The 144,179-nt window shown below is 46.6% G+C and overlaps 1 protein-coding gene across 1 annotated transcript; it reads right to left on the bottom strand.

Annotated features, from left to right (window-relative positions):
• Positions 1 to 40,110: 40,110 nt before the first annotated feature.
• Positions 40,111 to 103,304, bottom strand: BRK1 (BRICK1 subunit of SCAR/WAVE actin nucleating complex). Its single transcript, XM_069643853.1, has 3 exons — positions 102,879 to 103,304; positions 64,383 to 64,465; positions 40,111 to 40,809 (listed from the first exon to the last, which is right to left on the bottom strand). The coding sequence occupies exons 1-3, from the start codon at positions 102,994 to 102,996 to the stop codon at positions 40,783 to 40,785; spliced, it is 228 nt and encodes a 75-aa protein (XP_069499954.1). The 5' UTR covers positions 102,997 to 103,304; the 3' UTR covers positions 40,111 to 40,782.
• Positions 103,305 to 144,179: the final 40,875 nt, after the last annotated feature.

Consider the following 144,179-nt stretch of genomic DNA (forward strand, 5'->3'; position numbering starts at 1 on the left):
CTCTCAGTGGTTGCAAACATGGATCTATCTGTGTAGATGTAGTCAATGATGGCGTGTCGATTATGCCTTCGCCACATGCTGCTTGGGGGTATAACACACTCAAGAGCACCATTTAGCATTATGAGTTGTCTATTTGCCATCAGCGACATCCATCTACTGGTTAGAGCCGAGTCATTTTCCCCACGTCAGTCATGCAGTGTTTATTTAAATCACCAACTAAAATGATAGTTGATACTTTTGGATCGAGAGTGATCAAATATAATAGCGCTTCCATGTTTCTAAAGAAGTTATCTGCCGTTATGCCGAGGTGGTTGCAGCACACATTCACTAATGCGATCACTCTAGAGTGAATGTGATTCTGGCCAACTGAATGAAATTATTTGGTTCTGCCCATCTCTCTAATTTACATCCAGTACAAAGTTTTGCAGCTATAAGTAGCCCGGCCATAGGTCTGCCCTTTGCTTGTATTTTGGCTGATACTGCTAGAATGGTAAAGTCATTCCACAGGGAGTTTTCGTTAACCATGTTTCTTGCAGTACAATATTGTATTGTTCAAAACCATGAGATTCCGCATTCGTGAGATGTCTGTGTCCTCTGGTGTTCCAACTAACTAGCTGAAAATACTGAGATTCTTGTATCAAGAATTTTTAATGTTCAGATTAAAGTCACATGTGGGAAAGATGTTCATCACTTGAAGAGGAGTGGGCCTGAAGTCGCTCGTATGCTGGCTTCTGCATGCATGTCATTTTAATGTCAGACAGCCTTGGCATTTTGTCCGTTTCAATGGGATAATCTGTGCTTAGCTTTCAGGCCGGCTCATTCAAGAGGGCTGGTTCATGGGGAAGAGAAAAGCTGAAATTATAAAGCTATTGTCTGGCTTGCCATATCTAATTTAGAACTATGCCAGACTGTATCCACATTCTGGCTGCCGAGAGATCAGGATCATGCAGAAACTCTACCTGATTTATGTCAGAAGTTGCAAGATCCTCTAAACTCGGGACATCACTAAACATGTTCAATATGCACGTTCTATTAAGATCGTAAGTGGGAAATGGACTGGGTCTGCATCGAATAACCAAGGTATGATAGAGTGAGTTTGCTTTGGGGTCCTTATTTGAATTGGCAATTCTCAATAGTTGCTTAATTACAGGGTGCATCTTGTTAGCTTGTTGACTGATTTGTGGGAATGTTTGAAAGTGACTTATTTGAGGAGTTGCGACTAGTGGTTGTGTGTTGATGGGTCTCTGTCAGTTGAGTGTTTTGACACTATTGAGACACTGACTTCGCTATCTCGTCTCTCCTTTGCTCTAAAGTCTGAAATTCGTTGACTATGGTACCCTGTTAACAAGTCTTTGGATGCTCTTCATAAGCTCTTGTTTCCGATTTTTTCATAGAATCGATGGTTTTTGATTTTTGGAAGTCAATTTCATCCATTAAGTAATCTAGTGGCTCTTGTTCGCTGTTGATGTCACTGTTATTAGTTTCTTTGATCTTCCTAGTGTCATCAGTCCTAGCTATATTTGTATTTTTGTTTAATCGCTATACTAGCATTCATGAGGCGGCTTTTTGATTTTGTTATAGTTTTAAGAAACTGTTTGGAGGCTGTTTGATTGTGCAGTGGAACTGTCTTAATGATTTTACTCTTTTGGTCTTGTGACCGGCCTTAGTCTCTACTTTCCTCTTAACTTTGCTAAATATCGTAAAGTCTGTTTTAATTCTCTCCTCCTTGGACACCTTGACAACTGAGTGGGTGTCTAATTGGTTCAGGGTCTCATCATTGAGATTAGCTTTGGCCACTCTGTCTTGCAGGATCATTTCTGGCTCATTGCTAGTGAAATTCGTTGCAGGCACTGCTGCAGAGTTGCTAGAGGTTGCCAGAATTGTTGAACCCTCAGTGGTTGTCAGGTCAACTACAAGCAGAAGTATAACTTCACCAATATGATGTCTATTGAAGCCGGTGTGATAAGATTGATGGAGCTAGGAACTTTGCTAGATTGCAGATGCATTAATTTCTCCAATAAAATTGTCTGTGTGTTTAACTTGGCATTCATTATTTCATAAGGGATAAGAGGGCTAAATTCACAGCCGTTAGAGTGGATCCTAGCATGGTGTGTGTACAGGGCATTGGGTGTGGCGGGTGGTGAGTACTTTTGTTTGCCTGTTGTTTCCTCTGAGTAGGCTGGACAAATGAGATGGATAAAGCAGAAGAATTGTTAATAGACGTTTCGAACATAATTGGAGACTGTGACAAGTTTGAATGTTGTTTTAAGTTTACCTGGGGGACTCAGAATCAGGAGAGGATTAGGGGGAGGGAGGGAAATGGGAGGGTCACAGCATTCTCTATTTAGGCATAGCTATACTGGTTCCATTTTGAATACGATCTTTACGAGGAGAATTGTAATTTTTGTTATTGTAATATTTAGTTTTAGCAAACTTTTAATACAAACGTATCCAACTCCTTTCTACAGCCAAAAAGAAACCAACACAACTTAAACTTCCATCATTCGCCATCCACTATTCTTTACTTAGAATTAATTGTAATAAGGGTGTTGGATATAATAGGTGAGATTGGACCGCTATGTATCAGGGCTGTTATCACAGGACCATGACCTGGATTGATGTTACCACAGAGGGGATTATTTGTGTCATCATCTGTTTGCTGGGAGTTTGTGTTTATCGCCATGTGTTCCATAGTTGTGTCACTAAGTCCCAACACTATTTGAACTTGAGCCGGTGTCAGCAACTCGATCATCGGGTGTTCCAATGATTGGTTTGAAGTACAAGTCTCAATCGAGGCAAGGTCTATAGGCAAAGTTGAAGCTGCGTTTGCTTGCCGCGGTTTAGTCGGGCAGCTGGATAGAATGTTTGAATGTCAGTGGTCATTGAATGTGCTTGTGCGAATGTAGACGATACGTTGGGTTTGGCGGGGATCAATGTATGTGCAGCATTTATCTGCATTCGTTTGAGATGCTCTACTAATTGAAACACTGGCTGCCTTATGCATGCACGCGCAAATTGGGTACCTCTATGTAGATGATTACAAACACAGATCGAGAGGCCTCCAGCCACCCAGCCCAAACAGCCACAACAGCTGTTATTAACAGCACTTGCTTAACGCGCGCGGCCTTCAGGTTTTGTAGAATGCTGGGTAGGGTGTGCGGGGCCAAAGAAAATAGAACCACTAAAATAAATAAAATAATAATAATATTAACAAAGTGAACGTTGAAGTGAAGTAACTGCTGTCTACTTGTCAAAAAAAGGGCCCTTTAAAAGTCTTGTTTCTGGTTTCATACCAAAAGAATGATCCTTTCCAGCACGGGCAGCAGGACGAGCCAGGAGCCACAACACCACTTATTAACAGCACTTGCTTAATGCGTGCAGCCTTCAGGTTTTGTAGAATGCTGGGTAGGGTGGGCGGAGCTAAAGAAAATAGCACCACAAAAGAATGATCCTTTCCAGCACGGGCAGTAGGACGAGCCAGGAGCCACAACAGCACTTGCTAAACTATCTTCAAAACAATCCATGGACTCCCCCCACCTTACATATCTGCCCATATCACTTTCCTCCTCGACCGTTAAGATCATCCTCAGCTCACCTCCGTGACACCACTTGAGCGCCCTGTGCGCCTTCTCGTTTCCGCTCCAACTCCCTCTCCTCACTCCCCTACTCTGGAATGCTCTTCCTCTCCATATTACTTCAACACAACCACTATTTAAATCCAACTGCTCCTTTCTGAAGAAACGTTTCGTAGCACTCTACAGTACTGCATTACCCAGTTTTACACCCCCCCCCTACCCGACTTGGACAACACTGGAGTACTTTTCCGTCACCCCTACATCCTTAATTCAACACTTTCTCCACTGTCCGTTCTTGTGCCATTCTGACCTGTCCTCTGCCCTGGTTTATGTTTCCACCTTCCCCTGCGACATCTGGTCTTCAAGTCACATCCTCTCACCACATTGTAAAGGACCCATGTCCTCCACTCTGTTATCAATGGTAAATTCTGTACACGTATTTGTGCTTAAAATGCATTGCTTTTCCTGTGATTTTTATTAATAAATACTAATTAATAAAAGGTGGGTGCACTTACATTTAATGGGTTGTGCATTTTATACTGTTTTGTGAATTTTATTCGAAATAAACAACTATCACTGCTACAGCAGCATCCAACACCCAGACCACTTTTACTTACCTTCGGTGATAGGCCCATTAATCTTGTCAAAGACCCAAGTCTCCGAACTTGCAGCTATGCTGCAGAATGGTTATGCACAGTCTGGGAATATGCCACAGTGCCCTGGCCTTTGCCAAGTCCAAGCTACATCAGAAGGGCCAGCTATAGCCCTCACTGAGCAGGGAGTACTGCCCCAAAACACTGCACACACTAGCCAAGCCTCTACCAATTAGACACAACCTGTGGCCCGACAGACAACTGAGGTAGCAGGGCAGGACCTGAATCTGCAATGTTATTGGATACAATTTATGTGTGTTATACAATTTATCAGCAACCGTGAAACACAACTAATACAGACTGGGTAGTACTCCGGGAGAGGCCCCTGCATAGTGTTTCCCGCAGACATGCACATATAAAGAATCCCGTACTCCTCGTATTACAATGCCCCTTTTTCAGGTATGGAACGCAGCACACAGCCAATTCTTCGAAAGCTTTAAAGAGAAAGCACATTTTTTTAGAAATGCTTCTGTACCTGAATGGCAGTACAATCCCATTTCAACCAGCTTGGAAGTGTGCAGAGCAACAGAACCTTGCCCTTCAAAAACTATTTTACCACAACACGATACTTGCTGAAGGCTAATTATTTCCATTTTAACATCTCCAAGCTAGTTTTCTTTGGGGGGAAAAAGCTGAACGCTATTACAGAACCCCCTCCTCCTCATGCCCCGAATGCCAAATAGCATGAGGTGATTGGTCAGGCAATCTTTTCACTATAGACTACATGATTGCTAAGCAACCTCTGTTAGCTGCTCTATACCTGGGATTTCTACTTCGCTAGAGTGGGATCACTACTACACCGGATTATCCCTCCCTTGATTGTGTACTTGCTTCCCTGAATGTGGACCGAGGATTTAAGACCATAATCCACCATATTTAGGTCAAACAGCAACTTTTGAATTGTTAAACGTTTCTGCAGTGAACATAAGGGTTCGCTGGCAACCCCATAGCGGTGGCATGTAACTGTGCAGTAAGCCTTTCGCTCTGGCCCCCTAAACTTGCTCAGTGTAAATTAGCTTTGTGTAAATTAGTCTGCATTTCCCATGTAAGTTCAGTGGTCCATACCTGGCTCACCGACTTGGCTTGTTTAATGGATTCCTTCCTCCTGCTGATTCCTCATCTATGATACTATACCCAGCACAGTTGCTCTTCAGAAACCTTTCCGAAACCAGGGTGCAAAGTACGGCTCTCGGCTCTGTCCGACAGGATGTCGGGGCCAGTATAGATCGAGGCGTCATGCCCGTGATCCCAGTTCCCTTTTTCTGCACACTCTGTTCGCTACTCAGAACACTATCTTCGAGTTTTCTCTCAAACTACGCCATGCCTACTCAGTCAAAGGCTTAGATGTCGATTTCAGATCTGCACCGGATTTGTTTATTCTGCTTGGGTGATAAGCACAATATCCAGCATTAAAGTTCATGCACAAGAAGGCCCTCCAGGAACGATCAGCAAAACTCAGAAAACACACAGCGTATGAGGCCCTGGGAAGGTTGGCTCTAAGCAAGGGAAAAAAAGCAGCAGCAATCGTCCCAATCACCAAGTCATTCCCACCATCGACACTTCACCTTCTTCCAAGAACAAAACCACTGTTCCAAGGGTTCCCCCGGGGAAGCAGGTTTTCTCTACACAATCCTCCACACCAGAGGAATTAGAGGCTTATTGCCAAAAGATGGTTGCCATCTACGCCAAGGAACTGGCAGTCCCGGCCAATTAGGCAACCTTAACCATGGTGTCGACTGGCCCCACTGTGTCTTCTGCGACCAGCAGGGTGCCCGTTGGGGACCACTACCGCACACCTACAGGTTTGGACCAGGACCCATTACCCACCAAAGTCTCTCAGTGCCGTCAGGCCCTACCTATGGGTTCTGGGCTCTTGGCACTGTGCTCGACTTAGTCCCCATCGACACAGTGACCACAGAGGCTCGTTGCAAGTACACATCTTTAACTCCTGAAACGTTTCATGTCCAACATCTACGACGAGGAGGGTGATCAGGTGCACTTTGGGTTTGAACCAGGGAGGAGCGAGATTTCCCAGAGGAAGGTGGGGATGTACTGGAGTTGGCTGAGGGCCTTCAGGATGCCAGTGGCCTTGACACCTCCTCAGAGCTAGACATCCTTCCACGACCCACCCCAGGTAAGCCTCAAGCTGCTTTTCAGCCCTTCAAGGTCAAAAATGCAATAAGAATTAGGTGACATACTGGACGATGCCCAAAAGGAGACACTCATGGCCATTCCATGTGGTTGTGGAGGCCCCTGTGCTGGCGGTCTGGGAAAAGCCTGCTTCTGCTCTGCCAGTGGAGAGATATAGCTAAAAAACATTGTGCCCACCCTTGGATCCGGTGCTTCTGTCCATGTATGGCCCCTAACCCCCCTGCCCACCCTTGGATCTGGTGCTTCTGTCCACGTATGCGCCGCCCCACTCTTGGATCCAGTGCTTCTGTCCAAGTATGCCCCCCCCCCACTCCCGGAGAGCTTGGTGGTTCAGGCAGCGACAGACAATTTGAAGACCTCCACCTTCCCTTCTCTCCCACCTCATAGGGAGAGTAAGCAACTCGATGCCTGGGGGAAGAAGGCATTAGCGTCAGGCATTTGTGCCCTGTGTGCGGTAAATGCCTCTTGCGCCTTGGCCAAAGGACACTTTTGTCCTTTGGTCTGCGCTGGCCAAAGCTGCCAAACATCCCTGAAAGGGATATGTGGGAAGGTTTCCTGGCTTTGGTCACAGATAACAAAGAGGCTTCCAGACAGGTGTTGCAGTCAGGACTGGATGCTGCAGATTGTATGGGCCATAAGCACTGTGGTCCAAGATCACCGATTGGAGGACGACGTCCAGGCTAAACTTCTGAACATGCCTTTTGACAGGCTGAATCTTTTTGGAGCCAAAGCGGATGACGCCCTCCAGAAACTCCAGTCATCAAAGGTTACAGCAAAATCTTTGGGACTAGCCGTGCAACAGCCCTCCAAACAGTCAGGTAGGGGTTTTCATCCCTACCAGACCTATGTCCCACGAGGTTGCTCTAATTTTGTCCCCAGGAAGACTGTAGGGCAGGAACTTCCACAGAGGAAGAGGTAGAGGTTCTCAGAGGAGGTGTGGCTGCAGCCGCTGTCCCCAGAGCACAGATCCTCAGTGACGGATTCTGTCACTCAACAACGATGGCCGGAGGCTTTTCCTGTTCAGCTCGTAATGGTCAAGGACAGCATCAGACACTGGGGCCTTGCAGGGCATTCATCAGGGCGATTCCCTCCGATTCCATGTGCCGATCCATTAAAAGCACAGGAGTACAAAGTCCTGCGATTCAGTCTTCCTTCAGCTCCCAGGGTTTTCACCATGCTGCTAGTAGTGATGGGGACTCGACTCAGGAGGGAGGGCATTTTTCTCTTCGCCTCCCTGGGCGACTGGATCATCTGAGCTCAGTCTCCAGATTTAGTGGCGGAGCATCTTCTCTGCACATGCAGTCTGTTGCACAGCCTGGGCTTTTCCTGGTACTTCAGAAACTCAGGTTTCACCATCCCAGCCCCTCTGATTTATCAGAGCGGTCTTGGACACTCAGCTGGGCGTTCATGCCCGAGGACTGAGTGGCAAACATCTTGTCAATGTCCGTCCATCAGAGAAACGAGTCCCTGCCTCAGACTTTCTGCACCTACTGGGCTTCATACATTCTTGTGATTCAGGAGGCGAGGCTGCGCATGAGATCGTTTCAGTGGCTTCTCCATTACCAATGGTTGCAGTTCCTGGGTCACATGTCAGGCCTCTTGCAGGTTACAGACAAGGTGGCTCAGGATCTTGCATGGTGAACCATGAGAGTCAACTTGCTGAGAGGTTTGTTGTTTAGACAACCTTGGCCCCAGGTGACAGTGGTCACTGATGCGTTTATCACAGGATGAGGAGCTCACCTGTCAGACCTGACAATGAACAGACTTTTGTCTCCCTCAGTCTGAGGAGCACATCAATTTGCTGATGTTGAGCACGATCACGATGCCCCTGGTCACTTTCCTACCCTTGTTGCCGTGCAGAACTATGCTGGTCCTGATGGGCAACAGTGGTCATGCACAAGCTCAACAAACTAGGTGGTGTGCGGCCCCATATGCTATGCAGAGAACCAATGGGACTGTGGTTCTGGGCTCTGAAGAAAGACAGCCCTCCAACGGCTGCCCATCTTGCAAGGAGAGAGTATGTCACAGCAGAAGCCTCAAGCAGGCAGAGTTCGGCCTCCCAAGAGTAGTTGTTTCAAGAAGTTCTGGAGGAGATGAACTCTATTTGGGGATCTCAAGTGGACCTCTTAACTTCCAGTGTCAACAGGAAAGTTGCTGCTATTTCAGTTTAAGAGATCCCAGGAACAAAGCTTGTTCTTCACAAACCCTTCCTTTATGCAGTTCTTGCAGGGTTTGTGTAAAAAGTTTCCTCCCTGCCAGTTTGTGGTCCCAGTGTGGGATTTGAATTCAGTTCTGACATTCCTTATTGGTGCTCAGTGTGAGCCACCACCCTTTCTGTTCTATTAATTGCTCACCCATAAATTGATTTTTCTGAAGGGGGCTTGGCTAACTGCCATGTAGAGCGGACGTGTCTCCTGTGAGCTCTGCGCCGATGTGCCATCATAAGCTGTTTTTCATGTATTTCTGCTAACTTTTAAAACTTGCACCATTCGTCGCCGGATCCCATCCGCATTCGTTTGATCCGTCTTTCGGACGGCTGGGGACAACTAACGCCGTCATACGCGGAGTGTGAAGTGCCGGAGCCGAGAACTAAAATGGCAGCTCCCGTCTCCTGAGTTTCCAGGGACCGGAGCGCGCCTGCACCGCGGAGGATGTTGTCCATCGGAGCGCGCAGGGGAGCCGGAGCAGCCAGCCGGCCTGTACCAGGGTCGAGTGAGAGGAGTGGAGAAACTGTGCTCGTAGACTGAGCGAGCCGCCCTCTGGGCCTTCATCCAGCAGTGTCCTGCCTGTGGCCGCGAAGCGCAGCGGAGCCCCGCGGAGCCCAGCGGAGCCCTGACAAGACCTGCGGCCGGCCGGTGCCGCAAAGGTAAGCGGGGCGGGGGTAACCAGCCCTGGCTCTTGCTTCGGGAGCGGAGCGATAGAGGACCTGCAATCGCATATTGTTGGGACCTCGCCCCCCCCCTCCCCCCGCCGACGCGTATCTACACCGGGGAGTGTCGCTGAAGCGGACCCCATCGCCTGGAACCGCCTTGCGCCCTTCAGCCGAAACCGAGGGCGGCCCAAGCCCGGCGCACTGTGCATCCACAAGAACTGGTGAGCCCACGGGCGGCCATAGCTTACCCGCCACCCACACTGACTACACCCGCAGGACGGGGTGTGGGCACTGCAGAACTCCCCAAGCCCGCCGCCTGCCTCCTCGGATGTATGGAGCACCCAGATATCACTGCCTAAAGGCCCCACTGCTCACTCACCACGGAAAGGGGGTGCCAGCCGCTGCAACACGGTGAGGGATCGGAGCATTACCCCCTTCCTTGACTTCGGAGTGGACTGTGTGCTCACAAGATGGCTGGTAAAAACGGCAGGCCCAAGCAGCGACAGACCACCATGGACACTTACGCAGCCAGCGAATCTCCAAACCTTGAGAGCACGAATTGTGTGACCACAGATTTTCAACCTGACCCTATGGCAACGACGATACCCGAACCCAGTAACATCCAGCTCCTTGAAGCCATCAGACTACTCCAAACAACGATGGAGCATAAAATCGATGCGGTTGCCATAGACCTGGGCCTTCTGCGCCAAGATGTCCGCTCCTTGGCCGGCAGGACTGAGGCGCTCGAAACACAGGTCAAAGAAAACACTGAATCCAAAACGCACCTCCTCCGAGACGTCGACGAGCTCCAACAAAGGGTCAAGAACTTGGAAGACAGGGCAGAGGAAGCGGAGGGAAGAGCCCGTCGCAACAATATTCGTCTCCTTGGGCTGCCGGAGGGTTCTGAGGGCTCCGACCCCACTAACTATGTTGAAAACCTCCTGCTACAGGAGGTGGGAGCTGGTAAACTCTCCCAAGGCTTCACCATTGAAAGGGCCCACAGATCCCTCGCTAAAAAACCTCCGCCGGGCGCTCCGCCCAGGCCGGTGATAGCAAAAGTCCTTAACTACAGAGACCGAGAGGTAATCCTAGCCTTTTCCCGAGCAGGTGGCCAAATCAAAGGGGACTACGCCACAATTGCAATGTACCCCGATTATACCTTCCAGGTTCAAATGAACAGAGCCCAGTTTATACACACAAAGACCAGACTGAAGGCAGCTGGGTTGCGTTACATGCTCCTGTACCCTTCATGACGTAAAGTGCTGCACAACAGGGCACTCCTATTTGACACTCCGACACAGGCCAGAGACTGGATGGACGGACTACAAATACCTGATGTCGAGGAAAGAAAGCGGAAACCTAGATAATGTTTCTCCTGCCATCTCGCTAGGAATCATGCAGCCTTTACCTACCGCCGGCGGGTGAATTGAGCCCCCACACAGCTGATTAGATCCTAACATGGAGACACTGGAGTCAAGGTTCACCCCACCCCCTGGGAAATGTCTTCCCTTTTTTTTTTTGGGTATACATACCCACCCGTAGGGCACCTGGAGACCTATGCACGGTCCTACGGAGCAGAAACGGGATTGTCATAACGAGGGTGACCTCGCTGGGCTAGTTCTATGTTTGGGTTGTTTACAGTTAATGGGACGGGGTGGGAAACGGGGAGTTATTATAACAGTTGGGAACTACAAACGGAAATTACCAAGACCACGGAAGCACTCGTCATGCATTTCTGCACTAATTAGATCCAGAGTCCTGCTGGCCCCACACGTCCGTCTACGTAACACCTATGGCTGACACAGTAAGGATCGTTACTTGGAACGTTAGAGACCTGAACAGCTTCGTCAAACAACGACGCATCCAATCCTACTTGAAGAGATGCAGGGTCGGAATCGCCATGCTCCAAGAGACTCACCTAACTGCCAAAAAGCTAGATGCCCTGGCCAAAACCTGGCATGGCACCCTAGTGGGTTCCGCTTACTCCTCCTATGCTAGAGGGGTCCTGATCTGGATTGCCCCCACGGTCCCCTTCAGGCTTACTAGCACTAAATCAGACAACGAGGGGAGGATGGTTGTGGTCTGTAGTTCTATCGAGGGCAAAGAGCTATGCCTAGTTAGTACTTATGCACCCAACCACGACGCAACTACCTTCTTCCACTCCCTCTATACATGGCTCACTCCATATATGGACAGAATTATGATATGGGGAGGCGTCCATAACTGCACCCTTTACCCTCTACTGGATAGATCCGACGACAAACATGACCGTCCCTCCCCTCCGGCCAAAATACTTTCTAAACTTGTCCACCAGTTGCAACTCAGTGATATTTGGAGGGACCAGCACCTGGGGCAACGCGAGTACTCCTTCTACTCCCCACCACATGCCGTGCATACCAGGTTAGAGTATATTTTTCTCAGCCAGACACAACAGTCTGTGTTTGTCGATGCACACTATTTGCCGAGGGTACTGTCCGATCACTCTCCCCTGTTGGTCACCTGGGAGGTGTTCCCGCCTAGACCCCCCATTCCCACGTGGAGATTGAGAACCAAAGCTCTACTTGATACAGCATTCAGAGAGCGCATAAGGGACGAGACTGAACAATATTGGGAGAACAACCTGCATAGTGTTAAATACATAAGTACCGCCTGAGAGGCATATAAGGTGGTCATGCGGGGTGAGATGATCGCAGCAGCTGGGGGTGCCCAGAGATCCATCACAACCCTGTTGGAACGAGCCGAGAGAGACCTGTGCGCCCTTGAGGGCAGGGCCGACTCATCTCTCGATCATTTACTTAAAATTACCGAACTCAGACAAACCTGTCTAAAGCACTGGGAAGCCCTAGGTAAACTAAGCTACGCCAAACACACGGAAAGAGTCCATGCCCTGGGGGACAAACCCCGGAAACTCTTAGCCTGGCTCTACAAGAGGGAAACCCCTAGGCCACCCATATGCCACATACTCACACCGGACGGCACTACCGTGCATACCCAACAGGAAATTAATTCGGTTTTCTCTAGCTACTACCATAATTTGTACTCTGAGTCCCCCCCCCTGACACGGGGATCGAAGACGCCCTCGACTTGCAAAAACTAGACTCGCATATGGCTGAGACCCTCGATGAGCCCATCACCCCCGACGAGGTCAAGGTGGTAATTAGAACGCTAATAGCTGGGAAAACCCCGGGCTCGGATGGCCTCCCGGGGGAGTTCTATAAAACCTATGAAGAAACACTCGCCCCTATATTAGCCCAGGTCTATAATGAGGCCTTCGAGCGTGGTGCCCTCCCGGATTCCCTGAGCGAGGCAGTGATAATACCCCTACTCAAACCTGGGAAGGACGGGGCAGATTGTGCCTCATACAGACCCCTTTCCATGCTAAATGTAGACTGCAAGATCCTCACAGCACTGCTCGCTAACAGACTACGCAGAGTGATCCCACTGTTGATCCACCAAGACCAAACCGGATATGTCCCCGGACGATCCATCACTGAGAACCTGCGTAGGTTACATCACGTCATTTATAGTACTGAGAGAAGACCACAGAAACTTGCGGTGGCGTCACTGGATGCCACTAAAGCTTTTGATTCCGTGAGGTGGGAATGGCTATATGCTACCATGGCAAAGATGGGAATAGGCCCCGTATTTCTGAAATGGACCCAGCTGGTTTATGCCAACCCCACTGCAAGGGTATGAACCAATAGAACCTTTTCCGTGAAATGGTCCCTACACAGAGGCACCCGTCAGGGTTGCCTCCTATCCCCCATGTTGTACATCATCGCCGCTGAGCCTGTAGCAGCCTACCTGAGACAGGAATATGGAGATGGGGGCATCACTATAGATGGGACGACTCACCTCATCTCTATGTACGCTGACGACACCCTCTTGTATTTACAGGACCCTGAACACCTCCTACCCTACATTCTTGAAACCCTGGACAGCTTTCACAAGCACACCGGGATCCAGATTAATAAGAGTAAATCTTGCCTCTACCCCCTAGCTGCACTACACAGTGAATATTATGGATCTCTCCCTCCCTAGATCTCGAATGGCAGGCGACATAGTTTAAATATTTGGGGATAACTATACATTGAAACCCCATCACGGAACATATTCTTAACACCGTAAGGGCCAAAGACTCTCTCTTAAAGTCCATGGAGTTTTGGGGGCGGCTCCCGCTTTCGGTGGCTGGGAGGGCGGGCCTCCTTAAGATGGTCGCCCTGCCCCGCCTATTGCATAACTTCACTAACATTCCCTTCTATATCTCCCCCGCGTTCTTTAAAGACCTCAACAAACTCTGTAGGGGGCTTCATCTGGCAGGGAGGCAGGCACAGGGTGGCATTGGAGACTCTCCAGAGACCATACGAGAGGGGTGGGCTGGAGATCCCCAATTTCGAACTCCATTTCCTTGCCAGCCAGTTAAGACACATTGTGCGGTGGATGGCCGACGAAAGTACAACCGACACTCGCCTCCTCCAGCCGGCCCTCCCCCAGCTATTACTTAGGGATTTGCTGTGGACCAGGAAGAGTGCCCTCGAACACTGCCCTTACCTTGTTAAGCTGGGGCTCCGACTCTGGAAAAGGGCCTGCAAACACATACTCCCCACAGATCCCCATTGCAGCACTCATGTCCAATCATTCCTGGGGGCAACTCGAGACCCGTACACAATGGGAGCCCTTTGGGGTGGCCACACTGGGGGACCTAATCCAAGAACAGACGGTTTTGGCCTTCCCGGACCTTTGCAATGCCACGGGCCTCCCGGCCGGGCAATTCCTGCTGCACAGAGCGGTCATACAGGCCCTGACTAGCAGATAGCCTGTCGTTATTGACCAGACTGATGAAAACGAATGTATCGAAACGATACTGAATGCTGCCGAGGGGGGCCACGAAACCTCACGTATTTACGAGGCCCTACTATGGGGCTCCCCCAAAGATGACCTCAAATGCCGGGACAAATGGGAGACCAAATTGAAGTTGGTTTTTGAAGACAAAGCCTGGGGCGATATAACCCACTACCACAAAAAAATCTCCCGAAATGCCCGCTTACAGCTCATCCAACTGTATGTTATGAACAGAGTGTACCTCACCCCGGAAGCTAAATCCAGATTTACCGGTACGAGCACCCAATCATGTCCCAAATGCAGTGAGCCCAAGGTTGGCATGACCCACATGTTCTGGGGATGCCCAGCGATCAGAGAATTCTGGACACAAGTGAAGGGAAGGGTGGCTGGTGCAGACAGACATTGAAGTGGACGAACCCTCGGCATGCATCCTGGGCAGGTATGGGCGCAGCAGGGAGAACAAACCCCTCAACAAGCTCAGAGACCTTATTTATATAATGGCCAAAAGGCGTATAGCCATGGGGTGGAAGAGCCCCAGAGGCCTGCCTATGCCCCTATGGTGGGGAGATCTTACAAAGTGGATCACAGCTGAAACTGCAGCATGGGAGACGGCGATCCAAGTGCAGAGACTTGATTCTAGCGAAGAGCTACACCGTTGGGTGGCCTTAACAGTACCCCTGCTCTATCCAAAATCACAGGAGGGTGAGATAACCGGGGAAGGCTACCCAGGCCCGGGCATGGACTCATGATGAACATAGAATTTACCGTGGTCTTGGAGGGGGAAGGGAGGGATGGGGGGGGGGGGGAGTTGGGGATTTACCTGCTGATATGCTTGACCATTGCCACTGATGCCAGTTTTTTTTGTGATCTTATGTTATGAAACTAATAAAATATATTAAAAAATATATATATTTTTCTGGTGGCCATCACTTTGTCGAGATGGGCGAGTGAGCTCCAGGGTCTGGCTATTTTACCTAACCCCCTTGTGGGTTTTTTTTCCCCCAGAAGAGGTGGTGGTCTCCGGTTTCCAACTCTCCTGTGTTTTTTCCTCCACCTTATCCTTCCAAGACAGAGTAACAATTCCATCTGCTGGACCCGGTGTGGGCCCTTAAATTCGAAGTCTCTCGAACAAGAGAGTCTAAGAAATATGACACGCTTTTCAGGGTTACGCTGGGACTCGTGCTAGCAGGGCTGTGACTAAACAAGCCCTGTCAAAGTGGATCATTTCGGAATGCTATGATCTGGCTGGAAAGGATGTGCCTGTCTTTTACATCTGTCAGGCTACGATGTGGGTGTCTTTGCATACGTTTGCAAAGCATTACTGCTTGGATTCCCTGGCATGTCAGGGTGCCAATTTTGGCAGGGTAGTCCTCCAGAGTTGTCAGATTTAGGTGGTGTCCTTGCATCCTCCTGTCAATCTGGAAAAGTGAATACCCTTCATTTGAATGACAGACGTAACTTGATGGCCATAGGCCAACCGTCTTATGCATCGAATTATAGAAATATAGACTGTTATGCTTGACCAACAAGCGGCCATTTTACACGTAGCAGAATTGCCATTTTGCCTGTTAACCATTGCTCATTGCTTTCTGTCTAAAACTGCTTTGCAGCTTGCAATTCTTGCGGTTTCTGCTTACTCTGCTCAACTGTTACATTGTTGTCTGAATATGAAAAGGGCAAGGTCACGGGACTGAGGAGTTCATTGAAAACTCCTCATGAGTAGCCTAAAAAGGAATGCCCACGCTCCCTCTCTGTAGTCTTGAGGGAGAGCTGCAGGGCATTTAATCACTTCACAGCTGCCAGCCAGTCTTGTACGACAGTAGAATATGTTAGAATAAAACAGCTAAAGGCTTGAATTATGCTCTTCCTATGGCCCCCCCTTCGCAAAACCCTTTAAGAGCGTCTCGGCTCCCAGGACACGAATAGTACCTCATAGATAGCAAAGCATGGAATGTGGCTCTTCCCCCGTGTGCAGCTTGCTTCCAAGAACAGAACCACCGTGTTCTGTTCAACAACTAAAAGATGTCTCTGCACTTTCCAAATTGCACGTTGTTACTAGAATAGACATCAAAAGTGTCATAATTGTCATACCCGTCGGAAATGTCCATCGTCATCCCGAGTTCAAAGAAACTTAATAAAGGAGGGTGTTTAACATGACATAGCTGATTGTATGATATGCATTTTGTATATATGTAACTGATGTACGTAATTCGCTCTCTTGCGTCCCTCAAGGTCTAGGAAACCCATGTCACGGGGGGTGAGACCAGAATTGGCCAATTGGGACTATTTTTGCTTACAATAAACCCTAGCATTGGGAATTTGAACCTCGTGTCTGGCACATCTTTTCGTGTATGGTTATTGCCTTGTTTCCATAGCACAAAGGACCCCTAGGGGCCCCTTTCAAGATGGTGCCCGAATAGGGACACTCCCCCACTTGCCCCATTGTATACGTTGTAACGGAGTAAAGGCGGAAGAACGGCGAGGACGGGACGGTCGAGCCGGGATCAAGGGGTGTACAGGGTGCCCTGTAGAAGTGAGGAGAGATTCCTTCCGCAGATCTGCACACATCTGATGCCTGATCGACGTACCGGGCCAGATGGCAAAGGAGGCGAGGGTCCCGAGGCGAGGCAGAAGCCATAGAAGTGCAGACACAACGTTGGGAGAGGTTGTGTTAGGACAGGCGACTTGTTTTATCAGGTGAGTCATTCCCTGATTCAAATAAAAACCTGATTTTTGGTAGAGCGTTGATTTTGCAAATTCAAACGTCCAGGTAAAGGTTAGCTAACCAAAGGGGAAGGTTAAAGAAACATGCCTGGAGTACTGTCCACTTTAGCAGGGCTTTTCAGCTGCGGTAGACAGTCCTTGGAATATGGCCAAAGTGCACCGCCTGGGGGAACGCCGGCTTATGACATGTATGCAAAATATGGTGTGGGTGCGATAATATTTTGTGAAATTTGGCATAGGCAAACTAGAAAACAACCCGACCATCAGTGGCTGATTAATGGTAGCTTTGGGATTGCGAGGATAGATAACCTAGAAAGGGTGCTGATTAGGAAAAAAGCACGACCCGCAGCTTTTGAGACTGTCAAAGATTGGAGAAGGGAAGCAATGCTCCGACTTAGGAGTAGAGAGAAGCATGCGCGCAGGCACAAAACAAAGCTTGAGGTAGCAGAAGAAAAGGAGGAGTGGACGGCAAGTCTAAGACGGGAAGGGAGACGTGACCAAATGAATATAGAAGGAATATACCCGCAGTGGGAACTACACATAGCAGACAAATTAATGGAACATTTGTTAACTAACACGGGTCGAGGCCCAAAACCAGAATCAAAACCAAACACGCCAGTAGTGACTGCGCAGGCCCAACCAGTAGCTCTCGTACCCCTCCCGTAGCCCAAGCACTTCCCCTCACGCAAGTATTAACCCAAGCCCCACCCACAGCTCGAGTCCTCCCACAAGCGCAGACCGCGGACACACAATTTCCCAGTACCCAGGAAGGCCCTTCACAGATGCCACCTGTGTCACTTGTCCCATCCGCACCTCCCGCTCTAGAGACAGATTCAGCACCATCCGCCCCTCCCGAAGTCGAAATTGAGACCGGGGAGGCGAGAGGCGGGGCTGAAGGAACAGGATTTGGACGGGCAACTCGAAGCGCGATCAGCAAAGAAAGAAAGATTGAATTACGGCAAGAGGCAGAAATGTACATAGAAGGAAACGATGGGACGGCAGCATTTGCCTCATTGTACAGGTACCGAAGAAGCGACGAGAGACAGGTAGTGTTGGAATGCATGGGGGAAATTTTGGTGGGAGAATGGAAAAAGATACTTGGGAATTTACCGCCACAGCAATTGTTAGATTTTAATAAGTTAGCACGTAGTGAGCAAAAAGATGAGGATGTAAGAAAACATGTGCACAAACTCAGTGAAGTGAAAAATGAAATGGAAGACAGATATGCTGAGATGTTCGCCACACCTGAATATAGTAGTGAGTGTATTAAGACCGGTAGGAAGGAGGCGTCGAGGTTGTATATGCAAAAATCGTGGCCGAGAGCTTTTTCAGGTGGTACAAAGCATTTGCCGGTACCGGGACAAATAGGTGATAAACAAAGATTGCAGGTATGGGTGGGGGAAACAATGCGATGGATGTCGAACAAAAGAACGTCAGTGAAGTAAGTGAGATATGTAATGGGTACCCATTGGAGATGAGAAAATAAGCGATGCGAACGATAGTAGGAGTGTTACTGCAGCAGGTCATTGGATACAATAGAGGTAGAGGAAATGCACAAGGCAGTGGAAATTTGAATAATATGCATGGGGTGTCATTGGGAATAAAATCAATGTGCGTACTGTAAGGAGGAAGGACACTGGCGAGCGCAATGCCCGCACCTACAGAATAGAGGCGAGTTTGGTCAGAGAAGGCCTCATAGAGGACATCAGGGGTCAAACGGCCCAAGCAGAAATAGCATGCAGCAGCAGGGATATACCAATGGAGGTACTCAAAACCAATCCTATGGTCAAAACCAAGCGCAACAGAACCAGGCATTGAACCAAAGTGTTTCGAACCAAAGTTAGGGCGGGCAGGGCCAACAGAGAAATGATCAGAGTGGAGGACACCGAGGGGGGAAATGGGAATATTTTTGATACACAGCCAAACACGTATTATAGCAGCAGCGGTGACTACACATCGGACGATGTGTTATTTTCGCGATAGGACAGCCCACTGCAGGGGTCGGAACCAGTGTCTATTCCGTGAATCAGAGAGGACCCTATGTAGAAATGAGAGTCGGGAATAAGGAGCACCGTTTCCTTGTAGATACATGGGCACAGAAGTGCTCGTTAGACCACCACTTCGTTCCGGAGATCCCACTTTCGGGGCAAAAGAATGTTTCTGTAGGGTTCGCAGGTACACCAGTAATTAACCCCATGTCCGAAGCTGTCCCAATTACAATAGGACCATTTACGGAACAGTGTCCATTTCTTTTGACAGAAAATTGTGGAGAGAACTTGCTAGGATTACATTTGTTGAGAAAATTGGGGGCAGTCATACATTGTACGGCAGATGGGATGTTCCTCACGATGTGGCCTCACGATGCACCGGTGACGGAATTTATGTCAAAAGCGTTACCAGAAGAGCTAAGTAGAGTACCAACCTGTCTGTGGGCAATGCATGATAACGATGTAGGATGCTTGAAAATAGAGCCAGCAAAAATAACTTTGAAAGAAGGTGTCACACTACCACGAATTCCCCAGTATAAAATTTCTGTTGAAGGTGAGCAGGGATTAAAAAGTATTGTTACTGACCTGGTGAGATTGGGGGTGGTTGAAGAAATTGCAGGTAGCACGTGTAACAGCCCGATTCTTCCAGTTTACAAGAAAGGAGGCAATAAAGTACCTTATCGTTTCATAATTGATCCGTGCGCATTAAACAAAGTGGTAGACCCACAATTCCCTTTGGTCCCAGATGTCACAATGATACTGACAATGATACCGGCCACTGCAGAATACTTTAGTGTAGTTGATTTGAAGAACGCGTTCTTTAGCATCCCAGTGGATAAAAGCAGTAGATATCTGTTCGCGTTCACTCTAGGAGGTCGATCATTCACATTCACACGCATTCCACAAGGATACACAGAAAGCCCAAGCATTTACAGCAGAGCGCTAAAAGAGCAGCTAGACATGCTAGAATTACCCAAAGGTTGCGTACTCTTGCAGTACATAGATGACTTATTACTAGCTGCTGACACAAAAGAGATCTGCAAAGAAAGTACTATATTACTATTGACACACTTAGCGACCCATGGTCACAAGGCAAGTTTGAAGAAATTCCAGTATAATCAGAAGGCGGTGTCTTATTTGGGTTACCTACTTTCGAAAGAAGGGAGACGATTACCACCAGAACGCATAGAAAGTATTTCTAGTATGCCTATTCCAAAAACTCAAAAAGGAGTGAGAGCTGTAATAGGCATGGCCTCTTATTGTCGGCAGTGGATCAGTAATTTTGCGTTGATTGTGAAGCCGATGATAAAGTTAACTAAAAAGGATGCAGTGATGCCTTTACAGTGGGATGAGGAATGTCAGAAAGCGTTTGAGCAATTGAAAGCTGCATTGTGTGCTGCGCCAGTTTTAGGCACTCCTAACTATAAAAAGATGTTTAGACCATTTTTGAGTGAGAGTGAAGGATGTGCATTGGCGGTTTTGACACAGGAACAAGGTGGAAGAAATAGGCCGTGCAGCTATTATTCTTCCGCGCTGGACCCTGTGGCGCGCGCACTACCACAATCTTTGCGATCTGTCACAGCGGCTGCTGCGGCAGTGAAACAAACGGAAGGAATGGTATTGGGGCACACTTTAATACTGATGGTGCCACATGCTATAGACGTTCTATTAAATAGGACACAGACGCAACACCTCACCTAGACTGACGAGATATGAGCTCATCTTGTTTGCACCCCACATCCAAATTATGAGGTGTAGCGCATTGAATCCTGCAGAATTAATGCCACTGCCCATAGCAGAAATTGGTGACAACGAATCACCACCCCATGATTGTTTAATGGTCACTGAAGAAGAAACAAAGGGAAGAATTGACTTGAGCGACATCCCACAGAAAGAGCCAGATGTGGAGTTATTTTGTGACGGCTCTTGTTTTAAATTACCTGATGGCACCTCAACGGTCGCATATGCAATTACTACCCTAGAGAGTGTTGTAGAAAGGAGAAGAATCCCCTACAATTCGGCACAAGCCGCAGAAATAATAGCACTGACCCGAGCCTGTGAACTCTGAGAATTTGAACGTGAATATTCATACTGACAGCCAGTACGCCTTTGGCGTGGTTCATAACTTTGGCCGACTTTGGGCTGAAAGGGGTTTCTTGACATCACATGGGGCCAGGATTCAGCATGGCCCTTTGATTGTGCGATTGTTGTCTGCACTCACGTTTCCAAAGCGCCTAGCTATAGTGAAGTGCGAGGTGCATAAAAAGGTAACATGTAAATTGGGAGAGGGAAATGCATTTGCAGACAGGATTGCGAAGCAAACAGCCACAGATTTGGGAAATAAAATGATGACAGTACAGACTGAGGAAGTACCTTGTATGATAGAGAATGGAGTTGCCACAGTCAAAGAAATGCAGGCTGAGGCCACGACCGAAGAGATTCAGGGGTGGGCTGAGGGCTCTGCTGAGTTAGATTTGGAGGGATGTTGGATGGACAAAGAGACCAAGAACTGGATGTTGCCCAATTGTTACGTAACCGCAATGGTTACAATGGCGCATAGCCCTACCCACATTTGCGCGAAGAAGATAGTACAGCATTTATCCACAGTATGGAAAAATGAGCACATAAAAAAGAATGCAGAAAGGCTAGTGCAGAATTGTATTACTGGCCTGCAACACAATGTAGAGAAGGGAACCGTGACTCCAGTAGGTAGTTTTGGCCCACCCTCTATGCCATTCAAGGTGATCCATTTTGATTTCATAGAAATGGAAAAGTGCCAGAACTACAAATGTGTTAGTGGTGATTTGTGCATTCAGCAAGTGGGCGGAGGCATATCCTTTAAATGACTGTACTGCCATGTCAACGACAAAAGTAATGTTGAAGGAATATTTCGCCCGGTTTGGGTTGCCCCGTGTCCTGTGGTCAGACAACGGCCCACACTTTGTGGGCGCAGTAGTGCTACAGATCTGTGCAGGCCTGCAGATAGAGAAGAGATTCCACAGTTCCAGGCATCCCAGTTCTGCCGGGCTTGTGGAGAGACATAACGGAATCTTAAAGTCAAAGATAGCTAAAATCTGCGCTGGGAGCAAGTTGAGTTGGGTGGATGCATTACCCCTAGCGCTATTGTGCATGCGCACGTCTGTGCAGGCTAAGACTGGGCTCTCCCCCTATGAGATTATAATGGGGAGACCAGCAAATGTGTGGTGCGCACAGTAGCCCAAAAGATTATGTGAGGTCGAGCATCCTATGTTAAGCATTTACTGTGGCCTCTTAATGCAGAAGTGGTGTGCCGCCAATGACCTCTGCCTTAACGCCAGTAAGACTGAGATTCTACTCATCGGCACACCCACTCCCTCCTTCCCTGCAGCTCTCTGGCCGGCCTCCCTTGGCCCCCTTCCTGCCCCTACCTGCAAGGCTAAAAACCTCGGGGTCATCTTCGACTCCACACTCTCCTTCTCTCCTCATATATCTGACGTCTCTAAGAAGTCACACTACCAGCTGCACCTCCTCAGAGGTATTCTTCCCTTCCTCTCCTTCCCCCAGAAGCTCACTTTCTCCCGAGCCCTGGTTCTCTCAAGGCTGGACTACTGTAACAGCCTCTATCTTAATCTGCCTGCCTCCACTCTCCGCCCTCTGCAACTTATCCAGAACAGAACTGCGAGACTTGTCCTTGGCCTCAAGCCCAGGGACCGTATCTCTCCAGGACTGAAATCTCTTCACTGGCTCCCAGTGGCTGCGAGGATTAAGTTCAAAACCCTCTGCATTGTCCACAAGGCCTTCTGGGGCCTGGGGCCTAAATACCTTCAACTCTCTCTTCCTAAATATCTTCCTTCACAAGCCCTTCGCTCATCCGTCTCCAACTCCCTCATGGTCAGCCGCTTCTCGAAGCAACGAGCTGGGGGTAGATCTCTCTCCGCAGCAGGGTCCTCCCTCTGGAACAGCCTTCCTGCCTCCCTGAAACTCGAGGAGAACCATCTCTGGTTCCGGAAGCACCTCAAAACCTTCCTCTTCGCTTCTGCCTTCTCTCTCCCTCTCCCCTGCTAAACCTGCTTAACTCCCCACTGAATTCTGCACTAAACCTGCATCTGGGCCACTCTCAGTGACCTCGGTCCAGGGCCCAGCCACTCTCCACTTGCACTGCCTCCCTGGCTCCCCCTGCACTGTGGGACTGTCACTGTATCCCTACAGCCCCCTTCCCAGCACTTGCTCTGCACTTACCTCGCACTTGCCACCAGCTGGCCCTTTTATTTATTATTTTATTACGCTACTTACCTTGTACTGCACTTTCCCCCCCACCTCCTCCCCCTGCACTTTCTCCTTTTCCCCTTACCTCTGCACTTGCGCGATCTGAATGACACCTGGCCTAGTAGGATCGTTTGTCTGTCTTCCCCTTGTTTCCCTCCCTCCCTGCCTCGTCGCGCCTTGAAACACTTGTGTATAGGCGCGTTACAAATACCATATCATATCATATCAAGTTGCGTTTGATTCATCAGCAGGTGCAGGAGGCGTTACCAGTGCGATATACTGGACCGGGGCACTCGCTGGAGTCTGGAAGTTGGGTCTTAATAAAGAACTTTGAGCGGAAGACAGCATTAGCACCCAGGTGGTGCGGCCCCTACCAAGTACTTTTGGCAACGCAAACGGCCATCCGAGTAGGCGGACGGAAGGCATGGATCCACGCAACACATGCCAAAAGATTCCCAGGACTGCTGACAACTTCCGACGACCAGAGAAAGGAAACGGTCTCAGAAACTAAAGAAACCCTTGCCAGTCCATTGCCACAGCATCAGCCTGCGCGAGAAGTGAAAGTTGAAACAAAGCCCAAGCGAGATGTGAAACTCGAAACAGAGCCTGAGGAGGCTGCCAGTAAGGAGAGAGGGAAAACAGTGCCCCAACATTGCCCAGCAGAAACAACATCACTGCCGAGCGACACAAACCCTGCATTGTAAACACGAGCAGAAAGAACGCGTGTACCCCTTTGGCGCCCACCAGTTTCTACAAATGCACCAAAGCCAAAGAAAGAAACTACATCATTGCCACGGTGCTCATCGCTACCCATCATTGTGCCACAGGCTGACACTAAGCCTGATACTGGAAGTGCAACGGCACTATTCACGGATCATACAATACCAGGAGTGAACCGGTATAATTTGCGGCCTCGACAGGCAAAGTGATCCACAGATCTTTGGTGCTTTTCTTTTGCCTTTGGTTCCACTCACGGATGGAGTAGGAGCCAGGAGAGAAGTGTGAGAGTTGTGCAAGTCGGACAATTCAAGACTCACAGCTCCTCGGTGCGCTTATAAAAGTACATGTGGCAGGAACCAGAGCAGGACAAGCTGGACGAACATAAGTACTAAGGCTGATCGAGTACGTGTCCTAAGCCAGAGCGGGACAAGCTGGATGCACATAGTACTCTATCAATAAAGAACTGCTCAGAAATCATGGGAAAAGAACAACTAATCTTGCTCAGAGTGGTTAAGTGATCTAGGCTGTGAAAGGACTGGCAGAATTGAACTGTGACATTTTTCGTTGAACTTTTCTGGCATCAAGAACGAGAGACATTTGCAACGAACTTTGCCAGCAAGAAGAAGGACGATGAAGAACAAATCAAGACCGGTGTCAGCCTCCTCCTGCACCCCTGCTGAAAAAGATGATAGATTTAGGGACTGTAAATTTAGGGAAAAAGCATGGTAAAAGGAATAAGGTACTGATTTGGACATTGGTCCTGTGTTTCTCAAGTATGGTAGTACCAACAATAACAGCTATTACACTATGGTTCCTGGACTACGTGCACCCATTAAAAACACTTTTGCCAAAAGCAGCTACTGAATGCCCGGTTCATGTAATCACTGGTACTTTGTCCCCAATGGAAGAAAGACAGAGAAGGATACGGCAACAATACATTGTTGCTCATCATGAACATGACCCATGCGGTTTTAAAGAAAAAAGATTGTTGGGGAAGATTACCACAGCACGTTGGGGAAAGGGATAGGCTGGTATGTACAACCGTTACCATCGGTTTATTCATGTGAAGTATCATTGAGTGCAATTTTCTTTGGGAAATGGAACAAGAGTAATACGGGTCAGCTAGATGAGACCAATATGAATGAATTTGAGGAAGTGATCATGAGACCTGTGGGTTGTTCCATATTCGATAAAGCTCGCATGTTTTCACCAGATCCCATAAGGAAGAATACACGAAAGACAACAAGACTAGATAGATTACATAGGCAAAATGGACCAACCCCGCCAGCAGAAGAAACATCAATAATGACATTTCGGATGAGGGATGAATGGAATAAAGATGCTGTGCCCCCTGCCTATGCAGTGGATCACAGCCCCGAAACTGCTCTCCTATGTTTACAGAAAAAGGGTTCCTATAAAGTAGGAACGTTTAGCAACTGCCTGAACACAGTGGTTCTAAAACACGAAATAGAACCTGTGTACGTAGGGGAACCTGTTTACTTTGTATGTGGGGAAAAAAGCATATCCATGGTTACCTAGGAACTGGGGAGGTACATGCTACCTAGGTCTACTATTTCCAGGAGTGTTCCTCTTGGAGACAGCAGAAGTAGCTAGACAAACAAAAGGTAGAACTCAAAGGAGTAGCGAGGATGGAATGATAGCAATAGATATAGCCAAATCATTTATACTATTCTTGTCCCAAATAGAAAATTCTTACAATATAAGAAAACTGTCTAGGATATTAAAAAATACAATAGATTCAACAACGGATATCTTATTGAATATGACTTTAGAAGAAAAAGGAATAAGACTAATGGCACTCCAAAACAGGATGGCTCTCGATATAATATTAGTTGATCGTGGGGGAGTTTGCAAACTCGTAAAAACTGCATGCTGTGTGTATATAGATGATTACTCCCCTACGATATTTAAAGCAATCCGGAAATTACATGTCCTAAATTCCACACTCTCTACTGAAGAAGGGGGTTGGGAGATAGGATCCTGGTTTTGGGGATTATTGCGGTCTTGGGGATGGAAGTTAATTTCGATACTAATGATGGTACTTGGTATATTCATAACATGTTGCTGTTGTATAGAATGCTTACCAATAGTTTGCACTGAAATAACTGATGGATGTACTAAGGGATGTGTGCACATGGTGTCGAGAGGAGAACACGCATGGCCAAAATAACAGAGACACTGATGAAACAAAAACAGTAAAACAATTCATGGCATAGACATTAACGATGAAGATGATGCTGATAATAGCATGAAAGGTTCAGACATAGATACCCCAGACTTATCCTTATCGGAGGAGGATAAAATGAATGAATAAGACGTTTGGCATACGGCCAAAAGGAGGGTTTGTCAATCTGGAAAAGGGAATACCCTTCATTTGAATGACAGACGTAACTTGATGGCCGTAGGCCAACCGTCTTATACACCGGATTATAGAAATATAGACTGTTATGCTTTACCAAGAAGCGGCCATTTAAAACGTAGCAGATTCACCATTTTGCCTGTTAACCATTGCTCATTGCTTTCTGTCTAAAACTGCTTTGCAGCTTGCAATTCTTGCGGTTTTTGCTTACTCTGCTCAACTGTTAACATTGTTGTCTGAATATGAAAAGGGCAAGGTCGCGGGACTGAGGAGTTCATTGAAAACTCCTCATGAGTAGCCTAGAAAGGAATGCCTACGCTCCTTCTCTTTAGCCTTGAGGGAGAGCTGCAGGGCTTTTAATCACTTCACAGCTGCCAGCCAGTCTTGTACGACGGTAGAATATGTTAGAATAAAACACTAAAGGCTTGAATTATGCTCTTCCTACGGCCCCCCTTCGCAAAACCCTTTAGAGCGTGTCGGCTCCCAGGACACAAATAGTACCTCATAGATAGCAAAGCATGGAATGTGGCTCTTCCCCCGTGTGCAGCTTGCTTCCAAGAACAGAACCACTGTGTTCTGTTCAACAACTAAAAGATGCCTCCGCACTTTCCAAATTGCACGTTGTTACTAGAATAGACATCGAAAGTGTCATAATTGTCATACCCGTCGGAAATGTCCATCGTCATCCCGAGTTCAAAGAAACTTAATAAAGGAGGGTGTTAAACATGACATAGCTGATTGTATGATATGCATTTTGTATATATGTAACTGATGTACGTAATTCGCTCTCTTGCGTCCCTCGAGGTCTAAGAAACTCACGTTGCGGGGCGCGAGACCCGAATTGGCCAATTTGGACTATTTTTGCTTACAATAAACCCTAGCATTGGGAATTTGAACCTCGTGTCTGGCGCATATTTTCGAGTGTGGTTATTGCCTTGTTTCCATAGCACGAGGGACCCCTAGGGGCACCTTTCACTCCCTCATCCAGATTTGCATACTGCTTTGGGAGTCTATTATAGATGAGGTAGCACTATGAGGAAGGAATCCACTAGAAGCACAAATTACTTGCATCTCGGTAATTCTACTTCTGATGGATGATCCTCATATCCCTCCCTGCCCCTTGTGGCAGGTAGCTAGTACTGTATTCTAATAAGTGGAAACCTGCGGTTTCACCCATATAGTACATAAACGGATTACTGATGGGGGAAGGACCTTCTTTAAGAAGGCTACGTGGGTTGGTACTGGCTTTTGCTTGGGAAGGAAGGCTTGCATCTAGAGGGGGGCAGGAGTTGGACTCCCCCCCCCCCCCCCCCCCCCATGGACATCCTCTAGGTGTTGCATCAGGTAAGGGGCACCTTTCTTGGCCTCCCCCCAGTCCTCCACAGACACCTCCTTGAATGAGACCGTCAGACTACAGAAACACTTGGCTTCACAAGCTCAATTGTTTGCAACATGGAAATCTTGTACTTCGCTGTGTAGGTTTACTAAGCACCTGTTTTTGTGTGCGTGTCAGGGCATCACAGAGGCACATTTAGGTTCAAGTCATCATCCTTTGACATTGCAGGAGAAATTCCCAGCTAAGTATTTATGACAGTCGAGGGATAAGATAGTATCGAGGGCTGGGAGGGTTGGCTTGGAGCTTAGGCAAGGAGGATGGCTCTGTAATACCCCCCCCCCCCGACACGTATGGGCTATTGGGCCCAGGATGCAGCTTTTGGCACCACCCCACGCAGGCATAAATAGGAACCTCTGGGGTTCTCTCCAAGCCGAGTTCGTATCAGATCTCCCCATTCTTATGACGTTTTTGGAGTGTCCTCTACATACTTTCTGACCTAACGGCAAGGAGCAGCGTGTGTTGGGACAGGAGGGGCTCACAGGCCCACCGCCACAACAATATGCACTTCCAAATGAAGCAGAGTGGGTGTTGGAAAGTCATCTTCGGGCTCACAGTGCCAGCAGCGGAAAGCTCAGCCTCCTGTTAGATCTCAGCTATGTGCCAAGTGTCTGCTGATCCTCCTCATGGTTCCCCTGCCATGTTCTACTAGCATTTCTGGAGTTGCCAGAGGGGAGAGGGAGACGATAGCCTTAATCAGTGGTTGTTAGGGCTGGAGCCAAGGGGGGGCTGGTGGGGTCGCTAATTTAGATTTGAATAAGTTGCAGGCTTTGTTGATGAGCACTTGAACATTTCAGGCCTGTGCTATACCCCCTGCCAAATGCATATCAGGAGCTGAAGTAGCTTGTGAGGAGTGTTGTCATGGCCAAGACACCAAACGGACATTGTGTCCCTTCTCCAGCATAATGTCGATAAACCCAAAAAGGTGGATCATGTGATGGTCCATGCGAGCGCATCCCCTCCTGGCGCACAAGCCCAGGCAGCCACTAACAGTGATCTACAGGAACTCCTTTCAGAGATTAAAAGGAAGATGATCCAAAAGGGGACCGCAGAACTCTCACAGAAGATGACAGATGCATGGATGAAGCAGAAAATAGAGTGGAGGAAATTGAGACAGCGGTCCGAAGAATCGTACCAGATCAGTGAATGGGTGCGTATGATGGAGGTTCTGGAGGCACGATGCAAGGTCCTAGACAAGAAGCAGGAGGATGCAGAGAACTGTTCTAGACACAATGTTCACATTAGAGGAATTCCGGTAGCAGTCTCTGCAGGGGAACTTCACAACTTTTTTAAGGAGCTTTTTCAACATCTCCTTAAACTGCCAGATGAAGTGGATATGGAGTAAAATATGGTCCATTGTACTCGCTCCAGGGCTCAGATCCAGCAGAGGGGTCCACCAGATGTTCGAGCCAGGGTACACTTCTATAACATCAAGTAACAGATCATGAAGGTGGCAAGGGAAAAAGATGCGGTTCACTTCTGGGATGTCAAGATTTCCTTGAACATTCACCTTGCTGCAGCTACCTGGGCCAAGCGGAAGGCCCTACGGCCAATGAAACGAAGATTGTGTATAGATGGGGATTCCCTACTGCTTCACTTTTCACAGCTAATGGAGTAAACTGGGCTCAAAGTCTATGAAAGAAGGGGAGCAGCTGCTCAACCCAGAGGGTGGGGTGGGATGAGAATGGTGGGGAGGAGATGAGAGGAAGCCCAGCAACGACCAACAGGTTCTTCCGCTTCTTGGTCTCATGTGGGAAGTCCAGAAGACCCTTGGTGAAGAGATATTCTTGCTTATGCGCTGCCATTGATTTCCCTTGCTAGGTGTTAATTGGGTTGGAGGAGGGGGAAGACGGCAGAGGCCTGGGGTTTTTATCTTAGTGGTGTTATAACCTTACTGCAATCCCTAGCTGCACTCCTGGAATGCTAATAAGGGCTGGGTTCCAGTTTCGTCCATGTTGGGTAGTCCGTATTGGATGGGACTCCTACCTTTTTTTTTTTTAATGGCGTGGGGGGGGGGGGGGTCATTAGCGTGGGTACTGGAGGGGCACAAACAGGTTGAAACGTTAGTTTATTACTTCACTGCCACTGAAAAACAATTGCCATTAAGGACTATGATGAGACATGTACACATCTCTTTGGGTACGATAAGGGGAAAGGCAAAAGAAAGGAAAACCACAAAGAATGTCTGGTATTAATAATGCTAGGAGTATGAACGAGATCCGGGTGTTCATGTGGAATGTGCAGGGTCTGAACTCGCCACTTAAGAGGTCGATTTTGCAGAGGCCGATAGATTTATTTGTTGGGATAGTGTGCTTACAAGAAATACACCTACTGAAAGCAGATGAATGTCAACTAATAAACGGTACACCAGAGGATTTTTCTGCATCTAGCGTGGAAATGCTATGTTAATTGAAGGGGCAGTTCCGATTATTGATGTTAAAGTTAGGACTGATCCGCAGGGTAGATACATTTTTGGGAAGGGCTCAATGTTGAGTGGAAGTATACGTTTGGTTTTTTTTTTACACACCCAACGGCGGGCAGGAACAATTTATCAAAACAATTATTCCTCCCCCAGCGTGATTGGGGGTTGGGGGGGGGAAGGGGAGGGGGAGAGACTTTAATCCGATACCTTATCCAGACAAAGATAATGCCATGGCTCCCTCCAGGATCGACTATAGGAATGCCATTGCGCTTGATCAATTATTGTAGGTGGTAGACGTCTGGAGGATATATAAAGGTTTTCACCCAACTTTCAAGGCGGTTTGTAAATAACACATCTTATAGTCCTTCATTGGTTAGATCTGGTGTATTCTTGACATTTCCATCTTTGATGTTTTAAGTCTAGTTAAAATGTCATTGCCTTGTACATTTCAAGATTTGCATGTTCTTCCATGCCCTCATTGTTGATACCTGCAGTGCCCTGCTTCAATTCTATAGGTCTTAAAGTCAAATGTTAAAATGTCATTATTGGCGATCTGTTCGGGAAACGCTCCGAGACACAGAAACGTGAGACATTTTGGCCATAAGAGTTGGTCCTCACCCCAGTTTGGAATAATCCAGATTTTCTTCCAGGCAAGGATAAGGTACAATTCAGCAGCTGGAGAGGGTGGGGGTCTGAAACATATGGGGGACATATATATGGGAGGGACGTCCCTAACATTTGAACTGAAGATTAAGTTCCTTGTGAACAAAAGGGAACAATTTCAATACATGCAATCAAGGCATTGGACCTCTCACCCAAACACCAAGGCTACAGGAGGCAGAGACCACACTGCATTGGAAATAACGATACGGTCTGAAATACAGAAAGTGAAGATTTCAACCCTATACAAATTGCTAGATATGATTATTTTTTTATAGCATGCCCATACACAAGTGTTTCAAGGCGTGACAAGTGTGATCCACCAGACTGATGGTGACATATATGAAGAAGTGGGAGGAGGAGTTGGTAGAGGAAATTCGTGATGAGGCCTGGAATCATATCGGGCACGCAATCATGCAGGCTCCAGATGTCTGGTGAAAATAGGCTATTGGGAAATGGCAGAAATTACATAAAATCCCAAATTGCTGGAGGGGTTGTTCAGAAGTAGGATCCCTTCTACACCTTCTCTGGAATTGTGGAAAGGCCAAACACTTTTGATGGAGGTCTCAGCTCGAATCATAAATATTACTGGCGGAGTCAAGGCTGCAGAGTCAAGGCAGTCCGTGGCAGTCTTTCTACAGTGCCGTTTCCTGTTTCCTAGTGAAGGTGTGTCCATAAAACACCCATCGGGCCGCGGAGTCAAGGCTGCAGAGTCAAGGCAGTCCGAGCCAGGACCGCCGTGAGTGCCCTTACGACTCCAGCACTGATACTGGCAACATGAACCGTGCCACTCCCGCTCCTGAAGAGGAGGTGCACTGGCTAAGAAGCCAGAGAACCCGCAGCGAAGACAGCGGGCTGGAGCACCGCAGCCCCCACAAAAACCTTTCAAGAAGCAAGAAACTACAAGTCGCAAGACCACTCATCCCCCCTCAACAAACTTCTGCCAAATCCCCAAAGGCAAGGAAGCCTGGGAGTATCGGCTCGACCAACAGAGGGACCAAAAGCAGAGGATACTCAGCTCCCTGTGACCCCGCGGCCGCAAGTCGCGCCTCTCCTTTTCGGAGATCTGGGAATATCTTCCCACCAACTAGGGGCGATGCGGCGGAAGGACAACGCCGGGACAGCTAAGCCTTCCCGGGCTTCCCTTCACCCCCTGGCAGGTATGGGAGTGCCAGCTCGACCTTCAACAACACCGGGACAAGGAGCTGCCATCACCCACAAGGATCCGACACTCCAGGCTCCCCCACAAGCTCTGGCAGGTCTGGGAGCATCGACTCGACCCCCAAGAACAGAGGAACAGGAGGGAGCCCAGACGGCGTGAACACCCCCGGCTCCCCTCCATCCCCCCTGCTGGTCTGGGAGCATCGGCTCGACAGCTGGGAGATAAGGAGCCGGGTATGGCGACTGCAGAGGCAGCCTCAAACACGCAGGCTGACTCTACCTTAATGGCGGGCCTGGGAGTGTCGGCGCCTCCGCCAGCCGCAGCGACCTGTGAACGCAATCGCAACAAGGATCGCTCGGCTACCCTGACAAACCCACACTCACCGTCTGATCTGGGAGCTTTGGTTCGACCTCTCCTGGACAGCGTTCAGCCGAGTGCTCAGGACTCTCCCACGGGGCGCGCCTCGCATTCTCGGTCGCCCGCAGCGGACGCGGGTGGGGCTCCTCTCGAGGAAGGGGCCGTCTGTGGTGAGGAGCTCCACCTCGAGGGCGGTCTGCCTCCGCACAGCCCTCCTGGCCCGGAAGCAACAGACAGAGTGGGGGAGGGAGCTCACCAGCACAGCTCGGCTTGACGGGAGCAGGCACAGGAGCGCCTCTCCCCGAATCGGATGGAGAAAACTCCTTGCCAGATCCTGCTACGTCTACAGACTCGGTGGGGAACTCTACATATCCCACCATACCTACAATTAACACAGCCAGTGATTCCATAAAATTGAGCAACAACGACCCCTCTAGTTACGGGGGAAACAAAATACAAAATGACATTGAAATCAATCCGGTGGTAGCCAGGGAGGACTTATCCAGTCCCCCACCCAATATGGGAAACCTGGAGATTGTTTGGTCAGGAGATTGCTCTTACTCAACAATTGAGGATTCAGAAAGTGACAGCTCTATAAACCACGATACAACACCCCGTTTAACAACCTTAAAGGCAGCACCATCGGGGGCCATTGAGAAGGACCCTTCATTCAAAACTAACAAAACATCACCTAAAAACTAATCCCAACGAAGGCCAAACACCTGCCTACGAAGGAAGAAAGAACAAAACCAGGCAAAACTAAACCTCTTACGTGCAGACAACCAACAAATAACTTGCAGTCTGCCCCAGCAAATCGGAATAAAGAGGCCCAGAAGCCATCAGTGGGCACCCTTGATACATTTTTCAGTAAACAAGGAAAAAAGGTCTTTACAGGGAAAAGTGAGATTTCTGATGCAGAACTTCCGGAAGGGACTCTAGAAGAAAACAATCAAACTGACTCCCCCGCCATTCCAATGAGCCTAGACTTCAACATAAACTCTCCCAACCCAAATGCTTCGAGCCCTCAACTACTTACTAACAAAAGATGGCATTTTGGGAAGCCTCCAGCATCAATGGACTCGGAACTTAACACTCCAGGAAACTTTTCAAAGTACCCTGCACCAATGCACAGCCTTAATAAGCTGAATACGCCTAATGAAAATCTGCTACATGACGGGGTGCTAGAACCAACAGCTCTATCAAGCAAGACACTAAACCCTTGTCCAACACTCAAGAAACTGGACCCATCAAACTCAAAATTTGAGAGACCTACAACGCAACCTTTGCCCTCAAAACTTACGCAGGTTATCCCACACCAGGAACATTTGACACTGCCCAAAACGCCAATGACCAATCGCGTGCAAGAAGTTCAAACTGCGAATCATCCCACGCCAAGTACATCACCAAAGAACAGGAGACAAAGTGAAATCATGGGAGATTCTGGTAAAGAAACACCAAACAAAAAACCGGATCTACTGGTGATAATGTCAGCTATCACTATAGCCCTAGCTCCGTTCACTAAACTGTACGAATCACTCAACGACTCTGTAAAGGACCAAGTAACATTGGCAGCTTCTGCACAGACACAATTAACCTTTTTAGAAGGATTCATTACTTCAAAAATAGAAAACAAAAACACCACCAAAGAAGTCAGCACTCAAACAAGGGACCAACAACACCTGGAAACAAAGTCTGTACAATCCCAAGTCGAATTCCCACCAGAGAAAACATTTCACTTCAAAGCAGGAACCACTGACACAAAAAGCAACTCCTGTCTGGCTGTATCAGCCAAGAGTTCCCGAACGACCGTGACGCCGGACAAGTGGAACTCAAGTCTTTCTCTGCTAAGCCTCACATCAGAGTCGACAAACAAAATCCACGAAGCCCAAACCCATGGAAATCAAACCACTCTCAACTTCTTAACACTGCCACCGAGCAAGACAAATGCAGCCAACGGCTGCATAATTAATGATAAAGACCTAGAGCTCAGAGTTTCTGCTGATGTTCCATCCACATCTTCAGCACTAGCCACAAAGCCAAAGACCAAATTGGCAACAGACCATGTCAAGGCCGCGCAAAAATCTTCACTTTCAACTAAACAAAAGTACATAAAAATTTCTACGAAATCATTGAAACAGAACGCAACTCAAAACAACCACGTCAAATTGAATAGCAACAGATCTCTCTCTCCAACTGAAAGCGATCTAATGCAAAACGCCCTGGAACTCTTCTCAATGGCTAGACAAAGACCCAAAACCTGATAACTGCCAATCTAAAAGAAAAACTGTCTCCTTCGATCGGAAACAGAATAATGACACACCTCCTAAAAAAAAAAAAAATCAGACTCCTAGAGCCTAAAACTACACCATCCTACGTGGTTGATGACTCAAAACGAAAGACCTCCCCTTGGTCAAAACAAAGACACGCTTCTAGCATCAAAAAACGGGACGAACCTAACAACCAGAAAAACAATCACACTCCAAACAGGTGGAAATCCAGAGCTATCACGCAAGAGAATCCAGGGACCATTATCAAAAAAGAGAAATTAACGGGACGTCGCTGCCAAAGTATTCTGAAAGAGAATGGAAACGTACTCGTCTAACGAGACTCAATAGAACAACCGACACCCGCTCTTTTTTCTTGCAACCTAGTTACAAATCAAAGAGCAACCAGGTTCTAAATAGATCTGTAATAATGGACCTACTTCATCAAGTTTCGTCTCTCAGATCAATACCATTAGACCATCTTGATGTCATTGAATTTTCGAGTCCTCACTCCATAGACAGTGTATACATTCACATATCTTCATCAAGCACGAGAAAGGAAGCTCAAGGCCGAGTCCAGAGCCCTTAGAGACCTAGGTTACTACCTGGAAGAAATAAGCAGTGGTAAGGAGAACTCTCGCCAAGGATCAAAAGTGAGAGATCACATACCAAGCAAGGAACACGTTCCCACCGATAAGACAGAAAGCTCCGCAAGATCGAGCATCACACTACAAACCCCTTAAAACATACTTAGGAGTTAGAGCACACGACTCAGATGAAAGGAGGCCGCTCGAGAGTCACTCGGACGGTCCTACGTGTCACCAAGTCCCACATTATACATCTCATAAAATTCATCCTGAAACCAGAACATGGGACACTGATGAAAGGTGGCCACTTGGCATCCATTAAGGAAAGGAATCTGTTAGGGATGAGAGAAGAGTTACCAGCTACAAGGACAGACTCGACTCACCAGATAAAACATCCAGATCTCAACAATGGCACAAAAGCCCTGCAAACAACCCGAAGACCCGACACAACAAAAAACTAAGCAATATGGATCCAGAACGTTTACCAAAGGGTACTCTGCCGAATCGGAAGTCAACAACCGATCAAGACCCCCCTAGAAGGAGAACAACTGAATTTCTCAATTACTCGCGACATCCCTGCAAAGACAACGAAAAAACCAGATGGGCCTGGATCCCGGAAAGACTTTCAATAGAATAAAGAGGATAGCCACGAACAACCGCAATAGGAGAAGACGAAGATCCTAGAAGATCACTCCACACTCCAACCAATCTTATAATGGGCTTGTGGAACACAAGAGGCTTCACCCACCTGATATCCAAATCCAACGTGAACTTGGGATCATTCGATCTTCTCTGCTTACAGGAGACGTGGCTCCTCAAGAAGCCAACCATTGACTGTTTCGAAATTGATTTTTCACCAGCAATACAAGGCATAACAGGCAGGCCCAGCTCAGGGCTCTTGACAGCTGTCAGAGCCTGCAGTGGTCTACAACTAAAAAAAAACACTGCTTAGCAGCTCCTTCATCTTAGCTTCTTTGGTTTCCGGGCAGCCGCCTGCAGCAGGCAAAAACCTGGACAAGTCTACATCATACTTAGTGATAAACATATATTGGAATCCAAAAGCTCTGAATGAAGCAACTCTGCTGGCAAACATTGGACAAATGATAGAGACTTGGTTAAACACGATGGCCATCGATCACATCATAATTTGCGGGGACCTAAACCTGACCCTAGCAAACATTGGCCAGAATACAAAAAAAGGGGTGACAAATCTTGGATCGGTAACTCAAGTACTTCCAACAATCTGAGAATCTGATCAGAGAGGCAAGAGTTGGGAGACATTTATGGACGAACTTGACCTTCTTAACCTCCATTATCTGACTTCTCCTACACTCAACCCCATCCCTACTTGGGAGCAAGGAACCCTCAAAGCCTTCTTGGACCATAGATACGTATCCAGAAATGTGTTCTCAAAGACAACTGCATTCGAAGTGATAAAAACAAAAAACAGTGACCACAACCTTTTGAAGGCTACATGGTCAGCCCCAGAACCAAAACCGGAGAAAAAAAAAAAGAATATGACTCCGTCAATTGATATCAATGGTGCAGGGACAAGACTAAAACTTACCAGTGAGGCAATAAGAGCAATTACAAAGAACTACGAAAGATCAATCAGCAAATCAGTGGGGTCATTAACATCTGATTATTACCCCCTACTGATCTCTTATCAACAACAAAGAAAACCTCAAGCGTTCACAAAAAAATCCACAACACACGATTAACAAGCAACTGGTGGAAAAAAGAAGAGAAATGAGAAGAATTCTGCGTAAAGCAAAATCTTGCCCTTCACTACAAACAGCAGAGGCAGCAACATCCGCAAAAAAAATCTTACAAAAATTGGGTTAAATCCCATCGTGCCATACTATACCAAGAGGATTAGGAGAACATGCTAAGGACTCTAAGTGGGAAGCAAGCCAAAGCTTTCTGGGCTCTGAATGACCCAAAAGGAAACAACTTCTAGGATGCTTTGGCTAACTCAATTGGAGAGAAGCATTGGATCTCTTTCTTCTCAAACATGTTTGCCCCCCTAAAGGGCAACACTTACGAACTTCCACGGGCCCATAAAGATCGATGGGACATAGACTGTGACGAAACGGAAATCTGTGAGAAAATCCGGAAACTGAACAACTCCCGGACCAGATGGTATCTCCAATGCAGACCTAAAAAGCAACACAGAATCATGGGGACCCCTAATAGCACGAATATTCCAACAATGCGCTGACACCTGCTCTATCCCGAAATCTTGGAAAACAGCAAACGTTGTCCCAATTTTCAAGAAAGGCGACAAAGGGAATCCATCAAACTATCAACCAATCGCCTTACTGGACACTATTGGGAAACTATTCGGCGCCTTCCTTTTGGATAAATTCAAGATATGGGCAGTTACCTCTGAAGCTCACAACGATTTCCATACAGGCTTTGTAAAAAAACATTGGTACAATGGCCAACATAATGCTATTAAATATACTCAAAGCAAAGGTTTTAGAGGGACGTCCAAAGATACATCTGGCATTCATAGATCTCTCTCAGGCCTTTGACACAGTCAACAGAGATAGACTCTGGAGTAAATTGACGACCTGGAAGTGTCCTCCATCAATCCTGAATCCAATTATCGAGCTGTACTCTGGAACCTCTATGAGGGTTAGACTTAATGGCCTGGGTCATTAGACTTAATGGCCTGGGTCAACTTTCAGAGGAAATCAGCACCTACAGAGGGGTGAAGCAAGGGTGCCCATTGGCCCCCGTACAACGCATTTATTGGAGATTACCAAAACTGGGACCTCACAGTTAGAACATTTCCACCGAACATTGGAGACTACTCTATGCTGACGACATTCTAATACTGGACCAAACTGCCATAGGTCTACAACGCAAACTCAACTCACTCTCAGAATATCTCCAGGCTAACGATCTGATTCTTAACTCAGCAAAAACAAAAATAATGACATTGGAAAAAACAACAACACGAAAAGAATAATCGAAATGGTCTTTGGCACGAGAAAGACTGGGAAAAATAAAATCATTCAGATACCTGGGAGTCACGATCAATTCAAACCGTTTCGAAACCCCTATGCAGGAATCCATGATCGCAAAAACAAAACTTATGATGACACAAGCACGAATCATGGATGAAACATTTTTGCATAGTAAAAGCAGTGCCTGCAATTACTTACGGTGCAGAGGCGATGCCTATGATACCAGAGAGAATCTGGATGAAACTGCAGGTCTATTTTGGAGGAAACTTTTGGCGCTCCCACAATCAACACCAATGGCGTCAATTCGTAAAGAAATCAACGTCCTAACACTAAAGGGAAGAGTCAAACTGAACACCCGGATGTTGCATCGGAAAATTAGATTATCCTTGGAGAAGATCTTTAAGGTGCTAAACAAAGAGCTAAACAAAGGCACCAACACCATTCTCTCTACTTGGGAGCAAAGAAACACAGAAACACTTGATGAAATATGAAGCTCTTGGGAAGAACTGGAAGGCAATCCAAACAAAACCTCCAAAAAATTCAAGGAAATGGATTGGATCCAAACACTAGAAGATGCCTCGAAATACAAATTGGCTTTGGACTTACCGGAAAATCATCAAAAACAAAACGAGCCTATGAGCTACTTGTTAAAAGGTCCCAGCAAGCAAATTAGAAGCACATACCTGAGGGCTAGGTTGAACCTTCTACACATTAAAGAAATTCTATTCATCAGAGGTCTCTAACAACCTGTGTAGATTTTGCAACAAAACAGGTACAGTCGAAACAGTGAGACACCTTCTACTGTTATGCCCTGAACTGGCCTCTAAAAGAATGACCCACATGGGACACCTCCTTAAAAACAGATAGTGCAGGGAAGAAGACTATTGGTGGAACATTTTGATGACGGGTGACAACACCAAAACAGTAATAGCAGTCGGACAGTTCTTTCAGAACATAAACTTGGCAAGAGAGGAAACAATCTGAAAACAACTTAGGAAAGCAAATCATAGCAAGGATAACAAAGGACACTAAAGGATCAAATGCTAGAACATATTTTACCTCTTTTGTAAAAACTGTGGGAAAAAAAAAAGTTTAATCAAATAAAAAAAAAGAATTACTCAAATAAACTTTCAATTGCATCCACAGGTGGATCTCCTTGGAGATATGGGGAGGGGGCCCTATCCCATGAATGGGCATGCAGCCTTTGTGATAACATCTGATAAGAGAAGCCAAAATGGCAAATGCTCATAATTGGGAAAATCCAGAAGGGCCCCGATTCCAATGTGGTTGGTGAAAATATGGGACATTTTAGTGGTTGGGAAAATTACAGCCCTAAATGTTGAGAAATATATGGTTGCCATTCATAGAATACTCTGAGCGAGTCCTGCGGGTGGGGGGGGGGGGGTGGGCGACTACCAAGCCTCGCCTCCTCCGATTTACATTGCTCTGCTGGGTACTGGTTGAGCTAACGATTGTGATCTTATACAACCTCATTTTAGTTGGTCCACATGGGGGGTGGGGGAGAACCCCCAACTAACATCTATATTCACGTTATGCAGAGCTACAAAACCTACCACTTGTGTTTTAAACAACTCACTTTCCTTCAAGTCAGAATAGCTCTATGGCTATCAGATGTAAACACCAGCATGACATTCCCCTAGCAGTTATTTTCTGCAGATGTACAACAATTGTGCAACTCATCTTCTCTTTCTTAGATGTTCTTTACTAAATGATTTTCCTCGTTTAGGGCGCTGAATAACTATTACCTAAACTATTAGGCTTTCTTTTACAATTATTTTACTCATTGCTTTGATTACATAAATTTCATTGTTATGTCTGTACTAAACTCCACTGTTGTCAATCGAGGATCTGGGCTATGCAGTACAAAATAAAATATAATTGAAAACTATGCAGGTGCCAGAGCATATGCACAAAACATACTTGTTTGTGCTTTCAAAAGGAAGAGGTGTGCAGCCACCACAAAAAGTCAACTACTTACTGCGTAAAAGGGTACTTTCAGAACATTCACATTTTTCCTAACAATAAACAGACGGTTTAGTGGTACTTCATCCAGTCAGCAAATTCTATCCAGCATATTTTACAGAGAAGGAATCTGGATACTGTCTTGGCCCAGACCCAATCAAAAGGAACAAAATTCGTTTTATTGTTGAAGCAAATTAAAACAATACATGTATCATTACATTTAAAGAAAGACACTTTGAAAAATACCCCCGTAAATTGGCACACGGTTCATCAACTTTTTTCAAAATGTTAAAAAATACATACTGCCAAAATGTATCCAACATAGAGGTTAGCAGCAAAACGTCTATATTGAGTAATAAGACCACAGTTGTGGGGAGAGATAGTCAGACAAGAGGCAGTTACTGTATGCACCCTCCATCTGCACACTGTAGCACTCCCAGAGCCAAATATACATGTGTGTGGCAAGACAATATTTCGATGTTCAAAACTACAAAATGAAAGTATAGTGTGCATGAAAGTGCTGACTGGGCTCTGCGTGCACAAGATAAAAGTGAAACAAAAGGCTAGTACTTGTGTTTGGTCACTGTCACTTTTCAGTGACATAAAATCCAACATCTGTTCCAAAACGTGCTATCTTCATCCATTTCAAACAAAGTTGCAAGCCACAAACTCAAGAAGACAGATCCTTTTTCATGGGCTACATTTTCAGAACAATAAAAGTAGGAAAAGCCCCCATCAGCATTAAGTTACGATGAAACAATGATGTTCTTTTTCGCTTTCCACATTGGTCAAGGTTTTAAACACCCAGTCTTTCCAAATCTTCAGTGTTTTATGTAAGCGTTTCACCTTTGGTAACCTGCACAAGAAACAACAGTTACAATCAGTGTTTTGACATGTCATTCATTACAGAAAAAGACATTCCTATACACTACTGAGGAAGCAAAACATTCCTTGAACCATACCCAGATTACTGACTTTTAATGGGAGACAATAAGATTACTTTAAAAAAAAAATTTAAAAAGTTGCCATCCCAACATCTTTTTCAAACCACGAAATGCTATATGTAAGCTTTAACAAAGTCAAACGTGTTTCTTTTCCAGTGGCAATAGTCGAGCATGGACTTTTGGCAACAGATTCAAGAAACATCTAAACAGAAGAATGTCTAGGGTCAGAAGCGGGGCGTCAGATGAGAATTAAGTGGCAGTATTTTACGAATATGGAGTAAAAAGGAGTTTTTTTTCTAAAAAAGGTAATACAAATAGTGAATTGACATTCCCAAAGGGGATATTCTTTTAAAGGAAGTAAAAATATATTTGGACTCAAACAGTTCCTTTTAAATCCATACCTCTTCGCACCTATTAATCCATTCAAATACAAAGATACATTTTTACCTCTTTAGATCAGGCAGGAATATTGGAGCTTCTGTCTGTACTGCTGCTCGGCTGCCTTCACATTTCTGAACATATTTGCCAAGTTGTATAGTTGAAAGCGGGGATAAGCTCCTACATGTGCGTTAAACCCACTTTTTATTTTTTAGGGAGATGGTTTGCCTATTTTTAGGTAGTAAAAGTCTGGCACACTGCCTACCTGAAAGGAAGAATCAATTTGATTCCTCTAATGGTCTCAGGAAAGAGGCATACAGGTTCAGTCATGCCCCTTCTTTCAATTCTCCTACTTTGGCAATTTTGTTTGCACAGCCATATATTTGCATTAATTTAACTAACCATTTATAAAAATATTGGTAGTTTTTTTAATTATGTATTCCACTACCAAAACTCAGATGAACCCTAAATCCACATATACATGCATGCATTTTATTTGATCAATTCGACTAAAAAAATACAGTGACCAAATGATGGTTGTTGCAATCACATCATACCAAAGGAATGCGAACCTGGTTGGGGTTAGAGCCATCTTTCATGTCTAAAAATGTTTTTTTAGACATGAAAGATATTGAAGATGAATGAACATGCACCCATTGATTGACTATCAGATACAATTTCCAGAAATTGTATTGAATTTGAAGCAAAATTTGTTTTGCCCTATGCTGTGCCCCAGTTTGTACAACGAAGTTATCGTTGCACCACTCATATGTCATATTTGAAAGTGCTTGCTAGCCTGTGATCCACCAAGCCACGAGCTAGAGGTTTTCACTTCAGCAACTCTTAAGCCCTGCCCCAACAGAATGGATCACTTCTTCAAACAAGCCTTCATCCAAATAACCACTTATCAGTGTTTCTTTTATGGACAGAAAAGGTATTTTATAATGGAGTAGAGACAGATCCAAAAGAGGATGGTCAAAACACCATAAGTACTAGCCCCAAAACGGTCCAAAAAAGTCATGGATTTGACAGGTATTCTTTATGGGGATGCCCAAACACAAGAGCATGTACCTTGAGCAGATTCTATTGTACAGGAATCTAAAGCAGCTTTAAAAGGGTGTGGTTAGTTAGACGTGTCTGATCAGTCGAGCAACAAGCAAAAAGATCATTGCTGATCATGGATATATCTTTGAAGGTGAGAGCCATGGATATCATGAGACACCACAAACTATCCAAGGGTTGGTTGCATTATGCTTATTAATTTTATATTCGGCTACTTGTTACCTAAAGGCATTTCCATTGTGTGCCAACACCACTCAAGTACTCAGACCATACTTAAGAGCGGGCATCAATTGTTCCCTGTTAAATGTAGTCTATGGAAGAAAAACACAGCATTTACTGCATGATCGGAGAGGAAAGACAAATACAGTTCCAGCCCATTTGTGGCCAAATTGGTGCAAAATACCCAGGGCGGTACGAGACTAGTCGTAAGCAAGGATGAGAGACTTTCCTGATCCCTGGAAAAGGGAAAATGAAAACAATAAAAATGCCACACCTACACATCTTGAAGATAGGAGATCAGATCCTGAAACAGTCTACCAGCAACAAGTTAATTCCTCCATTCCATTCCATGGCATGGCATGGCATAGCATATGGCGACAGAAAGTTTAAGGAACTTGAATTAGCAAATATATCAGTCCAATTGCCAGAAAAAGGATCATACTACCATGTGAACTGGCTAGAAGCATGAGCATTTCTTTTTTTTTTCTTTCTTTTTTTTTTTAAATACCGAAGGACATGAAATCCACATTTATATGGCTAACACAGAGGATCGATTTACTTCTCAAAAAGGAAGGTAAATGTACATTCCCAAAGTCCTCATCACCCAGGCAAGAGGCATTAGAATAGTTTCAGCAAGACTTAAAACAGTTATTTTCAGACCACCCAGAAGAGAGTAGACGTCCTCAATGGGTAAGAAAAAACAAAAGGTAGTGCAACGAAGATTCAATTCCCTACCTGATGCCCGCTGAGCTGCGATTCAAAAGGGAGGGAAAATTGACAAATGTGAAAGATGGAAGCAATCAAAAGATCCTTTGGCAAGTGGCCTCCCCATCATCCTTGTCCAAACTGGATGAGGTTCAGAGTTTTTGTATAAACTAAAGGAATACAAATTCGATGTACAAGACAGCTGCATATACCCTCTGTCCCACATGAGGGCAACTGGGACAGTTCAAATTTACCACCATTACAAAGAAAAGCGCCACTGTCCCCACCCCGTCAAACAGGTCGCTTTCAGGTTGTGGTACTTCCTGTTGGAAGTGCATAGGGAACATCTAGCCATCCAAGGAATGATGCATCGGGCCTTAAATCCCTGCTGAAGAGCACACGGATGAATACCTAGATGACCATATTGTGCACAGTTACACCTGGGAAGAACACTTGAAACACCAGAGATGCATGTTCTTCCCACAGAGATTCTGGTCACAATGCCAATCCAGCCAAATGTATCTTCTGTACAACAGTGATAATTTGGAATATTATACTAGAAATAGAGTGACCAAACAGCAAGTCACCAAGGTCCACGCCATAAAAAAGCCACAATACCATAGAAAAGGAAAGATCAAGGGTCATTTTTAGGCCTCACAGGTTCATTAGCCAGTTCTCTACTTGGGCCATTGTTTTATCATGAATGCTAATAAGCCAACCACCAGAAGAATGAGCAAGCCTACCATGAAGGTTTTTCTAGATAGGAATACCCTGATAGAATAGAAGTGTTGGGTCAACCACTGGTACACATTATTCTGAATTTCAAACTGCGGTAACCTTAAAAACAGGTGCTTTAAGGGTGGTGATTGGTGATGTTCTATCACAAACCAGAGAGAGAGTAGCCAGTTTTTTTTTTTTTTAAATAAAACACAGCAGAAACAGCTAAATGTAATTGCTTAGCCTGCAATTAGTAGACAGCTGTTAAAGAAGAGCCAGAAGCCAACAGTTTTGGCTTTTGTGTGGAAATAGAACAGGCATTGTCCAGGCCCAGCAATATTGCTGCTACCTGGTCATAAAATGGTAACTGCTGCAAAATGGTGTGAGAGCTAGGGCATTTCAAATGTACTGCCTGGCAAAATCCCATCTAATACCTATAGGACTTCAGTGTAAAAGCTACACATATTGCATATAAATAAAGCCACTGAAGGCACACTTGGTTAAGAAACGTATTACACCAGTAGCGCGATTATAGCTGCAATTATATGCCATTAACTCTCTGAAGACTAACTTGAAATTACATTGGCAGGCGCTTACAGCACAAGGTTTGGTAAAGAGATCCCAGGAGGATGTAGTTTTGGTGGTGAGGGGCAGGTAGTTGGTGGAAATAAACATAGGAAGTAGCACAGTCAATGAGTGGGTAATCAAATAACACTACAAGCTGTGTCTTGAACCTTATATCCCCCATACCCATCTCTCTACTAGCTTTACTCCAATTAAATAGTTTAGGTTTATAGGTGGCGCTGTAGAGCCACAACTAAAAAGAAAAGAAGGAAGAGAAACTAATCTGAGGGAAGCTCAGAGCAGTACCGATAACTCCAGGCTTCTGAGGGCAATGGAGAAGTCAGGGAATGTAACAAGTGGAGGAGATACTGAACGCTGGCCATTGACAACAACGGAAGCAATAAACAATGCAGAGAGACCGGCACCTACACCAGATGCTGCTGAGATGCAAAGCGGCCTGAAAACTCAGAAGAGACCTGGAGAACAACTGCAGTGACCACGTTGAAACAATCTAGGGACGAGATGTGTGAACATAACCAGAGACGTGGTGCGAGTGAGGAGCATGTATTTGCATTGGTAAGAAAGCCATGGAGTGAGGATGAACACCAGCGTAGATAAGCTAGGGTGAAGGCAGAACCTCAGGGAGCAGCGATACTGGTAGAGACGAGAGGGAATCTTTAAATGCTGGACCTGCAGGCCAAACACCTAGGAAAATTGGGCAGTGATATTTAAGGTGAGAAACGTTAAAACTTCTGAGCCGGTGTGGAAAAAAAGAAGAGAGCAATTTTATGCTGGGAATTAAGTCTTAGTTCCCAAATCCTCAAAGGAAAGATGAAAAGAAGAACCATTGCATGATGGAAACTGAAACCACTAACTCCCAGACACATCCAACAAAGACACTCAATAGAGTCACTGCTGGCTGTGGCTTGAAAACAAAATCGCTTTTGACAAAACGAACGGTGGCCACTGTAAGGAAGACATAGTATCAACAGTGTGACCACAGTTAAAGGGTGTTTATTGAACTTTCGCAAAGGGTAAACCTAAATCTACAGATAGGAGCAAGCTATGACCATCAAATAATAATAATGCAGTCCTAGTGGAGTCTTGTCAAAATAAAAGGGCCTATACTAAAAAACCTATTGCCAATCCTTACTGCTAATTTACAACCAGTGTGGGGTAGTGGTCATGAAAAAGAAAGAAATGTTCACAAAATTATATATCAGGATGTCCGGGCCGTTGGCCTCCCTTCCCCACGTTTTCAGCACGGGCCAGGCGGTTTACTCAGGCAAAGCACACACTCTGGCTTCTGCGGCACAATGATACAGTTCCATTATCGGCATCAGGACCTTCTGCGTCCAAGTCTCTTTACTTCTTAAAAGTCTCTTGATGCAGAGGGCCTGCTGTACAAAAACAAGATGCAAAAGTTATTTCCTTTTACAAGTATTCAATTTCGGTGTTCACCCTGGATCCCCCTCAGCTGGTCTCAGATCCCTTTCAAAAACACCAGTTCAACAGTGGATCCCAATCTTCTGGGCTCAGATCATCTTATTACATTGTTCAAAGAATATTCCCTCGGGTGACTCACAGTTCACCCAATATGCCCCTCAGCCGGGCTCAGATCCCTTTCACTTGCCCAATTAGTCTTCCTCAACCAGGCTCGGACCCATTGCAGTGTACATTAAACCATCAAAGACGTTTGCACGTGCACAGGGTTTAGCTTGACCCGTTGCAGGACCACTTCGATATTAATATTCACTTTTCCTCACAGTTCATATCAGTTGTATACCTAACAGACTTTCGAAAAAAGCACCCATGTGGCGTTGGACCACTCTGTCTATAGTATCTTTTCTTTGCCTCCCAAAGTTCAATCACTTCTTTGGTTTCCAATTATATTCACGTCGTTAGTCACATATGTCTCACGCACTGCTCGCCTTAGAGATCTTCATACAATGTTGCAGCTTGCAACCTTGGTTCAAAACACAGGCTGGTTTGGTATCAGTTTCTCTGACTCACTGGCTGTGCTGTCTTTATTGACGCTGCTTTGTTGTAGAAGCAAAGGCCAGTACCACCGAGGAAAGCACTCCTCCCCGCCTCGGTTATCGATGCAGGAGAGCCCCGGGTACCTCCAACACACTCTGCAGGTTTGATCAGCATTAGTTCCTGGTCTTAGGTTTCTTACTTTCCATGGCTCATGAAAGTAACGGTTTTAAAGGTCAAGGGCACTTCCCTCCTAGCCACCCTATCCAGTCCCGCATTCTTTCTCCTCGTATTAAACTGCCATCTTGGTACTGCAGTTTCCTCGAGTGTTGGCCTCGCTCAGAGTGTGCTTTCGTGCTCCACCTTTTATCTGTTGGGGAAGCGCGATGGCAGTCAGGTGTGTGAAATGATCAGTAATTGCCTGACCATTGTATTGGGACATGTCAGGTATACGGCTCTGGTGTTAGTCCGTTGTCGCTCACAGTGAGCTGTCCGTGAGAAAGCATTCGTGTCGCGAAAGGGTGTGTAACAAGGGCCCGGGGCAGGGGGGGGGGATGCAGTTTGAGTTTCTAGGTATCTTACCTGGTAGGAAGGGGAAGGAACAAGTTACTTAACTGGAACTATTGTTCTCCAGCATTGGTCTGGCATGGATTCACATGCTCATGAATAACGAATACATATCAGTACAACATTATACAACCAGGGGAGGCGGCAAGGCTCAACAGAATTACTCTTACCTCTGGAACAGACTCACCTCAAGCTAACAGGTTACGTAGCATTGCTTGGCCGATTCTGGACTCCTCCTTGGAATCCTTGTTGACGCAGTAGAACCTCGTGAAGGTGTGCGCTGACCTGTATGTAGCAGCCCTGCAGATGTCAAGCAGTGGCACATCAGTCAGACAGGAATGCCGTTATCGCAGCAATCACTCTGATGGAGTGGGCTCTCGGACAGCCGGGCAGCAGTCAGTTCGCCAACCAATGACAACGCATGATGCAACGCCTTCCCATGGTTCACAGGATAAAGTTCACAAACAGTTGTGAAGTCTTACGAAAACTCTTGTGCGCGTCACGTCTAAGGCACAAGCAACGTGCAAGGGCCCTTCAGCCGGTGACAAAGGTTTCGGGAAAGAAAACAGGTAACACCAAAGGCTTGTTGAGGTGGAATTCTGACGGAACCTTTAGCATGAAAGAGGGGTGCGTCTGCAGCACCACCCTCGATTTGTGGAAAGTCATGTATGGTTACTTGCATGATAGGGCCTGGATCTCACCCACCCTCCTGGCAGAGGGGATGGCCACAATGAAAGCAGTTTTCCACGAGAGAAACTTGGAGGTGCTGATGCATAGGTGCCAAGTCCCCCCCCGCCACCTCCCCCCACCGCCAACCCATGAGCCTCGTCAGAACCATGTCGAGTTCCCACGCCAGGGCAGGAGCCTTCACCGGCAGGAAAGATCAAAAAAGTCCTTTGAGGAATCCCTTGACGAGTCGATAAGACCACAGTGATGATCTGCCTGGAGACCTGGTGTAGCGGGAAATACACGCTTCTATCCAGGTGCATCTGGCGGTTAACTGGCCGGCTTCGGCCAAGAAGAGCAAGTAAGGAAGTATTTGCAGGGCCGTGATCCTCAGCGGGGTAATGTTCTGCAACCAGCACCACGTAGTGAAACACTTCCACTTGTGACATTAGCACTTCAAAGTCGACGATGCCCTGGCCTTGGCGACAACCTGTCTGCAGTCGGCAGACAATTGGTATCCACCAAAAATTCTAGAGCTGCAGGAGCCAAACCCTGCAGTTCAGCGTTCCTGGGTCCTGGTGCAGGATTGCACCTCCTTCCCTGGTAAGAAGATCTGGCAGTACCAGACGCTTGGCCATGGGCGACGCTGGGAGACTGAGAAGGTCTGGATACCAAATGTGCCTCGGCCACGCTGGGGCGGGGAGTATCATCTTGCACGGACACCGTCCGAGTGTGTTGGTGACTCATAGCAGGAGATGGAATGAGATGGAACAGGTGGGGGTTGAGGGGCCATGTACAGAAACAAGAACGCGTACCCCCTCGGCTGGTGGAACTTGCTGGCAAACTTCTTGCACTCGGAGCTCGCCACCGTCACAAACAGATCTGGGGCATACCCCACTCGGCAAACAGGCGATCCACCCAATCCTGACGAAACTCCCCACCAGTGGCAGGAGCGCAGTTCCCTGCCGAGCGAGTCTGCAAGGGTGTTCTCGAATACCGCCAGGTGCAGAAGGACGAGTAACATCCCCTGTCCGACGCCCCAATGCCACAAGTCCTGTGCCTCCTTGGAGAGTACCGGGAATGAGTGCCCCCGTGGTGGTGGTGGTGTCTGAAGATACTTCCCACCTTGCCTTTCAGGGACAGATGGAACGACTTGAGAGCCCAGAACACGGCCAGTAGCTCCAGGACATTGATATGAAGATCCTTCTCTGGCAACCACAGGCCTCTGGCATGCAGACGTCCAGTGTGCGCTCCCCATCCCTCTAGATAGACGTCTGTGGTGACCGTTTCCTAGTATGGTGTGCTCTGGAATCCCATACCTTGGGCGATGTTGGAGCGGACGCCCACCATACTATCGCCCGCCGGAACTCTTCATTGAGTGTCCATGAAGCTTCCCGACACCTGTATCCAGAGGGCGTCCAGGAATTCCTGCAGGGGCCGCATCTGCAACCTGCAGAGACGGACGAGGTAGATGTAGGATAACATGCCCAGCAATTACTTGATGGTTCGCACCATGGCCGTCCTCGTCAACAACAGCCGCTGCACCTTCCCCAGAACGGTGCTATCCTCTCCTCCGAGTTAAACGCCAAGAAAGAAAGTGTTGAGGCCGACGCCTAGGAACAGCGCGTTGTGCGCTGGCGTCAAGCAGGACTTCGGATAGTTGATGGAAAAATCACAGACTCGTTAGTAGCCGGATGGTTGTCTCTAGGTCCTTGGACCAGCTCCTGCGAGCGGGCGCGTAGCAGCCAGTCCAGGTACGGGTATGCCCTGGATGGGCCGCCACTGGTGCTAGGCACTTTCTGAACACACTGGGTGCCAACTTCAAGCCGAAAGGTAGGGACTTGAACTGGTAGTGCCCTCCCTGCATTAAGAACCGTAGAAACTTTCAATGTTTCCTGTGAATGGGGAAGAAGGCGTCCTCCAGGTCCAGTAACATCAAGAAGTCTCCTTTTTCCAGTTGGCCGAGCACATGTTGGAACGTGACCATCCTGAATTTTTGGGACTTGAGGTATTAGACGTTGAAGGTCCAGAATGGGCCTCCAGCCTTCTTTCTGACCAAGAAGTATCTGGAACAGAATCCGTCACTGGGGAACTCCCTCCATCACACCTTTTTGCAGCATGGCCCATACCTCCTGCAGGAGTGAGGTATGTGCTGCTCCCAACGGGCTATCGGAGGCATCTGCAGACACCTGTGCTGAAACTCCATTGTATGTCCCTGGGCGAGAGCATCCAGCACCCATCTGTCGGTGGTGATTTCCTGCTCTCTGACGAACTTCGCCAGCCGGCCTCCCACTGCAGTGCGCGGGTGGTGTCCCGGCGTGGAACTTGCTTGGGCACTAGTGTCCTGTGGGTGACGCTATCCTCCACCACCTTAGGCCTGGGCATGGGCTCTGTAGGCTTCCCGAGTCGTTGATTGGAAGGCTGATGGTACGATGAGGAGCAACCTTGGGAGGACCCGTTTGACTTTCCTCTGGAGGATCGAAAGGAAGAGTGGTGCTGCTGGAGGGTGCCCAGGGAACGAGCCATCTCAGCATCCACCTTGATGGCCTGTAGGGACTAGTCAATGACTTTCCCAAATAGGTTCTCTCTTTATCTAACCTAAATAGATTATCTACGTGTCGGCAATGTCCAACCAACGCCACTGTGACAGAAGACGAGGACGGGTTAGCTGACCGTTTCCTCACGGCCGCCAATAACACAGAATCCGGTGATGGTTGCGACCTCAGGCACGTGGGTGCAGATTCTGGCACCAGTACTTCTTCTCCAGCCTATTCCGCTTGGCCGTAGCCGTGCAATGGTTCTTCATGAGGACCAGGCCCTCCTCCCAAAGGGGCACTGCCATGATTGTCTTACTCTTGGCTTCCGATACAAGAAACCCTCCTTCCTGCTTTCTTCAGGCACACGCTGGAATAGCTCATCCAGTGGGGATGCCCTAGGCTGCAGAGACCCGCCGTGACGATATCCTTGTCAACTGTCGTTGTCATGACCGTATCTGTCCCCGTATCTGGGTCCACTGGGGGACTGGGGGGCCGACGCGGATGTGGAGGCTGAAATGGGAGCGTCGAATGCTTCCTCTTCTTTGCTGGTGGCTGATCGGGGGTCTGAGGGACCATTGGGACCAGGCCCTGTGATATCCTCTTCTGGATCTCCGACACCAGAGTGGTGAGGGTCGACAGGATGTCCAGAGAGACATCCCTCGGCTGAGCTGGCGTGATCGGAACACTAGGCCCTGCGCCATCGCCCTCTTCCTCCTCCACGTCCTTGTGCACCGTGTGTGAGGACTCCAGGTCCTAGTCGTCCCTGGACAAGATCTCCATGGCTTGGGACAAGACCTGGGAGGGCTGAGCCGGGGCCTCCTTGCCACACTGCTCCTTTCCACCCTGAGGGGCCGGAACTAGGTTCTGAGACAGTGTTCCCTTTTCCGGCGTGCCCACAGACTTTGCGAAAGTCACTGTGGCGGTTTCGCACCTCGGGGGCAGGGTTACTTTCTGTGCTGCGGGGGCTACCTTCACAGGGTCAGCCCCCTAAGTCATGAGAGCAGCCGCCACCAACTCTATCCTGACAAAGTCTTATCCTGTGCCGATTGACAAAGTCTTATCCTGTGCCGATTGGGCAGGTCAGCCTTCTTCTCCTCTGTCCATAGTTTCTCAGGCTTCTCCCGCAGTTTAGCCGGGTTGGACGATTTCCTCTTCAGGAGGAGCTGGATTTGCAGCTAGCAACGGAGGCGGAGGGCGACGTCGATCGCGCCCTGTCCACCTAGGGACCTGCTTCCGCGGTGAACCCAGTGGACTCAGACTTGCGGTTCTTAGCCTTGCCTTGTGCCCCCACGGATGAGGCGCCCTCAAAGAACTTAGAAGACTGCCCCTCGGACCAACCGGTCCTGGGTGAGGCATGTTCCTGCTCAGAGAAAGGGTGTTAGGGAGAATTCTCTGTTTGGGCTGAATCTCCTAACCTAGTGAGTCCCCCAGCAGCTTTGCTGGATTTTTCAGGTTTATTTTTTTCTCCTGCCAAGAGTGAGACTCTTTCACCCTCACTCTTGGGCATGATTTGAGTGTGTTTCTTTGAATCTAGATGTGTTTAATGGGCTAGGGGGTCTTTTACTCTATAGGGCTTCATGTGTTTTTGTTATGTGTGTTACACAGCACCCTCAGTGCAGTGAGACAGGGGTGTCATAGTGACCCCCCAGTATAGACTCCATACCCTGGTACTGACTACTGTCTCCCAGGGCATGTAAAGTCACCATTGACTTTACTAGTCTTAAATTCTGAACAGAACCAGTACAAACCATCATATTGTGGACGTACTGGCTGGGGCAATTCAATTGCCCCAGGGTCTGTTAGTCGAGGGGGCACGTCTCCGCCCCCCCGATCGAGTTTTGGCTGGTGGCAGTGGATACTACTTTTTATATTCAACCGCGAATATTTTCCTATGGGATTTCCTATTGTTTTAGGCTACTACCTTTATTTAATTATTTACGGTAGCCTCGAACATACCGCCGGTTTATTTAATTAATATTAATTCTCTGGTTGGTATTTTTTGCCAAAACTTGATTCTAAAATGGCGTTTGTGTTCTCTTCTGTGACTCCAACCCAAGTCGAACCCTTTGTTCCACTTTTTGGCGGGCTTCTCCACAGAAGCCCTCCAAAGTGGTGCCAATATGTCTGGGGTACTTAGGAGGGGTGGAGGGGAATTTAGGCACCCTGGACTGAGTTGCCTAGGCAACTCAAGTCGCACTCCGCCCTGATTGGCCCAAGTGGTGAGCCGGCTGGCTCACCACTTAGCATGTTTGAGTGACAGCTAGGCTGAGTGAATGGGGGTTTTCTGCATAAAAGCAGGGCTTTGGGGACTGGAACTTCAGAAGTCGCCACAGGACCTAAGAATCCGATGAGGGAGAAGCTGAGCCGACCTGCCACGACACCCCCACCGGTGGAGCCCTGCTGGACTGTCTCACCACTTTTCCCAACGACAGAGGAGATCTCCCGCCTGAGAGTCTTCTTCCTTTGACTGGTGGGGATAACCAGTTTCACCGTCTTTTCGCCTTCCCGACGTACCTCGTGGCCGCCTTGCTTGTGCCAAGCACCCCGGCAACCGGGATACCACGTTTTACCACGACCGCGAACAAAGGTACCACCTTTAACCGGAAAACTCTGCAGCCGGTTTCTTCCCTGGTAGTGCAACGACCTTCATCTTTCCTCAAAGTCGAGATCTTCTCTTCCCCTGGACGACGACGCAACTTGCACCCACTGCCAGGAACAACTGCCACCGCTGGAGGATCCTTCCCACTTAAGGTACCGTGTCCCGCCAGGCTTCCCTTGCCACCGACTGTACGGGGTAGATTTAGCCCCCGGCTTTTAAACCTGGGTTAGCCTGGGACACCCTGGCTAAACTTTCCTAAGCCCTCTAAACTCTTTTTGAACCCTCTGCAAGACTTTCAAAGCCTAGTGTAAATGTGTGATCTTGGGCGCATTTGTGCTCTGCTCTCTCTAAGAGTGGGCCCAGCCTTTGGACTTTGGCTCACCAGTGACTTTTGCTCTTCTGCCTTGCTAACAGTGTTCCTGAATCTTAGAGTGGTGTATCTTTCCATATTTTGTCCTTTTCCCTCCCTTTCTCACAAACTTATTGGAGTGCCATCTAGTTAAGCGCTCACCTCTGTATGAAAATTTACTGTGACTTATCTGATAAGGAAAAAGGGGTGTATATATTACAATAGTAACTGTGTTTAGAATATTTTACAATAAGAGTGCTGGAGTGTTTCAAACAGTGTGTTTTTAAATAAATAATTATATACTTTGATACCAAAGCTCTGGTCAGTGTTTGCTTGTATTATTGTGCCCGAGTGCCTATTGTGTATACTTTGCATACTGCCTAACTCTTCTTGAGAGAAGTCTGACTGCTCAGCCACAGCTACCAGGTAAATCTGGGTGGTGCAGACTGCTACCAAGTGGGTTTACTGCCAACACCTGTAGTCTTAAATCTTTTGCAGTGTTCCCCAAGGGAACTGCACAGGTTTCTGCCTAACAAAGGGGCAGAGGCCTTGGAGTTCAGCCACACCGACAGTCTACTGTGCCTATCCTTAGTCGTCATCTTGGAGAAAACAAGGCATCTCTCACACTCCCCTTCATTGTGGTCCGGATGTAGGCAGTAATGGCATTGCAGGTGCTTGTCTTCAACAAACAGATTCCGTAGCCCGCACTTGGTGCTGGACTTGAAGAAGGATCTTCCCTCCTTCTCCACCGTCATGGTCAGAAGGCACGAAGTAGGCCTGATGGCCTTCTGCCATCTTCTTTGACAATTGTGAAAGGTCCTGAAATTCACAGGCAACAGATCCCCACTGTTGGCAAATGGAGAAGAGAGCACAGTGGCTCTTTCGGAACAAAAATAGAACCCTTTTACGTCAAAAACACAGAAAAAAAACAGAAGTAGCTTGTAGAGCAAACTCAAGGACTCCCAACACTGAAGGGTGCAGTACAAATCTGAAGATGACTGCCAGAGGAGAGGATTGTCATTGGATGGGGGCAGTATGACCCGGAGGACAGGGATTGGTTTAAAAGAGAAACACAGTTTGTAAGTGAAACTGTTTTCTTTTACTGAGGATTCCCAGCCGGACGACGGGGAATATTCATGAGCATGTGAATCCATGCCAGACCCCATGCTGGAGAAAAGGTGTTACAGGGGAAGGGGAAACTTTGTCGCACCCTCTGGTGTCCCTGTCCCACTTCCACTCCCCAAAGACCCCTCATCCAGATGATCCTCCCGCACTGGTCCACCCCCAGGAAGTGGATTCAAAAGCGATGGCCGTGTCCTGGCCACCTGGATAACATATCTCTGGGGACTAGTGGGTAAGATACCCTCAGGTTTCTCACATACCCTTCCCCTATGCGAGGTATATAGGACTGGTCTTTGTCCAGGGAAGGTCAGGGACGAGATATATCCAGGGATTCTCACATATTCCACTGATCTTTTATTAATTTATTGTAGAGGCAAGGTGGTTTTATCGGTCTCTCGAAAATAACCAACAAAGGGGTTGATTCTGGTTTTATGGGTTCATGGGATTCCACCTTTTCCCAGTCCCATATTGGAGAGTTTTGGGAATAGTAATTTGAGTGCCAGCCGTTCTGGGGTGAACATTTTCTATAGTGAGGTGGGGTTTCCTGCAAGAGAGTGGAAATGTAGGGAAATCCCGACCCAGAGTGACTTCCTCTAGGAGTCCAGGAATGATGGCTGAAGATATTGAACAGGACTCACCCCGGATCTTAGTGTGTACAGGTATTTTAGGGTATGCTTCATTGTCCCCGTGTACACAGGTAACTAACTAGGGTAGCATTCTCGAGGTCCGTTGTTGTGACCAAGTCAGCTCTTATAGCGGTTTGCTTGCTACCTGAGTCAATTAACGCATTTACTTGCATCCAATTAACCAAAGCCTTTCATATGTGAAGTCAGCAGAGGACCGACAAACAGATGCTGAAGGTCTCTAGATCGTCTTTGGGTTCTTCCCACTCTTCTCCCTTTAAAACAGCTTATTCATAATTTTGTCTTACATTTTTTGGACAGTACCTTGCCAAATGCACGGTTTCTCTACATGAAAAGCAGAGAAGAAGGGGGTGGACTGCTTCCTTTAGGTTCCTCCCTTTTACTTTTGTCTCTACTTTTAGAGTTAGATCTCCTTACTTCCAGTTGTTCTTTTGGGATCCATTCCTGGATTTTATATGACCCTCCTGGTTTGTCTACTCCACGAGGTTGGGGTCGGTGGGTAGGTTTGTAATCTTTCCGTTCCTCACCTCGATAGACCAAGTGGAAGTGTTTGGCTGCAATCGAGTGGTTTTGTGGAGTTTCAATGGCCATGGCTAGGGTAGGTCAACTAATTGTAATATGGCCTTTTGGAAGAAGAAGGGAAAACAAAGAAGAAAAGGGGACAGGGGTTGGGGTCGGTGGGTAGGTTTGTAATCTTTCTGTTCCTCACCTCGATAGACCAAGTGGAAGTGTTTGGCTGCATCCGAGTGGTTTTGTGCAGTTTCAATGGCCAGGGCTAGGGTAGGTCAACTAATTGTAATATGGCCTTTTGGAAGAAGAAGGGAAAACAAAGAAGAAAAGGGGACAGGGGTTGGGGTCGGTGGGTAGGTTTGTAATCTTTCTGTTCCTCACCTCGATAGACCAAGTGGAAGTGTTTGGCTGCATCCGAGTGGTTTTGTGCAGTTTCAATGGCCAGGGCTAGGGTAGGTCAACTAATTGTAATATGGCCTTTTGGAAGAAGAAGGGAAAACAAAGAAGAAAAGGGGACAGGGGTTGGGGTCGGTGGGTAGGTTTGTAATCTTTCTGTTCCTCACCTCGATAGACCAAGTGGAAGTGTTTGGCTGCATCCGAGTGGTTTTGTGCAGTTTCAATGGCCAGGGCTAGGGTAGGTCAACTAATTGTAATATGGCCTTTTGGAAGAAGGGGAAAAAAAGAAGAAAAGGGGGCAGGGGTAAGGAATTGATCAACTGTTCTAATGTAATCATTTCTATTAATTCTTCTAAGGATTTGTTATTGATCCAAAGGGCTACAGTGTTTTTGGCAAGTTCTCCCTATTTCCAGGGGAGTCCCCATGATTTAATCTAATGGCCCTCAACGTTTGCTGATAGATATTACACATTTGACCTACTCTTTTCAATAGCCCTTCTTTGATGGATACAAAGGTGGCTCCCTGGGCAAGAATGAGTAGTTGGTAAGCGGTCTGTAGTTCACCTTTCAACAGGGCACCAAATAACCTAAAATTATGCTTTCTTCCCATCTGAACTGTTTGGCTAATCTCTCCAAATATAGAGAGAAAGTCCCCCAGACCTTCGCCTTCCAGGTATGGTTGAAGTATTCCCTGTAGTAGTAGGGGTCTGGCTTGCAACTCAACCAATTTCGTCAGGTTTTCTTGAAGCCTAGCTTCGGCCTGCATTTGATGGGCTGCCAACTGGTCTATAACAACTGGTAGGTCAGCCGTTTCTTCTGGTGGGGTAAGGATTCCCTTCATTGTTTTTTTCTGAGTCAGAATAAAATAGGTTTTGACTCCTTCGGATAAAGTTTCGAAGTCGTCTGATCCTTCTGAGTCCGATTCCGCCTAAGGGAACGATTTTGGTAGGTTGGTCTCTAACCCGGATGGCCCCTCAACTGATGGTAATGGGGTACCAAAAAAGGTTTTAGGGCACTAATGAAGGTAAAGGCTGGTCAGATTTTCAGTATTATTCGATCCAACCGTTCAATATTGTAATCGGAGAGGGGCAGGGTATCTAATAGTAATTGAGTTTTAATGACCAGGTCTTGATGTCCAGTCGGGATACGTAGATGAGAGAACAAAACCTCTTTTAGAGTGGTTACACGGTCAGAGGCTAGGAGTTCAACAATTCTATTTTCCCCTTCTGGTGGTATGATAAATATTAGCATGGATTTTTCAATTTGCTAACTGGAGGAGTCATCCTTCAGTTAGCAAGGCCTGGGTGATGGCATACAATTATTTTAATCTCTACAAAAAAAATGAAATAGTTTAAAAGTTGCTACTTGACCAAGGAAGATGGTCTCCAAATCATGGTTATGGGTGTCCATTTATGCTACAGTGAGGAATACTGGCACCTTTGTTTCTTGAGCTGGTTTTCTATTTGACAGCACTTTTTCTGTTGTTGACCGTGAGGGGTGGAGGTGAAAGAGTTAGGGTTGAAGGAGAGTTGCTGGTCCATAATAGAAGTAATCCAAATGTTTACAAGCTACTGGAAACAGAGCAGGGTGCATTGCCTTTGTGTGGGAAGGATTAAGACACTTAAATCCTGTGTGACAAAGTATAGTTACCAGAATCTTTGCACGCTCCCAAAAATTAAATAAGACATTTATTTTTCCTTTAACTAGAAAGCATAATTTTCTATATTCACACATGAGATGTTGCATTTATCTTTACACCACAATTCAGTAGAGAGGTCTACATTTTAAGATGAGGTTGCAGACTCCATATTCTTTTTTATTTTTTATTGTGAGCTGGGACACAGATTCAAATGCAATGATATTAGCATATGGCTACACCTTTTAAATTTAATATGAAAAACAGCAGCAAAGTGGCTTTGAAAACATGCATCAATTGTCAAAAACAATTCCTTTTTTTCCCCAACCAAAGTTTTATTCAACAGCTCAGTTCACATACATGGGTAGCTTACATCCTTTTGCATGCAGTGAACGTTATATTTCTTTCAAAGTCTTAAACTCCAACTTCAATAACTTTCCCCCTACCTACCCTCCCCCAGTCCTCTCAGCCCTCGTTCCTCTTCTTCCACCAAAATTCCCAGTGCCTAAAGTCTCTTCGGGATATATAAATGAAGCGTGTCCCGGATTGCATACTGTATGAAAGGCGACCAAACTTTACTAAAAGTCAACCTCGCCCCTCTTATTATCGCTGTCATTTTCTCCACATCTATAGTGTCGCAGACTGCGTAGTACCACTATACAATGGATGGGGGTTCCTTCTGATTCCACTGCCTCGCTAGGCATCTCTTCGCAGCCATCATTAGATTCGCCTATAGCCTTCCTTGCCCCCTGCCCCCTGTTGCTGGTCAAACATGGTGCCCAGGAGTATCTCCAACCCCTCAAAATCCCTTTCTATTTCCATTACCTCCAGCACCTTGGACTTTACCTCCTGCCAGAAGTGTTTGAATCGCTGGCAACTGCATCATATATTTTATGTAGCCTCTCTGGTATGCAATGCCAGTGATGAAGGAGCTTGTACTGCAGTTCCTGGCGTTGTACCGAAATGTATGAGGTGTGCCAGCTCCTCAACACCCTGTCCCATTCTTTGTCAGTGAACGCATTCCCTTTAATCCTCTCCCACTTATCCCCCATGGCTCCTCCTTCATTAGGATCTTGTATATAACTGAGATCAATCCTCTATTGTTCTCTGTAGATGTCATCAACTTTTCCCACATGTTCCTTCATGGCCCCTTCCATAATTGTGGGTGTCCCTGCCCAATCCCTCAGCTGTTGATATGCAAACCGGTCCTAGTCCTTCAGACCTAACTCCCTTTTACAATCTGCAAATGTCTGGAATCGTGTACCTTCATAGAGGTCGCGAATAACCCTGTTTCCCCCCCCCACCCCCTTCCATCCATCCATCTCTTGAACCTGCCAGACTCTTTGCCCAGCGGGAAGGCAGGAATTCCAAATACGTGCGTGTGAGGAGCTGGCCACAGTGACAGATTAAACCTACGATTCCCCAATAATCCCACTGGCCTGTCTCCCCTCCCATCACCTCCCACAGGTGCTCTCCCGCCACCGCTCGTTCCATACCTACCCAGTGCTTCTGGTTCTCTGGCCTTCCCCACTCTGCAAGTGCCCTCAGTTGCGCAGCCTGGTAATATTTGTTTGGGTATGCCACTCACCCCCCTGTGCCTTATTCCTGAACAGCATCTTCCTTCCAATCCTCAGCTTCTTCCCTCCCCATATGAAGTTCATAATGCATTCTTGGATCTCCTTCATGAGCTTCCCAGGTATTGCTACGGGGATTGTTTCGACAAGTACAATAGCCTAGGTAGCACCTTCATCTTAATCATACCTACCCTTCCGAACTAGGATATGTATAGATTCCTCCATCTCGCTAGATCTGCTTTAAATTGCTTAGGCAGCGGACGGTAGTTGCTTCCTACTATTTGTCTTATGGAAGCGGTTAGATTCACCCCCAGGTATTTAACTGGACCCGTCGCCCACCTAAAAAAAAAAGGGTTGCCTCTTGCCAATTGGGTCTTTTCCGATTCCCCCCAAGGAAAAGTTCAGAATTTCTGACTTCCCAAGATTAACTTTAAACCCTGAAACTTCAGAGCACGCTCTTATCGTCCCCATTATCGCTGGCAGCGACTTCCCCGGCTAAGTGATCATTAGGATCAAATCATCCGCAAACAGCCCCATCTTGTGTTGCGTACCTGCCCTACTAACCCCTCAGATCTCCTAATGACCCCTTATCTGGTGCACAAAGGGTTCCATCACTAGAGTGGCACCCCTGCTTCAACCCCTTCTTATTAACAATGGGTCAGTTAGACGCCCACCGACTTTCACTTTAGCTTGTGGGCATTGGTAATTAGCCTTTATCATTCTCACAAAGATTGGACCCAATCCACCTTTTGTAGTATTTGCTCCATGAAGGCCCAGTTGACCTGATCAAATGCCTTCTCGGCATCTAACATCATTAGGCATGTAGGGGCACTTCTGACACCCCCCACCCCCGCCCGCTTTGTCTATCACATGTAACACCCTCCTTATGTTGTCAAACGTATTGCACCCCTGTATGAACCCAGTTTGGTCCTGCATCACCAGCCCCGGTAGTATCCCTTCTAGCCTTGCCGCTGGCACCCTTGTGTAGATCTTGGCATCCACATTAATATGTGCTATGGGCCGGTTTGAGAGCACATACAGGTTCTTCCTTGCTTTTTCTCTCTTATCTCACTAAAGTGGTTAAATAGGTCAGTGAGGATTCCTGCCAATAAGTTCCAAAATGGTGTATAAAATATTGCCGTTAGTCCATCCTCCCCTGTGCTTTTGTTTGTCTCTATGCGGGATATTGCCCTTTGCACCTCTTCCAACCCTATGGGCTCTTACAGCTTTTCCTTTTGCTAAGGTATTGGGCTCGACCCCTCCCAGCCCTCCAGATATGCTGCTCGCTTCCTCTCCTCCACTGGGTGTTCCCTATATAAATCTGCATAGAAATCCCTTACAATGTCTTAGCCCCCTCCGCCCCCACCCGCCCCCACCCGCCTTCCATCCTTGTCCTCCGGCGCGTCCATGAATGCCTTTTGTTCTCTAGCCCTCAATTGTCTTGCTAGCGCCATTCCCACTTGATTGCCCTGCTCATAAAACCTCGGTCTGCTCCTTAATAGAGTGCTCTCCACTGACCTATTTGTTATTTGCCTCAGTGGCCCCTCACATGGGCTTCTCTTTCCCCCTCTGCTTCCCTCCACCTCCCTACGCTTCTCTCGAATCTTCTTAGACGCCTCTATGAAGAACCCCTTTATATGCCGGTCTGCCTGAGGGCGGGCTGGCCATGGTGGCTTGTGTTACTGAAAACACTATGTGAACTTGCAATTGAAGGTGCTGGCTTGGAGTGCTTCTAAGCGTTTAATTTTGTATACTTTACCTTATGGGTGTTCTGTTACCACCCCCTTGTCTCGTGGTTGTTTTGTTTATGTCATAAAATACAATAAAATGTTTTAATAAAAAAAAACAAATCCCGTATTTCTTCTCAACCTGTTGCCTCACCTCATGGCCCCTGAGCTGGTATTCCTCCAGTCTCCAGCCCCCAGCCCCCAGCCCCTCTCCCCTCTGCGGGCGTTGCCTCCTTCCCACTCTAGTGTGACCGCAGCATGGTCAGAAAGTGTCATGTGTCCCATTAGTATATCACTGGTCACCTGGACTATACCTCGGGTTGCCATTACATAATCTATTCTGGAATAGGTCTTGCGGACATGAGAGTAATAAGAATAATCTCTTTGAGGATGCCTTGCCCTCCACACGCCGCATAGCCCCTCCTCCCAAAGCCTGCCCACTAGTTTCCTGTCCATCGTACCAGTCGCATGGCCCCTCAGTCCCCCTGCCGCCCCAGACCTGTCCCATACAGGGTCTGCTGCCAAGTTAAAATCCCCGGCTATAATCATTTCCCTGTCCCCAAATTTGCCAAGCTCTTCCAGGAATCCTCCCAGGAAGGATTCTTGTCCCTGGTTGGGGGCGTACACTGATGCCCATGTATACAACAGGCCCTTTACTCTCCCTTTCACCATCACATACCTCCCTTCCATATCCCGCTTAACCTTGGTTCCTTCCATTTTTATGCTTTTATGGATTAGGATTGCCACCCCTGCAAGCTTGGTTCTCGCCAGGGCATGGTACTGCTGTGTGTAATTCCTGCTGCGCAGGCGTCCCTCATCCTCCCTCACTAGGTGAGTCTACTGCAGGCAAACTATTTCTGGCCCATCCTTATCTAACCATCTCAGAACCGCTACCTTCTGGTTGGGGCTGTTCAGTCCCCTCACATCCCATGTTCTCAGTCTATACATTACTCTTTAAGAAAATTCCCCCCGGTATACTCCGGCACTGTCAGTTCCCTCCATGCTGTTGAGCCATCGCCTCTCTCCGCCTGTCGGACTGGTTATGAATTCCCCCCCATGGAACTGTCCCTGGAACCTCATCCACATTCTCAATGTGGTCCCACTTGGTGAAACATACATGGTATCACAGCACCACCATACCCCCCCACCACCACCCATACATTGCTTAACAAACATCAGGCTATATTCTAGTCCGTATGATGCAGCTCCTTTCATACTGCGCCTCCTCAAGTCTTCCTCGCCTTGTTCCTAGTCCAGCCCTGCGGTCCAGGTCAGGCTACAGATGTTGTTTCTTGATGGGCTTCCATATTATCACTTCCCGTCTCCTTAGTTCACCCCCAGGGCCCTTAGCCCATCCTCAACCTGGGTGACTGTCTTTTCTTCGTTGCCAATGCGGAATTTAATCTGTGTCGGGATGAGATAGATATATATATATATATATATATATATATATCTCTTAGCTTCCTTTTATTAACTTTCTCCGTTAGTGGTTTGATATACCAGCACTTCGTGCCCCCTCACTCGGATCTTGCCCTTTGTTCTGGCCGCCCCTATTAACTGTGCCTTGTCCTTGTAGTTGTGCATCTGAACAAAGATGTCTCAGGGTCTCGCCACTGGGTCAGTTCTGCAGTTCCACACTCCGTGGGCTCTCTCAATCTCCATGATTGGGGCCGCCTCTCGTTCCACCAGTTTCTCAAGTATTTCCCTCTGATGCCTCTAGATCAGAGTCCTCCGCTCCTTCCCCCAGGTTCTTGATCCGAATGATTTCCGTCTCTCTCTCCCTCCCTCCCCCCCTCCCTCCCTTTCTCCCACCCTCTCTACCAGTGAGTCAATGTCTCTCCTGTTGCTTGCGATAGCTAGAGATAGCTCCTATCTTATGCTTGCGCCCTCCGGCCTTGACGGTGTCCGTTAGCTCGCCTTTGAATTTGGCCAGCGCTGCAAGCAAATCTTCCTTCGTGAGGGCCATCGTTCTGTTGCGTCAGACTGCTAAAGGGAAGCTTTGTACGCGACCCTTGCTGCGCCCTTCCTGCTCCTGCTCACCCAGGTTGTTTTTTTTTTTTTGGTTCCATCAGATTCTGGTTACTCCATTGATGCCATTCTCCCTGCACGTTGGCCCAGCTAGCCTGGCTCCTTCGGGGGCATGTCACCACTGACCAGCTCGTGTCCCTCTGCCATGTTCCTGACTGTTCGGTTGACCCCTCATCTGCGGTCCGCACTCTACAGGCCCCTGCTCCTTTTCCCCCACCGCACGTGGTCTTTCGCGGTTATCTGGTGCAGTACCTTTGCAGCTTTTAGTACCCAGAGTCCTCATTTGTCGGTGACTGGGGCCCTTAGAACAACTCCTCCTCCTCCTCCTCCTCCTCCTCCTCCCCCCCCCCCCCCCGCCGCCGCCTGAGGGGGTATCACAGCCCGCTGTTTGCTTTGCCAAGTTCATACCTCGAGCTGGGCTCCTCTCTGGTCTGCCTGCTCCCCGTGAGTGCCCCAGAGTGCGGAGGCCCCGTGCCTGCCAACCGTATCACCACTGGGGGCCCCCCCAGCCTTCCCCAAGTGGCTAACTTTCAAACTGCATGCCCCGCATTGATTCCTAGCCCCCGCCTTCGGCCTTGGCAGTGCCGCGACTTCCTGGAAGCCCCTCTGCCTTTCGCGTGCAGTCGGATCTCAGCAGCTCTTACCGGGCCGCTCCCTTCACCAGCATCCATTTCTTGGTGCTCCGGTGACTCCCTCCTTCACTCGATCCCACGGGTCCTTCCACCACCTTGGCCTCTCCTGCGAACCTTGTCAGACAGATCCCAGTGCCTCCTGTGCTCCGCCACAGGAGGCACTGGGATCCGCCACACAATCCCTACTCTGCCGCAACTTCTCCTTCTGTTGAGGCTGTCGTCTCGCGGCTCTGCCTCCTGCTCTTCTAGCTGGTTGTGCTCTCCGCAGTCCCTGCACACCCTCCACTTCAGCGCTCCGTACCTCCTTGGTTCACGTCCCGCTCCTCATCTGCCGGGTTCCTGCCTGGGTCCTGGGTTGTTTGCTCCTCTCCACCTCCCGCCAACCACCACTCAGCTCCTCTTTTGCCCAGCCGCTCAGCTACACTGAGGAAGGCTTGTCTCGCTCTCACTGTGTTCCACTCCCCACGTTCCACTCCCCGCAATGCGAGCAGCTTGCCCGATCTCTTCTCCCTCGTTGCTCCCGGATCTACAAGCCAGGGTCTGTTGCCACTCTCTGCTCCTATCAGGAGCCAGCCGCCATTTTCACTCTCAGCTCTCCGGCACCTCCGGAGGCTCCTCTTTCCTTTCACTTGCGGACGCTATTTCCCTTGGATTATTCTCAAGCGGGGTGCTCCCGCTATGTCGCCGCTGTTCTCAGTGTGTTTTTGGCGTGCCCGATGTCAGATATGCTTATATTTCACCAGGACGGAGCTACTCCGATGCACGTCCACTCAGCCCACCATCTTGGCCACGCCCCTCCAAACAATAGATTTTAACATACAAAAGGATAAGTTATGTTCTTAAAAGGTAGCACTGTAGACAAAAATGTATGCTTACCCTTGCTTCAATGTACTCTATTCGTCTTTCGAGAGCGGTCAATTTTTCATTGAGAGTTGCTAGTCGAGACCGGCACGACATGTCTGAAAGTGTAGAAAAAACAAAATCCTTTTGAATTGCTGCATTGGGAAATCTTTGCAGTAAAGTTTAGGAACAGTTACTAAGTATGCAGGCAAGATCTACTGCACTCTGATAAACTACCTCCCGCCCCCTGTGAATTTCACAAATACCTTCTCAGCTTCTGTGAGTATTCAAAACATTCCTTAAAAAGGCCTTACCACTGCTTGCAATTGCCACTGCAGTCTGCACTTTTCTAGCAAAAGTTCAAGGAAAGGCTTTAAGATCCATTTTTTTAAAGAATTAGTGGTAACATTTATGGCCTCATTATCTAGTGATCCTAGTTGTACAAATATAACCATCTCTACCATTAGCTAGTCAGCAAACCATCTCCCCCGTTAGCTAGCCAGTGAAGTCAGTAATGGAAAATCAAGACCAATTGACAGTGAACGTAAAACAAGTTGAAATAACCTTTTCATTAAGAAACCTCCAAATCATACAATTTATGGTTCTGCCCTGTTTGGGTTTCCCGCGAATCAAAAGGTGGGCAAAAACATTCAAAATAGTGTATTTATCACAGTGCATTCATGTAAAGCATCCTTCTTTTAGTAACACAATTCCAACAAATTCACCATTGGCTGCCTTACAATCACTAGTGTGGCAGTTTCTTTGTGTGCATGTTTTTGTCTTATTTAAAATAATACTATATACCTTTTTTTAAACCCAATACAAAATTAATAGAAACTGAGGGAAAAACTTAAGCAGGTTGTCCTTGTAAACATCTTGTGGGAAAACAACATGCACCTCATCTGTTCTTGTCACAACTACGACTCTTCTAGAAAGTTTTTTTTTTAAATCTATGAAAGGTAAGAATATGCAGTGTATTCATGTAATTCTTCACTATATGGTACTTCACTCCTCCACCACCAACTTATAGACAGAGGTTTAATTAGGCATCTAGGCGTTTTCTTTGCAGTGGTGGATATGTTCTGGACAGTAAATGGCTACACCAGGATCACTCCATAGAATTGCAAGTCCTCTTATTAGTGCAGGCCCTCTGTCTTGAATCCCAAGACTACCAGGACCCGAGGCAGAAAAGTTTAGAATTGAAGACTAATTGGATCTGTAATGGGAAACTGCAGGATGACGCAAGCCAATGGCCAGATGAGTCCTCTGCCCTGACGATCCACAACCATCAGCACAGTCTGAGAAAGCAGAGACCACCAAACAGGGAATAAACGGAGAGAGAACTGTGGAGAAATATTCTATACTTTTAAAGACCTTGGGGCTCGCTACAAGTATGCCGGTTCGGAAACAGTGCCGGTAAGCTTACCGTTTCCGGACCGGCATACTACAGGTCAGCCTGCTAGAGCCGCTGTGCCCCATAGGTCTGACCCTGCCGGGTACAGTGGCCACAGTAGGCAGACCATCGCGGACGCAACAGTGCTGGTGCTTCTGAGGTCCCCACTCGCATAGAGTCCTATGGGAATGGGGACTTACAATTTACTGGTAACTGACTTTCCGGGCCACCGGGGGTTGTAATCCCCCGGTGGCAATGGGAAGTCAGGCACCAGTAAATATTGCTGGGTCTGGCCGCAACCCGCCGGTATCACTGGCACGGTTACCACCGGACCCGTAATAAGCCTGCATGTCTCTTGGCTGCACTGACCCAAATAGATGGTGTTTAAATGGTCGTGTGCTCCTGGGTTCATGCTGCAGATTAGAATTTAGTAATGCTCTAGACACAGGTGTTTAGACTGGAATCTGTACAAAAGACAGTACTTGAAAATCTTTTAGAAGACATTGGGGACGTTTCCTAGGGAGTTAATGGCATGGTTCAGATTAACAATTCGTATCACAGTACTCAAAGTTTACGTTTACTGACAGATTTTCCTGCCTAAAAATTGTAAATTCCCATTTATTTACACAATGCATTGTCAGGCTTCTTTATAGAGTAAGTATTCTCATAAGCGGCTGCCTATTCCCATTTCTTTTTCTAGTTTGGAGCAGTGAGGCTTTATGTGGCCTTACGCCTTTGTGTCCTTTCCTCCAATCGGAGCGTGATAAGGTGAGGAAAGAATGGAGAAAAGAGTGCCGATTGTGAACCCTGGATCCCTAGAGTCCTGGCACGAAAGGTGGAGGTGGTGACGGATGCCAGAAAAAAAACGGAAAGTCACAGCAGAACCCTCTGATCCAAGTCCATTGAGATCTTGTGAGGCATCACACTCACCTAAGTCTTTGATGGGCCTGGGTCCATGGATCCCCAAGAGCCTAAACCAGGCACGAATCCACCTTAAAAAGCTGCCTAGACACAGCCTTCCCATAAACGATGGATCTTTCAGCAAAGTCTACTCCTAAAAGTAGGTCTGGACGAATACAGAAGGCAACTGTACCTTCCAGTGCGTCCACCCCTGAACCTTACTCCACTGCATGCTCCGTAGTAACAGTTTGAAGGGCTGGGCAATTGGAAATCTTATTTCCCAGACCAGTGACATGGAGGGTCATCCGACTGCCCCAATTTTGTATCGTAAACCCTCTACGCAGTCAGGAGGTATGTTTGGCTAGGCAACCATAGAAGACAAATGAGCCTAGCTTGCTATGGAATCCTAAGGGCATCTCGCTTACAGATGGAAGGACTACTGAGTGCATTAGTGGCTCGCATAACCCCAATGATTCAAACGTTTCTCGAATGGGCTCTATGGTGCTTATTGAGGGTCTATTAACAATTGATACGGAATTGGAGAGAGAGGCAGGGGAACGAGGATGTGGTGTACCATCGAAGTCCTCCAAGTCACCCCTCCTGCCGTGGTCTCAAAATCCCTGCGGATGCATCTGTGGACATATCTCTTGCTGCTGCTGCAAATCATCACTTGAAGCCTGGAGCAGCTGGATCTAACACACCATTACTTACTATGCCATCTATTTACGCACCTTCAGTGGCATCTGCGGTTTATGGAGTCTCTGAAAATCAATACATTTCTCTAAAAGACGTAGAGGGAAAACTGGGGAACAGAGAAGACATGTGCTCACTGTGACGGATTCAAGACCTATGACTTCCTACTCTTCTCTGAATCATAGCCCCTTTTAAGGATCGCTTGGATGCCGAGACCGGTTAACTTTTGAATTCCTTTTCTATAATGGCTGGCCTTTCATTGGTGCAAAGTGGTGCTCTAGTAACCAGCTTACACAAAGATACTCAACCATCCCAAATTGTAGACGGCTCTATGATGCCATGCAGCAGAGGTTCTGTGCCCGCTGTCAGTTTGGCTGTGCAGAAAGAGAATACAGATAAAACAGTGAACAGAGAGGAGGTGGTAGCGAACAAATTAATCCTGTGGTTGGCTCTAATGGACTAAGTTTAAGAGATCCCAGGAGAGAGAGATAGCCTGTCAGCGTGGCTCTGCAACCATACAGGATCCAGCACTGAATCGTATAAGGCTGGCACAATGGGAGGAGCCGTCCTGGTCTGCTCATGTGTTGATGGAAGGAGCCTCTTAAATGATTTAAACCCGGGTGTGAAATATGTGTCGCTCCAAAATGATGGCTCCCTCACCCAGATAGCTGGCAATCTCAAATGGTTTGTTGCACTTCTGAAGATAAGAATTGGCCCGCTCAGTTATATCTGTGCGAGGAGAGAATTCAGGATGAAATCCTCCTGGGAATCAAACCTTGATGTTTTAAAAAGACCTGTGTCATCAGAAGGTCCCTCGGCTATTCCAGTTTGGAATAAATTTGCAAATCAGAATCTGGCATAGGTTCTGGACAACGGGTTACCTAGCTGCCCCAGGTGTCCTCCATGCCCCACTAAAGAAATGTGTGTGCAAGCAGGTGAATGTTTACAGCTTGCTAGTGGCGTCCCAAAAAAATAAAATAAAAAATAAAAAAAAAAAATAGCCCTCCAAATGTGACAGGGCCTACAGCCAGTGCACATTCATTACTGGCATGATCCAGTACAACTCACCAGGACAATGAAGTAACTACTTTAAAAGCCAATGTAAATATTTCTCAATAAAATAAACATTCAGACAAACATGCAAAAATAGACTGTATGGCTGGCTGGATATTGAACAATCTAATCTGCACCTTTAGGGGCTGCTCCGATGGCAATAAGAAGGCAATAAGAATGCTTACCGTAGTACTTTGTCACGTGCCGTGGCAGATAATCTGGAAACTGTAGATGATGCGAATAAATGTTCCCCCTATGGGGGAACCCTACGGATTCTGAGTGCATGTATTGTGGGGGCTGTAGCATTCAAGTTACCTTTGCCGATTTAACAATTCACAATTTATTTTGGTCCAAGCAGGAGTAGTTCTCAGAATTGAGATTTACTTGGATTGTGGGGCCTTGCAGCGCCACCTGCACGAGCATTGGCAACTTCCTAAAAATATTGAGATTCAGAAGAATGGCTGTCTTCGGGGAAATGGCGATACCCCATGCCTGCGAAAACTACCTGCTGCCCTGGTCACTTCAAATGTTATGGATTTAAATCCAGGCATTCTAGAAAGATTCTATTGAATCCCACCAAGCTGGAATTATCGGTTCAGGCCAAAGATTCGGTTTATAAATCTACTGGCCATCTTTAAAATCCGGCTCATGAGGAGCGAGTGCTCCTGGGTCAAGTGTTCTAATTTTATCGCAGAACATTGTCGGCTTGGAGAGACAGTTGTGACCCAGGCCTTGTGATGTTTTTGTCCAAGTTTGACATACTGCTACAAGAAACTTGGACAACTATATTTGGCTCTGGTTGAATTTGTGACTTTTTTCTGCTGCAAAACAGAAAAGCTGGAAAGGAAGAAACAGTGGAGGACTGGTGTTTTTGGTGTCACAATGTCTTTCACCTTTCGGTTCTCTGCTATTATCAACCACTGCTATTCTGGCTGTTTCTTAAAAAAAAAAATCCTAAAACTGACAGTATTTTAAAATGTTTGGATAGTATTCAACCACTTGGTTGTAATCATTCCGTTTTTATAGCTGGGGGTGGAGGGAGGGTGACTAATTTGAAGCTGGGAGAGTGCTCGGAGTCAGGGTCTGCATTTGAGGAAGTAGACCTAGCGTATAATATATTACATCCAATGGTTAAAGATCCGGGATGTCTAGATCTGGCAAGCTTCTGCTACCTTTGTTATCTGAACTAGGTCTACGGACTGTAAATGGGGAGGATCCCATCTGACCGCCTTCACCTACCGGAATAACAGAGGCACATTAATAATATATTAGTGTATGCTACCAGTGCATGATTGGCATCTCATCGTGCCGCCCACAAAGTGACCACGACCCCCCAATTCTGATGCTTCGCGATGGGGTAGTCTGTGCCACCCAACCTAAGAGGCAGTCATGTACCTGGCAGGGCTCTGCATAAAGGCCAATAAAATAGGATACTTCTTCTGGAGGGCTTCTGTCCGACAGGCCGATCTCTTGCATCTTATTTATAAAAGAAGACTGTCTTACGTTTGACACTGCCCGTAATGACGCCTTAGCATTATTTTATAACCTAATGACGAAGAAAAGGTTAGTCTTAACGCGGAACTCTTAATATAGCACTCTGAGGGCTCATAAGGTTAGCTGGTACACATGCAGGATGCTGAAGGGCATCCTGATCAGAACAGTAAAGAAGTGCCCCAGAGATGTATGTGTGGTTAGAACTACTAGACTAAATTATAAGAGCTTGAATGATGTAAAATCTTGCTGGAAGCGTAAAGTGGAGCAACATGCAGGACGCTGCCATACTAAGATTAGTACATTATTCTGGAAGATAGTAGCACATGGTCTAGATGCCACAGAAAGTAATAATGATAGGACTATCTCGTTTGGTGATTTGGTGTATCATTTTTCCACAATATACAAGTTGTCTTTAGTCAGCACCACATCTGTTGCCCATAATCCAGCTATTGGCTCCATCTACAATGACCTGCACAGATAACAACCCGATTGTGTTCTCTCCTCTAGAAGTTTGACAAGGTCTACTGTCCTTGGCTATGGGAAAGCTCCTGGGAGCAATATGGTGCAGCTGGATATCCAAGTTAAATTAACATTCTGGGTACCATTATTTACTATGTTTTTTAATGCTTTCAGCAGAAGCCATCTCTTTCGTCAGAGCTAGAAGTAGGCCATCATTGTACCATTTTTCAAGAAGGGCGACAGGGCAGACCCTTCTCGTTATTGCCCTGTCTGTGATGGATGCCTCATCAAAATGGTTTAGGAGACCAATTATAATAGATTAAATGAGTGGGTTAAATCAACTCGAATCTGTGCCGAGGAGCACTACGGCTTTCGTAGGGGAGTAGGGACTATTGAATAGGTATTGAATTGAAGGTTGATTTTGGACATATGTTGGGGTATATGGTATTTGGTTTAATGGACCTTTGCTCAGCTTTCAGCAATGTTAATCGGGCGAAGCTATGGGAATAGCTTTCAAGTATAGGTTTTTCTAAACCCTTACTTGCCATCTTGTTGTCCCTAAACAAAGATATGAGCTGTTGCTGACTTTCCAACATACATGGGGTGCCAAGCAGGGCTGTGTCCTGCCACCTCTATTGTTCAACCTTTATATTAACTCTCCATTCAGTGATTTATGTGCCATAACATCAGGTACGCAGGCAGTTATATCCCTGCCTTGGGTTATGCAGGCAACAAGGTATTACTTGCCTGCACACCAAAAGCATTGCAACCGTTTCTGGTTTTGTTGATTTTATAGCAGTCCGTGATCCGAGTCTTAATACTGAAAAATCAAAGGTGATGTGAGTGGGTCGACAGAAAGGCAAACTACCAAAGGTTTTTACAGCTATTTGGAGTCTGGAATTGGTGAGAGAATTCTCCTAGCTTTGATCATTAAGAACAATATGGATTGCGGCTTTTGGGTGTCTAATTGCACCATAAAATGTGCTCAAGCAAATGGTGCGGTTTTGCATTTTATTAAGAACTTGGGTCATTGCTCTTTGTAGACTATTTTCCCAATGTATAATGCTAAAACCATTCCAAGGGCCAGCAACGCAGCGGAAGTGTGGGGCCACACTTAGAACTCCATTCTAACAAAAAGAGAATAACTTCCTGCGTTTGGTGTATTGACCGGTGCTCCTACATACTTGCTGCATTTGGGAGCCGGTTGGGGCTAGAGCTCTGATAACTTAAATCTGAAACCACTGACACTATGGGGAAGATTATAGCACACTAGGGAATGTGATTATCATCTTACACATGGGATCCTAAAGGATCTATGCACATCAGAGGTGGGCAAACGGAGCCCATGGATGCAGTTTATAAAGCAGGTTTGTCCTCGATTGGATTTCGTAGTATACCCATTGGGCACTTTGAGGAAAGGGCAGTAGCCATCTCAAAAATTGAAGCCGCCTTTATTAAGAAAAATGATCTAACTCGGAAAAGCTGTAGGCTTGAAAATCCCACAGTTTGATATTTCCTGGAACATAGTCCACAGCCGAGTCTGGATAACTATACCAGCTGGTTTTCTAATCCACATTAAGGGGGCATTTTATTTAATTTTAGAGTAAACCGCCTAACACTAGCTTCCATAGTGGCAAAATGGTCCATTATTAAGACACAGACCATAGCTCTTTTTTGCGGCTGTAATGGCATTGCGATGGACAATTTACTTCATTTTGTATTCTTTTGTCCTATTCAGAATATTCCTATAACAAAGTTCCTTATTCCTATTTTTAGACTGCATAATGTTCGTACATTAGTCAAGGCCAAGATGCTGGAGTTTTCCCTTCAAGAACCTGGACAATTCAATCGATGTATGGTTTGATTAAAAATGCTTTATACTTGAGATAATCAAACGTTTTTTTTTTTTTAAAAAAAACTGTATTCTATCAGACATTTTGTATCTTGCACAAATGGGTTTATTTTGCACTTAAATGAACATTTCCAACAAACTTTGATTGGACTGACAATCCAATCGGTGTATAAAAAACTGTTAACGACCGCACACATACTAATCAAAAACAAATGCGTGATAAAAAGCTATTATCCCTCCAAGATTTATTTCATTATGGGGTTTTGTTTATTGTTCTTTTTTAACCAAACTGCACTTTTCTTCTGGTGAACAGTGGTGCAACTTATATTTCCAAAGTATGCAAATGGGAACTCTATTTGCTGACACTTTTCATAACTTAATTCCATTAAGATCATGTAATTGGTATCCTACTTGGCTGTGCGACTACATGGTGCAATGAGACAGTTGCCCACATAACAGCTGAGATTAGGTGGAAGGATTTATAGAGAAGATTCCCTGGGAACACCCTCATCACCAATCCCTAAATCTATGGGCTACAAAAAACAAGGCATCCTATCTTATATGGCACACACCCCGAACATGCAGAGCTTGACTGGGCAGAACCCATGGATGTAGCGTGAGCAGGTGACCGTCTAGGGGGTGCAGAAGTCTCTTCGAGGGAACCTACTTGCTTGCTTGATTTTACAGCTGTTGGGAGGGTCGGGATGGGGAGGGAGGGTAGTCAAGGTTCTCTGTGGAGAGGATACTAAGTACCCAATACAGTAGTTCTAGGAACCAGTCACATTTACTACCTAAAATGAGGAAAATATGAACAAGTAAAATATAGGATCGCAAACAATCCATCCACACAGCTATTAAGTTATGTTTGGATCAGTGGTACCAAAATCTTCAGGAGCAGATTTCTCTTTACCCATAAGAAACCGGGTTATGTGTATACAGAAACTGTTGCACAAGGGAATATTGAAAGCTTATACTCTATGCAAGCACAGTTGTCAAAATTATTTCAGAGGTTTAATCAAAATCTAAAAAATAAAAAACGATAAATGTCATCTGTAAAAGAACACCATCTCTAAATCATAAAGGTTCAACATACCCCCAATTTTTTTATATATATTTCAAAAGGGAAAAATGATTTCTTCTTTTTCCCAAAGGGGATGGCACTCCAAACAATACTCGCCAGAGAAATGCTTCGTCCGTTATTGAAGACAAAAAGCAATAAATTGTCCTTAAAAAATATCAGGTTTTATTACGGCATTAGCCAAGGTAGAAACCACACGGTCCAACGTGTTTCACAGCTTCCTCGCTGCTTGATCACGTACAAGTGAGTGCTCAGTGACATTGTGTAAATATACCCACCATTACCCAACTCTATGGTTCTACTACCAGTGGTGGTCCCTTTTTAGTTTTCATTGATACCAGAACTCAGCCAATTTTAGCTAATGAACATGGTTGCCGTTTTGTAATGGCTATTGCAACAGCTCTTGCATATATTTGGTTACTAATACTCTTTTGTAAAGGCAGACATAACCGTGGGAGTATAGTTGGATTGCCAACCTTTTTAACACATTCTTATATGTGTTCAGTAGTGCGTTGTTAATTTAGGCATCTTCACCAAATTGTGTCGCTCATATTTAAACGTTGCCTGAGGTAGAGGTAACGTGAGTTAACAATGCAACCACTTCAGTTACGGATGTTTTTAAAGGCGAATAAAGTATGAACCTTTATGGACAGACAAAAGGTCTGAACCTTTATTGTAAAGTGCATAATGCTAGTAAACTGTAAACAGGTCATAAAGTGCATAAATCAAGCCTTACATATTACAATATGTCAAATGCTGATCAATAAAGTGCATAGTGCTTTGCTTCGTGTAACCATTCCTAAAGTGCGAATTTGCATAAAGTTCTCACTTGAAATTGATTCATAAAGTATATGACAATGCATTACTTACCGTAAAAGCATTTCTGATGGTTGTATCTGCTTAGATTCACATGCTGTGCATAGGTCCGACATCCAGTGGTCACTGCGGAGTATTGCATTTTGTTTTTCGTAGTCGAAAAGGGGACGTCGACAAGGCGTGTCTGTAACACTATCCCTATAGTGACGTGTGTTGTACCCACAATCCCTCACGCGTCGAGGTCCCTCTGTTTGTATTTTTCTGCCCTGAGGGAGCCTTCTAGACGTGAGTGAGTACAGAAAAGAGAGAAATATATAAAGATGTCTATGCTCCTTCCATCCAAGCGGGGAGGAAGGGTGGGCGCATGTGAATCTAAGCAGATACAACCATCAGAAATGCTTTTACGGTAAGTAATGCATTGTCTTCTGATGTTTGTTAATCTGCTTAGAATCACATGCTGTGCATAGACTAGCGAGCAGTACCCGGAGTTGGCGGTGGGTTATGAGAAGGAACAGTAGAGAAAAGATGTCTTAATACTGCCTTTCCCACCTGGGAGTCAGATCTAGAGTGTGCATCTAGACAGTAGTGTTTTGTAAAGGTGTGCACAGAACTCCAGGTAGCCGCTTTGCAGATGGACTCAAGGGGAACATTTGCAATGAATGCTATGGACGCCCCCGTGCCTCGAGTAGAATGTGCTCTTGGCCTAAAGGGCAGTTCTCTCTTAGCAAGAGTATAGCAGAGAGTGATGCATTGAACAATCCATCTAGAAATAGTGGTCTTTGAAACTGCATCCCCTTCTCTTCCTGCTGCCACCGAGACGAAGAACTGATTAGTCTTCCTCAGTGGTCTGGTTCTTTCCACGTAGAACATGACCGCTCTGCGCACATCTAGTGTGTGCAGAGTCCTTTCTCCCAAGTTGGAAGGATTTTGAAAGAACGCTGGTAGTTCTATAGACTGGTTTACATGGAATTTTGAGATGATTTTGGAGCAAACCTTGGGTGAGTGCGTAGAACCACTTTATCTTTGTGAACTGTAACAAAGGGGTCTAGAACAGAAAGAGCCTGTAGTTCACTTACTCTCCTGATGGAGGTGATAGCTATTAGAAAAGCAGTCTTAAGAGTGAGGTCTTTAAGAGTTGCTTTGTGCATGGGTTCAAATGGTGAGCCCATGAGTTTGGTAAGTACCACGTTAAGGTCCCATCCGGGAGCTGGGTCAGCTATCGGGGGGTGTATTCTCTTTACTCCCTCCATGAAGGCCTTTATAACAGGGATCTTCCACCACGACACTGAGTTGGGAAGTGGTGTATGCAGAAAGTGCCGCTAGGTGGACTTTAATGGAATTGAACACTAGACCTGAATCCAATACGTGGGTCAGGTATAGAATAATATGTGTGGGAGAGCAGTCAATTGGGTTGATGCTCTTTCCTCTGCACCAAATGACAAATCTCTTCCATTTGCTAGAATAGCAGTGGCGAGTGTTAGGTTTTCTGGCTTCCCTGAGGATGTCCATGCATCTCTGCAGGAGCTGTAGATGTCCAAATTCTATGATCTCAGGAGCCAGGCTCCTAAGTTCATGTTCTGGGGGCATGGATGCAGAGTCCTGCCCCTGTCTTGTGACAGCATGTTGTACGGGCAGGGGAGTTTCACTGGGGGAGATAGAGACATCTCCATCAAGTGAGCGAACCATGGCTGTCGGGCCCACATTGGAGCCACCAGTATCATGGTTACTTGTTCCTGGTGCATCTTGTGCACTACCTTGTTGAGAAGGGGAGTTGGGGGGGGGGGAAGCGTAAACAAATCTCCCTGACCATTGAATCGACAGACCGTTCCCCTTGGATTGGTTCTGGGGGTACCTGGAGGCGTAACTTTGGCATTGTGAGTTCTCCAGGGTTGCGAACAGGTCTATTTCTGGGAACCCCCATTGCGTGAAGACGTCGAAGACGATGTCTTAGTGCAGTCGCCATTCGTACTCTTCGGGCAGGGGGAAATCTCTGCTGAGTTTGTCTGCCAGCAGATTGAGTTCCCCTGGTACATGTTGTGACAGAAGGAACATATTCTGTTTGAGAGCCCACTTCCATATGTTTTGGGCCAGTTTGGACAGTCCTGGAGAGTGGGTTCCCCCCTGTTTGTTGATGTAATACATGGCTGTGGTGCTGTCTGTAAGGACCATCACTGTCCTGCCTTGTAGGTGTTCCTTGAAGGCTTTTAGCGCCCTGAACACCGATAGTAGCTCCAGAAGATTGATGTGTTTGGATGCTACGTTCGGAGTCCACTCCCCGTGAGCAGTTTGATGGGATAGGTGAGCCCCCCATCCTGTGAGGGATGCGTCTGTGGTTAGAGAGGCTTCCGCCGCGGGTGTGGCAAAGGGTTTCCCTTTTTCTAGGTTTTCTTTTGTCCACCACCGTAGCGAGAGAACTAAGGCCTGCGAGACCACTACTAGGTCGTCCCATAGTCCACTGGCCTGACACCACTGGCTGTTGAGCCACTCCTGCATTGGGCGCAGGCGCGCGTGAAGTACCAAATAAATACACGACGCCATCATGCCTAGCAAGCGCATTGCTTTGCGTACCGTCACCTCTCGACCGGTCACATATTGAGGGATCTGAAACAACATGTTTTGGACCCTCTCTTTGGAGGGGAAGACGAGGCCGTCCTTGGTTTGAATTAGAGCCCCTAGGAATTGTTTGATTTGGCTGGGGTCTAGGCTGGACTTCTTCGTTGATGGAGAAGCCCAACTGGAACAAAAGGTCTACAGTCTTTTGGGTATTGGAGAAGCATGTTTCGTAAGAATCCCCTGTTATGAGCCAGTCGTCGAGGTAAGGGTAAACTGGGATGGACAACCTGCGCAGGTGGGCCGCTGCCACTGCCAGTACCTTCGTGAATACCCTCGGTGCTGATGCTATCCCGAAGGGTAGCACTCTGAACTGGTAGTGTTTGCCCTCTATCATGAACCGGAGGTATTTTCTGTGCGCTGGCAACATTAAAATATGAAAGTATGCATCTTTCATGTCCAATGTTGTCATTTAATCTCCCTGTGATAGCAGTGGGATTACTTCCTGTAGGGTCACCATACGAAACTTTTGGGGTTTGATGAACTTGTTCGCTGGGCGCAGATTTAATACAGGGCGCATGTTTAGATCCTTTTTGGGTACAAGGAAGTACACTGAATAAATACCTTCCGTTACCTGAGAGAGGCACGACCTCTATGGCTCCTTTTTCCAGCAGTTGTTGTACTTCTTGTAGAAGGATGGCAAGATGTTCCGGTGACATGCGTCGTCCCCTCGGGGGTTTGTATGTTGGGGAACTGTTGAATTCGATGCAGTATCCGTGGGCTACGGTGGAAAGTACCCAGTGGTCTGACGTTATACCCTCCCATGCTGGAAGAAAGGATGTTATCCGGCCCCCGACCGGTGTTGCATGGGAGGGGACGCGAATCTTCGCGTCACTTGGTGTTGTTAGGGGCTTGGGAACCTCTGGGGGTGGACCCTCGCCCTCTTCCTTTGCCCCAGCGCTGTCCTCTTTGGCTGTACTGGCCACTATTGGTCTGGAAATTGGTGGCAGGGTACTGTTGCTGCTGGTTTTGTTGTTGGCGTTGGCCACGAAAAAAGCGTTTATTGCCATAGCCGCGCCTGGTAGCGGGCTTAGAGATTTGGTCAAGAGTTTTGATCGTATCGAACTCTTTTTTAGCCATCTCCAGAGCCTCATCCACCGCTTTCCCGAAGAGGTTTGAGTCTTCAACAGGTTTATTTATTAAAGACGCCTGTGTCTCCGGTTTGAACCCTGAGTTGCGCAGCCATACGTGTCGTTTTAGGACTATTCCCTGAACTAGGGAACGTCCCGCAGTTTCTGCCGCATCCAGAGAGCTCTTTACAATACTCTGGTTGACCTGGGTTCCTTAGCCAATAGTTGAAAGCAGGCGTGTACGTAATGGTTCCGGCGCTTCTTCTGCGTCTTTGCGCAGTTTGGCCCACTGCGCGTCCGCATAGCTAGCGAGCAAAGAATTGTTGTTGGCAATTCTTGCCGAAAAGGCGGCCGAGGATGTAATTCTTTTTGCAAGGGCATATAACCGCTTGCCCTCCTTGTCAGGTGGCGCCTCACTGGTGGAAAGCGGTACCCCTGCCCTCTTTCTTGAGTTGGTTACTACCAGGGAATCCGGAATGGAATGTCCCCTGATGTACAGCGGGTCTGAGGGTGAAGGAGTGAAAAGTTTTTCAATTCTAGGATTGACCCCTCGGATTAGTGCGGGTGTGGACAGCGAAGGGATGATTCTTCTCTTCACCGAAGCGAGGAGGGGAATTGTCTGACTGACCGGGGGTTTCTCCTTAATTACCCTTTCTACAAAGTCTAATTCAGGGGAGTGCTCCCCAGTGTCCAGTTCGACGTGTGCTGCTGCTCTGCGCAACAGGGCATTAAATGTGGGTTGATCGTCAATGGGAGACGTTTCTAACAGGTGAAATGTCAGGAGGCTTTAGGTTCAGGACATCAGTGTCGGAATATATTGATGGTGATTGCCAGGGGTGAGAAGGTCCTTCTTCTGGATTTTCTCCGAAGCCTTCTCCTACCAAGTCTGGGCTGTCTTCCAGACCTTCCTCCTGGTTCCGTCCGTCTTCGTCATCCATAAAATCATCCTCTTCCTCAAAATAATGTTCTTCCCCAGTGAGGTCATACACACTGTGGAAGTCTGAGGCTGTGTCCTGGTGAGGATTGACTAATCTTGGAATTTTGGCCCTGGGGTCCTCCTGAGGCCCTTCCCTTATTCATTCTTTCCATGCAGAGATGGAGCCTTTCCATGGTTTCATGGGGTACCCCTGAGCGGTCTAGCGGGGGAAAATTGGTGTCTTGTAGCTGAAAACGACTCGACCTCTCCCATAACGTCGAGGAAAGTGTCCCGTCGCCCTCCGAAAAGCCTTCAGGTGTGCTGGGAATCCCTTCGACTGAAGGAGATTGCCCCTGTGTTTTCGGCGTGTCTTTCGACCTTTGCGTAGCGCTCGACGTGTCTTTCGGCGTACGCTTGTGGGCGTCGGCTACCACGATCCTCGCCAAGCTCTCAGCGACTCGTTTGTCAGCGGAGAGCTGTGGTTTCGACGTTATGGGTGTCGAACGCTCTACGGCGGCATGCGCTTTCTGCTGATGCGCTCCGGCCAATGATTTGGGGGCGGCGCCCTTATTTGCCGAAAGCCCAGTCGCTGGTCGCGGCTGCGGTTGCGAGAGGGGCTTCGAACCCGAACGGTCCGAGGAGGCCGCCGGTGAAACCTGCGTCTCCTTGGGCGCTGATGCTCTCTTTGCCTTTGGCAAAGAAGAGCCATGGGTTGTGTGCTTATGTGTAGTCTTGTGTGCATCAGTGTCGCCGGGGTGTTCATCCCCATAAGCAGGGCGTGAGTCGGGGCCGGGGACAGACGACGAAGCGCGTGTGCGATCTCTAGGGGGGTTTACGACTTCCGTAGCGGAGGTCGTGGTATCACGTTCCTCGTCACTGTCAGAGGTAGCGACGGTGGGTGGAGCGTCGGCCTTCGACATAGCGTAGGCCGCCCACCTTTTGACCTTACGGTCTTTTAGAGTCTTCGGTTTAAGAAGCTGACAAGCCGTGCAACCTTCCTCCTTGTGATCGAGGGGCAAGCGGCGGTTACACCGTGAATGCTTGTCCTTCCAAGTAAACTTGCCCTTGCAAAGCGGGCAAAACCTAAAGGGTGTCCTCTCCATAGCCGAGGCAATAAAACGTGATAACCACCCCAAGGGAAAGGAAGGGGAAAAGGAAAGGCATTCTCAGAAAAGAATTAGAGATGTCCCACGACCCCCACTCTCCCTACTGTATTTGGCCTGCGAGGCCACGCCACGTGTTCGGCAACGCCGAAGGATCTCCTCCGCTCGTCCCCTCCGTCGAAGATCTTGCTCGGCGGAGACAGCTTCACAACAGCGTCGAGGGGGGGGGGGAAATCGATATGTTCTATATTAATATAGGAAAACGACCAAAGGTCGAGGAGATGAAATCTGCAATGTCTCTCGAGGAGCTCCGCGTAAAGGCGACCAGTAGCTGGGCGGAAAAAAACAATGAGGGACCGCGACGCGTGAGGGATTGTGGGTACAACACACGTCACTATAGGGATAGTGTTACAGACACGCCTTGTCGACGTCCCCTTTTCGACTACGAAAAACAAAATGCAATACTCCACAGTGACCACTGGATGTCGGACCTATGCACAGCATGTGATTCTAAGCAGATTAACAAACATCAGAAATATACATACACATACAAACACACACAAATATACTGCAGGTTTCATGTACGTACATATATGTGCAAACATACAACGGAAATGGAAAGAAATAATTCGAACCGTAAATCTTTCTGAGGTCAATAATGGAGTGTCACTGTGTAGCGCTATGTAAGAAATTAATTATTATAAGAAACCTTAACGTGCTAGCCCCATTTGTTCTTCCTGAATGTTATTCAGGGATTCTATTCTTATACTTGATTTGTCCTCTCCTACTCTACAACTGGTTTAGTGGTAAAACGCTAATTATCACCTTATCTTCATCAGGGTACTCGGTCTACAAAACACATGTATCTGTTTTACATTACAAATGTTTTGCTGCAGAATTTCTTCAAAAACAATACTTTAGATATGTTCACTATACCCATCAAGGCCGGCCTGGGGACAGCCTTGCAGCTATCTTACTAAATATTGCTCTCCTGGATTGATACATTTTGTTCTTTACTTACGGTTCGATATTCTACCGGTTTTGCCATATAATGGGGCCTGGCCAGGAACGCCTCGAGAGATGAGAACCTGTAGGTTATGTGGATAAAGAACCGAGACCGCTCAGCATATGCTGACCCAAAGTTCTAGACTTCAATCTTTGTATGATAAGGGGTATGATAAATATCGGAATATAAGATCCTATCAATTGTGAAGTCTTTTGTATGGGGCTGAATCACTTGTCCTTACTGCTGAGGGGCATCATATCTGGGAGAAGGTGAAAACCAGATTATGCGATTGAGCATTCATGTTACGTTGATTCCTTTATGTACAATGCATATAACAAATTGTTGGTAGTGATATTTTTATATGTGAAATGTGTATTTTTATAGTTTTACTATTTCATATTGTTTTTATGTAGTGTGAAGGGTTAATTTAACCATATGCACTTAATAATTTACTTACTTTTACAGGCTGCTGTACTACTTCAAGCTATAAAAGGTCATAAATGGTAGAAATTCACTTGCAGCTCTCGAGATCCGCTAGGCCCTGCAACAATAAATATATGTGCTGCCCCTCGCCCTTCCTCCAAGGTCCTTGTCATGCTGAACAAACTTGCTGGGGGAAGCAGGAATAATGTTTAATCAAACGGAAAGACAGAGGCTCAGAACTGCAGCCTAGTACCCTAAATGACAGAATTCTACGCACTCTGATGGGGCCTAGTTCAATATGGCAGGACTCTGGCTAAGGTGGCAAGAGTCTCTTATGCTAATAGAAACCAGTAACACTATCTTTTGCTGCCCATCATTCCACCACGTACTCGGTAGCCTAGTAATCTCTGAAATGTGGCAAAACTAATTCCAATTCAAAAGAGTCCTGAAATGCTGTGACAAATGACAAAAATACAGTCACTTAAAAAAGAAGTTTCCACAGCTTGTATTTCCCTTCACGTTTAGGATATTGAACCTGCATCCCAACAGTTCCAAAAGTGGAAACTGAAAGAGGACCTCTGCTTTTTCATATGTTGCCATTATTCAAATTGATTCACCCCTCCTATGGATTGGAGGTCGTATATCCATACTTTTTGTTGTACAATTTATTGGCTGTTGCTTCCAGCGTTGCTGCTGTAACCTTTTCAACAACTAAACAAATGAAATCATTAAGGATAAAACGTAATCATAGAAGCTACCTAAATAATGGTCCACCTTACAGCTTTTTGAAGAGTATTCTGCATAGGATTTGTGAGTATCTTTGAGGGAGTGTGCTAGATATGGTGGTGCTCACTTGTTAGAGGAAGGTGTGAACGAAGCCTTGAATGAAGATATTGCCAAAACATCAGAACTAGATCATGGCTATACTGCCCCCCTAGGGAGTTTTGGAACAACTGGGTCCACAACAGAATGGCTTGGCAACATGAATACATATGGGAGTAATTTCCAATGAGTGGATCCTCAGTTCATTCATTCATTCATTCATTCTGTAATTTGTATAGTGCCTTTCACCATAATTATGGTCCTAACGTGCTGTTGATTGATTCCCCCCTTGGAGGATCCAGAGTCCAAAATATGAGAGGTGCTTTTGTGCGCGTGTGCATTTAGGCCATTTAAGTTGTGAGAGGGTGACTAAGACCCTACTATTCACCCATGACTGAATGGCACGTGAACGGGTGGAGGTATACTATGAACTAAACAGGGGTGCATTGTGTTTAAGTGGATAAAAGATGATGCAAGTAGGTACCTTTTAGATTTTTGTAGTGAAAGGTAGCTTCATTCAAATGCCGTAGGTGTTGTGCAACAGAGTTGGTGTTATACCTGAGTGCATCGTGTGTAGGAATGAGCCTGTGCGTTCAGCTAAGTTACAAAGGTGCAGTGTGCGAAAGGAAAATAATGGGTTAGCTGTACAAACAATGTCTACATCCCTGGTTCCATCTATGAACAAAGAGCAGTGCTAAGTCTCACATACGATCTAAGTGTAAAAAAATTAATAAATGCTCGCCCTCCGAGAGGATCTTAAGAGTGATACATTGCCAGCCCTAGTTCCTTAAAGATCGAACAGGCCCCCCCCTTTAAGTCTACTTGCTGCACCAAAGGCCCACCCTCATATGCTTTCGAGTTCCATACATATTGTCCTCCTCCAGGTTGATCCAATTTCTTTTCAAAAGGCGTGTTTAAGTGCACTGCATTGCACACCCTCCAGCCATTATTAGTGCAATACCCAACCCACTGTCAAGATTTTTATCATGTGCCAAGGTCTTGGAATACCTCATTTGCCGCAGGTTATGATTTTTTTTCCGGGGTTGAGGAGGCGGTTATTCGTCATCCAGAGGTCAAGGTCCGAGACGCAAGATGCCTGATGTGGGAGGGGTGAAGAGAGGGAGTCGTGGATATGGAGGATGATCCGAGTGTCATCTGCTTAGTTGTAGCAGACGAGACTGTGGAAGACTATTTTACTTCACTGTTGACACTCACTGCCCGATTATGTTGTTTCAGTGGTGCTGCACATCAGAAGTTACATGAATTTGTTATGACGAATAAGGGTAGAACATTTTAGTAAATGTTACATACTTTATGCTGATTGGACAAAGTTATGTATTTTCTGCTGACTGCATAATTAGCTCATTCATAGGGAGCTGCACATAGGATGCTCATGGGTAATGTACTAACAATAGCGCCTACTAACAAATATTGTATTAAGATTTTTCTATAGGTGGGAACCAATGGGGAACTTGGAATTAACATGCACTTGATACTTGTTAGGTATTCAGATTTTGGTCTTTAAAATACTGTAACTCAATGTGGGCGGATTGAGAGCGTTTTCAGTTGCAAGCATCCGACCCTCCCGGCCCAAATTTGCATGTACTAAAGCTGCTTTTTCTTGCAAATCGTGCACTCCATTATTGCTTCCTTGGATAGATGTTTCCAATTGGTTTTTGGCCCTACCGTCCATTTTTGGTGACCCCCCCCCAAACACGTTTTCTAGTGCCTACCCGGAGCAGTTCCTGTGCACAATAACGGAGAGGTGAGCAGGCGCTGTGTTACTCTGGACGGATGTCTGGTCCCTGGAGTGTAGGTTGCCAGGTGGGGCTGTGCAGGCAGTTTGCGGAGGACGAGGGCCCGGGCGATCTTGGAATACACATAGAACGCAAGTGCACTTTCTGCATGAAACAGTATTGTGGATATATTTTGTTATTGCTTGTAAATTGCTATTGTGATAGAAGGGGCAACTCGTCCAAGGCGAGGAAGGACAACGTTTTTTGCCTAGCATTAAGATGAAGCTCCCCCAACATGGCGAAAAATGACGTCATATAGAATATCAAAAGTGAAGAAACGATGTGGGGAAACTCCTGTTAAATGGAGAAAGACAGTCCTGTATACAAAGTGAAGTTCCTATGAGGAAAGGACATGATATCCCTTATCTCTAGAAGAGGAGTTTGATGAGGGGTGAGTTCCCTCGCCTCGAGGCAAGAAGGCAGAGGAAGGATCTACATCAGTTTGTACATTAATGTGTTGTTCTTGCAGGCATCGGTAGCCGTGTGTACATTTAGATTTAGATTTTTTGCCATTGTGAGCACATTGTGTATATAAATGTGTTTTTTAGGCAGGGAGATTTTGGCGATTGTGTGCAAGCGACAGTGTTTTGGAGTCAGATGTTTTTCATTTGTGCAAGTAATTGGTTTATTGAGGTGTAGTGAGTTTTGAAATAAGGTGCTGCAGTGCTGGTGTCTGGGGTTTTTAGTAGTTCTGAATTGCAACCTTGGGTTACTATGGACACTCAATTAGAGCACATGTGCAAAACACTCCGCAGTATAAAGAAAGTACCACCAAGAGCGGGTTCAGGGAACTGCAAGCAAATTGTTTAAAGCTTGATAAAAAAGTATTGGAACCCATCTATACACATCTGTTGTCAATTTATAAACAGAAAAAGTTGAGAAATAGGCAGACTATACTGGAGTTCTGGAAATGTTTAAAGAGGAAGAGAACGCCCCCAATTACAGTACAGAGGAAACCAATAAAAGTACACATACAGGCCAATGCCCCATCCTTTCCTCTACAGCTCACCGCAGGGTACACCAACCCCTGGTTTCCACCCCAAAAGGGAACCCCAGGGGTACCTGGGGAAACTACCCAAGATCCATTAATCAGGGAAATAGAAAATAAGGCTTGCAGATAATTAGGAGGAGGCATTGAAGAAGGCGGAAGAAAAGCTAGCGAAAGCAGCACAGGGACAAGGGGAGGAGCAGTATGCAGCAATAGGCACAGACTGATGGAGGCGGGACAGATTCTCTTCAAAATCGACAGTAACGCTATCAAAAATCCCAAAATGAACACTAGGGAGGAATCCCCCGATTCAGGGGAGGGTCCAGAAGGTCCACTAGACAGGAATGAATACCATGATAGGGTAGACGACTCACGTGTATACAAGAGGAAGCAGAGGACGATGACGATAGGTTGGAGACCGATGACAAGGAGGAAATGATGCCATAGGGCTGCAACTCTGGCAAATTGCCCTAGTTAAGAGAAAGAAGCAAGAATTCCAGAAAAATAACCAGGAGATCACGTTATATGCCCTGGCCTCACATGGATCGGGATAACTTAATGCCCACCTTGCCCTACCTCACAGCAGGATCAAGAAAGTGGATTTATGCCCTCAACAAACAGACAGCAGGGATCACGTTAGTTATAGGGGACATGAACGGTTTGTTTGCTGCTCTATTAAGGGAGCAGACGGGGTACAAAGGAGTAAAATTGAGCAGTAATACCCACAAATATTTATTCGGACCAGCAGTCCCCCTGGAAGTAGCACCAGGCAGCATTACCACATTAGATCTAAGTGATCACTAAGGCAGACAAAGTAATACAGTTAGGCACAGGTGAGAATGACAATGAATGGTATACAGTTCTATGTATTGACCCAGCACTGCAACTGCGAGTGGTGTCGGAGAAGCAATTGTTCGAAGACACTGATGATACAGGGGAGATGGTGTTTCAAATATGTATATCATGTCAGATAATCGACCAGAGGGAAGTACCACACACCATGCTCCTTGCTAAGACATTGCCACCACACCAGTGGAAAGATTTAGAGATGGTTCTTGGAGAACTATGGACCAGTAGCCCCCATGATGTAGGTCTCTTAAAAAGGGATGGGGCAGTTCTCATCAAACTGAACCCAGGGGCAGTGTTTCCTCAGGTCAGGCAGTAACCCATGACCAGAGAAGTAGACAAAGGGATTTATTCCACCATTGTAGTATTATGGCATCAGGGTGCAACACCACCATCAGAGTCCCCATGCAACACCGCTGTGTACCCAATGAAATAAAGTGAAAGGGTCATCGTGGAGGATAGTACAGGATGTAAGCCGGTTGAACAATATCGTAGAGGCAGAGTTCGGCAAAGGTGCAGTACATAAAGGTGGCATAGTTTTGGTTATACTACTTTATTAGCCAGTAAAAGGGTTGGGAAAACGGCCTCTCTGTCCCCAAAGCTAAGAGGGGGTCCAATGCCACAAATAAAACTAGGGAAAATGTCAGGATGTAAAATAACGAGTCTGTCACTGCTGTGTCCCAAAAGCCAGCTTCGAACTTAATACCAATAACCTAAACCAAACTTGTAAAAGGTGTTCTCTTCCAAAGTAAAGTGGTAATGCCAGATCGGTCCAACAGAAAAATTCCCAATGTCTCGGGTGATCAAAACGACTAAAGAAATGTTCCACAATGTATAACTCCAAGGATTAGAAGTTAGCTCCGTTCCCCTGGATTCCTTCAGTTTTTGTTTCTTTATCTCCTTAGGTCCCAGACCCCTTATATTCTTGGAGAACCTTCACTGTACTTATATATTATCCTATGGGTGCGAGTCCCAGACGCGCAGTTCCATATTTTATCAGCTTGGTGTACTCCCCTGATCGGTCTCTTTTGCTTTTAGGGTCTCAGTCACTTTTATTCTCTTACTCTCATATGGAAGTTGGTCCCCAGATCTTCTTACTCTCATATGGCAGTGGGTCCCCAGATCCTCTTACTCTCCTATGGCAGAGGGTCCCCAGATCCTCTTACTCATGTTCTGCAGTTGCTCCCAGATTCCTCCCGCACCTCTGAGTCTGCCCGCATACCCGTTTCGGTTGTTTGCATCTTCTGAGCAGCAGCGATTCCCTCCGAGGCTCTGGCAGCACCCTCTGCAGTTGGCAGTGTTCCCGCCGGTCAATTTGCATTCAGGTTCCTCTTTTCGTGACAGTCACTCCGCCAGTCTCTTCTCGGGATGGGGTCTTTGCTTTCTGAGCCTGGGGACAACCAGAGGTTTGTTCAGGCTCCAGGCTAAGTAGTCCCTTCTTTGTGGACTACCTTTGCGCTCCCATTCACCTCTGTGCACAGTGTCTCCTGCTGCGGTCTCCTGTTCGCTGGGTCGGCGTCTCCCGGGAGTCTTCCCGAATGAGGATGGCTCTCTCTATGTTGGTTTCCCTCTGTGGTTTTGTATTTCTCTTGGCTAATCAAATGCGGTGAGAGACTAGACAGTTCACTCTGGTTTTCTGGAGTGATCTTCATACTCCTGGTTATCTTCTTCACAGTACTTGTACTGGAGTTATATGGGAGAGAGTTGGTATTTTCAGGGCTGTTGGTCCGGTGTAACATACCTGGTTGGTTGACCCCACAATAGAAGACTTTGCAATTGACTGGGAACAGGAAAGGAGAGTTTGGCTTGGGGGGGAAGGAGGGAGGGTCTAATAAAGTGGAGGAATACTGCATTCTCTGGGAATTGTCTTCCCTGATCCCATAAGGGGCTTCCTCTTCCATGTGATCCTTCCCCGGTGCACCAACCCCAGGGGGATTAATTATACTGCGGACGCACCACTCTGCCCCCACAGGAAAGGTCTCCTCCTAGGGGAGAAGGGAAAACATCCACACCTCCCCAACATCCTTTGCAATATCCCCACTGAGGCAACCCATGTCACAGTAATGGACCTTAAGAATGCTTTTTTCTCCATCCCATTACAGCCCAACTCCCAGTATCTCACAGCATTCACCTACAGAGGGCAGAGGTTCCAACACACTTGTTTGCCACAGGTGTATTGCAAGTCCCCAAGCATTTTCAATAGGGGACTGCAAATGGATTTAGGAACTCTACAGGTACGGAGCCCAGTAATTCAGTATGTGGTCGACCTCCTAGTGTGTAGCACAACAGAAGAGCAGTGTAGACATGACTAAGTTGCACTTTTGACTCTATTGGCAGGGAAGGAATACAAGGCAGACAAAGAAAAATTGCAATACTGCCAACAAGAAGTTGTATACCTAGAGTAGATAATATCAGCAGCAGTGAGGATAACACCAGAAAAGGCAGCAGCAGCACATCACACTCCACAGCCAACCACGGACAAGCAGATGCAGCAATTCCTAGCATCATGTAACTATTGTCAGGCCTGATTGCTCGATTACTCCTCCTACACCAAGCCTCTAATGGAGGGGTTAAAAGAAGCACAGAAAGGGAAGGGGGTGACCCATTGGGGTGACCTGAATATCTGGCTGGAGGATCATTCTAAGCCAGATTCTAAACAACTATGGGAAATATTAAAACACCATGATCTGTCAACACTAACACAATCAGCCTTGCATAAATCTGGGCACTGTGTGGATGTAGTCCTTGCGAGAGGGAAGGGAATTTCTATGATCGACAGTACCTATGTCGTGGACAGATCATTATCATAGGCGTTTCGTTCTTAAGGCAACTAAACCTGTGAATCATGCTTCCATATCCAACAGTATGGAGTTAATACATAAAACAAGGAGTTAGACAACATGCCCAGTGGGGGCCTTAATAATATCTGTACTAAGTATGCCCCCTTAAGAACAAATACTCGTAAGAGTCTCTAAAGCCAGGTATACTAGACAGCTTTTAGAGTTCAAAATAACAAACAACTTGAGAGAAGATGGTACCCCTCAAAGTTACCTGAACATGCTACTATGGTAAAAGTAGCCTTGACAAATTAAGGCAAAATCTGATTTCTTAGCAGGAAAGAAAAATCACAGCAGCACCCAATCATTCCCAAGAACAATTCAGTGTGATAGCACACTTTGTAAGCCCAAGTAAGACAATTCCAGTGAAGGAATTGTCGACGGAATATGCAAATGCCTTAAATGTTTTTTCATGATTAAGATCTCGACTATTCAGAAAAGTATTAAGCTTCAAAAGGGAACACGATGACATAGTGCTCCCCCGAACTCCATGGACAGGAATACTATGTCAATGAAAGGGGGAACTTTCAAGAGTCCACCGTTCACCTTTAAGTAGGCATTAGAAGATAATAGCTCTACCATACTGTAGACTTTAAAACCTACTAATAATTCACTTTCCCCGCCTTGCCTGCATACGCTGCAAAGGGTATATCGTCAGATCTAACTCCATTTATGACTAAGTTTTTATAGGTTTATATCTCCCCTATGCTGAAGGAGCCAAATTTGGATCCTGATGACTTTCAGAGTTATCGTCCCATTGCAGGCCTTCCCTGGCCAGGAAAAATCCTGGAAAAAGTGGCCACATCACTGTTCCAGGACTATATTGAAGAAGAGGGCCTGATACATCCGTTGCAATCAGAATTCCAGCCCACATTTGGGACTGAAACAGCGCTGACGGTGGGATGGCAGGAGTGGTTGCAAGCAGGGGATGATGGTAAATTATTCCTACTTGTAATGCTAGATCTACCCGCAGCGTTTGATACGGTGGACCACAGTATTTTGCTGGATTGCCTAAAAAGCATAGGAAATGATGCTGAAAGTGCCTCGGATTGGTATTGTATTGTTTGTTTATTTAAATCCTTTTTGGTGGGGTGCAAACAATGGTGTGGCACAGACAATGTGTACAGCTGGGGGGGGTTCCCTGGCAGAAATTCTCTCACAATCTTGTGGGGTCCCACAGGGTTCTGCACTTCCCCTCTTCTGTTCAATATCTACCTCCGCTCATTGATGGGCATATTAGGAAAATATAACAAGTTTTCAATCATATGCCGACTACACGAAGCTTTATATTAGACTTGATGACGTAGATGACTCACTCATCAAGTTATGTAGATGTCTTGAAGAAATAAGGGTATGGATGGCACTAAACTGGCTGCAGCTTAATCCAAGCAAAACAGAGGTGATTCTCTTTGGACCAAAGGGGTGGAATAGAAGCCTGCCCCCACCTCTGTTTTTTGGGCTCAAGACTGAAGTATGCCTCTAAAGTAAAAGAAATCTATGGTGCATATGGCAGAGTGATTTGGGCTGCGATGGTCAGGTCTCAGCAAAAGTTCAGTCAGCTTTCTATAACATCCGACTGCTACGACAAGCCCTCCCCTATTTACCTGAGAATGACCATGCCATAGTGATAGGAGTCCTAGTTAACTCGATACTGGACTATTGCAACAGCCTCCTCGCTGGAGCCCCCACCAAACAGATTCATCCTTTGCAAAGGACACGAAATGCAGCGGTTTGATTAGTGTTCAGGGTACCAAAACACACCCCAGTGTTGAAATGTACAAATGGTCTGGCACAAGCTACATGAGGGACAGGACAAGTTGACACAATACTAACCTACTAGGGTTGGAAGGCAAACACCTACTCATTATCCCCAGGACAAAATGTATTTTTTGGGGAGATTGAGAATCTGCAGTCTTTTGGCCCAGATTGTGGAATAGTCTCCCTCTGAATTTAAGGAACATGAACTTGCTCCTAACATTTCGAGCAGGACTAAAAACGCACCTTTTTTTAGAGGAGGTTTTGCCTTTGACCTATGGGCTACTACGATCATGAGATTAGCAATTATACTTCTGTTCTGATGATATATTCCAACTGCGCCAGGTTTCGATTGGTTTTGTGTGTTCGCGTTTATAAACATCTCAATCAATCATTGTCTGGACAGATGAGATGGTCCAGTCTTTTCAGGAACTCACAAATGACATCAGTAATGCACCCGTTGTAGCAACACTAGATTACTATAAGGTTTTGTTCCTGTTCTCACATTCTAATGGTCAAGTGATGATGGCTGTCCTCACGCACCAGACATCCATGGGACACAAGCCTTTGGCTTATTACAGTGGTCTCTTGGACCCAGTAATGCAGGTACATTTTCCATGTGAGCATGTACTGGCAGCAGCTGCTTTCGCAAAACAGAAATCCTCTGCAAGCACAATGGGATGCCCTACCACATTATACGTCGAACACGCAGTTTTTAGCATACTAAATAATCTACAATAATCTATTTTAGAACAAATAATAGCTCTCGCTATGGTTGCAGCGTTATCCTGGGAAATTAAAGGTCTCAGGTGCGCCAGCAGCTTCACATAATAAACAGCTGCTGAAGCAAGGCAAGCCACGCAAGACCTCATTCAATAGTTGATCAAGAGTAACCCCTAGGATTTTTACTTTTGCCTGTGGATAACGTTTCACTTGACCAAGCATAAAGCAGAAATAGTCAGGGTGAAACTTTGCTTGCATCGATGCAGAAACTACAGTCATCAACTCAGTTTTTCTTTTGTTGAGGGAGAGATTATTGCCATCCATCCAATTCTCAGAGAGTAGACTATTAAATTCACCTTCATCTGTGGCATGAAAGGCAGTCAGCAGGATGACACATTGAGTCTCATCCGCATAGTTAGAAAACATGACTCCCTCCTGCTCTAAAAAGGGCAAAGAAGGAATCCATGAAGAGGTTATAAAAACATGGGGAGATGCAAGCCCCCTGTGGGACCCCAAAGTCCACTGGCACTGGAGCAGCCTCTACCTCATCCACAGAAACCCTACTTTTTCTATTGGCTAAAAAAAGACCCTATCTATTGAGCTGCAAGAGGTGAAAGATTTGCCACCTTCACCATTCTGGAAACCAGAATGGTGTGGTCAACCAAGTGAAATGCAGCTGACAAATCCAATGATATTACAAGAGACAGAGATCCTTTATCCAATCGCTCCAAAGGTCTTGATTTCAATTCCAGTAATGACGTCTAGGTTCCAAAACCCCTTCTGAAACCTGATTGATAGGGGTTTAAGATGGGGAATTAGTCGAGGTGTTTCGAAATTTGATTATATGTAATGCGGTTAAGGATTTTCAATAAGAACGGCGTATTAGATATGGATCTATAGTTAAGGGGAACCTCCGGATCAAGGGCAGGTTTTTTCAGTATGGGGGTGACCCAGGCTTTTTTTATATCCACTGGAACAGACCATTCTGTTAAGGAAGAGTTGACAAATTTTCAGATAGCATTCCGGGGGACAGGATTTAATTATCATTGAAGAGCACGGGTCTCCTTTTCACCTGGTAGCTTTCAGCTTTTCTATCGGGGTGGAGGACCTGGCTATGGTTGTAGGTGTAAAATTAAACTGGGGGGGTGGAGGGACATCTAACAAAAGACTCCTACCTGACATTTGTCAGAGTACACAAGCAGGTTTATTTTTGAAACTATGTCCAACCTTATGCCGTTAAGCTTGTTTTGCATCGCGTCTTGAATATTTTGACACCAGGAGGCATCCTTAATTAAGGAATTAGCTAACAGAGGGGAAATGTTCTCCTGTTGCTTCAATATTTTAAATAATTCTTTCACATCAGACTTGGCTTCTGAATTCTTGAGTTGTGAAAGATTTTCTTGGTTGCCACAATCTCTGATTTGTACACTTTAGCAGCTGCTTTGTAAACCGCTAGCGATTGCGGACCTTGATTGGCTTTCCACAAATAGAAGAGCTTAAGAGACGATGATTTCAGTTTTTGCAGGTCCGGTGAAAACCGGAGTTTGCTTTTCTTCCCTTCCAGGTTGTTTCTGGATTTCAAAGGGGCCAAGGAGTTGGTAATGGATCTAGGTTATCAATAAGAATTTTACACCTTTCAGACACAGGTGTGGAGTCCCTAAAGAGGGTATTCGAGCAGATTAGGGGTTCCATTTTTTTTTGCAGGTGAGCAATTTCAAGTTCCTCACCAGCGTGGTATGGGGCTTTCTGTTTTTGACTTTTAAAAGGGAACGTAGCCAAATTTGAAAAGTGCACAAAAGGCATGGTTAGACCAAGGACAGGGGGTAACCAGAAAGTCCTGGCTATCCACGTGTTCATTGAGGCCCATCTAATATGTGGCCCAGTTGGTGGGTGGGCACACAGATTTTTTGCTCAAACCCAAAATCAGTGAGAGACAGCTCGAATTCTGTTGCCAGTGCGTCATCTTCGTGGCCAAGCCAATAGTTAAAATCACCTGGCAGGACGAAGCGAGAATTAGACTCAAGAGTTGCTAGCTGATAATTATACAGTGCTAAAATAAAGTTTTCTGTTAGAGAGCGGGGCCTATATATTACAACAAGTAGCACTAAAGGTTCCTTACAATGCAATTACAGTGACTCAAATTATCGAACTACAGGCACGGGCTCCCCGGCGGGTGTTCTTTAACCCCCACAGATTTAAGGAGACAGAATATTTCAGGAAACATAGTGGTGCCCCAGGCACTCCTTAGAGTTGCCTTTCAGCGATTGCACTACCCTGCGCATGTATCCAAGCAGTACATTGCAGCTGACTTACTACAAGAATGGCTCATTCCCAGCCTCCAGGAACATCTTGACAAGTGTCATATTTAATTGTACATGTCAAACGTACACTACAGGTCACAAACTTAGAACATTGAAAGTGCCATTGCCCTGCCCCTCAGAACCATTTCCACACCTCCACATTGACTACCTGAACATGGTTAACAGGTGCAGTAACTTCTGTGATCTAATTGCTGTGGCGTGCCCATTCTCTAGTTGGCTTGAAGCAGATCCACCAAACGGCAGCAAATATTCTAGTATGAGAAGTATTTACCCAGGGGGGGAATATGATGTCCTCAGATCTGATAACGGGACTCACTTCTTTAATGAACTTGTCAAAGAAATGTCCCTTTTATTGGGCATAAAGCACAGATGGTGCTCAATTTATCACCAGCAAGTCAACGGGTTGTGGAACCATTGAAAGAACGTCTTGACAACATTTGAAACACATTGAAAAGAGTTGGCTTTATTGTCTGCCATTAGCATTATTTGCTCTCTACATCAGTCAGGGTCAGATCTTCATCTTACTCCTCACGAGATTGTAACTGGCACTAGGCTGTATACTCCACTCCCACCCACATGCACAGCCTCGATAAAATTCTGTACACATTCTAGGTGATGAATTTCGGGGATATCTATGGAGTTAACAAAATCTATTAGACTTATCCCCTGGCAGATTGGTCCTCACTCACCAGTGACGGACATACCAACAGCACAGCAGGATTCAGCACTTCCACAGCAGCAACAGCTCTTCCCCGGGCGATAAAATCTTTATAAAGGGACTTCACATGAAAGTGAAATCAACCAAGATTTGAAGGCCCGTACAACATCATTTAAGCCACGCCCACAGCAGTCAAGGTTGCTGGCCGGAAGATGTGGATCCACATAACAGACGCCCGTAAGGACAACTGATACAACACCGCCCCTCAGGAGCAAAAGAAGGAAAAGGGGGGAGAAAAATAAGGAGGGAAATTTCCTTAACTTCTCTGAACTCAATCTGCTCCTTTGGGCAGATGGACACTAATGTTATTTTCACAGCCATCATGAACAGTAGATAATGTCAAGAGGATTATGGCCTGTATTCTTTTTTTTTTCTTCTCTCCTCTTCTCTTCTTATGGCTGAATCCATATGGTTGTTTTCTAGGGGTGGGTCCAATAACATCACCAATATTGCAAATATACACCAGTGAAGATTAGTGTACTCGTCACCAGAATTAGGAGGGATGTCTCAAACTCAGGAATGTATCCAAGTAGTGTTAAAGATGTGCATCACCCTAAAACCGACAATGTGTGGTACAACTACATGAAGGTAGAAGTCAAGCGACTCTCGCTATGCGTGTCCATTAATCCCCCATGCAACAGGCATGCCCAGACTGTTCACACCACAAGAATTAGCACCAGAAGTAGTTCAATGTTTAGGGTGCCTTGCCTTATGTAGGGTGTAAGGATTGGCTGAGGGTACTTTTAGGTTTGAACTCTGTATATGTCCTTCTGTTTCATCCACATCTATGCAGTCTTCTTTAGGGGGTAGTTATGCAAAGAAGGTCTGTAATTTAAGTTTGTGTGTGTACTTGAAAAGTCCACTTTCATATTGAGGTTATTAGAACTGTGTGTGGGGGCGCATCTCATTCCTTTTTGTACTGTGCAGCTCTTGTGTGCAATGTCTGTCGGACAGGTCGACGACCAAGTTCTCTGCGTCTGGATCTGGAATTGGGTCTGCATCTCAACTTCTTTCGCCTCCTCATCAGTACCATGAACTACTGCCCCGTTTTTCTGCAATAGAAAGTGCATGTAGCTTCTGCAACTGTCTACCATACGTGCCACTCTGTATACACACTTGCCCTGATTGAAGAGGTTTCACAATCTTATACATTTTAGGTTGGGAGCGTGCCCCAAGAGGTACTGATAACGACAACAATATTGATAGGTTATGCTAGAATTGCCCAACAAGGGCGCCACTGTTAATTCGCTTTACTGCATTACTGACAGCTAACGTTTTAAATAACACTTTGAAGTTAAACATTTTTCAGTGTGCTATGGTAGTGATCAGGCACGGCGGTACACGTCCCACTGGGACCGCCAGGCATATTCTTAGATCACTGAACTATGACGTGCACACGAACGTGAACAGTTGATCCACTACATTAAAGCAATTGGCAAGCGCTACTTATTCTTGAGAGCTCTTCACACCAGCAGGCAGGCGAGCGGCTAATGAAGGTAAGGTAGATGACTACTGGTAATTTCAGACAGAATAGTGTGGCCGACCCTAGGTGGCATTGTAATTACACAAACTGGTCTTCTTCCATTACTGCTTTGCAGCGCTAGAATAGCTGCAGTCTTTTACCCAATTATCACCGGCGTGACTGATATTTTAATTGGGGCACACTCCCCTTGTGAGAGAGCGGGGTCTACAGTTGGAAGCATATACACTCCTATTGCAATTACTTAGCCAGGTGAGATAATATGACACCACGTCACACCTTGACACATTCATAGTTATACTAGCTTGGTCGTATGGTCTAACTCGTAATTTTAGTTTTTTTTCCTTTTCCTTCCCTTCTTCCTCACGCGCATCTCCTGATCTGTGACAATGCATCATTATAAAATTGTACATACATACTGCTGGGCTATTTCCAAATTGCTCACCATAATGTGACTGTAAATAATGACTTTTTACACTATGTGTTTTCAATCGCACCGATTGTTGACCACACTACAAATCAGTTACTGCCACATCAATTATGATTGACTGATATTGGGTGGATTTTCATCCCATTGCTGGTTTATTTTTGTGACACGATATTCTTTGGGGTTCCAGTGGTCTCTTTTGTGGCACACACAGGTAATTTCCCTGATGAAGGACATTATGTCCGAAATGCATTGGCGTTTTTTAGCACATTGGCACAGGCCGCTGCTAACTGGTCATACTGGTTTCATGCAAATTCAGAGTGGTTCCCTGCCTTTCTTATGAATGAAAGCAATCCTTTGAAAGTCATAGCTAAACTTGAATTGAATGTTACTCTAGCGACTCATCTAGGCCAAGGGCGTGCAGTCCTCACCGCTGGCTTTTTTCAGCCAAGGTCCACAGTTTTTCCTACCCTACAGAACCCTCTCATGTAATTCAAATCTATCCATATGCTACGAGATATATTAAGGGAGGAACATCATAGAAGCTGTCTGAATAACGGCCCCCTGACAAAATCTCACAAGATGACGATTGAAGTAGTGATTGGATCACCGATATTCACATTACAAGCTCCAAGTTAGGATTCCATTTTTCAATTAAACATCTTATAACATGGTGGGCAAGGGACTCAATCGTCATCATTTTTCAATGGCAAGTCCGTTTAGGTCTAGTGCCATCTCTAGATATGTGATCTGGGAGAACTAGGCAAGGGCATTGTCCAAGATAAATCGCATGGCTCCACTTGTACAAAATAAAGCAGAGTGAGATACGCGCCCGAATGCTGTCAGTATTGTAAATAATTAAACATTCAGGAGGTAAGCCTTGCTGATGCACAAGTTTGGACTGAACAAGTTTAACATCAGCACTGAAGTGCATGTCCGAGTCCAACAGAATGAAATAATCTTCTGTGTTGGTAAATACATGAATTGGAATGGCACTTTATAATGTTAATTGTGATTACAAATGATTTAAACTCTTTTAAAGAGCTTACATCTTTTTGAAGTCGGAGTATTCTGCCTAGAATATGTGAATACCCTTGAAGGTATGTGATTGGTGGTCACTTGTTACGGGCAGGGTAATTAAAACAATATATGTCATGCATGCCCTTTATACGTTGAAGCAGTACAGCAGCCTGTTAAAGTCAATTATTGGTGAATTATAATGTTTTTAAAGACATTCAGCAGCAAGACCAGTGTAATATAAAATGGATACATTTGTTATGATGAAGACATAGCAATAATTCGTCGTTTTACGTCTAAACTAGTTGGAGAGTGGAGAGAAGGAACCAAGTATGAGAATTAAATCATGCAGCAACAACAAATGGGGAAGGTAGGGAATTGTTGGGAAGAAGGGACGCGACCCCCGACGTTTTTGGATGAGGTAGAGGCCTGTAAGTGTGCAGTAGGGGCTCGGGGAGGATACAGGTGTGGGTAGAGGGTAGTGTCCATAGCAACCGTGATGCGGGGAGGGTGGTGCAGGTTTTCAACACTGGTATACCTGGGGAACAAAACACCATCTTGGCTAGCAGAAGCCATATTAAAAACAAGGCCTTGGATCACGCTGCAGTTAGGGCCGCAGGCGCCAATAGACACATGGGGAAGTAGATGACTGCATGTGAGAATAGGTTGTATTATTGGCACCGGTGTGAAAGGCCAGAGCTGCAGAGCTTCATAGACCTTCCATTGTCTCATATTGCCAGAGTTTGTATTCCACAAAGAATCTGCCCTGCAAGGCCACAAGGGGGTTGAGAGCTCTCTGTAAAAAGCGATCTCACGCGAAGGAGTGCATGAGCCTCCGACCTTCCCCGTTTCAACTGTAACTAATAGCACTCAAATGCCCCCATTCCTAGACCCCTGGCATTCCAAAGTACCAGCCAGTCCCAGACCACCAACCATAAATTTGTTAGAGACACAATTGATCAGAAAAGATCAGAAAGGAGGGACCACTTGCCTGCACCATAGGTTACGCGATTTGTGCTGCAAGGTGCAGGGAAGGATAAAGCAACATAGCTAAAAACGAGGGGGCGGGGGAGTCTTGGGATGGCGCCAATGTGTCTGGAATCGAGATGTAGTTAGTAAGAAGCGAAGGTCCTCCCTTAGCCTATGTCTGCAGTACCAGGAGCATGTTAGGTCAGAGATAAAGAATGTATTATTTTTCTTTTGGTAACAAGCAATTCATTGTAACTTCGTGCCTGCTGACGTGTGATGAGAAGACCACGTGGAAGAAGATGTATGGGCAGGGCTGGGACCAATGGCCTGGCATCCATTATGGAGCAGGTAGCCTATGCATAGGGTCAAACCAACCAGCCATTCCCAACCTACGTAGATTACGTCACTGATGGCGATGTGTGCCTTTATAAAAAAGTTGAACGTTCGTCCAAAATTAATACGTGCAGTGACAGCAGAGCACTTTGCTGGTGCATTTCTATTTCTTGTAGAAATAAAACGTTGTTCTCATTGTAAGAGGTGTGTTGGGATTTGTTCACGTAGTGGATTGTATTTTTTCTGGTGCGAGCATGAGGGGCTTCTCTACAGGATCGCACATCAAGGTTTATTACAATTAGAAGGCTTTCTTTCCATGTTGACGTTGAACGTTTGGACATGTATGTAAATAAATGAAACCTGCAGCATATTTGCACATGTATAAAGAAATGAAATGTGGGGTATGTTAAACATTTTATGATTTAGAGATCGTGTTCTTATACATATTAAATGAATTGTGTGATTTTGATATTGTGATTAAAAAGGTATGAAATAACTGACAACTGTGTTGGCATAGAGTAAAAGCTTGTTGTTGCTAATGTTTTACTTCTGATTATAAATAATTTGATACATTAATAATGAAAACAATCGAATAATAAACGTTTGAATGTGCTCCTTAGTTACAGTTTCTATATACACATGGATCAGTGGTAACAGCAGAGCCATTTTTGCCTGCTTTGAAGAGGCGTTTTGAAAATAGAAATTAACGTTTTAATTTGGGTTACTTGCTAAATTAACAGGCTAACAGGATAAAATCAGTATGGAATGGAAAATATCTGTTTTAGAGGCAAGATAAAATGGTTACTTGCCTAAAAAAGAAAAGCTCCACTGGCAATGAGAATTACTTACTTACTCCTGAATTTATGGAATAAAATACTCCCATCTCAAAATCATATTTGGGGGCCTATGCCCAGCATGGACTGGAATCTGACCCCTTGCAACTCACAGGACCCATTTTGGTGGTACCAACACCATTTACACAGGTTGCCGCACTCCTTTCACTGGTCCATCATATGGAATTGGATCTTTCCTTATGTGACTGTTGAAGTATCCACACGTATGAACCCCTACTGGGCAAGTCTAACAATACCACATGTGTACTTGCCCAACCCTTAGCTGGTTGCTAATTTTCTCTGTGCCATTAGGTTTTCTGCAAGCATGCTCTTGCCCAGCTGTTCTACTGCTTGCTAAAGTCCATCTCCACAGATCTTAAAAAGACCCCTTTTTTATTTTATTACCAATGCATTTGTTCTCAGCTACCCTTCCCATCGCATTACCTCTTCTAGTTCAGCATCCTGAAGGCCACCCATAAGCTCAGCTATGTAAGATTTCCTGTCCGTGAATTCCATCTCCACCTTCACCTTCCTTAAGCCAAGATCAGGAATGTAGAACGCAGGATTAGCTGGAAATGTCATATGACCCACTCTCTTTCTTTGAAGCAAGTTATTTGTAATGTAGCGCAATAAACGTGCAAATGCTCAATTTGTGTGAATCCAACTATTTCTCCTTAATAGTCAAATCAAATCTAACCGATAGGAGTTGGTAAACTTTTGTCAAGCACTCCTTGCTTGGTTATGCAGCACCAGTGCAATTTGCCAAACTACAATATTTATCCTCACTTTGACACAGTCACTCATCTCCAGTGCAACTAAATTGTCTACAACATTTAACACATAGCTTTCTCTTTGCCATACTTCACGGCAGTGAGCATGCATTGATGGCCACATTTGTTAAATGGGAGCCGTCAATGCATGCTTCTACTCATTGTGGTGTGCAATTCTGTAGCTCGATTTCACCTTACTACAAGTGATTTTATCGTAGATAGCTGTACTGCAGAGGAAGGGATTGAAATTATGATTAGATACACAGGAGCTAAAAGAAGCTCATGGGGATCCAACATTAACCAGTGACCACGAACTATTACATAGCGTTCAGCAAATCTAACGTCCACATAAGATGCAAACATACCATTTTATCTATTATTTATGCATGACCCCTTATGCGTCAAATGTCGTATTGATGTGACCTCAATGTCCCAAACGCACAGAGGTAACTTCTCATATGTGTGAATTTTCGGCATCAGTTGGACTGGTGATTGAAATGTAGCTCCTGGTAGTTTTTTGTGTCAACTTAACGAGGCTCAACTGGGCTACAAGTTGGAGCTAAATGGCACCCCTCCGTTTCCAAACCTGAGAGGTAATTTCTCGCAGAATGCAGCCAACAAAATTTCTGGCACCACCACACCACATGAAATGTAACTTATTTAATTATGTTTTAGCAGATTTTTCAGCAACTAATGGAAGTTCGATCACTTTTAAAACGCAAGTGTGCATGCTCACAGCTTTACTGTTAAATAAAAGGTTCAAACAAACCTTGATCACCCACCTCCTAATCAACTGCAGTTATGTGGACATGCACAGCTAAAACTTGTAAAATGAGATATAGAAACTATTTGACTATGTAATATTTGACATTGTGTACTTTTTTTCTGAATTAAATTATAGTTAATTGTGCCTGGTTTCCCCTCACTGAATGTATACTGAAATCATGCTGCCCACTCAGGCCTAGCAAATTGTTAAAAATAACACACAACCTGCAGGGCGAGTTCCTTTGTTTACATAATCGATCTAAAACAAATGCCCCCCTGGTGATGGGTGACAATATTTATCAGTGCTTTCTGTCAAAAGGTACATGTCACCATAAGTGCACGTCATATTTGGTGCAATGCTGCCACCCACAGGCCAGCCATGCACAGTGAAACCGTTTAACCATTTACTTGCAGTAAATGTCAGGTGACATTTTGAAACATCCTCACACTCGCCAGCACGGTCCATTACAATGCAAACATGGTTAACACCTAAAAAAACACCTTATTGCCTGCTCAACACAGGCAGAATGTTATTCAGAGTCCAAGATCTGATAGACTACAGGGCTTTGAGTCTGGATAGCCATGCGGGAGTGGGAGACAGGGCTAAAGAGGAGAGATTAGTCGTGGCTGGGTTTGTGTTGAAGTCACAGCTAAGCATCTTTTGGGGGCTTGTGTGTTTAGTATAAGGTGGTGGGGGATCTTAGACAGGAGACGGTTAATCAGAGGAACGGGATAGTAGGCGTCACAAGGCAAAACAACATGCAACCCTGCACTGGCCTCTAGCATACAGGCCACGTTTCACAAGCTCACATTGCCTATCTCGCACACATCGATACATTATATCCCATGTGCAACAAAACAAGCATAGATCGGGATGTCATTGTCCGGGCTACCCAACTGCTAAAAGGGGCAACGCATCTAAAATAAGACTCTCCGAATGTGATAAGACAGTTCAGACTGGGGATGCACTAATTACTCTTAATCCAGCATTATTGCAGATGGAGAACCAGGAGCTCCTAGCACTCTTTAAGTCAAACAATATTAAAAACGTGTAAAGGAGGCTGTAGAATACAGTACATCCACTATAGAAGAGAGGGTGAGGAAAATAGCAGCCCACTATCTCACAATGGCCTGCCTGAAATCAGATGAAACGATGCTCCTACCGTTGTAGGCTTTACTTCAAGGGCCATGTAAAATTATTTACTGAATTTGTATGTTTTCTCGCGTTTTAGTATTGGTATGTTTTATTTTATGGCTTGCCAAATTACATTTTAATGTATCATTTTACGATGATGAATTGTAAAATAGTTCAATGGCTTTGCTACTGAATAAAGGGATGGAAAAATGAGGAGATAACAAGGAAGAGAAAATGAGAGGGGCACATTTGGGGGCGGGTTGAGAACAAAGTTAGATCAAATGAAACAGATTAATGGCCAGACAGAGGGATACTGTGGCTGGCTCAGACTCTCGGACAAGGGCTAAGGAAAAGGAATGCGGCGAAAGGAGAACCGTGACAGTCGTCTCTGACATATGGATACAACCTGCAGTTACAGGTCGGGTTCCCTGCAAGGCGCATTCAAACTTTTAAAATGTGTGCTCACTGTACATGCTAGTATGTGTACGGCTCACCGCACAGTACTTGCAGATCCTGTTTATATTCCTCCGCTCATCAGTCCGCTGCTGATGGCAAGACCTTAACTAATGCCGTCTGGAGATTTTATGGCTTGTGTCCACCAATGATACCCGCAATGCCGGGTCGCCCGTATGAGCCCATTATTGTCTGGGGAGCTCCACATTGGTATCTACTAACAATACGGTTTGCTTATTTGGAAGGGGCTGCATACTACAATGCAATTGGCGAAAGGGCATTTTCCTCTAGCAATATCCCGCTGACACATCTGGTGCTGAGGCGCAGAGTAGCTCTTACCTCAGATACCATTACCACCGCGTTACTTAAAGCAGGTCTGCATGTAACGCGACGACACCTTCCTCCTCACACCTACTGTTTCTGAAGTACACGTAGAGACCCCTCCACAGAGACTCGGGGTTATTGCACGGTGTACAGGTAGGGCTTCACTAACATCCTTAAGCCCCCCAGATCAGAGGTGGCGTGCGCCTGCCTTTTAGGGGCGTGGTGAAAGACTGCATTCTATATATCCAGACACACCGTGCTGCAACCCCTACTGAGAGCCCCACCCCGACAGGCCTGGCTGTGCCCCTTTTCACCGACAGGCCCCTACTTGGCTTCTGCAATGCCCCAGCTCACCGAACGAGTTGAGGAAGTCTGCAATCTTCTTGATGCTGCTGGTGATCACCTCAATGTATTCGCGGTTCGCCCAGTCCTGGTGGATCTCGCGCTGAACCGGGTCCTCCTGGTTGGACATCTTCTCTTCGTTGCTATTGCTAACTCCGTATGTGGGCGCAGCCGACAAGAGGAAGTGCTAACATCGTATAGGATAACGGACCAGCACCATCTACCGTCCACCGAATGGGAGAGCAGGCAGTAGGAAATAGAATCCGTCAGCTGTCAAAGAACCGGAAGAGCTGTCACCAAATGAGCTGCTGCTGCTGCCCCCAGTTTGAGAGAAGCTTTGTTGGATATTGTAGTTTGCAATTCAGAATTAATCAACTGGAACTGGGATATATTTAAGAGAAACGCTTTGATCTAGAAGACGGACAACCTCCATAACATAGAGAAAGAGAAGTAAAGCAAACACAGAAGACGGACGAAAATACCACGGTTAAGCTGCACGTAACCGTGGCAGACATCTTTAAGGGTGTTTTCTTTTGTTCATCTTGTAGTGTATTTTCATTTGTGTAGTGTTTGAACTATGTTTTTAATTTAATTTTGTTTGACTTGCATAAACAACCCTTTGAGAAATGTGTCACTTATATATTAAACAATAGAATAGAAGAAAAACAACACACAAAGATAATTTCACAAATCACATGTCAATCAGGAGTTTCATCAAAACATTTGACGACATTTTATGTAAGGAAATTATAGACCTATCAACATTTTAGGTATGTAAAATCTCGTTAAGAGGCACATTTACATTTTTAAACATAGATACAGCCAAGGACACTTTAGCTGTATTCAGCAGCATTGACCACCAAACATTCAGAGTTACAGTTCTATAGTGTTATGATTGTATTGAGGTCGCTCTAGACCACAGTGTGAATCGGCATGCAGGCAGAATAAGAGCAGTGAATATCAATGAGGCAATAAATCACGGAGCCGTAGATATGCATCTGACTGTTACTTTAATCAGGCGCAGTATTGCCAGGTCAGAAGGAAAAAATAAGCTGAATGCTCCTATAAAACAAGCCCAAAACAAGCTGACTCCCAACCAAATAAGCTGAAGAGTGCACCTCTAAAACATGGTGGAAAGGTCTCAGAAGTTGAAAAATAACTATAACGGGAAAGAATGCATACAGAGAGCACAAACATAATATGTTAACAAAAAGCATTTATTAAAATTGTTATTTCTTACAATTGGTGTCTATTTTAATTTCTTGCATGTGTGCGACTTATAAAAGCACATCATTGGCTTTTTGGATCCTTGGCTGCTCTGGTCCTTGATTCTCTCTCACCTCTGGTTCTTGGCTCCATTGCAGGTACCTGCCAAGTAGCCACATGTACTTCATGACACTGAGCCAGTCCAGGCATTTCCTGTTAAATGCTAGGACTGCTAGAAATGCTATTTTACTTCTTGCCATTATATGTATGGGCCTACAAGGACCAGTATGCAAAGTGAAAATCCAGGACTAGCTCATGGCGACATGCGTGACATGGCCCCCCTCCCCCCACCGTCGTCCTTCTTGTATTAGGCAACCTGGTTGATCACTCTCCTCTGGTCCTTGGTTCATATAGTCCATCACCCCTCTGGTCATTGGCTCCCTCATGACTTGCTCCTCTAGTAAATCACTAGCCCACCCATTGACTGCCCATTGCCATGCTAATCGCCAACCCTGTTCTTGCCCCTTCCCGCCCAAAACACCTTCTCATGGGAACTCTTTGAGCTCTCTTTAATCAAGCCTTAACATTAAACTTTGCACTCAATGATGACGTAATTTGAGCTGTAAATGCTACTGGTGCAATAGAAATGTCTTAACCTGGTCTGCCTTCAGCCAATCAAGTTAAAAGCACTGTGTGTCCCCTTCAGTGAAGTCATGTTAACAGTGTTTGGCTTTTGTAAACGTATCAGGAATTTGCCAGGCACTGCCATTAGATGCCCAGGTACTTGCACCATTTTGCACCTGCTACCGTTCATACAACTAAAGACAGCAGTGCCTACCAAGGGCCTTTTCCCATGCCTACACAAAACCCCAAACTATTGTCATTGTCAATGCTTGTTTCCATCATGACTAAACTACATGTTGCCGTAAATACCCTGTGTTTACCTCTTGGCTAGGTAATGCGTCTTCAAAGGGTCTCTCATATTGAAAGAGCCCATCAATGCAAAATGCCTCCACACAACCTACAATGGGAGCGCTCGTGATAAAAGAAAGGTGTACTGCAGACAGCCCCGTCCAGAACGCTGCGCGTGGATTCACATTAGTAAGGCTTCATGTTCGCCTTTCATATTCATTTTTTTTTCTTTTTTGTCAATGGGCCCAAGTCAGACAGGGACTGGCAAACAAGCGGAAAAATAAGCAGACAATTGGGAAAAAACGCAGACAAAAACCGCGACAAGCGACCTGCAAATATTATAAGCGACTTTGGCCAAAAACAAGCCCAAAGTCGCTTATAATAAGCGGACCTGGCAACACTGATCAGGCGCGAACTGCGCCACCCCTTAACCACATGGGTTGCAGCCCATGACTAATGTAACAAAGAGAGGACTCATCCTCTAACGGAAAACAAATAACAATAAAGGTAGGACATTTCATCTCCCCCTCACTTAACATGCAACGGGGTTACTTAGTTCATTTCCTCAATCCATCTCGTTGGTCCTCGTATGACCTTCCTGGATGGACTGCGAATAGGTAGAGATGCATTTGTGTGCGCGCTGTCGCTGTCTTCAGCGTCTCTCTCCTCTTCACAGTATTCAGAGTCTATGTCTGATGAATCACCTGCGGTTATCCCTGTGGTGTTTGCTTGGGTGCTGTCACCTTTGAATGTCCGAAAGAAAGAAGAATTCCTGGTGACCGTGCCCTGAGGGCTTGCAGCTGTTATCATTGAGCCATGAATGTGCGTTACGGTCATTGGGTCAGGTTTGAAAGCGGGGGTGTCTTTAGTGTTCTGATTTTGCCGCACCAGGACTTCATCTCCTATCAGAATGGGACTTGGTCGTGCGTGTCTTTGAGTGTCTGCATACTCTTTCATTCTTGCCTTGCTGTCTCTGTTCTTGGTTATTGCAGTGTTGACGTGGGTAGGGTTCACCGTGGCTTGCCGGTGGCGTGGCAACGTGGTTCTTATGATGCGCCCGAACATTAGGACCGACGGACATTCCCCTGTCGAGCTGTGAGATGTGTTTCTGTATTCACGTAGCAGTGTACAGATGGCTTGCATGAATGAGCCCTTAGTGATGGAGCATCCCTGGAGGATGCGCTTGAGGTTTCCCATGAATCTCTCTGCCATTCCATTGGCTTGCGGCCACAGCGGCGTGATCTTGCAGTGCTGGAATCCCAGGTGTTCTGCAAACATGGCAAAGTCTTGACCACTGAAGGGAGGTCCATTGTCCGACTTTACTACAGATGGGATACCATAGTCTGCGAAAGTCTTGTCCAAGGCTGGTATGACTGCTTGTGCGCTGGTGGAGTGGATGAGATGGACTTCTGGAAAGCGTGACATTTCGTCAATGGTGACCAGTGCGTACTTGCCATTCTCCAGAGGTCCAAATATGTTGATGGCTACTTCATCCCACACCTGCAAAGGCATTTCAGAGGTTCTTAGGGGCTCGGGGAAAGTGCGTGGAGCCACTAATTGGCATGCAAGGCATTTTCTTAACAGTTGTTCTACTCGTTCATCCATTGCTGGGAACCATACCTTAGTTCTGAGTTGCCGTTTGGTTGATACTAGGCCTCTGTGCCCTGCATGTGCGATGTCTAATACTTGATCTTGAAGAGCGGATGGAATTACAATCCTGTTTTGCTTTAGTAGTAGACCCTCTGAAGACGTTGACAATGTGTGTGGAATGAGTTTGAATGTGCGGAAATGTTGTTCTTCGTCTGGGGATAATGTGTTATTCATCTTCTGTGGAGTGTGCTACTGGTTCAGTCCCAGACACGTCTGTATTATCTGAAGTAGGTGGTCCTTTTGTGTCGCTTCCAGTAGTTGGGCTGTGGTGATGGACTTGGGGAGCGCACTGCTTACCAGGTAGTTTAAGTATTGGTTTTCTTTGTTTGACTGTCGCTCATCTCAAGCTAGAAGTGGGTATCTTGATAAGAAATCTGCAGGGTTATTGTCCTTTCCTGAGGGTTGAATGATTTTGAAGGAATACTTCTGTAACCTTAATCCTCACCTGGCGATACGTGGCGGCATCCTGGCAGTTGGTTTGCCGTAGATGGTGGTGAGGGCTTGATGATCTGTGATTATGGGAAACGGTTGTCCATATAAAAACAGGTGATAATTCTCACATGTCCATACTACGGCCAGCTTTCCTTTTCAGGTTGGGAGTATGTGCATTCTGTGGCTGATAGACTGCGGCTTGCGTAAGCCACGATTCTTCTTCGGGAATCTGGGGATGCGCCTGGTTTGGTTTGCCCTAGTATTGCTCCCAGTCCCACTGGGCTCACGTCTACTGTTAGTTCAGTGTTAAGGTCAGGGTTGTAGTATGCCATGCACAATGCCGATGCAATGCGCTTTTTGATTTCTTTAAAAGCTTCTTCACATTCGCTAGACCACTGGAAGTCATGATGTTTTCCCGTGAGTAGCCGGAGTGGCGTACTTACCGATGCAAAGTCTTGTATGTATCATGTGCAATAACTTGCCATACCGGGGAATGATCATACAGCCGATACAGAGGTGGGTGTGGGGATCTCTACTAGTGCTTGAACCTTTTCGGGATCCGGCTGCAGACCGTCTCTCGAGAAAATGTGGCAGAAGAAATTCAGGGTGGATTTGCTAATCTCGCACTTGTCGGGGTTGAGTGTGAGATGGGCATTTTCAAGCACCATGCAGACTCTTCTTAGGGTGTCATTGTGACTCTCTTGAGTGGTGCCAAAGATTCGAATGTCGTCTCTATAATTTAAACAATTTGGGATGTGCTTAATTATCTGGTGGATCTCATTTTGGGAGATTTCCGCTGCGGATGATACCCCGAAACTGAGTTTTTTATATCTAAATAAGCCAAGGTGTGTTGAGAATGTGGTGATATATCTTGAAGTAGGGTGCAATTCCATTTGGTGATAGCCCTTATTTAAGACTAGCTTTGAGAACACCTTGACCCCGTGAAGTAGGTGCATCATATCAGTCATTCTGGGGGCAAGGTGACGCTCACATTCTATGGCTACATTCAGGGCTCTCATGTCCACGCATATGCAAATGCTGTCCTTGTTGCCCTTCTTGGGTACCAGTACAATTGGGGATTGTACTGGTACCCAAGAGTGTTCGTCCTGATGCTGGTTCGATGATGTCCTGTCATAATAGGATGTTGAGAGGAATGCCTCTCTAGTGTTGCGGCGTGGGCGGGATGTGTGGATTTATGTGTAATTTAATCTGTTCGTCTTTTAGTTTGCCCAGGCCTGTTAAAAGTGCTGGGAACATTTTCTGCATCATGTCCTTTGAGCTGGCTGTGTATGCTGACATTATTTGATACATAGTTTAAATGAGTCCCATTTGAATTGCTGACTTGAAGCTTAGAATGCTGCCTCCTGGAACTTTGCCTTTTATGACATATATTTTGATTTTATGTCTTTTGTCCTTGTTTTGGCAGTTTGCCGTGAACATTCCCCGACAGTTGAGGGGCTTGTTTGACCCGTAGGGATATATTACGTGTCTGCTTCTTTCAGCGATTTTTTGTATGTGAATAGCTTGTAGGTGTCATCATTCATTACATTTAGGGTTGCCCCCCTGTCGATTAGGAATTCCCTGTTTTGTCCATTTAATTGGAGCAGTAAGGTGGGACTGTATTCTGCAGCTACTCTGTTGCCGATGGCATGCACATATCCCCTTTTACGGTCTCCACTGGAGGAGGATGAATGTGACTCGCATCTTCTGTGAGGGGAGTCGTCCAGGTATCGAATTTTCTGTCTCGCATGCTGTCTTTGTGAATCGTGTCTGGTTCTGTGATGGCTGGGATTGTCTTTTCTTTCTTCCCGCCGGCTGTCGTCCTGAGGCAGTTCACGTGATGTGCTGTGAGAATAGCGCCTGGAAGCGGTAGGAGAGTGACGCATGCGTGGTCTTGGGCTTTCCCGTCTTGAACCGCGGCAATCTTGTCTCCATGCGTCCCTGCTTGCTTCCGCCGATTGATAAAAATTGATGTTCTTGCAGACGGACTGAAAATTGTTATCACCTCCACATTTATCACACTTGTGTCCTATGGCCGGGCATGGGCCAATGTGAGGTTATTTGAAACCGTACCTATAACATTTCTTTTGTTCAGTTGAGTCTCTTGACGTTCTGATGGGACATACTGTTGCAGTTGAGGCAGACTGAGTCATTTTGATGTTTCCTAGAGATTCAGTCTGCAGTGCTAGAGCAGAGTCAGCGCATGCTAACTGTAGTATTTCTTCTAATGTTCTACTCTTTTGGAGTAGTTTTTTCCTGAATTCTTGAGATCCGCAGCCAGCAATGGCCTGTGACTTTAGTGCTTCCTCTGTCGAGTACTTGTCAGAATCACAGTATTTCACCCTTTTCCTTAGCCTCATCACGAAATTGTCCATGTTTTCGCCACTTTCTTGAGTGGAGGTATGGAAAATGTGCCGTTCATAGTCTACATTTCTTAGAGGTGCGAAGTATGTGTTTAATGAGTCAATAATACCTTGGAATGTGTCTGTATTGGATTCTGGCATTTCAAACACAATGGGCCTCATTACGAGGTGGGCGCAAAGGGATACCGGGCACCGTTAAGGACATCGGTGCCAGTAATCCCTTTGTGCCCTATTCCAAGGTTTTACCAGACGCCCTTAGCGGGAGCCGCAAAGGGACCAGGGAGCAAATAACGGTAGCGCAAATTGTGGTACCGCCTTTAGCTCCCTCCCCATTCCCATTGAGCCCTATGGAGGCTCAAATGGGAATGGGGATTGCCTTTTTCAATGGGGTCTTACTGGTCCCTCCAAGGTCGGAATGGACCGGTAAGTCCCCATTGAACCAGGGCGGACTCGGTACCGGTATGGGAGGTAGTCATGGCGCAAATAGCGCCATGATTACCTCCATACTCGGAATGAGGCCCAATATCTCGTACCACTGGACCAAGCGAGTGTAGTAGGATGCAACATAGACTGCTAGTATCTGCCATGTCAAAAGGCTGCATGGCTTTTAGCTGAAGCGATTCAGAGCCACTATCATCTTTGGGCAGTCCTGGTAGTGTGGCTGTACTGTGTCAGCTTGTTAGGTGCTGGGACAAGCTGAGATGACCAGGGCCTTATATTGGCTTGTATGTGCTGCTCGCACTCTTGTATTGTCGATTTGCTATGAGCTGGAGCTCGCTTTGCAGCTGCAACACGTGCGTATTAATTTAATCCCTTCACCACGTGTATTACGCGAGGCGCGTGTTTTGGGCTCAGCTGGATCCATGCCCTGTGTAGATCGGATCACTGTTTGCCTGATGTTCCTTACTTGAGGTCCGTGCCCTGCTCGCGTGCCTCTCGATCCACTGCAGTGCTGTGATCTGTACGTTCCAAACAGCATGCGCTCTGGTGGGCGATGCGATGCAGCCCCTGCGCTATCCGGACATCAGCATTGCGTTATAGAAACCTCATCGCCATTGTTATGATTGTATTGAGGTCGCTCTAGACCGCAGTGTGAATCGGCATGCAGGCATAATAAGAGCAGTGAATATCAATGAGGCAATAAATCACAGAGCCGTAGATGTGCGTCTGACTTTTACTTTAATCAGGCGCGAACTGCCTAGCCAGCGTTAGCCCTGCCCCTTAACCACGTGGGTCGCAGCCCACGACTAATGTAACAAAGAGAGGACTCATCCTCTAACGGAAAACAAATAACAATAAAGGTAGGACATTACATCTAGGGACTTAAAAAGAGATCAAAAAGTACACTGATAAGCTTGGACAATCAACCATTAAATGCTCCAAATTCTATGTCAAGACTCAGAAACTCGGATTATGCACAGCTCTACACTACTTCTTGAGCAGCCATATACACATCAGAGCTATAAAAAACACAATTAAAGAACTACACTCCTATGAACATTAAGTCATTGTGAAGTTTGTTGTTAATTGGTTCTTGTTTCCACCTGGCTTCTTATGTCCAATCACAGTCCGTAATCCAGTATAACATCCTGTGGTGGCCCCAAATAATCACAGGATAGTAGATTGGCGGAGAGGTGTTTATTCTGACACCTTGCATAAACAGAGGGGAGAGCAGGTGGTCATAGTTCATGGAGTAGTATTCACAGTTCAGTCCTATTGCAGCAGTGCAGTTGGCTTCCCTGCACTGATCACACAGTGGATTGTATTTACATCCTCAACCTGCTAGAGCTCCCACCAAGCTTACTGTCAGCCATGGAATTACGCTCTGCAGGTACAGGGATCTGCTTATAGTGCAGACTTTAGTTCTGGAGCTGATTCCCGGCTTAAAGGAGGAGCGGTGAGGCCTGACTGTCCTCCTGGTGCCTTGCTCCACATCTGTCGGGTTTCCAGCTCATTGCACACTTCCCGCGTGTAGTCTCGCAAGATCTCAAACAGATGGCTGCTGACGCAGCATGGTTGGACGATGCCTTAATCACATTGTTTCGTAGGGTATTATCAAACGTTTTAAAGGATGAGATTTCGCGTATCCCTACATCTGTTAATTTAGCAGAAATGATTACGCTCACTATGCAGCTTGATTATCATTTGCAGGACCGACACGCAGAGAACAGAAGGTTCAGGTCTATGAAACACTCTATAGATACCTTGTGTAGTGACGAAAGAAAGTGAACCCAATGAACCTATGCAGCTAGGGGTTACCCGTGGCCCCCTGTCTCTGGAGGAAATAAACTATAGGAGATCCATGGGTCTGTGCATGTATTGTGGGTTGAAGGAACATTTGGTCCGGTATTGTCCGATAGCTACTCCTATGTGACAGGGAAACTGTTCTTCCCAATCGTACGGGGAACCACGGTCAGGGAAAAGGATATTGGTTCCCCATTACAACGTGCACTGCAGTCCCCCTTACCACAAGGATCCTATCATCCTGATACTACTGTGGTTCTACTGTACGTGAAGCTCATTCTCCCCGGTTCAGAGATACACACATTTCCCGTCTTACTAGATTGCGGAGCGGCAGGGTAACTTTATCGATGACCAATGGGCCAGTAATTAATTGGATTTTAGGGGAGCTTAACACCTCATTCAAGTCAAACCTGGAGATGAATGGAAGACAGCATTCCGTACCCCCTTTGGACATTTCGAATATTAGGTCATGCCCTTTGGCTTATCCAACGCTCCTGCTATCTTTCAAGGGTTTATGGACCACCTCTTTGCCGATTTACTACTACAGTCCGTCATAGTCTATCTAGACGACATTCTCGTTTTTTCACATACCATGACAGAGAATATCTCCCACGTTCGTACAGTGTAGTCCAGACTGCAAGAAACACATCTGTTCTGCAAATTGGAAAAATGCGAATTCCACCAACTGGATATGTTTTATCTAACAAGGGTAACTCTATGGATCCAAGGAAGGTGACCGCAGTACTGGATTGGCCTCCACCATCTACGGTGAAGGAATTGCAATGTTTCTTGGGCTTCGCTAAATTCTATAGGAAATTCATTTTGCACTGTTCTTCCACTATTCGCCCTCTTACCACTCTGTTAACCCCATTAGTGCCAAGGGCGAGGTATATCGTCCTTGGGATTACCTCCCTGTGGCCAAGGAAGAGATACCTCATCCTTTTCGGCACTGTGTTTTGTGCGATCCCTGTACAGCAGCGATTGCACAAAACTGTAATCCAACCCCCGGGCTATGAGAGGGGGAGGTTCCCCTCCCTGCCCGGGGCTTGGATTACCTTCAGTTTCACGTCGGCGTGCATAAAGCACGCCGACGTGAAAGTGAAAGTAATTTTCACCACAGCAGCCATTTCGGGCTGCTGCGGTGAAAATAAAAGGTGAGTATTCACCTTTCTCCCCCTCGATCTCTGGCTGTTTTTCAAGCCGGAGATTGAGGGAGGTGTTGTTGGAAAGGGGAGATTCTCCCCTTTCCAACGACACCTTGTGTGAAAGCATTGCTAGGCGCAGAGAGGGCGCAGAGCGCTCGATCCGCGCCCAGCAATGCCCACTGGACACCAGGGATGTCTTTGAATGAGGGGGGGGGCTGCTTACAGTAAGCAGCCCTAACCCCCCCAGCCCCCAAAGCATGGGGGCACATATGTGTACAACCCTGGGGGCAGATGGCTGATCATCTGCCTCCAGGGAAGGGGGCAAAACAAAAAAAAGGAAATCAACAGGGATGGGGGTGGGGGATCCTGGGATTTGTTTTGCCCCCCCTGAAAGGGTGGTGGCCCTCCCCCTCCCACACCAAGTGGAAAGGGGGGCCACCCCTTGTATCCCTTCCTGGGGGCAGATTTATGCCCCTAGGCAGGTGTACATGAGGTGGCCCCCCATCCAATTGGAGGGCCACCAGGAATAAGTGTGAAGGCCCCCCAAAGGATGGGGCCTGCAGGTTAGGGCCCCCCCTGGGGGCAGATGGCTGATCATCTGCCCCCAGGGAAGGGGGCAAAATGAAAAAAAGGGAATTTTGGGTGGGAGTGGGGGCCCACTAGCTTCCAGGAATTTATTTTACAGAAAAGGGGGATGGCCCTATCCCCCTCACCCCAAGGGGGAATAGGGGCACACTTGTAGCCCTCCATGGGGGCAGATATCTGCTCCTAGGAAGGGGCATCTGACCCCAGGGAGGGCTGCATGAGATGCCCCCCTCTTATCTGCCCCCAGGGAGGGCTGAATGAGATGCCCCCCCTGCATTTGGTGTGGAGGGGAGAGGGTCATCCCCCATTACATTACAAAATTACATGGCGGTTTAGGGTGCCCCTCAGCCCGCCCTAAAGTGTAGTGTACCATTTTCCATTTTTCTCTTTGTTTACGAAACTTGCCTTGGCGCAGAGGGGCACATTGGTGTGCCAATCTGGCCCCGGGGTGCCCAAACCTTACTGCCCCACCCACTGGGGGGACTGTCCCATAATTTTTGGGGGTCCTCTCCCCACCACCCCAAATGGAGGGGGGTGTACCTCACGCAGCCGTTTGTAGGAGGCCCAGGGAGGCCTGCATGAAATGCCCCTGCCACCCATTTGGGGTGAGGGGGGAGAGGGCCCCCAAAAATTTTGGGACAGGCTCCCCAGAGAGTGGGACAGTATGGTTCGGGCACACTGGGGCCAAATTGGCACACCAATGTGCCCCTCTGCGCCAAGGGGAGTTGGGTTACCAAAGGAAAAAAGTGAAAATGGTGGAAGGCATTTTAGGGGGGGCTGTGGGGCACCCCAAATGGAGGGGGTATTTTCTAATGGATGGGGCATTGACCCCCCCCCACCCATAATGGAGTGGGTGCCATGTCATTCAGCCCTCCTTGGGACCAGATATCTGCTCCTAGGAAGGGATGCCTGAGCCCAGGGAGGAGTGCAGGACAGCCCCCCCACTTATCTGCCCCCAGGGAGGGCTACATGAGATGCGCCGCCCCTCCAATTGGGGTGGGGGTGGAGAGGTGCACCCCCCTTCACATTAGAAAATTCACCAGCGGTGTAGGGTGCTCCTCAGCCCCGCTAAAGATTCTGAATTATTTTCTTTGTTTACTAAACTTGCCTTGGCGCAGAGGGGCACATTGGTGTGCCCATCTGGCCCCGGGGTGCCTAAACCTTACTGCCCAACCCACTGGGGGGCCTGATCCCACAATTTCTGGGGGCCCCTCTCCTCCCTCACCCAAAATAGGTGGCAGGGGTACCTCATGCAGGCCTGCCTGGAGGCAGATATCTGCTTGTAGGAAGTTGCAAATGGTGGGGTTTCACGGGGGGGGTTGAGGTTCAGTAGACCACCAGGGATGGCTTGCAAGGGGGGATGTTTGAAAATGATTTATTTGTTTTTGCTGGCGTGACTGTAAGTAACACATGTTTTTTGTTTTGAGTACAGCTTTTTCTACGCGAGCAGCTGCAACGTTATGTGAGTACTGTTAATTATTCTATGGTTAGGGCCCACTGTCAGTGTGGTGGGTGAGACTGGGGCTGGATTGTTGGTGGTGTGGGTAGGAATGGCCCATCTGGGCAGATATGTTGGTGGGTTGGGACACAATTGCAGGGGCAGGCCACAAATTGCCCCCCATGCCAGAAGAACATTGGTGTTTCCCTGGGAGCAGGTCCCTCCCATGTCGGTTGTCCGTCTGCAAGCCCAGGCTCCACCTCTGGCTATGATATGTTACAGATGTCACCTCCGGGGAGGAATGGGGATCCTGCCGGGGCTCCCTGGAGCTGCTGCTGTGCTTAGGGGACGGTACACACACATGGTACATGGATGTCCAAGGCCAGGGACATCACCTCCAACCGTCCTGGAGTTTCGGCTGGGCTGCATTACAGCTTTTCCCTTCGGGGAGGTATTGGCACACTGCCGGGACTCCCTGGTGGGCAGAAGCTGTAACGCAGGGCAGCCAGGGCTCCGGGAAAGTCGCCGATAATATCCCTGGCCTTAGGCACCCTTCTCCCATGTGGGTCTTTGCCCGGGGATCTGGGTAATAAATTCTGTGCCGATTGGGGTAAGTCAGACCTCTGTGGATTCCCACGGGTGTCCTCTTTTCGGAAATGCATGGGGTTCCCCTTTTTCCTTGCTGGCTTCGACACCCTAGGCCCAAATATGTAGGTTGCCCACATGAACAAAATGTGCTGTTCCGAAAGGCTTGGGGTTACCAGTGGGTTACCCTTTTCCTTTTGCGCCCCCGGTAGGTGCACCCACACATGTGAGGTACCGTTTTCATCGGGACATGTGTGAGGAGGCGGGAAGGTAGGCCATGTGTTGTTGGCGGTGTGTTTCGGTGGGTGGCCAGAGCGAAATGTCTGAGAATTATCTTTATTTCCAGCCAATTTCAGAGACATTTCCCTCTGTCCACTCACCGAAACCTGTCGCCAACAACAGATATCATACCTTCCCACGTTCCCACGGGTGTCCCGATGAGAACGGTACCTCACAATTTGGACTTTGCCGGGGTGTCTGGGTAATAGATTCTGGGCCGATTTGCGCAAACCTGACCTCTGCGGATTCCCACGGGTGTCTTCTTTTCGGAAATGCAAGGGGTTCCCTATTTTACTTGGTGGCTTGGACACCCTAGGCCCATATCTGTACGGTGTGCCCGTCTGGAAAAATCATAAAATTCAGATGTCTGAAAAGACTTGGGGTTAGGGGTGTGTTCGGCTTTCCCCTTGGCACCCAGGTAGGTGCACCCATACATGTGAGGTACCGTTTTCATTGGTACACGTGTGGGAACGCAGCAAGGTATAACATTTGTTGTGTTTGTGTGGTTTTCATAACGTTTTAACCCATTTGCTGGTGCCCTGTGTCACACAACCCTTTCATTTCCCAAATGTGCCCTACATTTAGTTGCTGCTTTAGGCACCATACACTTTTGTAACCTGCACGAGTCACCTACACTTGAAAAGGTCTGCCTGTGCTCTTTCAAAAAATGTATGCTTGTCGTTCCTCACCACATTGGTTTTCCTGATTTACACATGCTAAGTACGTCTGTTCAGGCCATAAGCATAAACTCCTGTGTACCATGGCTCAGTGTTTGGCTTGTGGTATTGCTTGTTTTGTAAAACACTACAAAAATGTGTGCTTACCTAACTGCAAGAGTCGGGGGAATGTAGCGGAGCATTGCTTTTCTCAAAATTCATAGAAGCCATTGCCGTACCAAGCCAACCATGTCCACCACATTCCTTTTTTTCGGTCATTTTGCCACTTTTCCCCCAATCTATGGCATTTTCCCCTACCTAGTTGTTGCCCGATGTAAAGACGCTGGTGGGGGGTGTCTGTACTTCCGCTGTCTATATGGTAGAGGAGAGGCACAGAGGACCCCTGCCAAGATTCTCTATTATTAGTATCGTGGTCGAGCAATCAAGGCCTAGCTTCTCAGGAGGTGACGCAGGCTGGTTCTTAAGTACAGTGTAGTACCCAAGCACCCACAAAGGAATGTCCACACACTGTATCGGTTAAAACACAGTCTTTATATAATTAATATTCAAGGTCACGTACACTATCACGATAACTCACTTTGTACTCCGAAAATCAACAATGGTAAAAATATACAGTACTAAAGTGGTACCACTAACGTTATCAGATCTCATTAAAGTGCATATGGTCAGAATGACACACAGATCAAAATAAAGAGGAAACCAGCAGTAGAGAGAGGAAGGAAAGCAAGATGGTTGAACAATTGGCAGAATACTGGCCCCGCACCACGAGTCACAGTTCTGTGTGAAGATACCCCCACCTGGGCAACCTGTAGAAGAAGTTACAAGCCCAGTCCATATATTGTTCACACTAGACTTCCCAATAGTTCTGTAACCCCAAAGTACCTGGCGTTGTAGTGTTCCACGTCGGGGAATCGATGGCCCTTCTTGAGTGTTCTCCCTTTCAGGCTGGAGTCACGGGTCATCGAACGTCCGACGGAGAACAGGTCGAGCTACAACGTTGAAGTGGCCGCGTCGTTCCTAGCGGTGCTCGTTGACGTGGAAGCTTAAACGTCCTGCAAGGAAGAGGCGTGCGGGGCATCTCAGTGTCGATAGTTCTGGACCGCAAAGAGTTTGAAGAACAGTGGCCCAGCAAGGGCGTTGAGTCGTCAGCGTCTCTGTGGTCTTTTGGGTGGCGGGAAACCCACCGGCGGATGCTCTTCGGCGTGTCGACGGTCAGGGCTTCTCCAGCAGGATACAGCGGCGACGATGCGGACGAGAGCGTCCTTGGATCAAATGAAGTTCTTAGGCAAATGGGAGCACGGCGGCTCCGGTGAGCGACGGCGGTCATCGACAGTGGCGGACAACAGTCCGGGCGCTTCTCTTTGGAGTTCCGCAGCAGTCCCCTTATCGGTGTCGGCAGCCTGTCGAAGGTCTGTCTACCAGGGAGCTTTGGCAAAGGTCAGCTGGTGCACGATGGTCCCTCGTAGCTCGGGAAGAGGGCGCCTTACCAGGTCCTCTCTGGGTCAGTCCTTGGAGACACAGCAGCTTTCAGATTGTGAAGGAGAGCAACAGCAATTCTTCTCTTCCAGCAGGGCTTCAAGGTCAAGCGTCAGTTTTACTCCAGTTATTCTTCGTAGTTTTGACTTCAGCTCTGAACACTTCTGAACACTATTCCTAGCAGTGAGAGGTCCCCAGATATACTGTTGATCTCCCATTCCTTCCTCTGGGTCACACTGAAGCATCCAATCACTACGAAGGGCATTCATGCAGGCAGGAATCCAATCAGGCACACGGTGCATTCAGGCCATTCACTTCCCTCCAGACACTCACAACAAGTTATGTGTATTGGGACAAGTACCGAGCCATTCAACACTTCATACTGCATTCATACCGGTTTCGGGCAGGGCTGTCTCAGCCATTGTGTCAACCACCAGATACTAGACACCCACAACATAGAATGCGTATTCTTCACACACTCCATTCACCCAGGTTCCACCCACATGCGTACCCACAACATACGGTCGTTGGGAAGGCTCCAGCCAGTCTGGTCAGCACTTCCCCACAATAACATATATGGAACTTCCACCCAACAGCCAGTCAGGGGGAAGGGACAGAGTCAGGGCTTCCCGGGACTTCGGGAAGATCAAGGTAACAGGCGATGGAAGGCAAGAGGCCACGGGGGCCAATTTGTCTCCATCAGTAATCTACCGATTCCAATGACGGGGCCTGGCATCCCAAAATGGAGGACGCTCAGAGCACCAGTCATGTCAGCACGGAGCTGCCACCAGCCCGTACCCTGCTCTGTGGGCCACATACAGGTGCCCAAAAACATACACTAGGGGCACAAGGTTGCACCCCTACCCATGGGTGCCATAAGGGTATCCCATGGGTCTGTTCACCAAACCAAGAGAGAGAGCTGCACCGCCAGAAGTCCCACACGAACTCCTGCACGGAAAACACGACAGAACACGATAAAAAACAGTAAAGGACAAGGATACGGAGGCCCTGTCCCTCCGATGCATTTCCAGCATCACACCCGACCTACGCAAATCACCCCTTCCTAAACTTGGAATTTTGTCTTCTTTTCAGAAATGTATGCCTTTCTGTCCTCCAATTCGGCTTTCCTACCCTTTTCTTCCATTCCGTCCATGCATGTCCAACTGGCAAAAATGTCCAAAATCGCCTACCTCTCACAAAACGGTTGATAATCACATCAAAATAATGCTTTTTCGTTTCCACTCAACCTGTTCTTGAAAGCCAGGAAATTGGGGAATTCGGCACAGCAAACCATTTGTTCCTAGCTCTTACAAGGAAAACAACCACAGGCTTCTTTGTACATCATTTTATCGGCATTTTTTGAAAAAACACAATGGCCCTCATTACGACCCTGGCGGAAAGCAACTGACCTGACCGCCATAGCGTAAATAGCGTTTCCGCCATTGCACGACGGAGTAAAGTGCGGCTAATTCTGACCCATCGGGCACGAGCAGTACGCCATGGTGGAAGTGCAAAGTCCGCGATGGCGGAAATGTCCCCAAAACGCCCCTCACCGCCGTCGTACGGCGACCTAGGTGCAATTCCGCCACCGATCATAGCGGTCACCGTAATGAGCGGCAATCGGAAAATACGGTGACCGTAAATATACGGAAACGGAAGCAAAAACATGGTCCCGGAACGGGAAACAGCACGCCGTACACCTATAAAATCAGAATTTCCACACAACCATTAAAAATACTACCCTGAGACACATCCCAACCCGTCATCCACCCTAGTGAAACCAAAAACAATGGGAAAAAAGCGTGCGACCGCAAGCGGCAGGTCCACTTCTCCCGTGAGGAACTCACCGTGCTCACAGAGACCCTCCAGGAGAATGCTACCGTCGTCTTCTCGACGCAAATGACCAGGACGGCACTTGCGAACAAGAAGGCCATATGGGCCCTGGTGGCACAGCGGGTAAGTGCGGTGGGGACCGCACCCCGCAACCCACAGCAATGGCGAAAGCGATGGGACGACTTGCGGATACGCGTACGGAGCATACTATCCGCCAACCGTAACATTGCCACAGCTACCGGGGGAGGATAGGAATCACCCATCAAGTTGACCCCCTGGGAAGAAATCTGTGCCTCCACCATTGGAATGGAGACCATAGAGGGAGTCGGAGGGATGGAGAAAGGAGTGCAGACATCCGAAGAATCAGGTAGGTGTCCCAAATAAAACAATGCTAAAACCACAATGTCCAATCATGTGAAGTACCATGTGTCCACATAGTGCAACAGAAACCCATGTCCAGGAGAACGTCCACATACATTGGCCTGATAGCGCACATTAAAAGTCACATTAAATAAATAAATAATTAAAATTCCTAAAAACACCCTCTACACGTGCAGCAGGCACCCCCTAACTGCAGGCTGCAAAACAACTGCATCCTCAATCCACACAAAAATGAAAACACCTCCAAGGCCCAGACCCAAATCACCCTCAGGTACCACCCCAATGCATGTGATACATTGCATTTCCAATTTCCACAGACCCATTAATAACGCTCGCCCTCCTTTACTCCACCACAGGGTCCGATTCAAACGACGAGCTCCAGGACACCCCTACCAGCACACCTGCAAAGAGGGCCAAGACCAACGGCCAAAGACCCTCCACCTCAGCTGCACGGATCAAGACACGGCAGCAGCACAAATCAAGTGGCAGCACACAGGAGGGGACTTCAACAGGCACCCCAGCACCCAGCATGGCCACAACAGCACCACCACAGGCCCCCCCAATGGATGCCACAGAAGGCACTGCTTCTGGTGGCAGCAGCACCATAGGTGACACTGCATTAATGGCAGCATGCTCCGACACAGAAAACGGTGATGTCGATGTAGGATCCATCCATGACCTGTCTCAATCCCCCTGTTTGTTTCATCCCGTACACCATGAGGATACCACGCAGGGGCACCCACAAGACGACGACTGGCCATCCCCCACAAGCCCTGTGTCAAGGCAACATGAGGTGATCAGCCCCTCTGTGACACCACCGCAAATGTCCATGGCCCAGCAGAGGCAACAGTCCCTCGACCAGGTGATCGTGCAACAGCAGCAACTGGCCACGCTCCTCAAGGACCATGCTGATGAATGTGGGGGTACTAAGGCAGCCATAGAAACATGTACAGAGACACTAAGGGCACAAATGGAGAGAAGCACCGAGAGCCTGAGAGTACAAATGGAGAGAAGCACCGAGAGCCTGAGAGTACAAATGGAGAGAAGCACCGAGAGCCTGAGGGGGGAACTGCATGCGACGTCCAAAGACGTATGTGCTGAACTTGCCGCTGTGCGCCGTGTGCTCACTGAGCTCTCACAAACCCTTAGGGACATGCATGGACGTGAGCAGGCAGAGACATCATCCGTTGCAAGTTCCGTCCAGGGCAGCCCCCAACGTAGATCTGGGAGGAACCTGCGCTCCACAGGCAGGGGTGCCCCTGATACCCGGAGAGGGGGCTTGCAATAGCGTCTGCCCACTGACAATGAGCATCTTTGGACACTGGTGTTCGGGGGGGAGGTAGGAGGGTGGAGGGGGTGTGTTGGGCTTACTTGGGTGGCGGGTCGATGGGGTGTGTAACATAATTTCACATATGCGATAAACATTTCACTATCATCCAATGAGATGTGTGGACATTGATCTTTGTGTACGAGGCCATTATAGGCGTACAGTCCATATTGTGCATGTTCCAGACACACACAGTGCCACAAGTCCCGTGTCCATGTATCAGCCACCAGGCGTGAGTGCTAGAAGCATGAATCTATGATAATCTGACGAATTTCACGGCCCTCCTGTGCCTCACGGACTCCTTGAGGTGCTGCCACATCCCCACCCTCATCATGACCATATTCAGGTGCTTGCAGTTCTGCGTCAGGGGGCATGGGCACATTTCTACGTACGCACATGTTGTGTAGCATGACACATACCATGACCATCTTTGCAACCTTCTCATGGCGGTACAGGAGTGCCCCGCCAGACCTGCTGAGGCAGCGGAAACGACCCTTCAGTAGGCCGAATGCCTGTTCTATGACTACACGGGTACGTGAGTGGGCATGGTTGTTGTCCTCCTCATGCTGGTTCTGTGGGTTCCGGAGTGGTGTAAGGAGCCATCTCTTCAGTGGATACCCGGCATCACCTGTATGTGGACAATAAAGGATGTTTGAGGAATGCCATTGCTACGTAAGCACCCCCCCCTTCCTGCCAGGTCATTGCCGCATCACATACCCCACATTATCATGCATGAAATGAGACTCACCGAGTAGCCAGGATCTGTTCCCTGCGTGTCGCTCCATGTAGCGTGGTATTGTAGAGTTCCGTAAGACCATGGAATCATGGGTTGATCCAGGAAATCGGGCACAACAATGTGTAATGATCCTGTTGGAGTCACACACCATTTGTACATTAAGAGAATGATATTGTTTTCGGTTGCGGTACTGGGCCTCCATGGCATGTGGGACAACCAATTCCACATGGGTGCAGTCGATGGCACCAATGCAACCCGGTATGCCGCCAAGTGCATGGAATCCCACTTTTGTGTTTGTAATCTCCTGCTCCGAGCGTGGTAAAGAGATGTAGTCGTCTGCGTGCTTCAGGAGGGCATCGAGCACTTGCAATAGTGTCCGTGACAACAGTGGCTGTGAAATGCCATGCAACTGTCCGACTGTGTGCTGGTAGGTGCCTGTGGCCAGGAAGTGGAGTACAGACACCACCTTCAGTAGGGGTGGGATGGCGGTTGGGCTATCTATCATGCTGACAAGGTCAGCGTGTGTCATGTCCACAATGGCGGTTATGGTGTCCCGGTCCAAACGGTAGAGGGTGTGGATCTGCTCATCAGTGAGGTTGAACGGATGTGCTCGGAGGCGTGGGATTGCGGGCTGCCTGCGTGGTGGTAGTGGCTGTGCTGGTGGCCCTTGCTGGCCCTGCCTTGCCCTCCTCCTCCTCCTGCGTCTCCTCTGTGCGGCCGGTTGTTGTAGTAGTTGGTGTTCGTCTTCTTCTTGAAGTTGGAGTACTTGCAGTGCTATCAGGTCCCCCAGGGCCAACATCGCTAGTCCTGCCGGAAGCATTTTGGAGTGGGTGTGGTTGTGGGAGGGGGTTGGGTGTGCAATTTATGTGTTTTCAAGCTGAATAGCCTCCACCTGTGGTGATTCATTCCACCTGTGCAAGCTGCAATCCCCTTTGGCCGAGCACGTCCCGCACACAACGCTGCAATTCGACGCATGGCATCTTGCTATTACAATCATGTATTTCATCCCGATGGAAGAGAGATATTGGTTCATATGTTCATTATGCTATGGTCCCATTGTTTCACATACTATTTTTGCAGTCGCGAACAAACTTGTGAAGGGTCAGTGGAATGTAGTACTCGATTAACGGTGGACCCTCATGCAGCACTGTACCGCGGTTCACCGACGGGCGGGGCGTCCCATTTGTGAGTGAAGCCAGTTGCCATTTTCACACACTGCCGCACTACATGGATGAATTTGTGATTTCATGCGGTCACAGATGCATTTTCGACGTGATGTTGCAAATGAGGAATTCGAAGGACAGCGCTTTCGGTTTCCAGCTAGCGGCGAGGAGACGCCCACAGGTCTGACTGCAGATATACAGTTCTATTGTTTAATGTCCTTGGGACAGGGGCCATGGCGAGAATGCAATGATTGATATGAATAGTATGGGATGCGCAATAGCGTAGTGGAGGATAAGGCAGGACGTTCCCAAATACATGTTACTTCACAACACTAGAATTCCGGCCTGGAGCACAGAGGATTTTGCAGACTGCATTACGCACAGACTCAATGGAAGTTTCACATGTTATGTGAGTAAATAATCAGGCGTTTTCATACAGGGATGAGGGAATGATGTATGGATGCATGGACAGATGATTTAATAGAGAGTCTGCCATGTACATGGCTTTTTGGAACCTATCCACTTCCCCTGCGCTATGTGATGCAGGGCTGCCATAGTGGGACCATCGTCTATCTGCCCTTGTTGAACCCTCCCTGTCTCGACGCACCTTCGGACACTTGTGTCTATGCACGTTACTAATCCCATCTAATGGATTCTGTTTTAACAGACGCATGCACACAAACACTCGTTTGTAATAGTGTTTTCACCTCGATTTATATACTTATGATTCGCAAGTGATTTTTGGGTGCGATTGATCCTTTTGAGTGGGCTAGCATGCATATGGCTGTGGATTTAGTGTGATCATTGAAGTGAGTAATTCAAATGGAGTTCTGATGCCCATACTATTCTTTTTCATTTCATTTGGGTGACAGGTATCTCCTCCCCTTTTGCCGCTGCCATCTGTATGCCACTCCTGCAGATGGCTTTTACTCCCGACACCTGCTGCTTCATGTTAATCAGTGGAGCACCATTACGATCTTGTGGGACGATCGCCAATGGCCCACATGCCCTTACGCAGTACTAGTGGCTAGGAGCAACATTTCGACCTTTCAGCTGGACTAGTGCCTACCTAATGGGACGGCCCTGCGGTTCTAGGCGCTTCCATGTTGCCTTTATGAACGTGAATGTAGCCCCTGTGTGCCATGAAGGAACAGGGCGTCACACAAGAAGAAGCTGGTCATTTATTGCGGATGCAGCCCACAATAATGAAATATATTTTGGAGTTCATGACCTAATGGCTGTATGGGCCTGGTGATTTTGTTGTGCATTAAATTTTGATTGTGATATTGACCGTGTAGCGTTATTCTTTGCAAGTAATGTAGCATATTCCTATTTGTGGAGCGATGTATTGTGAGAAGATCTGCTTTGGGTTCCGGCTTCTGTGTATAGTTGCGTGGTACTGTACTGGGCGCGTTTGCCTACGAAGCCCAGTGAGGTCAGGGATAGGGCCTGCCATTATGACTATTTTAATGATGTCATGCTCATGGGAGGGGGATTAGCTTTTGTGTAACAGATGCCGGTCAGCCAGGTGGATTGGTGGAATGATGTGATTATCAGAAAATGGCTGGTCACAGGTGCCTGTGTTTGCGTGCGTTTCTTGGAGGGAGACTGAGGTCATGTCCATTGGAATAGCTTCTGTATTCATGCCATCTGTGCCCTGCAGCTCCCATTGGCCCCTCTTGAGATGAGCCTGGCTGCTCAGTCACTATGCCAACTTGTGTGGTACATGCTTATGCTGATGGTTGGTTTGTTTACTGGCAGGAGTACAGGGCTGGTGCAGTCTCACTCAGGATACTGCTTTGAATGTTGCCTTACACTGGTGTCAAGCGATGGGGGGCCTGTTTTTGTTTGTCTCAGTTTTCAGTTCATGTTGCTGTACTTGAAGCTTCACATGCCTGTGCTGCATCAGTACGGCAATGGTGCCATGGCTAATATGGATGGCCACTCACATGCCACTTGGAGCCCCTACATTCATTTGTTCGTTGGCATGCATGGGTGACTTGTACATTTCACTGGTTGCATTGTGTGACTTCATTAAACCTACGAGGAGTTGTGCAATGTGGCCAGGGAGTGGTGTACAGGCACTCTGTAGGGCCTTTTACGGTTGGTTCGCGATGCCGTACTTCTCACCATGGCGGAATGGTACTTTCCGCCATGCTTGATGGCGTTAGGTACATGTCCGCTAGGGTCAGAATTCCCGTACCGTTGCGCCATGGTGGTAATTACGGTTTCGCTTGGCGCGCGTGCGCGTACTTGGTGCAGTTAGCGTTGGCGTTCACTACGGTGTCGCTAATGGCATCGTACTTTACGGTGACGGGTCATAATCGCACCGAGCGCTATTCGATGGCGGTATTGCATTTCCGCCATCGTTTTTCGATTTCCGCAAGGGTCGTAATGAGGGCCAATATGTTTGCCCTTTTTGCTTATTTTCTCTCACCCCCCTACAGCAACCTAGGATTCCTGGGTGACGTTATGACGCCTACATGTGGGGAAAAAAGGGGCCGAATTTGGCCAAGATATCTCATGTAACAAAAAAGTTACAAGGCATTGAATGGCGACATACCGAAATCATCAGAAAAGGCCTTGGCACTGGGAGGGAATACCCATGGCAGTTAAAGGGTTAAAGAAGGGAGTCTCTTTTTATTTTGGACTGATGAGGCTCAGCTTGCCTTTATGTCACTGAAATCCCTATTCTCTACAGCTCCCATACTGAAGACTCTTGATCAGAACAGGTGTTTCATCGTGGAAACGGATGCTTCTCATTACACCTGAGGGGCTGTGCTGCTGCAATTGTCTAATGAGGGACACGAATGACCAGTGGCATACCTCTCCAAGACCCTGTCTTCCTCAGAACTGAACTATTCTGTTTTTGAAAAAGAACTGTTGGTGGTTAAACATGCCTTTCAGGAGTAGAGACATCTTCTGGTGGGTGCCAAGCAATCTGTAGTGGTCAGGACAGATCACCAGAATCTGAAAATCCTTCAATATGCCAAAACCTGGAACAGCCAACAGGCTAGGTGGGCTAATTATTTTCCCCTTGCAACGTGACTTTCACATACATTCCTGGTAGGACCAACCTTCTGGCTGATGCACTATCAAGGAAAGACACATTTTTCATTCCCCGTTTCCAACCAGAACGCCTTTTTCCCAAAGCGGTCTTTATCCATACTGTCTCTGATTTCCTCCTTGCAGTGAATAGGGAAACTGCTGCTAATATCTCCTCTTGTCAAGATGCTGCAGTCAGCTACAACCTGCTGTATGAGGGTGGATGCTTTTTCCATGAAGGAAAGGTTTTCCTCCCTACTACTGCCCTGCAATAAGAAGCCCTGCATATGTGTCATGACTCGGTGGCAGTTGGTCATCAGGGTTTCGTTAACACCCTGGATCTTATTAGTCAGCATTTCTGGTGGCCTTCTATGATTCCGGATGTCAGAGACTATCTCTGCATGTACCACCTGTTTGCAGACAAAGGTCCCCATGAAACCTTCTCTAGGTCACTTAGTAAGGAGGCCGATTTTCACCAGACCTTGGCAGATCATCTCTACAGATTGTGTAGTGGATTTACCCCCCTCTAAGGGGTCCACTGCCATCATGGTAACCATTGATTACTCCACTAAACTCGCTTACTTCAATGCGTTGCCCAAGGTTCCATCTGCCGCCAGTATGGCCAGGATCTTCATTAACACAATCTTTTCTCGGCACAGCTTGCTGGACGCTATAGTTTCTGATCCTGGTCCTCAATATACTTCCTGTTATTGGCAACAAGTCTGCTCTATTTTGCACATCAAGAGGGGTTTGAGTTTGGGGTTCCATCCCCAGACCAACGGCCACACTGAGCGCTGCAATCAAATTCTTGAGGGTTACATACACTATTTCATTTCCACCACTCAAGATAACTGGGTGGAGTTGTTGCCCCTGGCTGAGTTTGCTTATAACAATGCTAAACATGCTGCTTAGAATTCCTGCCCCTTCTTGTGCACGTATGGGTTCCACCCTTTCTGTTTTCCTACTGCTACTCCGTCCTCTACCAAGTTTCCAGATGCTGATGCCCTGGTTTCGGATATCCAACGGGGTCATTAGTTTGCTGGCATTGCCTTTCAGGAGGCAAAGGACCGGGCCAAGTGGTCCACCGATCAACATCACACGCTGGCACCTGTCATCCTGCCGGGTGCAATGGTTTGGCTTGCATCACGTTTTTTGCCCCGTTATCTGGTTTCTTCCAAGTTGTCCCCCAGGTTCTTTGTTCCTTTTAAGGTACTGGCTTGCTGTGGATCGGCTGCCTTTCTGCTCCAGCTTCCTTCTTCTTGGTCCTGGATTCATCCAGTGTTTCACGTCTCACAGTTGAAGCCGGCAGTGTCGGACCGTTTACACTGCACCGTAGTGCATCACCCTCCTCCTGTGGACACAGTTTCTGGGCCAGAGTTCGAGGTGTCTGGTATTTGAGACTCCTGTTACCATCGTGGTCGAAATCAGTATCTGGTGAATTTGAAGGGGTATTCCCCAGTTAACCAGACCTAGAAACCAGCTTCTTCGGTTCATGCTCCTGGACTAGTTTGATTGTTTCACCGGCTCTATCCCAGTAAACCGTGTCTGTCTCCTCTTGGAGGGAGCATACTGTAGCATCCCGGGTACAGTGGCATTCTGTTTGGCATAGGTGGAGAGGAATCCGGGCCGTTTGTCTGTTTTCACCCAAGATGGCACTTGCTGTGCCGTCTGCAGGTCTACTTTTTTTTGCAGCTGATTTCCTGGTTTCCCCTCGTTCCAGACTCAGAACAAGTCTTATGCAGTCTCGTCCAGCGATCCGGAGCGTCACTGCTCTTTTCTCTGGACGCCCGTTAGTTTGCCCTCTTTCTGTCATTGGTTCTATACTTAGCTGTACTCTGCTCCTCATTACATCTACTATCTTCTTCTTCCTCATTTAGAACCCCATCAGATCCTTAGAGATCTCCTTCCATATCACGCTTGATGCTGAACTTGCATACCATTCGGTATGCTTCTGTGTGCAGAAAGCCGACCTTAGCCTTTCATTCCTTGTCTTCTGTTCCTTACCTATATGCTGTTTCTTTCTCTTAGCGCGACAAAGCCAGGCTTAGTCCCGCGATCCGAACAATGCATGAATATTAGAACATTAGAACAAGCAAGCATAGCCTACCCGCTTAACATCCACATTTACGGCACCACAAAAGGCTGATCCAATTCTGAAGCTCTGCAGTTCCCGATACCAGGGTTTTCTTCGCCAGAGGGTTTCCCTGAGGCCTCTGTATCTCCTACTTCATTCTATTACAAAGAAGGGGAGTGCAGATGTCTTAGGGGATTTTTCACTACTCACCGCTCTGTACCTAATCAGGTTAGTTGTTTACTGTATATATCTGTTATATCAGGCTAAAAGGGTCTATCTGTGGTTTCATACACAGTGTGCATAACAGACAGTGCTTTTGACGCGAAGGCAATTATATTTTCGGCATCCCCCCTTTTTTGGGTGAGGGTGGCGCCCAAGCCGTATACACTTGCATCCTTTGTTGTGTATGTTTCCCATTCGGTATTCAACGGTTTCAAACATGGGACTTGTAGGATTTTCTTCTTGATTTCGGCGAAGACATCAATTTGCTATGAGTCCCACATGTACTCCTCTGCTTTCCGCAGGAGATCTCTCAAGGGAGACGTGATTTCTGAAAATCTGCAAACGAATTTTGCATAATTTTACACGAGCCCCAAGAATGACCAGAGCTCATCCTTTAAGGTTGGCCTGGGGCGTCAACTATGGGTTGGAGCAGGTTTTTCTTAGGGCTCACCCCTTCTTTCGAGACCTGGTAACCCAGGTACTCTACTTCATGCTCTCCAAATATACATTTCTTATGGCGTAGGTGGACTCCTGCGCTCTGTAGCTTGCCGAGGACCTCTCTCAGCACTCTGTCATGGGTTTCTGTGTCTTTGGCATACAGCAAGATGTCATCCTGGAAGTATGACATGTTGCTGATGCCATGGAGCAGTGAGTTCATCATTCTTTGGAATACTGACACAACTGATAACAACCCACACAGCATTTGTGTTTATTGGAATGCGTCGATTGGCGTGATGAATTTTGTGAGGGGACGTGAGAACTTGTGTAGATCAATCTGATGGTAGGCGTCACGCATATCGAGTTTTGAGAAGATTTTTGCTTCCTTCATCGTTAGTATAATTTTATTGATGCTGGTCAAAGGAAAACTGTCTGTGACCACCTCCAAGTTGAGGCTGCGTAGGTCTATGCACACTCTCAAGTCATTGGAGGAGTTTTTCTTTATAAGGACCACCGGGCTTAGCCATTCAGAGGACTCAGTGGTCTCAATTGTGCCTTCATCGATCATTTTACGAAGCTGGGATTCCAGGGCTGACCTCGCCGTTGCTGGAATGGGCCTGACCTTGTGTTTAACCGGTACTGCAAGGGGTTTTAAGCAGATTTTGTGCACATCATTTTTTATCCTTCTGGGCGTTTCAGAGAACAGCAATGGGAAATCACTTCTCAGATCTGATGCTCCTGCTGAGGAGACTAGCAGCACCAGTTCAGCAATGCTGGGGTCTAGCCAGATGCTCAGTTTATACTGATTGCCCCATCCCAGCACTGCGGGACCTTTGGTCGAGAAGTAGACTTTCGTTGTGGTACATCTATCCTTGAATTCGCGTTTAGCTTGGATGTAGCCCAAGAGGTCTACGCTGTCTCCCCCGAAGACAGTGGGATTTTGCTTGGTGCTTCTAATCTCAACCAAGTCATGGCCTACCATGTTTTTGTATGTCTGGATGGGGAGGATGGTCAGGTCGGACCCCGAATCAGCCATGATGCGTGTTTCATTTCAGTCTATGAATTGAAATGAGGAACCTTTTCAGTGGACACTTATGAAGTTAGACCTGAGCGTGTAATTAGAAACATCCCTAAAGGTGAGTTCATACAAGCTCGAAGGAACTGTTCGGCAAAAGTAACCTTTGATGCAGAATGCAAATTGCTTTCAAATCGTTTTTTGGCCAGGGGATATGCTAGAAAAACCATTGCAAAAGCACAGGAACAAGCAAACAAAATAAATAGAGAAAACACACTTATGAGGAGTAAACCAACCAGTGGGCAGCCCGAACGAATAAGATTCATCACAACATACTGTGCTAACAATGCCACGTTGAGAAGAATTTTGAAAAAGAATTGAGACCTTTTGAAACTAGATCCTCATATTAAACATTTTATTGACGATAGTCCAACAGTAACATTTAAAAGAGCAAAAACCTTGAAGAATATTTTGAGTCCATCAATGTTACCAGAAGTAAAACGTGTGGAAAATATCTCATGGCTGCCACAGTTACCCAAAGGATTTATGAAATGTGGCTCATGTTCTATGTGTCAATATGCAAGGGAGAAAAGTGTTTGAAGACTCATTTGGCACCAAACATACCATTACAGACTTCATAAACTGCAAAACAAGATTTGTGATTTATGCAATAATCTGCGAGTGCAAAGAAATATCTATTGGAAGTACTATTCGAGAGATGCGCATAAGAATCAGGGAACATATGTCCAGCATTGGAAGTCAGAATGCCAACTTACCGCTAGCATCCCACTGGCAAAAAAATCACCAACTAAGCAGCAAACAAGACATCAGATTTTTGGGCCTAAAGAAAGTGACCCTGGGACCCAGAGGAGAGGACCAAGAATTGAAACTGAGACAAGAGGAATCAAAATTAATTTGCCGATTTCGGACAGTGGAAAGAGGTCTTAATTCGGACAATGAAATGTCCTCTTTCTTATGAAATTAGAACATGCTCCAATGCACATAAAAAATTAATGGGGAACATTGACAATAGTGTTAATTATGTGATTGTAACTTTTTTTGAAGCACTTTGAAGTACGCATCTACCATTTTCATGAATTTAGAAGCACATTTAGAGAGATTTACCTGGTATATTGAAAAAAAATGAGTATGCACCCTGAAAAACCATAAATTTAATTCTAAATTAGTACTGACACTACATCCGTTTTTTTGTAAATAATCGCACTAAAAGTCGAGTTGGACCATTAGTCTGTATTTTGTGGCTTCTTTATTTTAAGAATAAATTAGGGAATTAGGAATATAAAAGTAGGAGAACAGCGTTTATATAATTCTTAAAAATGTAGTTTTTAGAGTTTGTCCTTTTTACATGTACCAAAATTGGTACTGGATTGGTAACACAAATGTAATGCCATTTAGTCCATGAATCGAAATGAATAGCGGCAGGTACAACTTAATGAATAGGGTTGACTCAATGTTACTAATTACTTACAAGTAACATTTGCCCAAAAGATGGCGTCCATAATGGGAAGCGAGAAAGGACTGATACGGTCGTCCCGGTAACAGTAACCACAACAATATAGTCCTCCATTTTAGATCCGCGCACGAACGTGGACAGATTCGTACGGAGCAGACTGAACTCCTGACAGAGGTAAGATATGCGAAAGAATACGTCCCAGTTGAAGCGCTTAGAGCACTTCTAGCTATTATACTGCAGGCGGCATGCCAGCATTAAGAACAAGATGTAATAACGCACCCGTGTTTACAAAATGTTTCCCTCGCACGAGCCCGATGTCCAATTAGCAGACAAAGTAATCAAACAGAGCGGACAAGCACACTGTGATGATAATAACAAACGCAATGACAATACTTAATATAGAGCGGAGGTTATTTAACTGTAAAATGTCATGCGCATAATACATGTGTTTTTGAAAAAGACACTAAAGTTACCGCACTGTATTAACAATAGCAACGCAAACATCAGCTCAAGTAGTTATGAGTAAAACAATAGTATGCCAACCAATTTGGATAATTCAATGACTGGGCAGCAGATAAAGATGTATGGAATCTAATTACAACAAGTCTATTTGACAGGCTGGGATTGATCCCATGACACAATTTACACTTGCTGAAAGGCGGCGTTCCAAATTTTCAAAACATTACCATTGGGTAAGAACGTTTCATTACAAAAATTTCAACACATATGACATGAATCAATGGAACATTATAATCATTGTGCCTTTTTTTCTCTTTCTCTCTATTTTTCTCCCATTGGCTTATTTGTTTTTCTCAACATGTGGTATGACTTTTGTTCACCCTACCCAATCCTTCCCTATCCCCTCCTTGTTTTCTGTGTTCACATGTGATTAACTCAACAAAATGGTGATATAATTTTGTTTGATTGTTATTTTTTGTCAATGTTGATGGATTCATATTTAGCCCTGATTTGATAAAGACGGCAGAGACCATCAAAACACGTGTCATCGTTAAAGGGCACCCGTTCACATAAATATAGCACTTCATAAATTACAAACTGACTGAGTGGAGATATCTTATTTGGAAGTATGGCGCATGAATGCAAGAGGTGTAACGTTAACTAATTATGGTTCGTTTCAGTCTACCTTCACTATGCAATGGGGTTTCTCCCTTCTGGCTCGAAATTAGTTTACCATGATTGCCATCGTCTGGTTCCTCCTCATCGCTCGTTCCTCTGTCTCCTTCGATATGGGTGACTTTCTTTTCCCGCCATGTGCAGGCTACAGCAACGTGACTAATTCGCCTGCACTTGGAGCACTCTTTGTTCCTTGCGGGACAGTCTCTATCGTTGGCCAGATTCTTGGTGCTGGAACATCTGTAACACTTTTGGGAATCTCTCCACTTGGGTCTTTTCTCTTTAATAGCTTCTCGTGGCTGCCTGTCTCTGCGCTCCTTCCATTGCACAGCCACCATTTCGGGTGCGGGCTTGGGTCCGCCATCTTTTCTGCATCTGTTTGAGGTTTCATCCTCGGATCTCACTATTTGAATAGCCTTGTCTAGGTCCAGCTCCTTCTCCTGGATGAGCTTGTCCTGTGTTTGCGGGAATTGGTGTGAACCACCAACATGTCACAAATTACTTGCTCCACATTGTCATCGAATCTGCAAAAGGGAGCTAGTTCTCTCATTCTGGTGATGTAATAGTCAACCGATTCAGTACCTTCTTGTTTTCTTGTGTAGAACTTGAGTCTGTGGAGGACCACATTTTCCTTGTTGGAGAACCTCTTAATAATGCAGCAAATTGCCTCCCTGTAGACATCATCGCCTTTGTCTGTGGGGGGTACAGCCTTCCAGCCTGCAAATATGCACTGCCCTTCAACCCCCTCACGGAAGTTGCAGCATGGCCTTTTTCCTGGCCGGCGAATAGCCTGTGCCTCCCAACGCCTTCAAATATGTAGATAATAGTGGCTCCCATTGTTGCCAGGGAAGTACAGGCCTGCCGGGGGACTGAAGGAAAAGCGGGAGGTGGTGTAGCGCCCTGCATGGTTGCAGCGTGGGTTGTTTCTGGTCCTCGTCACCAATTATGTGGTGTCCCCAATGAACACAGGACACTGGATTGGGGTAGAGGTGTTTATTCTGATACCTTGCATAAACAAAGGGGAGAGCAGGTGCTCACAATTCATGGAGTAGTATTCACAATTCAGTCCTATTGCAGCAGTGCAGTTGGCGTCACTGTACTGATCACACAGTGGATGGTATTTACATCCTCTACCTGCTAGAGCTCCCACAAAGCTTACTGTCAGCCATGGAATAACGCTCTGCAGGTACAGGGATCTGCTTATGGTGCAGACTTTAGTTCTGGAGCTGATTCCCAGCTTAAAGGAGGAGCGCTGAGGCCCGAATGTCCTCCTGGTGCATCCCTGCACGTCTGCTGGGTTTCCGGTCCGTTGCGCACACCCCACGAGTAGTCTTGCGAGATCTCGGCTCAGTGAGATCTCGCGTGATAGGTCCTCATACATACCTTGACCTTCTTACTTCTTCCTCTTTCTTTGTTGCTCAAGCAGCAGATAAGTGAACACTTTATTACTAATTCAGAAACTGTGTGTGGCTGTAGTACTAGGGTGCAGCGAGCGACAGGGCGCAGCAGTGTGGCGGATCATATCAGCAGAACGTTAATGGTAGAACACAACAGGGCTGACAGGGCTCCGGCATTCGTGGAGCGCAACAGAAGGCAGTAGCCTCACGGAAGTTGCAGCAGGGCGTGACAGGACTCTGGGCGATTACAGCCCTGGTGCATACTTCCGTGAGGAGCGGCCATCCATACAGGTGCACACAGTTTACCGGCCTGGTGATAGTGTCGGTGGCAGCAGGGAACACTGTGTTGTCATAACGGTCTGCATAATGAAACCATCTACTTGCAGAAAATGCATAACAGCTGTGAAGAGAAACCCCAACGGGTACAGACCCAAGGTGCTATAATATGGGCTCAGTCCCTAGATAAACTTCTTGCAGCTCCGGAGGGTCACAATCCCACGAGCAGGTTTGTGTCATACGGGCACAATCCCAGGAAAAACTGTTCAGTATTATCAATAGACCCGCCTAGATGTGAATTAAAGTGGTGATAAACGGGGGCACCCAAAGTGAACTGCATTATATTACATACTTGAACCATTAAAACAAGAATCAATATGAGCAGGAAAGAGCTTTCAAACGAGGACTCAGACGGGCCACACACTAGTGGCGTTGGAATGAGTAAGTGCTGGCAGAGGCCCATTGAGAAGGGGCATGGGCATTATGGAAGGGCTCTTGGCCTTCTCTCAAGGAATGGAGGAATTGAGGAGAGAAGCACATAGAGAAAAAGGTGGAAGAAACAAAACATGCAGGGCACACAGCGCCCATACCCCCCGGGTACGCCACATAAAAAACACAGTGGCAAGAGGAGGGCGAGTTCATGGGGCAAGTATACTCACGAAACCTCTGATGTATCCACAGATGGAAGCTGGCAGAGCAGCGATGAATCATGTGACAGGAGCTTACACAAGTTTGGGCACTCCTCTTCCAGCGGTGCCAGAAAACACAGGAGTAAAAGAAGCTGACCATCAGCAGATGAGGAACAAGGGGAAGAGGTATACCCAGACTCGTTAATACACCCCAGGTCCTCGGAGTGGGAACCACTGAGTAACATTACGGCCTATCTGAAGAAGAGGCTGAGGGCTCCGTTGAGCAAGGAAGCCAAAAATAAAATGGGGGTATAGTGCCCAGGCCCATGGTTCCAGAGGGGTTGGCAGAGACCCCTGAAATAGATGAACGCATGCTGAACTTCATGGGGAGGTACGGCAAGGACGGTAAGAGCGGCAAAGACAGATCATGGAGAGCATGACAGGACAAGCTTTTGTATGCAGTAGGGCCAATCACAAAAATATGGCAGCTCGCAGAAGAGGCCAAGCAGAAGAAATAAGTGAGGATCTTGATGGTGTGTCAGGTTGGGGGCAGAGAGCGATTTGTTTATTGGGAAATGCCGAGAGTGCCATAGCAACTGAGAGGAGATAGTCCATATTAGTAAAAATAGAATCCAAGCTAGGCAAGCTGGCCCCATCGGAAGCAGCAGTAGCAGCTAAGAGGAAGCTCTTTGGGGAGACATATATCAAGGATATGGCCAAGTTTGTGAATAACTATGCAATGCTGGATAAGGTGCACCAACTTACTGCAACAGCTGGATTTTCTGATTAACTGGGAGAAGTTGGAATTAATCCCGGCCCAGTCAATGGAGTTCCTCGGTTTCATAGTAGACACAGAACAGGGGAGCCTCAGATTACCCCTATAGAAGGTGAACTCCATCGAGAAAGAAATAAAAGCCATGATAATGAAAGAAATGTTATCCCTGAGGGGACTAGCCAGACTAGAAGGGCATCTATCATTTTCTATTCAAGCTATATTTCCAGGCCCTCTTCATTATCGAGTGTTACAGCGGCTAAAAGTACAACACCTCAAACAGGCCCTATCATACGAGCAGAGAGTCCCCATTTCACAACAGGCGAGGATGGAACTGTTGAAGTTTCAAAATTCCAGAAGATCTGGGGGCCTTTTTTGGATTTGAATATGTCATAAGAAGGGGTTTGATTTGAGGACTGCAAGAGAGATGTATTTCTTGGAATTATTATATTATCGTATGGTATTGATTTGAGGATTACAAAAAGGCTTTGTATTTTTTGGAATTATTATAGGGTTTTAAAAGGATGAGTTAAAGGTTGTTTAAAGAACCACCCCCTCATGTTTTTTAAAATTCTTTTTTTTTCTTTCTTTATTTCTTTATTTTTATTTTTTAATATTTTGTTTTCTTTTTCTCCTCTTTCTTTATATTTTAGAATGTTTTCAATTGTCGTGTAGTATTTTTTGATATGTGGAGGGTGGGTTGGATTTGGAGATATTGGGTTTTGTTTGTGTTGTGAAATGATTCATTGATGTGTACATTGTTTTTGGTATTGTATTGTATTATGGTTTTGGAAAAATAATAAAAAGAAATGGTCAGAAAATGTCAAAATAAATAAAGGAACTGTTGTGGTGGTATCACCACATGGAAGCCTGGAATGGGAGGGTGATATTTGCATCGTCCCTGGACCTTATTATAGAGTCAGATGCCAGCCGATGGGGTTGGGAAGCCCGGTTCAGCGATTTGACAACAGGAGGGAGATGGTCGGAGGAAGAGCTAGCCCTCCACATCAACTGCCTCGAATTGCTAGCGGGGTCATTTGCATTACAATGCTGGACCCAGGAGAAGACCAAATGTTTGATATTTCTGAAGATGAACAATGTTTCCACATTCAGGTATAGCAATCGCCCGTGCAAGATGCTAGAAGGGCTAGCAAAAGACTTTTGGCATTTATGCCTTCAAAATATAATCAGTGTGACAGCGGAACATCTACCGGGCATCCAGATCTAGGTGGCAGACTGGAATTCGAGACACCTGAGGGTCTCCAGCAATTGACAGCTAGATGAGACAGTGTTTCAAGAAATCATGATACGACGGGGCCCATGTCAGACAGATCTGTTTGCATCGAGATTGAACAGGAAGCTAGAACGGTTCTTCAGCTGAAGACCAGATGTGAAAGCGGCAGCGATTACCTTTCTCCAGGTCTGGGGCCCAGCCACAGAATACGGTTTTCCTCCGTTCGCCATGATACTGCGAACGCTCGCACGAGTAAGGAGACAGAAGGCGAGATTAATAATAGTGACTTCCGGACCTATTACAGATGTCGTACAACATACCAATCTAACTGCCCCGTATGAGACAGGCATGGTATCAACAGATGACACAGACAGATAGATTTGGAAAACCTTTATTTTTAGTGGTCAGGGTGGAAAAATAACTATCTTGCCTTAACACTAAGGTGGGAATGTTCCCTAATGAAAGGAAAACTAAGGAAAGTCTAAGTCTGTCAGTTAAAACATCTGTTTGCCTTCACTTCTACAAAGTAATAAGGTGTGTGGGATTTGGCCAACTTAATGGTGTTCAAATCAAAGTCAGTGTGAACACTGAGCTCTTCCACAGCTTCCTTCCCCAAGTTCAAGACTCTCAATATAAGAAAGATCCCCAAGTTCTCAGGATTCACTTGGCAGAAATTCACAGTACCTTTTCCTTATCTGGATTCACTTCTTCAAAGGATCTGTTAGGCTTCCCTTGCCTCGAGCTTAGACCCTCCTGGTTATCCTTCAACGTACCAATGTTCAAAGTTACCTCTTTTCAAAAGTATAACTCACAAAAGTTCCATCAGAAAATATCACTCTTCACTTGTTGCTTGCGGGACTCCCTCCCCCACGCAAAACCATGTCCTTCTGACTTTCAACTTCAGTATCTCAAACAATTCCTTCTCACACCTAGGCCCCACGACTGGACGTGGCATAATGTGCAGACTGCACGGTCCACCGAACCAGGTGCCTAGATTTGCTTAAGTTTTGTGTTTGGTTCTTAGGGTGGGGACTCTGCATCACTCTTGGATCAGCCTCCTGCCTGGGGGCTACCCCAATGCTTCTCAACACTCTTAGTTCACTCACAGTTGTTAGGGTGGGGTCTCTTTGGCCCTCCTGTATCAGCCTCCTGCCTGGGGGGCACCCCAATGCTTCTCAACACTCTTAGTTCACTCACAGTTTCTCATTATCAGTTTTTGCAGCTTTGCTCTTACTTCAGTTTTCGTTTAGCGCCCCTACTGCTGTGGAGCTTTTCAAAAGGATTTCTATTTCGCTCACACTTCACTCACACAGAGCTTCCCTGCTGTTGCGCTGTTTCTTTTCCTTCACAGATACTTTCAAATGCGTATAATATTATACGGGATCTCTCTGCTACTTTATATCCTTTCATACCTTCTTTATCATTGTCCAACTCTCAAAGGGGTTCCGACAGCTTTTGGGAACGAGTGCTCTTTCACTCGCGGGCACACTGTTACAAATTATAAAGTCTTTTCTCAATTGGTGCCAGGCTTTCTCATTCAGAAACTCACCGTCCTTGGACTTTGCCGATCCTTCCTTCAGTGGCTTCCCCGACTGATGGTTAGGGTCTCTCCACCTGGCCTTCAGACCTTCCTAGGCTTCCTGCTTTACCCAGGAGAACAGGCCTCTCTGGCCAAAGAGAGTGCAGGAATAGCACGCCCCACGCCTCCTGTCTGGCAATTCCCCTGGCTCTCGTCCTGGTGTCTCGCTCTCTGTTGGCTTGGTTTGGGCAGCTCTCCTGCTCACCACCCAACACGTTCACATTCTAATTGCCAAGTATGTGTGTTCCTTTTATATTCAACTGAGCACTTAACAGGCTACAGGTGGCCATAGTTGAAATCAACTGCCTGACCCTGCCTGGTCTCGTTAGTAGGACAGGCCCTTTGAGAAAGTTGATGTGCCTTGATCTGTATCTTCCTTGTCCCAGTATGAGGCCCCTCAACCATGGTGTAACAATAGTGCCAAGTTGAGCATCTCAAACCCGCCAAGAAGGAGAACCAAGCACATGACAGACAATGGTACATCCACCAATAATACAACCCGTCAGTCAACTATGACACCACCTCCAAATACACCTGACCACGTCACATCTCCTATCAAAGCTGCCCTAGTTAATGCCAGATCCATACCAATGCATGTCCTAGACATTGCAGACCTCATAGTCGCCAATCAATTAGATTTACTAGCCATAACCGAGACTTGGCTTCATGCCACAGCAGGACCAGCCCTGTTGTTAGCTATTCCAGAAGACTACACCTTACTCAGGCTAGATAGAGAAACCTCTAGAGGTAGCGGAATCGCCTTTATCGCCAAAATCAAGCTGGGACTAAGAGTCATACCCCACCCACCGGTCCCTTCAGGAGAACTTCTGACAGTCAAATTACCACTCATGGCATAACGCATCATAACCATGCACCTCATATGCAGACCACAAGTCCCCATATCTACCATCATGGAAGATATCACCTCACTACTCACTGCTAACACTAAAACAGGATCACAAATCATACTACTAGGAGATCACAATCTGGGTCTACACGATACGAACAACGACAACCCCTCAGCACTTGCCAACACTATCACTGAACTAGGTTTCTCCGATCGCATCAACCTGCCCACGCACAACAAAGGTAGAACTCTAGACTTGTTAGCTGATCTTAACTGCGACATAAAGATCCTATCTAATGAACTGTGTGCATGGACCGACCACCACATCATTTCCATCAGCCTACAAGACAATATACAGCCATATCTGACGAACTCACCGGCTCCCCCGGCACTGACTAGAAATAATCACAACATAACGGTGGAGAACCTATTACCTTTACTCCAACCTATTACCAAACCTACCCACACCAACACAGACCCCTCTGCACTAGCACATTAATACAACCACACCATACAGCAAGCAATTGACAAAATAGTGCAGTTAAAAATACGCAAAGCAAAACCTCGAGCACACTTAAACGCCTGATTCACCCCCAATATAAAAGCCTTACGCAACGAAAAAAGAAGTGCTACATCCTCATGGAAGAATAATCACTCAACATTCAACAAGGAAAAACTCTCCAAAATCTCGACTAGATACAAATCTGAGATCATTCAAACTACAAAGGACACACCTATGATGACAGAATCAACAAAGCTGACTCTAGCAATAGAGAACTATTCATCACCCTGAGAGAGTTAGAATCTCCTATATCTCCAGTGGAAACCTGCACCAAAGACAAAACTTGGTGCACAAATATTCAATCCGCACCCCTTAATAAAACTTCTCTCCTAGAAGAGAAAATCGAAAATAAAAAAACAAAGTCTCTCAGGGGACCTTCCCTTACATGAGCCGCAGGTTACCTCTGTAAATCCAGGCAACAGATTCCAATTTGCCCGGTCTCCATCCACAAAGTAATAAACATAATAACCAGCCTCAAACCTTCTAAATGCCAGGGGGACACCTGCCCATCTCCAATTATCAAAGAAGCCACCAGGGAACTAGCACCCTTCATCGCGATTCTCTCTAATCAATGCATCCTTCAAAACGTGCATCGTCCCCACCAATCTTAAAGATACTTGCGTTATACCTCTATTAAAAAAAACAGCCTTGACCCAAACATCCCAACCAACTACAGACCAATAACCACTGTTCCGTTTCTCTTGAAAATTCGAAACTGGTCAGCCTATCTACAGATTCAGGCTTACCTCGAATCTAACAACCTTCTAGGTTTACGACAGTCATACAGAAACAGCCTTATTTGATCTAAAAAACCAAATTGACGATTTAAAGGATAAAGGTAAGCTTGCACTCCTTCTTCTTTTGGACCTCTCGGCCGCATTCGATTTAGTCTATCACAAAGTATTATGCCACCACTTGACCACAGCTGCCCACTTCTCCGCCGAAGCCACTGCCTGGATACAATCCTTTTTGGAAAATAGAACCATGAGGGTATTCGCACCAACCGCATCAGCTGAGTCTGCACCGGACACTTGCAGAGTACCTCAGGGGTCGTGTGTCTCCCCAACGATGTATAATATTTTTACAAAACCACTCTTTGATGATCTTGACAATCTGGGTGTCACCTACACTAATTACACAGCTGACACTCAGATTCTCATTCCCATCTCAGGTGATTATGACACAGACTCAACTCTGCTCACAAAATCTACTTCATTATCCAAGCCTGGATGGCCACCCACGGTCTTTGTCTTAACGACGATAAAACCAAGGTACTTCTGACTGGTTCCATGGCAAGACTTAATAAACTAAGCAACCAATTTAAATACGGTATCAATATTAATGATACTGGTATCAATATTAATGATTCCAAGGAGGTAAAAACCCTGGGCATTTATGTCGACTCAGCCTTTACCTTGAATAGATAAGTCAACGCCACAGCCTCAGCCACTTCATACACCTGCAGAATTATCAATGCCTGCAGACCTTTTCTTTCAACGGCAAGCTGCATTACATTGGCAAGAGCATTAATGTTATAGAAATTAGACTATTGCAACGCACTATACCTAGGGACAGGAAAGCACAACATAAAGAAACTACACATTTTGCAAAACAACGTCCTAAGAACCGCCTTCAACATCCCCAGAACCCAGCACATTTCACCTGCTAAACACAACACCCAATGGCTCTCGGTTAAGGACAGAATCATGTTCAAAACACTATCCCTCACCCACAAATGCCTCACGAACTCTGCGCCCAAATACTTGGCAGGCAAATTCGTCAGAAACACATCTGACCGACCCACCAGAACCCCACACTCACATTGCCTCAAGGTTCCAAGATACAAGCTTCAGAAAGCAGGAGGAAGTAGCTTCCCTGTGTTGGCAGCCAAAACCTGGAAGGCCTTACCTGTTGACCTAAGATCTCAACCATGGTACCATGGCTTCTGAAAAAATACTAAAATCTGGCTCTTCTCGCAAGAAGCATAAATGATACATCTATCTGCCATCTCTGTATATATCTGTAATGACTTGTAACCTAGCACCTGTACATATTTCTCCTATGCCTCGTATGTATATGCAATTTTTCGAAATCTACATGTTGTATATGCTTACCCATGCCTATGTACCTCCTATGTAACTTAAATGCGCCCAGATACCCGAGGGCCCAGTGCGCTATATAAATAAATAAACAAACAAACCATAGTGTTGTTTCTCATAGGAAGTCTGCACTCCTCTTGACTTCCTCTTCCTCATCTCATTCCTGCCAGAGGAGTTACAGGGTTTAAGGGAATAGGACTGACAATAGCCCATAAAGGCTATGGGAGGGGAGGCCACTATCAGGAAGGGGGCGGTACCATGTCTCGCACTCAGGTACCCTCTTTCCAATCCCCAAGGACCCTCCCCTCAGGTGGTCCTCCCTCGCTTGTCTGCCCCAGGGTCTGAATCCAAAAGCGATGGACCTTCCCTGGCCACCTGAACAGAGGATCCCAGGGGAGTAGATGTGAAACTACCCTCAGGTTTCTCACACCAGATAGAATCTATTTTACGGGAACCAGCAGGAGAGTACCACCTTTTGGTTCAGATAGGGAGTCTGAAGCTAGTAGCGTGGGTGATTTCAGGAGTACCTGGACTAAGCCAGGACTTTCGGGAGAGGCTCAGAAATTCATCAGAGAATCCCTGGCTCCCAGAACCAAGAAAGCCTATAAAGGGCATATGGTCTAAGTGGCATAATTGGTGCATGGAGAGGAACGTACATCCCATTCGAACAGATGTATTCCAAGTAGCGAATTATTTAGCCACACTGGCAGTGCAGGGTAAAGCATACGGATAAGTCAACACATATTGTCCAGCGATTTCAGCTGGACATGAGAGAGTGGAAGGTAACCCTATCGGGGAACATCAGCTAGTATGTAGATTGATCAAAGGAATAAAACGCATGAAACCTCCAACTCCAAGACATTCACATCGGTGGGACGTTAGTGATGTGTTGAAGTTATTTAGGGCATGGCCTGACAACAGAAATATGTCCATGATGACTTTATGGGCAAAACTGACTACTCTGATTTGCCTCATCTCATGCAAAAAGGACCTCTGATGCCAGATTGTTAAAATTGATTTCTGAACTCTGACCTGGTGGGCAGAGGTTAAGAAGGCCAGCCTAGTTTCTTGGAACAGGGTAACCTTCTGGACAAGCCAGACCAATAAAGGTAGCATTGGCAGCGATCAAGACTAGGTCTCAGGAGCGGTGAGGGTGACTAAAAGCCCACATTGAGCACACACAGTAAAGAACACTGCAAATCACTCCCAGTCAGGGATATATTAAAAATACATATACATTTATTCAAGGCCTTTGAAATCAAACAGAAAGCAGTTATCAACAAACAGTAATACTTCAAACCAATACAACAATAATATATATATATACATATATATACATATATACATATTACACGGCCACGGTAGTGGCCATGTAGTTATGGTTAAGTTGCTAAACCCATAGGAAAAGTACTTTTTGGGTGGCTTATAACTTCGCTCCCCCTGGACGAATCCACATCAAACTTTGTAAAAAAATGTTTTGCAAAGTTTGGTGAGGTTTGGTCCGGGGGGGCAAAGTTATAGGGGGGGTCCCAAAATGTATTTTTTTCCCATAGACTGAATGGGGAAAAAACTTTGCTCATGCCTACAGCCTAAAATGTCATCTTTGATGTCCTGGGTGTTAGTTTTAGCAGTGCACGGTGGTGGCGCGAGTTATGGTTGTTTAGCTTACCATAACTGGCGAATTTCTGGGGTTTTTCGATTTTACTTGAAACCATAATATCCCTTTAACAAAGTTTTTTCTTTGAATTTCATAGGTTTTTATTAGTCCAACATAAACATAACCTCCCCTTAACTACGTTTTTTCATTGAATATATATATATATATATATATATATATATATATATATATATATATATATATATATATATATATATAGTACCAAGTGGCCTAAAGGGTGAGTGCACAGAATGGGTCCAAAACCTAGGAGGAAAGGGAGCAAGCAGTGCATATTGTCTTTAGGTAGTTCTTCATCAATCAATCCTTAACTAAGAGGCAGTCCAGTCCCTACGAAGAGTGGAGCCTAACGATCAAAAGTACTTTCAGGTGCTGGTACACGTGATGGTGCAGAGGAGCAAAAATGGGG

The sequence above is a fragment of the Ambystoma mexicanum genome, chromosome 2p (genome assembly GCF_040938575.1).
Source record: "Ambystoma mexicanum isolate Mex_15411 chromosome 2p, UKY_AmexF1_1, whole genome shotgun sequence".
NCBI lineage: Eukaryota > Metazoa > Chordata > Amphibia > Caudata > Ambystomatidae > Ambystoma > Ambystoma mexicanum.

Coding starts and splice junctions, on each gene's coding strand:
- BRK1 (XM_069643853.1), bottom strand. CDS start 102,996: ATGTCCAACCAGGAGGACCCGGTTCAGCGCGAGATCCACCAGGACTGG. Junction 64,466..102,878: donor AGACTTCCTCAACTCGTTCG/GTGAGCTGGGGC, acceptor CTACACTTTCAG/ACATGTCGTGCCGGTCTCGA. Junction 40,810..64,382: donor TAGAGTACATTGAAGCAAGG/GTAAGCATACAT, acceptor TTTCTTGTGCAG/GTTACCAAAGGTGAAACGCT.